At 37.2% G+C, this 144,179-nt stretch overlaps 3 protein-coding genes across 4 annotated transcripts in view; 1 reads left to right on the plus strand and 2 right to left on the minus strand.

Annotated features, from left to right (window-relative positions):
* Nucleotides 1–9,437, plus strand: part of zgc:152951 (uncharacterized protein LOC569013 homolog) — an 11,067-nt gene extending 1,630 nt beyond the window's left edge. Inside the window, exons 2-11 of one of the 2 annotated variants that reach the window (XM_038276408.1) lie at nucleotides 1–217; nucleotides 340–457; nucleotides 3,147–3,299; nucleotides 3,400–3,594; nucleotides 5,274–5,347; nucleotides 5,459–5,656; nucleotides 6,675–6,812; nucleotides 6,906–6,995; nucleotides 7,099–7,242; nucleotides 7,334–9,437. The exon at nucleotides 1–217 is cut by the window's left edge and continues 23 nt beyond it. In XM_038276408.1, the coding sequence (XP_038132336.1) occupies nucleotides 1–217; nucleotides 340–457; nucleotides 3,147–3,299; nucleotides 3,400–3,594; nucleotides 5,274–5,347; nucleotides 5,459–5,656; nucleotides 6,675–6,812; nucleotides 6,906–6,995; nucleotides 7,099–7,242; nucleotides 7,334–7,462 (1,456 nt within the window). In that variant the 3' untranslated portion in view covers nucleotides 7,463–9,437. The remainder of the gene's footprint in view (nucleotides 218–339; nucleotides 458–3,146; nucleotides 3,300–3,399; nucleotides 3,595–5,273; nucleotides 5,348–5,458; nucleotides 5,657–6,674; nucleotides 6,813–6,905; nucleotides 6,996–7,098; nucleotides 7,243–7,333) is intronic. The other variant, XM_038276409.1, reaches the window with a different exon arrangement.
* Nucleotides 9,438–14,298: 4,861 nt separating this feature from the next.
* Nucleotides 14,299–34,654, minus strand: LOC119777503. The gene is made up of 11 exons (XM_038276410.1): nucleotides 34,512–34,654; nucleotides 33,658–33,803; nucleotides 32,316–32,397; nucleotides 32,070–32,205; nucleotides 30,914–31,116; nucleotides 27,924–28,060; nucleotides 27,287–27,425; nucleotides 24,257–24,541; nucleotides 21,793–22,905; nucleotides 18,259–19,025; nucleotides 14,299–15,364 (listed from the first exon to the last, which is right to left on the minus strand). The coding sequence occupies exons 1-11, from the start codon at nucleotides 34,635–34,637 to the stop codon at nucleotides 14,350–14,352; spliced, it is 4,149 nt and encodes a 1,382-aa protein (XP_038132338.1). The 5' UTR covers nucleotides 34,638–34,654; the 3' UTR covers nucleotides 14,299–14,349.
* A 12,010-nt stretch (nucleotides 34,655–46,664) lies between these two features.
* Nucleotides 46,665–96,069, minus strand: htr1fa (5-hydroxytryptamine (serotonin) receptor 1Fa). The gene is made up of 3 exons (XM_038276426.1): nucleotides 95,940–96,069; nucleotides 48,822–48,936; nucleotides 46,665–48,436 (listed from the first exon to the last, which is right to left on the minus strand). Exon 3 carries the CDS (start codon nucleotides 48,433–48,435, stop codon nucleotides 47,239–47,241), a length of 1,197 nt encoding a protein of 398 aa, XP_038132354.1. The 5' UTR covers nucleotide 48,436; nucleotides 48,822–48,936; nucleotides 95,940–96,069; the 3' UTR covers nucleotides 46,665–47,238.
* Between the last annotated feature and the right edge of the window lie 48,110 nt (nucleotides 96,070–144,179).

Raw genomic sequence — 144,179 nt, forward strand, 5'->3', positions numbered from 1 at the left:
TACTGGCCGGGTAACTGTATACTCTATCCAGGGCTGCCCACATTGTGTGCAGGCTAAAGCTACCCTCAGGGCTTTAGGGGTTCCAGTATGCGATGTGGATGTTGGCATTCATTCAGAGCTGACGGTGAAACTGAAGGAGCTGACCGGACGCAGCACTGTACCTCAGATCTTCTTTAATAATGTCCATGTTGGGGGTAATGAAGATCTCCAAAAACTGGTAAGATGAACAAACATCCGGTGGTTTCAGATTTAACTTTATAAACCCCAGATTGATTTTGTCGTTGATCTAAGGACATGCGAAAAGGATAACTTTTATCATCTGATGTTTTACAACCTCAGGCTCCTGGTGAGCTGCAAAGGCTGGTGACTCTGGTCAAAGAAGAGCCTCTTACAGCAGATCCTCCACCATTACCAGAAAATAATCCATTTGGGTTTCCAGGTGGGGAGATTGATGGAGGTAAGCAACTTCCTTAAAGTTAGTTTTTGTTTTTTATATGATTAAAAATTATATTATTCTGCAGTTATGTTTTTTTTCCCTTAATGGAGAGTTCTGGGTGTTTTGAAATCATGTTAAACAATGACTTTATTTATGCTAGAAGCCCCAAGATGTGTGTCAGGTATTAACAAATGGCCCGGCTATTTAGGAGACAGATTCTGCTGAGTCACTGCTGCATGAGGATGAGTATAAATCAGTCAGTGGTTATGAAATGGTGCTGGCTGATGTGGACACGGTGGGATTTTTATGTAAGAGCAGGAGTGGTTTTGTGAGGACATTTCTGAGGGTAGATTAGCTGCAAGTGCAAACAGAGAGGGGATACAGAAGGTGTGATACTATAAATGAGCCCCAGGCTGCTCCAATAGTGAACACCAAAGCAGAGTTACTCAGCTATAAGGGTGATGCTCCAGCTGTCCATTGATTTATGTCCCAGGCAGAATCAATATAAACAAAACACTTTTTGTCATTCATTTTATTCATGGTTCACACTGCAAAAAATGAAATCTAAATAAGTCATTTCTTCTTAAAATTAGTGCATTTTTTCTTGAATTAAGGATTTAAGTGAGACACTTTGCCAATGAAACAAGACAATTTACACTTAAAGGAGAAGTTCGGTTTTTTACACTTTAAGCCCATTTTCTGTAGTGTCCAGGATGAAATCGAATGAAGGACACCAAAATTTTGACAATTGGTCCTGTCTCTGCTTTTTGGCTCATTTAGAATCCACCCCTGGCTGCTTTAGAATGGCTTCCATAGTGCATGTCCGATAATGTCCTTAAAACAACCTTAAACGTTCTTTTTTTAAAATATGCTACTCACCGGGTCGTCTGCGCTGTTCAATGACGTTCCAAAAAAAGTTTTGTGAAGAAAAAACGTTCCTGTAGTGTTTTATTTAGCATTTTGTAAATCCCATTGAGTTCTGTAGGAATAGTCAATATTCCGCTGCCACCGGAAACGGAAATGGGGCCTGTTTACACAGTTGTAGTCTTTTCGCTTCACTCTGTGTACTCCGACGTCGAGGTGCTAACGTCTCTGTTAAACACTTTAAAAAACTCTGAAAATGGAATACGAAAGGTGGATTCTTGATTCTCGACGTCGGAGTACACAGAGTGAAGCGAAAAGACTACAACTGTGTAAACAGGCCCCATTTCCGTTTCCGGTGGCAGCGGAATATTGACTATTCCTACAGAACTCAATGGGATTTACAAAATGCTAAATAAAACACTACAGGAACGTTTTTTCTTCACGAAACTTTTTTTGGAACGTCATTGAACAGCGCTGACGACACGGTGAGTAGCATATTTTAAAAAAAGAACGTTTAAGGTTGTTTTAAGGACATTATCGGACATGCTCTATGCTAGCCATTCTAAAGCAGCCAGGGGTTGATTCTAAATGAGCCAAAAAGCAGAGACAGGACCAATTGTCAAAATTTTGGTGTCCTTCATTCGATTTCATCCTGGACACTACAGAAAATGGGCTTAAAGTGTAAAAAACCGAACTTCTCCTTTAAAATAAGAAAAAACAATTGCATTGTCTTATTTCAAGTGCATTTTATCTACATACCTTATTTTAAGAATAAAAATACTAATTCCATGGCAAATCATCTTATTTAACTGCTCAAATTAAGGGTAAATACCCTTAATTTAAGACATTTTTACTCATTTTGAGATAATTTTTGCAGTGCACTTAATAGACACAAAAATAATAATGATTGATAAACTACTGTTTATATTATATAAAACGTGGGTTTATATTCAGTGTCTTTTGCTGTACATCCTTTACGCCATTGCCAGGTTTTTGTCTCGGTCCCTCTTTAAAAAGAAAATGAAATCTGATTTTAAAGTAAATTTATTGATAAATGAAAAAAGAAATTCCTAATTTTAATGAAAATTATTATCTGCTTAAAAGGTATATAAGTATTTTATTTATTTTTAATGAGAAGAACATCTGTCATTTCCACCACCGAATACTAAATATGACTTTTAACTTTGTTTTTGACCTTTGGCTGCATCCAAACACATAAGTTGTTGTGTGACAGGATGGGAAAGCTCCATGAAAAGAGAAAAAAAATCTATGTAAAGTTTGGTAAAACTAAGAGTAAGTTTATTGGTTATTTCCAAACACTTTATACTTCCTTTGAATGTACAATTAATGAGAAAAATAGAATTCTATGTTGTGTATTTTGAGCATATTTTATGCCAACTCTAAATCAAAGATAAGGGTTTAAATGAGTCAGCAGATTTTAAAGGAATGCTAAACACTTATTTTCATCACTATATCTAATATTAATGTAATTTCATCACAGCCACTGTTAGTTAATGCTTCTAAACGTTTTGATGAAGTAGAATAAATCAAATTATTTAAAAAATATGTTGGATTTTCTGAAAAATATCAAGACCAAATTTAACTGTAAATTAAGACTCTTCCATAAATGTAGCTTCTTTTAGTGTTTAAATCTGCACTCCTAAATTAGATGATAGCTCTTTTAAGGAAATGTTTTTTTGGATATCTCTTTGGCTCTATGTTTTAAAACTTAAAATAGGATGAATGGTCTTCCGCTGCCCGTAGTCCTTTCTTAGTAAACAGAATCGCACATACGCCTGCATTCTGTATGAAAGCTTCAGACGTCTGCGGATGTTGCTGTTCACAGAATTAAAATGTGAGAGAGATGAGTTGGCAGACTTGGTAGAGGACCTGAAGCAAGCTGGTGTGGTTGGCGCGCAGAGGAGGGGACTGACTGTATACAAAAAGAGCTTCTCAGGCATTCAGCTGGTTGACTGGCTGCAAAAAGACAAGGCAATGGGTAAGTAGGGCATTAGAGCCTTCTGATGTGAAAACATGAAAACTACAGAGCCGAAACGCTCGGTCAAGTCAGCTGTTCACTTTGGACATGTCTGTGCTAGACAGGGCTGAGGCCTGTAAGACAGGCCAGGCACTGCTGCAGAAGAAGTACATGGTCAGTGTGCGAGGCAGTGGACAGAAGGATGCGTGTTTTGGAGAAGGAAAAGAAACTCTGGACACTCTGTACAGGCTGCTGGAAGATGACTTTCATTCCCCCCTGAATGGAGGACAGACCGCCAGCTGTTGTCCCATACAGGGTAGGTCAGGAGGGAACCAGGATCCAGGCTTTCTGTGTTGGTGCAGAGTACTGACCCTCGAGTTTGTCTTGTGCTGCTTGCTTTGGTATAAAATCAATTTGGGTTTATTTGGGTTTGTGTGCTTTGCTTTTTAATGATTGGGAGGTTAATAGTTAAAATAGGGGTTAATGATACATCTGATAATAACACGGGGCAGGGACTTTAACCTGCTGTGAAATGGGCGTCAGGAAGGAATGATATTCAGTTATCTAAGTTATCTAAGAAAATAACAAATAATAAACTTAAAAATGATAAAAATGGTGCATTGATTTGGATTATAAAGCACAGATCAGGGTTTCTTTGGCTGATTTCGAGTTCTTGTTTTCTTTGAAGCTGTGCTGATTAGATTTGGAATTATATTCAGTTTCTTACATTCTACAGACTAATACAAGAGGGGAAAAAACTCACTGCAAGTTCTTTGATAGAGGTGGGGGTTCACTCCAGTTAAATAAATGGATATCGATGGATTTCACTCAGTCTGCACTTTATTTTATCTTTGCAAAGAAAGAACAGTTCGTCATGCAGCCCTTATTTCATGGTAATCAGTTCTGATCTGGCCAAAATTTGTCTTCCTTTCTTACAATAATGGAAATTAGTCAGAGTCCAAACAAATTACAGACACTTTGGTTAAACATTAACATGTTATGATGAAACCTTGTGAAAGAATCTGGCCTCTTACTGTATGTGTGGCCTTGCAGTTTAAACAGACTGAGTGAAAAAGTTTTTTTTTTAGTGAATAAATAGCATAAATCAATATATGCAATAAGAGAAATCAAAATTTTCCAACCACAGGGTTTAAAGTAGAAATGATGAGACTTAAACTTAGTCTAATTTTTATTTGTCCCTTTGGATTACTCCTTCAGGGAAATTCTGGTTCCAGTAGCTTATAGGGCAGAGCTAAAGCAAGAGGCCATTAAAGATAAAAATACAACAGACAATATAAAAAGAGTGTAATTTGCGCAAAAAAAGCATAAAAAAGCTGTAATGTCCTGGAATATGTTTCCTCTAGATATAAAAATATCTGCATAGTAGAAAGAATCATATGTACATCAATGATTGGAACTGACTAGAAAAACAAAGTCTAGCTCAGATCTCTGGCAGAATAATTTGTCCATTTGATCATATCATATGTCATATCAAACCTCTGTTTTATATATTTGTTCTGCTTTGCTATGTGTTGGCATTGGAAAAATAATACTTTTGCATTAATCTTCTTTTTTAATATATTTTAATATATCTTCATTAACATTGTTTGGTGACGGTGAAATGCGCTGCTTGGTTTATTTACTCTTGCATGCTTAAAATCAAGTCTCCTGTTGTATTCTGCACAGAAATGATTATAATCATGGTGTTGGTCTTTTTACTGTCTAACAAACTCATTTGCATCAGACTGAGCCTTGCATGACACAAATTCCAGCTAAGTGAACTTTCTTGTTATGCAACACTGCAGAACTGGTGAGACGTTAAATAAACTAACCGTTAATCTGAGCAGCATTTTAAACAGATTTTTAAATGGTATTTGCAACTATACAAGCATATGTTTTTATGTATTCAGTTTTTCTTTTTTTTTTCCTTTAAACCATAAAATATGACATCTATTGTACAGATCAAAGATTTTTCTTGTTCCATTTCCCTCCCAGCTGCTGAGCTGTCATTGCTTTTACGCGAGATGATTCTGAAATTGTTCTCGGAGCATCTCTCTGCCGATGGCAAGGTAATGTTCTCAGTGATCCAAAGCTTTATGTTTGTTTGTGCCTATGGCTGTTTTCTAAACTCTGTGAATGGACCCTCATCCATAAACAGTCTGTTTCTCTTGCTTCTTCAGTTTGTGGATTACAAAGGGATGTCTGTGGATCCAGTGTTTGAACGTTACTGTGAGCTGGCCATTCAGCTGCAGAGGGTGGAGCTGCTGTCACTGAGCCGGGAGGAGAAGCTGGCCTTCTTCATCAACATCTACAACGCCTTAGTCATCCATGGCTACCTGCGCTTGGGGGCTCCTACCAACATATGGCAGAGATACAAAGTAGGATAACATAGAAGCACTTAAAGATTTGCCTCTAAACTCTCATTCCTACATAGATTCTGCTTTCATGTTCTATTTATTAACGGTTGCTTTTGCTACTTGATGCCAAAATTTACACCGTCATGTTTTGAAGCATTGTGACTCAGGATTTCCCGCTCTCCATTTGGACATTAACTAAAATCGAGTACTGTTTGTGTAGAATAAAAAATGAATGCTGTGTTGTGAGCTGATTACTGTTTAGGAGTATTCAGCAAATAGCTTTGTTTAGAATATTAAAAAGAAAAACCCTTATTTAATGACAAACATTTGAACAGCCTCTGTGTTTAAATCTAAGATGCAGCAGCCGTTTTTATTTTTTAGATTAAGGCATTATTATGAAGTATTATGTAGTTATTTTAACCAGTATTTTGTCTAATTGTCGTTTTATGCTGCATCCAATTTATAAATGTATTTTTGTTTTCAAACCGTACCGGATGTGATACATAAAGTTTTAGGAATGCTCCGATCCACTTTTTATTTTTATTTTTTTAACCCACCAATTTGATCTCGATGCTTAAATTCAGTTGTCTGCAGATCTGAGAACTATGTATTTCTCTTTTTTTAGCAGTAATGTTATCGTTTCTGTCAATTTTGTGAGAAACTGTCAAAAAAATTTCTTTACAAGCATGACATGAATGTATATGTTTATATCTCTAAAGGCAGTGAATCGTGTTAACAGGATAGATTCCTTCCTAAAAACAAAGACAGATTCCCATTAATGGGTTAACTTTTCTGCTGTTCAAGGAATATTTACCCTAAATTTAACGCATCATAGGAATGTCCTTTCCCATTTTCACAGGTTAGAATTGTCTTCAATTTTGGGACAGACACAGATATCAGCTTTAACGAGCTATCGTCCCAAAGTCTCTTATTTAGATGCATAAATGTTTACATTGGTTCAATTATTTTCAATATTTTGTCTGTCTCTTTTCATAGTTGGTACCGATTTAAATGATTTAACGTTTGTCTGGTTATGTAGTTTTTCAACTATGTTAGCTACCTCATTGGAGGGGAAGTCTTCACATTACAAGATATTGAAAACGGCGTCCTTCGAGGAAACAGAAAAGGAATAGCTCAGCTTCGGAGGCCCTTCTCCAAAACAGATCCTCGGCTGCAGGTAGCATCCCTCACCGTCGATATCCAGATAAACTCAGGCTCTAACAGGTATTCATCTGTGTAACTAAATGTCACCCCTTTGTTCATCCACTAGGTGGCGCTTCCAGATGCTGAGCCCCTCATTCACTTTGCTCTGAACTGTGGTGCAAAGGGCTGTCCTCCGATTAAAACGTACACACCCCAGGTGCGCGGATTGATGCTCTGCTTCGTTTCCTGTAGTTTTAAAAATTCTGCATCATGATCCCGGTGGTAAAATGAGGAAATATTTCTGATCTGTTTCAACGCAGGATATAGACACCCAGCTCCTTACTGCAGCTGAGGCCTTCCTGGAGAACGATGATGCCTGTATGGTTGATTCAGACAAAAATGAAGTGCATCTCAGCCAGATATTTAAGTGGTATAAAGCTGACTTTGGAGGGACTGATGAAAAGGTACCTATGAATACTTTTCAGATACTCTCATGTGCGTGCATGTGTTATCTTCATATCTAACAGTAGAACATGTTTCTACCTTCTCTTACAGCTGCTGAAGTGGGTCCTGGATCATATGGGTGACTCTCCAAAAAAGACCAGCTTGCAGGATGTTCTTTCTACAGGGAAAACTAAAGTCAGCTTCCTCCCTTATGACTGGAGCTCCAACAGCGCCCACTGAGGATCCCCACTCTGCTGTTTTACGGATTCTCTATTTTTCTATTTAACTTGAATCCACAGGATAAGGGAGGGAAAAATCACACCAAATTAAGATAGAAACACTTTAGCTGTAAGAAGGGCACTTTTGCACTGTACATCTGAAGCATCCTTATACTGTAGCCCTATTAATTTCAGGTTACCCTTATATAGATGTCCTATAAATGATATGCACCACATTCAGTTGGGTGGGCTAACTGAATTTGCACACTTAACACTTTCTAATCCAGCAGTTCATTATTAGCTCAGATACAACATTAAACATTTTGTTCTACTAGCTGACCTTCTAAAACAAGTGCAACCTGTCTGCAATGGCAACTCAGGAGTGAAATATTAGGACAGCACTGAGTCCAATTCATCATTTACTTAATGCAGATGTTGCATTGACGAGCCATAGACAACAGTCTTTATATCTGCAGATGTTCTGTTTTAATTAACATATTAAAGATTCAAAGTACTATTAAAATGTGTTGAAGATTTCTTAATATTAATCTTAAACGTTTCCTGCATAAAGGTACTGTAGTTAATATTAGTATAGGCTGAATTTTTATTCTTGGTTTTCTACAACTTGATAAAAGAAACTAATTTAGATGCTGCTGTCAGTATTTTTGATGCAAATCTGCTAAAGGTTTGCAGCAATTTATTATTTTAATATTTCCATTAGCAATGGTGCGTTCAAACTTTAATCAAAAGCTGGATTTACTAAATTTAACGTAGCAGGAAGCAAGTAGACGGCCCATCTATGTATCTATATTTAATTCCATTCAGAAACTTGTCATGAGCCTCAACTCTTTACCGTTCAGCACTCCGATAGATTTTAGTGGTTAGTTAGCATCTTAACAGACTCAAGTCTTGGGTGACATTATTTCCAGATGTAAGTTTGAAACCAGGAGGCAAATGGAAACGCAGCAGAAAAATCCTCTCCTCATCCTCACCTCGATAATGAACCCGCTCCTTGATCCAGGTCTTCCTTAGGAATTTCTAAAAGAGCTACTTTTTGTTTTTGTTTTTTTAACTATCTTAAAACTAGTAATTTGAAATGCACTCTGACACTTTGCATGTGGATTGCTAACTTTTTAAGCGATTGATTGAAGTTTACTATTTTCCAATAATTCAGTGTTGTCTTGCACAGGAACATTTAGCTGTTTTATTTTCAGATTTTTAGCAGAAACTGCAGCATTGACCGGAGAACTTTGTCCAAACTTTGACAATTCTTAATAAGATGATTTTCTTTTAAGAGTTATTTTTATTTATTTGCTGCAATCTGAGATATTAAATAATTTATCCAACATAACTGAAACGTTAATATTTAATGCAAGTAGTTTTTATCTAACCTTAAATCTTTCCTATATTTTTTATGGGATACAATTGTGTGCAGAATAGGTTTGTTTAAAAAAATATTTTCTTTTGTTTGTGTATTTAATAGCTTTATGTTTTAATGTCAGATGTCAGCTCAACACCAGGGCTGTTCATTATCTCTGCAAAGAACATTGCTCCTGTTTCTATTGTTTGTCTTCGTGTCTCTGTTACACACGGAGTAATTTTTGGATTATTTTGTTTTTAATAACGGTAAACTGAGCCAAAGAAATGGTGTTTGTTGCATGTTCTGGATCTGGAATGACTTTTCTTTTTTAAATGCATGGGATAATGCAAACCCCTGTAATCCTGAATGATGGTCTATAGCAGAACTGCATCTCTCCCTGCTTTGTCCACAGCCTGTCGGCTTACCCTGAGCAGAAAGTCTGACATATTTAAGCTGATAGTTTGTTCTTTTCTTTGTTCTAAAAATTACCTCATGTACCAAGAAGATGTGATGCAAAAAATCTTTTAAGTTATCCCAATAAAAAAAAAGTTCTTTGGTACCCTTCTCTAAGGGTTAACAAACAAGCAATATGTTGAACAGTAAATATGCAATGCTGAATTAAAACAAGTGTTTATCAGATTGTTTCATTGCATTTTGTTCTGAAGTAAACTTTGTATAATCTGTGAATATATCTGTTCCTAATAATTAGTCAATCCTACAAGTGAGGATCCTTAAATCTTTCAGGTAATGCACCAGTTATCCCAGCTATAGGAGCCAAAATCTAATTTTGATTATCTTTGTTACCAGTGACTCGGTATCGGCTGGTTGCTACAAATGTTAAAAAATAATATAAAGGAGACACCAAAAAGCATGAGTGAGTGCTCTTTTTAGAATAGCATAAAGTATTGTACTACTGTTCATCTCTCACATTCTGTTCCTGCACACTGCCAGTCAGCTGACTGACATAAATTCAGCCACATTTTTTCTTGCTTAGGTAAGAGCTGCTTGGAAATATTTTGGATCCTGAAAAACAACGTGTAAAAGAGCGGCATACATCCACCATGTTAACAAAATGCAGTTTTATCTAAAGAGAGGAATTCAATCAACAGCCTCCACCTAAGAGTCTGAAAACTTCCTCATAGTAAATGCCCATGTTAAAGGGGTACAGCAATGCAAATACGCTTTTATTTTTTGTAAATTCAAATTTGCTTTTGCTCAAAGCAATCAGCCTTTACATAAATGAGCTTTATGCGAGTGAATCAGAAAATTACAATTTTGATTTTTACCATTTGTTTATTCAAAGAAAGGTAACCACATCTTTATGAAAAATATATGGGTCAATATAACATTTACAAAACAGCTATCAACATTTTTACATATAAATAAGATTTAAATGCAGTCCATTCAATACACACCTTAAAAACTAAACAGAAAAGTCAGAAAAAAAAAATCTATTTTACAAAGTGGAGTTCACAATTTAAGGATCTGAGCCTTTACTTTCAAGTTAAACTGATTATGTCTTGACAGAATTAAAGTGTTAATTTAGAAAATCACAAACCTCAGGACTGAATCCTGTTCTGGTTTAAGACTTGGGGAAAAAGCAAACAAAACTCTGACCATCATGTAATACCAGAGAGACACACTGTAGGTCTCAAAGTTTGCTGTATTTGGCAACTTTTTAGAGGATTGATCCAGCCATCCATCGTCTATACCTGCTTATCCATGCAACGTCGCAGGGTGAGAGACAAGAGACAAACAACCTGACATGCACACAGTCACAACTCAGGACGTCTAACCTAACGGTCATGTTTTTGGATTATAAAGGAGGCTGGAATACCTGGAGAGAGGACCACACAGAATCCCCTGGGAGGGATTCAAACCTAGGACCCTTTTGCTGTAAGGAAACAGTGCTAAATGCAACAGTTATTTGGAAGACGTTTCGTTTGCAGAGTTGTCATATCTACACGGCACCAAGGAGATAAAACAGCTCTGAGAGAAGGGCCACTTCAAATAAATCAAACCTCATTTAACAAACTAACAAAATCAGTTTTGATTCATTTATCAAAATAAAAAGCAAGCGCATCGATCTGATAAAATTTAGGTTTGTGTGTATATTTGGGTTTATAGTTTATTTATCAAACTGACAATGTTGAAAAATGAGTGTTGATAAGCCTGGAGTGCAGGACTTAAGGTCTACACATGACTTATTTTAACCATGTTAAAACTTTTCTTCATCCAGAGTCCCAGTGCTGATTTTTCAGCTCTATGTGTAGTTTTTAACAACAGCCTAGCATGCTGCAAATAAATCAATAAAGAAAGGGAAAGTTTCATATCTTAATGTATATATCTTAGTTTCATATCTTAATGTATAACAGGTCATGATGTAACATTTTTAAGATAGTACAGCCAGCTCAACCGTCAGCCATCGTTTAACTGTATTAGCTTTGCTTTGAGGAAATACGCAGATATATTTTGGAGAAGCTATATTTGCCAATGATAAATTTTTGGTCAATAAAATACTTTAAAATTTTTAAATCAAATAAAATTGCAACACCAGCTCCTAAGCTGGGCATCAACCCTGTTAGCCTGAAAGAGGGACAGATAAATACTGAGAAAAGCCTACAATTTATATTTGTTCCACAACTGTTGGGACTAATTGGGGGTTTACTTTTAAACCAATATTGCTAACTAAATCAAGGTTGTTTTTAGGCTAGTTTGTGTGTTTGTCTTTCCATCTGAGTACAGGATATCTTGAAAGGTTATGCACAGATGGAGGTGTTTATCAAAGGTGCACTTCAGTCCAAGGAGCAATCTATTAAATTTTGGTGATGATCCAATTAATCAGGATGCAGGAATTTTTTTTAAAGAATTCTTTAACGTTATTTGGCAGAACAAGCAGTTCCCCCCTAAACCAGAGAGTGGCAGCAGTGACTATTGACTGCTACAGCATTGGAGTCAAAGAAGTCCAGAAGTATTAGTGTATACTAAAGACAAAAACAGAGGAGCCTCGCTCAAAGTCTCAAACTGCTGATCAAAGAAGAAGGCGGAGTGAATGGAGAAGGTGCGAGAAGAACAACGACAGAATCTGAAGACACGCTGTGCCTTAATTATAAATGTATGAAAGGCTTTTAAGGAAGTTGTTGCCAAAGGTGCAGCTAATGCCAAGGAAAAACTCATTCAAATTTGGTAATGATCGAGATCATGTGTGAGTTTTAGCTATAGGTTTAATCTATAGCGGAGGTCTGCGCTCTCAGATTGTTTTTCTATTTAAACATTGAGTCAGAAACTACATTATTTACTTGCTTGTGAGCCGCCATATGCTCTTAGAAGTTCCAAGTCTGCCTCTCTCCAAGTGCTTTTCTAGTTTTATTTATTTTGAGGTTCCTCTGCCCTGACCACAATCATGTAGATGTTTCAGTTCAAGGTTTTGCAGTTTTCAGTACCTTGAAATCGTTCTAGTCCAGAATCCATAGTGGCAGGACTGTTACTGTTGTGTAGAAAAGTGCTTACTTCTGAAGCATGCATGGATCTGCCTCTGCCTTCTCTTCCCTGTGGAGGAAAACCCACTTCAAGCATATTACCACCTTCTAAAGGGCTGGAGAAAGTTAGTGTCAAACTATGATTAAATGTAATGTAACCAAAATGTAGTGCCTACTCAATATAAGATTCTGATACATTCTGATTATATTTCAAATTCAATTAATTAATGAGGTTTACGTGAAAAAGCCAGTAACCAATGAAGGCCTCAAAAATGAAAGAATGATTTGGCCTCCCTTCCTCACCTGGAAGCCTGGCTCAGAGCTTAAAGGCCCCTCATAGGAAGGAAAACAGCGACTGAAAGGTTTGGTTGCTGTTATTTCAAACATTAATCACTACCAGATCAAGACACTGAGACTCCACGAATGGAAGGAGTGTGACAGTTCAGAAAAATCAATTTTTAGGTCAGTTGTTGTCAGACATTTTTATGATAAATATACATTTTTCATTCAATTACGGTACATAATTTGGGAAACTAACAGTTGCCCAGTATTTTTGAAAAGATATTCCTCTAAAAAGATTTTTTTTTTTTTTACTTTCTCAAGTATTAGGTTTGTGGTAGTTCAATGTTAAATTAAATCTTAAAATGATAATTTACCAAAAACTTATGTTCATAATTGTAAACACAATTAATCCTTTCAACTTGGACTAAAACTAAGCCTGTTATTTAATTCATATGAAATAAAACAGAATTGTGCAAATCTAAAATTATTGCTTGATTTAGTCTTAAAAATGATCAAACATTTTGGTGCTGAAATGCTACTATGAGATGAGGTAAATCGAATTAATCCACAGCCCATCCGCGCAGATACCACAAACAACCTGTAGGTTGGAGGTTATGTCCCGTAATACGATCAGTGGACCGTTCACACTAATGCCCCATTTACGCAACCCCTGTGAACCCGATCCGTGCCAAGTTCAGCCCGAGCTTGGATCAGTTAACCGTGCCGAGCTTGGTTCTTACGAACCATTTTTACAAATCACGGTAGCACGGCTCTTCGTGTCGTATCGCAGGTCCACAATACTACAGCTCTAAAGGCGGGAAATACGCGAACAAAAATGGCAGTGCCCATAATATTTAGGAACTTATGTGCCTGTGCCCAAATTTCAATAAATGCCTCGGTCTTGGCATCATCCCAGGTCGCACCACGCTCTTTTGATGCCATTTATTGTTAATAGGCTGAGAAGAAGTGGGTGTTGTGAATAGGTAACCTGACTCCGCCAGATGGATTTGCTGGATTTGCTCCGCATATCCATCTGGAAACCTTCCGTTGAAGTAATTTTGGGAAGGGGCGAAAATACTGGTTAGCTGATTGGCCTATGTTGGTGATAGACGGGCCAAATAAACCAATCAGATCAACGAAGCATATGACGTACTAACAGAGAGACGACGAAGAGGAGCCAATTGATAGATCAAACTCTTGCCGAAACCAGTCGGGAGAAGAGCAAAAACATCTTTTCCTCTAAGAAAAGCCTCCAGAGCAGTGTTTTGCTCTTCTTTCAGTGAAGAAATACTCTGTAATTCCGATAAAACTTGCTCGATAGCCACGCTAACGCTAGTTTCATCGGCTGAAGCCGCCATGTTCTTTAGACTGAACTGTCGCGCTTCTCGTTGCGTCACACCTCAACCTGCCTCAAAGCCAACGCTGATTGGACGTTCGTTTGGTGAACTGTTCCAAATATTCTTTAACGGAAAGTAGCCACTGATCTGCGACTGAAACCTTGAAAGCTTGCGAGATCAGAATGGTCTCACGAGACTAGTGAATTGGTGAAGAGATCTTCAAAATGGGTCAGTTGACTGTAAATAGGAGATGAAGCGGTCTGCTCATGCGCTCTTTGTTATCAGAGAACCGAGCCACAGATGAACCGCAGCGAGCCTTACTTTTAAACTAGAACTAGGTTTAGCATTGTTCGGTTGCATCTGACACGATCCAGATCAGTTGCTTTCCATTTACAGTTACCATGCTTGGACCGTTCTCTCCACGGTTTCTAAAGGGTATTGTAAATGGGGCTTAAGTTTCATCATCTGAATCGAATCCAAACAAGGAGGAGCAGGTGTTCCGAACTTCATGCGCCTTCAGTTCCTCCAATGTGCTGAAGGAGGACAGGCACTTGCTGCAGCGATGTCGGACCTTCTCCGCTGCTTTCTCCTCTTTTCCCGTTTCTGAAGAGAGTTCTTTCTTCTTGCGCCTAAATTTTTTGACAGGCAGCTGATCGCCGGATCTCCTCTTCCGCATTGAGAGCACCGATTCGTCCAGGTAGGTGCAGGGTGGTGGCCGGACGAAGGGGGTTTTCACAAACCGTGCGTAGGCGGGATCTTCGGGTTTAAAGGTCTTGTGCTCCGTGATGTGCGGTTCAAATATGTTCTTCTGGATTCCCTCTGCCAATGTGGACTCTTCTTGGTACTCTTTGATATTGATGATGTCAAAATTCAGGATTTTTTTCTGAGGTTTCGTTTTGGCTGGTTTAGCAGTACTTTGGGAGGAGTTGGACACCTCTGGAATCTCTTTAGTTACGACCTCAAATCCATTGACGGTGGGTTTATCTTCCACAGGTTCAAGGCTAACTGCGGCTGTCTGGCCATTATCATATTTGGATAAATGGTTGCTGTTGTCTAGACTAGTGGTTTCCCCATCTTCAGTTCGGTTGTTATCTGGAGTAGGACTCCTTTGGCTGTGGGCCTTTTTATTCTGAAGCCAAATCTCTTCGATTTTTACTCTCTGCTTCCAAGGAGCTTCTTCACTTGGCTGTTTTTTAATCCCAACTGGCAGGTCTAGTTCTTTCCTTTGTGGCGCCGGTATGTAATGCCTCCATTCATGGTCCGCAAGACCCTGAAAATCTGTGAAGAGCTTCTCACAGTCTATGTACGCGCACTGAGGTGTAAAGGGGTTGTGGCTGATGATGTGGTCCTTTAACTCTGGCTGTGTTGCAAAGCGTTGGGTACACTTCTCATGGTAGCAGAAGAACGGCAGAGGATCATTGTGGAGCTTCATGTGTTGCTTGTAGTGTTCCAAAAACTGTAGATGCCTGTCGGAGGAAAGCAGCCAAAATAGGGATTAGTGTAAAAAAAAAAAAAAGGGGGGGTGGGAAAAACAGGAGAAGACTTTTAGCACATTTAAGTAAGAGTGTGATCTAGAAACATCTCTACCTTTGACATCTAAGGACACAAATGTGAGGAATATAGAATAAGGATTAGACTAACTCAAAATAAATGACTTCATCAGTTTGAAATTCAGAGCTTCAAGTACTTAAAGTAATTTGTGTCTGACAGAAATAGAATAAAAGAAACTATTTTACACCAAAAGCTTTAATTTTCAATGGAAAAATAGTTACTGTAAACCAATGAAGTGCTTTGTGAAAAGATAAAGTCCTACACTTATCAACCAGTGCCAACAAGCCAGCAAAAACTTCAACAAATTGCTTAGAAAACTTATCATTTAAGGTAATCTGTCCAAATTTTGGCCCAGTCTTTGTTAAATGTATTTAGTTCAACTATATAGTAAGATACAGTAAGAACTGTATTAAAGGAGAAGTTCGGTTTTTTACACTTTAAGCCCATTTTCTGTAGTGTCCAGGATGAAATCGAATGATCGACACCAAAAGTTTGACAATTGCTCCTGTCTCTGCTTTTTGGCTCATTTAGAATCACCCCCTGGCTGCTTTAGAATGGCTTGCATAGAGCATGTCCGATAATGTCCTTAAAACAACCTTAAACGTTCTTTTTTTTAAAATATGCTACTCACCGGGTCGTCAGCGCTGTTCAATGACGTTCCAAAAAAAGTTTCGTGAAGAAAAAACGTTCCTGTAGTGTTTTATTTAGCATTTTGTAAATCCCATTGAGTTCTGTTGGAATAGTCAATATTCCCCTGCCACCGGAAACGGAAATGGGGCCTGTTTACACAGTTGTAGTCTTTTCGCTTCACTCTGTGTACTCCGACGTCGAGGTGCTAACGTCTCTGTTAAACACTTTAAAAAACTCTGAAAATGGAATACGAAAGGTGGATTCTTGATTCTCGACGTCGGAGTACACAGAGTGAAGCGAAAAGACTACAACTGTGTAAACAGGCCCCATTTCCGTTTCCGGTGGCAGGGGAATATTGACTATTCCTACAGAACTCAATGGGATTTACAAAATGCTAAATAAAACACTACAGGAACGTTTTTTCTTCACGAAACTTTTTTTGGAACGTCATTGAACAGCGCTGACGACCCGGTGAGTAGCATATTTTAAAAAATGAACGTTTAAGGTTGTTTTAAGGACATTATCGGACATGCTCTATGCAAGCCATTCTAAAGCAGCCAGGGGGTGATTCTAAATGAGCCAAAAAGCAGAGACAGGACCAATTGTCAAACTTTTGGTGTCGATCATTCGATTTCATCCTGGACACTACAGAAAATGGGCTTAAAGTGTAAAAAACAGAACTTCTCCTTTAAGGGCTGTGTATACTCCCGCAGCAGTGTGTCACAGTTAGCTTGTCAGGGATGAAGCAGATATTTTTGATTTATGCCCAACTTTGAAGCATGGTCTACTTTATGTTAATCCTCGCCACAACGCAAGAGGGACAATCACGAATTAGCTAGGATTGTGGGTGTCCGTGTGTCGGTTTGACAAGCTTGTCCGCCGTCTACAACCCCTCATCCAATGCGGGACGACACACAGTTCAACCGTGAGTGTTCCCCAAAGACTGGCTGTGGCGCTGCGTGATTTGGCTTCAGGTGCAAACCAACAGACCGTCGCACAGAGCCACAAACTAACATCCTGTAAGGTCTCTGGGAAAGTGTCCGAGGTGTGCCAGTTATTGTAGACCAATCCAAATCAAAACTGTTTTCTTTGTGTTTTTAAGAAGAGAACATCTAAATTGTTTTAGTTTTTTTGTCAGGGTGATGGAATTACAGGACCTCAAAAAAAAGTCTTTAGGTTTCAAACTAAAAGAAACGGATGAAGAGAGATGTTATTGTGCAGCATTATAGATGACAAGCTAACATCCAGAATGTCTTTGCTAATAGATTACATTTTTGTTCAGGCTGAACATTTTTGCCAAAACTCTAAATTCTGATTTTCTCAATTAATATTGTTAATAAAAATGTTTCACTCCAGACTTTTTTTCTCTATATAAATGCTTCTTTGTCCATAGTCCATCTTTACTAAACTTTAATGTTACCGCAAAATGTGCTTACTTCTACTAGTATGTATGGATATGCACGCAAGCTGCAACTCTCCTTCTTGTGTGGCAACAAGCTCACTTTAATATGATAACTGCCAACTAAAGAACTGGAGTGAGAAAGTTAATCGTCTTTCTCTTGTTAAATGCAATGTGACCAAAATTGAGCGCCACAGTGATTTGAAATCTGTGTTTTTAAAATTGCGATTTTAATGCAAATGCAAATGTCGTCTAATCAGAGTTGTAAATCTGATAGAAATTGACAAAAGACATCTTCATAGATTTATTTAGAAGAAAAAATGTAGCTAATGGAGGCGAAAATTTTATAAGAAAGTGTTTCTAGAAAGTTTTCTTTTAAAGGAGTTTAAACCTAAACAATGAGGTCTCAGCAACTCTTATTTTGCTCACTAGAATTGCTTGTTTTCCGATTGAATTATACAGAAGAAATGTTCCATTAAAGGTGAGAAATGTTTGCAAATGATTCATTGTGGTCTCAGAGTATTAAATCTGAAAACATAACTCTGCTTATCTTTAGCTATGCTTATATTGCAACCAAGTAGTCAGGATTCCTCTAGTTGGTATCTTGCAATGTTTTAGTATTATAATGTTAATGGACCTTTACTAAATGAATGCACATGAAGTTATTTATTAAGATGCTATTATATTCTTACCTTTTATATGTTACTTAGATCAATAATAAAAAGGTGTAAGTTTAAAAAAATAAAGTATAATCTATATATATAAGATGCTGGTTCTTACCTGATGCAGAAGCAGCATTTGTGCTTGGACCAATCATACGTTTTCTCCACAACGTTCTCTTCACCAAGATGGCATTTGATGGCATGCCTTGTCAGTGAATTGTTCATTTTCATGAACACTCGATCACATGTGACTGATGGGCACAGCGGATATGAGATGTCCATACTGCAACCATTTTCCCCGATTGACGTCTCCATGCCTCCATCCTCCGTCTTCATCAAAGGCAAGTTCTTAATTATCACCAGATCTTCCGTAATGACAACTTGCTCATCCTTGAAATCAATCTCTTTACTCGTCTCTGGTTTGAAGTTCTTACTTTTGTTATGAAAGTTAATCATCTTTTTTAGCAGGATGCGGACATTTCTGATGATTCGTTCTTCCCTGTTGAGACTGAGCAGTTTACTTTGGGGTTTGGGCTTCTGTATGGGGGGTTTGTTTTTGGTGACGGGCAGCTTTTCTTCCTCAGGCTTGAGCTCATTTTCCACGATTCCATTAGCTGGAGGACTTTCCCGCATTTTTTCTGCATTTGGTTTATTAGTGGCCATTTCATTAATGTGCTCGAGAATGTGCTTTTTGGCCAAAGGGAGTTGCTTGAAGCGTTTTCCACAGAAAATGCATCGTAATTTCCTTTTCTTTAAATGTGAGAAGGCGTGCCTCATCACATTCAGACCCTTGGAGGTTTTATTGCAGATCTTGCAGATATATTTTAAATGACTATAGTGTTGAGTCCGAAGCAACCTCTCTCTCCATGTGTTTGAGGTTTTCATCTGGACAAAAAGAAAAAAGTAATATCAAATTTAACAAGACATATAACCTTACAATATAATATGACATATGATTTAGTCTTACACCGTACCAAAAAAAAAAACTTTTCTTTACAGGAATTAAGAGTCTGACACCTTAATTGTCCACCAGCCTTACAATGAAATCACTCTTATAAAATAATAATACATTTTATAGCCACATATATTGAAATAATGTAATGTACAGGGTTCCTACAGAATAAGGCAAGTTAAATTCAAGACTTTTTAAGACTTTTTAATGACACTTGAAATAAAAATTTAAGACCAAATTCACAAGAAACACAAGAAAAACCAGCTTGCGACAACTTAACCCAAAGGTTTATTTTAACATAAACCACTGCACTAATGTTTCAAATTTTGAAAAGCTTCCCATACAGGAAGAAAGCTAAAAACACACAAATGACAGATATATTTTAACAATTATTTAACAGAATTCACAAACTTTGTTTTAGCAGGGAACAAAACAAATCAGTTTTAAAGCCACAACATAACCAGTGCTAAGTCTTTTTTGCAGCTATTTTTCTTTTGCATCGTTTTCTTAGTATGTTTGATTTGGTGATAAGTGGAGGCGTTGCAGAGACAAGTGTGGAACAAAACTGAGAAATACCGTCTGTTTCTTAGTAACTCGATTTTGACGCTTTGTGTTTCGCGCTTTCGCATGTGCGACTCCACTGCCTTAATTCCCATCGTTCCGAGCTTGAATCGCTTCTTGCACAAAATACACTGTGCCTCATATATGTTCCCTGGTTTTAGCCATGGAGAAAACTCTTGGCTGGATAGACAATTTTCATTAGATTTACACTTGCACATATTTTCCAGACAAAAAGTAAATGGCGCATCTCCCAAATGTAACGGCCGCAACAACACTTTTATTGGTTCCGCTATCGGGACGGAACCAATAATGGCGAGCCATTATTTTTTTTTTTATTAAAAAAGGGTAAATTTTAATGTTTTATTTAGATTACAAAAATAAATCATAATAAAAATAATCCTATTTATTATGTTTTAAAAATTAAGACCTATGTAAGACTGATTTAAGACATTTTAATACCAATTAAGTTTTATTTTGAAGAATTCAATGCCTTTTAAGACTTTTAACCCTGTAATGCCAAATGTATCAAATTTGATACACACGGTTTCTGAAATGTTTTGCGTCTGACACCTTTTGCATAATTTAATGGTAAAAACTTTGCTCAAAATCCTATTGTACACAATCGGATATACCTGATAACAGAGGGCAGAAGACTACACAAAAAATAATCTTGACTTATCGCATAGTAATAAATTATTAATATCAAAAATTTATTTCTGTTTTTTCTTTTTACATATTTTGTTCAAACCAAAAAAAAGTAATTTTCTGTTTTGTTTTATTCTTGGATCGGGCTTTAAAAGGTTAAGGACCCGTGGGAACCCTGAATGTAAATTAATTTCTGAAAACATTTCATTACACAAAATATCCCCCGTTTCAAACTACACCAGCTGAGGGTGGCCTCCTGCTGATAGGTCATTCTTATCAGCCATAAAACTGCATTTACTGACACAGAGCCACATGCAGCTCTTTAGCGCCCCCCTTTGCAGCTCCCTGGAGCTTTTTCAAAAATGTATGAAAAAGTTTTTCATTTTTATTTTAATATGGTGTGCAGGAGGTCAAACAGATATTCATCCAATGCTGTAAACATTTGTATAATAAATAAATTTAAACAATATATGTAAACATTAATTACAAAGAAAATGTGCGTCATAGCCATAGAGATCAGTGGTTAAAGCCTGCAACACGTCTCAGCACGGCGCAGTGCCAGGCAAAGAAAGCGGTGGGTGTGTCTTAGGCCGTGGATCAGGGGAAAAAAAGGAAGATACCTGATGAGGACAGGGGATTTAAAGAAGAATGAACTAAATCATTTGTTTTCATTATCAATGCGGAATTATTGCCTGTATTTTTGCTTTGGCACGAGAATTTGACAAATAATAAAAAGATTAATTGGGAAAGGCATTTCCAGGGAAGGCAAGCTAAATATGCAGCCGAACAACAAAGTTGGGAGTGAGAGAAAACGTGCGATTGCAAGTATGTGATTTTTTTTCAATTTTTCTCTAAATCCTCAAAATAAAAACAAGGAACGGTGGTGGAGGAGGATGCGGGATTTCAGGGTTAGAGAGCTCTGCTCTGGTGGATGTCAGTTCCTGCTTAGTTTCTCATGACTCAATCAACTCCTCCCAACAGAAACACGTTCACCATAGAAAGATTCCTTTATCGTATTTCTATAATTTCATCAATGCAACATAACTTAAAACGCATTGTGAAGGTCTCTCCTCATGCTACTATGTGACATTTGCTCCAGGATAAACATTTAATTATGAATGCTTATTATATACTCAAGCCCACGTAGTCCTTTTTTATAGTGGTCTATTACACTTCGAGGGTGTGTTCCCATAAGAGGCTTATACAAGACTTTTCATTTTTGCAGCTCCAGACAGATTTATTTTTTATTTCTTTGGTCCAATATGGTTCTTTGAGCAGTTTGGGTTGCCAACCCCTGTACTAGACCATGGGCAGAAAATAGAATATAAAATTGGAAGAAAAAAAAAGATTTTATCAGCCAACCCGGCCTATTTCTAAGAAGAACTAGCCGACTGATTATAAAGTTATCATTCATCATTCCCAAACTGGTAACTGTGCCCTGTGATGAAGTGCCACAGCAGCCATTCCCTATCAGAGTGAGAAAAGGAAACCAACCTCAGTTTTTGGGTCGTCCGTTTCCACTTGTGTCCCGCCGTCCTGCTTCATGTCTCCATTCACGGCATCTGCTGCGTTGGATTCTGGAGCCTCTGGTTCTTCATCATCAGCTGTTCTAGAAGGAATGGCGTAATTGTGTAGCATCTCTAATGGATTATCCATCAATTCAAAGACTGGCCCGTCAAGCTCAGGGTTAGCTTCAACAGCAGCTTGGGGCTCATGCAACTGATCGTCACAAAGTTTTAACTCTACATGTATTTGAGTTTCCTCTTGAGTGTGTTCACCAAGACTGCAAACACTATTTGTGTCTTCGCCGTTAAGCTTAATAGATTCCTCTTGATGCTCAACTTCATCCTCTTTACTCAGATTTCCCAGTTTAACATCCAAATCAGGTGTACTCTGCTTACTGCATTCTTCTGTTATCCCGTCAAGGCCACATGATTCCTCTGCGAGGTGGATTTCATTATCAGGGAAAGAAAGATCAAGTCTAGGTAAAGGCTTCCTTCCTCGCTTTTTGCCTCCAATTCTTATCTTATGCGGCTGCTCATTAATTGGAAGACACCGCAGCAATTTCTTTTTCCGACCCCTCCTCTTAAAAACCTGGTTCTTGATGCTTTGGGGCAAGTATTCCTCCACGTGGTTTGTTGGAAGCCTTACAGGGGCAGATTTCTCCATCTTAATTGGATTGCATCTTAGTGAGTACATGGGTTTGCTATTTGAAGAATTGGGTTTGAGATTGTATTTAAATTCTGGATCATCAACAATGTCAGGTTCTTCCTCTAACAAAGGTCGCCTTGGTTTCCTCTTCCTTAGATGAATGTGACTTGGTGGAAGACACTTTGGTTTTGATTCCACCGCAGCTGTTTTCTCTGGAAGGTCCTTAGTTTCATCTGCAGCTTGAGTGCTGAGGCAGGATTCAATACAGGGAATGCATTGTTCATTCACACAGTTGTTGGACAAGTGAGCTTCCCTGTATTCCTTTTCCTCTTCTTCTTTCATCTCATTGAGTACAGCGTCCTTCATCACATTATCGCTCATCAACTCCAAGCAGCGAGTCCTGAGAGCGAGGAGGTTCCAAAATTCAGGGTCGAAGCACAGGCGTTCTTTAAGCATCTGGAAAAAGAAAAGAAAAATTCAAACCTCTTAATCACAGTTAAATACTTTACCAAGTATTCTAGCCCATTTCCTTAGTTTTCAAATTATGATTTAACTTATTGAGGAAAGAAGAACAGCTATCCAAATAAACCAGGAAGGGGATTTCTTCCTGCAGACTTAGATCCTGCTGTGAAACAACAAATGGCCTTTGGAGGAATCTGGGAATTCTGGGCCAGTTTTCTCAACAGGAATAATGAACTTCAGTCAAACTGGAGGGTATCTTTTAAAGGGTAACATTTTACCTCAGCTTTGAAATAAGACTTCAAAAGTTTGGATTTATACAGAGATCGACGTCATGGCGGGTAGCTTTGGACCACTGTCCTGCAGAACAACCCAAGCTGAGACAGTGCTTGGTCCAACTCAGAAAAATTCAAATTTGAGCTCGGAACTACATCACAACCCAGGTCAGCCTGTTAATTATAGATGCTTGAAAACAGTAGGATTTGTTGTTTACTTCAATGCAGAGGAGTATCAATAATACACTAACTCTGAATACATCTCCTTTTTCTCTATTCACTGTGTCACTGGTATTAAGAATGAATAAGCTATTCGTATCAACAACTTCCAAGGATTCTTCTTGTTCTGATGTTTGGGAAAATAAATGGAAAAGAAGAACGGACTATTTAATTGTTCACAAACTGATATAAGAATATTAAGCCAGAGGTTAAGATTTTCTGATAGAAAGCAAGATTTATGGGTACAGCATGTTGTCCAGGTCCTAAAGCAGCCCCAGACCATTACACCATCATCTCCATCTCTGTTGGATCTAACAGGACCTAACCTAAACAAATTTTCATCAATCCGCAAAATTATTTTCTTACATTTATTTTTAGCAATAATTTTCTTGATTATCTCAAACTGTTTAATTCTAATAACAACACCAAACTAAAATATGCAAAGTAACTACGACGCTGAACAGGTACATCTTTAAACACTAAAATATCATATAAAAAGGACTCAATATATTTTTTTTAGTTAGTCCAGAAAGTGAAATTCACATTTAGCTTTCAAATTCACAAAAGAAGGAGATCAGAAAACCTTTTCAGATGTTTGTTAATTGATTAGTTCATTGAGGTGTTGTGCCACATGTTAACATAAATCCACCATTTTCTTATAATCTATGACATTAAATTTAGCTTTTTTTTAATACATAGTTCAAAGCCATAATTACTAAGAAATCAAAACTTGAAATATTTCAATCAAATGGTTCATTTTCTGAACTAAGTGGCAAAGATATTTTAACCTTTTTGCTGTCTCCTTTTTTCCCAGATGTACCTGTACGCCCATTTTAAATCTTTTAGATAATGACCTGCAGAATGTGGAAGCGAACATTGGTCCGGAGCGGGTTGTTGTGAGGATGCTGCTCCTGATCTGGATGCCTGTAAAGAAGACACACAGTTCGGTACGCCTCCAGGCTTCGCTCCTGGCAAAAGACCAGCAGGGAACACGCCCGACAGATCTCCAGGTCATAAGGCAGCAGGAAGGCGATGGTTTTGCAGACAAGCGAACGGGTTACAGTGTCACCCTGCATATCACAGAGCTGCAAGGCCCTGGCACAGAGCTCAACAGCAACCTCCACTCCTTTACCACCAAGCTAGAAAAATGAAAAGAAATATCAGTGGAAAGAGTCAGCTGATGCATAATACAACCAAATAAGTAAAGATCAAAGAGTGTAATACTTTGATGTGAAAAGATTTGAAAAGACCAGAGAAAAGCTCACAAAAACAAATATAAGTTTGTTTTTTCCCCCCTTGATTAGAGAGGGCGTTATGCTGAGAAATAACCCGCCTGCCAAGAATTACCTCCCCTCTCGCACACTGATGAGAAAACGGATTGAAATATGAATGAAGAGAAAACGCTTAGATGAATTCTTGATGTTTCATATTTCTTATACAAAGAGGCCATAAAATTGAGTTTTGGTGGACAAATAAATTCCAATGAATATGACTTTTACCGTATTTTCACGACCATAAGGCGCACCGGACTAAAAGGCGCACTCACAGTTATGTGTCCCATTTCTGTATTTAACACACACATAAGGCGCACCGGACTATAGGGCGCGTTTTTTATATACAGGTGCATGTCCTCTACTACCTTTAAATACCTCTACTGCGTATTTAAAAATACAGCGGGGGCAAAACTGAGTATGACTGTGCTTTATTCATGTATTTATTACAAAGTATTAATCAAACCTGGCAGCTGGCCGTGAGACAGACACATGGCAGATGACACAGCGCTGTGATCACTCCTAAATTAACTAAAAATCCTGAAACCTGCCGACAGAATATGTTCGCTTTTATTACCGGTATCCTGGTGCCTGCAGCTAAAATTATTTAGATGAAAAACACCTGCCAGCAGCCGCAGTGAACGAAAGGATTTCTCCTGTCGGTGCACCGCTGGTATGTGGGGGTCTGAGCGCCTCCGACAGAAATAGATAATCTGGATGAACTGACTGCAATTATTAAGTTTTCAGGTGGCCTTTCTCACTTAAAAACATATTAAAACTACTTTATTCCCACTGATCACAGCAAATATAGCTGCAAGATTAAGATTATTTAGATGAAAAAACACCTGCCAGCCACCGCGGTGAAGAGGAGGAGGAGACCAGAGGCAGCTGTTGAATTAAGTTTTCAGGTAGAAAAATAGAGCGGGAGCAAAACTGAGTATGATTGTGCTTTATTCATGTATTTATTACAAAGTATTAATCAAACCCATCAAAGTCATCATCCTCTGTTATCCTCAGCATTCCTCTGAATAAAACAGCTGCGCTAAATTAGACATGCCAGTTTCCCCTTCTGCGCTGTCAGTCACTTTCCGTGCAGCGCAGCTTGAACAACAGAGCCAGCAGACACAGTCCATCTACAATCCATCCGCAAACGGTGGCGTAACTTGCCCGGCGCTGCCTTCCATTTATCATGAAACTGTGGTCTCAGTCTGTCATCCATCGCTCCCACGCCGCTCGCAGCCTTACTGTGAACGGCCGCTTCGATGTCGAGAGGTGGAAGTTCCTTTGTCAGACCCCCGGGATAACGGCGAGCACAGCGTTCATTTGATTCATCTTTTTTTCACATCGGCTGTGAGATGGGCACGCAGCGATGGTGATGCGTGGAAAAAACCACCTAGTCTTCTCACATACACCTGCCTCAGCCACGCATCCACCGAGCCTTTTCATTTGCGTTAATATCATCAGAGCGCTGTCTGTCTCGCTGCCAGCTCCCAGATCAGCTTCTCTGATTGGTTGATGCGGCGCGTCCAGCAGCAAAACTTCAATTTTTCCATCTGAGCAGCAGCAGCGCGTTGGCGGTGCGTCAGATGCTTAAACGCTCCCGACGTGCTGCACCAAAACGCGCTGCGGGACCTTTTGCTGTGCCTATACGCGCGTCAACCATTGACTTTGCATGTAAACTCGCTGCTTCTGCTGCACCTGCTGGGTCCGGTTCACACTGATGTCGAGCGGTTGAACAGCGAGCACAGCATTCATTTGTTTCCCCATGTTTTTCACATCAGCTGTGAGATGGGCACGCATGGAGTTACATATTAACAGCGATGGTGAGGGGTTGAAAAAAAAACACCTGGTCTCCTTACATTCAGCCACTCTTTCATCATCTCCTCAATGAGGTGGTCTCAAAAGTCGCAGTTACAACACACATAGGGCGCACCGCACCATAGGGCGCACCGCACATTTTGAGGGAAAAAAAAGACGTTTAAGTGCGCCTTATAGTCGTGAAAATACGGTACTTATAAGGACACACGTTTAAGTCAATGTGCTATACAGTCAGGTTCCGATTAATATATTCTCTGCTCAGTGGATGCATTTCCTGCTTTTGCTATCAACACCAATCTAGATAATTTCTCACAAAACATTGAGAACATGTTTAAAAGTTCCCTTTTCGTTCATATTTCAATCCATATTCTTATCAATGTGCGAGAGTTTAGGGAGAAGCGAGCTCCCGCAACAGGGGAGGTAATCCTCGGCAGGCATTTATTTGTCCGCCAAAACTCCAAAACTTTTAGGGCATCCATGCATTTAAATATGAAAACATTAAGAACATGTTTAAAAGCTTCCGTTTCGTTCACATTTCAATCCGTTTGCTCATCAGTGTGCGAGAGGGGAAGTCATTCTCCGCAGGCAGTTATTTCTTGGCATAACAAGTGGCAAGTAAGATTATTTGTCAATACAATAAGATGATTTAAGCCTACAATAAGAAAAATAACTTTTTTTTTTAGGTGTACCACATCTAATTATCTTAATTTAAGGGAATATATAGTCATGCATTATCTGATCCTCTAATTTTTAGATCAGTTTTTCCCTGGGATGATGCTGTGTAGGATATCGTACCTCAGTAAGCAGTTTGATGAAGGGGAAAATGGCTCTGACATTGGTGGCAGATGAAGCTAGTTCCAAACATTCAGCCAGGAAGCCTTGTCTGGAGGGATTGGACCTGAGATGCAATCGGCTCCAGATGAAGACAAGATCCCTGCAAGAGAGGTGAAATGGTAAATGGAGTCTACTCTCGATATGCAACAGTCACCCACTGTCAGGTAAATGATATCTACTTTTACATTTGTACTGCTCGGTTCTAGTGCAACCTTTTAAAGAAGGATTGCTGGAAGATGTAATATAAGTGTATAAACTTATGGAGTGTAGTGGTTAGAGCAATGGCCTGGAAACTTAAAGTCCAACCTTTTCTAAACATGAGAGAACATGTAGTCGTATCTTAAAGCTCTTTAGACTGCTGGGATTTAACACTAAACTGTTTGCACCCAGGGAACAAACTCTCAGCACCTACAGAGTGGAGTTACTTAAACTGCATTTTTAAATATCTCCATCAATCTGATTGTCTTGGATGAAAGACGGTTTGACTCTTATGTCTAATGAATGTGCAAATGTTTGCTGAATAAATCAAAGGCCAACTAACTTGGACAAACAGCCTTGTTGGTGCCTTCTATTACATTTCTATCAATCTCCCACTTACCAGATGTAGTACATGTCGCCTTCAATCAGCTGCCGGGTGAGGAAAGCTTTGCACAGGGACAACAGCAGCTCGTCTTTTTCCACCCTCTCTGTGTTGCAGATGATCTCGACGGCATCGCGGCCGTCTATTTCCGCCATCTGGGGAACAGGATCGTGAAGTTAGTAATTACAAAGAGATACATGATACAAGTCTGTCAACATAATTATTGCTTTAATAGAGTTGATGCTAAAAAATGTAGATTACAAAAAACACAAGATTGGGACACAGTCGTCCAACTTGAACATCTTTAAACACTCAGCCTCTTCCTATGGCGGCTCAACTGTCGCTGAAAGTTTTCAACTCTGCTAACATAACAACTACTGTTAAAAAAAACAGAGAAGTATTGCTTAGAGAAGAGCCTGAAATCTACTTTTGAAATTGGGAGAAATCCCCCCTTATATGCTTGAGAGTGGGGGGATTTATTCATTTTGGTGGGGGGGATTATTAGTTATTGACTACAGGTCTTATGTTGTGCTAATCAAACCTCAGATTACGGTCCTTTTAATTTTCCACCTTTTGTCTTCCTAGCCGTTGTTTCAGCTGCTCTGTCTTGTCTTTTTTTCCCTCAATTGTTGGTTAAAGGAAGAACATATTTTCTAGGATGCAAAATCTTCCAGGGGAAAAACTTCTAAGGTTACCTACGCAGCTTAATATATTCTTACCTCGGAGCAAAGCATATATATGCAAAGTTTTGTTTTGGACATTTCGTTTTCTGCAACAAAGTGAGCAGTTTTAAGAAGCCCCTTTATTTCTTCTTCACACTGAACTTGCACATCGTGGATAGTTTTTAGCCCTGACATTTTTAGCTGAATCTGCCTCAGGTTTCCTTTTCACTGCTGCAGTGGGAGGAACACCATCAGAATGGCAGCAGAAAGTTGCGGTTTTTACAGCTTTAGCTGGTAAAGGTTACGGAACTGTACATTTTAATGATGGAGCAGCTCATCTCATTTCACCGGGGATGCAGCTTGAGGCAGTTAGTCTGAATTGCATTTTTCGGCTGCTAAGTGATATTGACGCCTGTTGGAGGATCGGTGGTCGATCACTGGGTCCGGCATGACTTTTGATTTGAGTTATTTTTTTAGAAGCTGGTTCGTCTGCTGATGCGATGATAGATTTGCGTTTTAGCCTGTGATCCATATTTGGAATATTTTAAAGGTTAAAGACATTACATCTGACAAAAACTGGTTTGCTAGCCAAAAACTACACTGTGCTCTAAGTGAAGAAGAAAAAAAGAGACGTAGAGGAGCGCGCACCAGTAAGTAGCGGAGATGTTCTTATTCGTCTAAATCTGAAAAATGTCCACATTAGTAGCTACACATCACCATGATTTTCTTAAGACGGAATTTCCCGCATTATAAAAACTGGATTAGTGGGGATGGATCAGATATTGCACCATTCCCAGCTAATTCACTGTGAATTTTAGGCCCTGGCTTAGAGGCAAGAAAAAAAATTATAAAATGCTGAAGAATGCCAGAGGCCAGCTGGACACTCAAGCTGAGAACAGCTAAAAAAAAGTCAGTACATTTTCTGCATCAGCTACAGTTAAAAGTAAACCTCCAAGACGACATTAACTAATGATGTCTGTTTAAATGGTAGATTCAAGGACGCAGAAAGCCTGGTTACAGGCCTGAGCCGGTTTGAGTTCCCCAGTCAAGAAGCTCTTCCCAGTTGCAGAGTTCAAATCTCTTGCAACTTAATGAGCTGATGGCTCATAGGCAACTTTAGGGTAGAGATACAAAACAAACCAGTCTGTCACCTTACTCCTCATTTTTCCTCCAGAGGTAAAAAAAAACTGGAGGCAGGAACTAGACTGAAGTGGACTATTTAAGCAGAAACAAATGTGGGAACCTGTTACTGTAGCTGATCACTGAAGAAGACATTATGCTAAACTACCAGAAAAAGACAGATATTTTACATAGCTGGTGTTGAATTCATTTGCACAGACAAGATCCTTGTTTTATACTGTAAAAAATATGCTGCATTTGCATCAGATCGAGGTTTGTTTTGAGACACGATTTAAAAAAGTATAGAATAAGATCTTATTTGGCCCCCAGTAGTAAATCTTTTTGTTGGAATTAGAAATATACAAAAGAAGAAAAAACACAGTTGCAGATTAGAGAAAATCAAATGTTTCCCAGACTGTATTAAAGGTACACGAAGAGATTAAAAATATTAACATTAAAAATTTTACTTAGTTCTGTTTTGCAAACCGAGACTAAGAACTGAATAGTTGTCCACTTTTTAGTGTAATAAGGAAATTACAACAGTGCCATAATTATTTGAGAGAGATAGAAACATCGGCCGGTTGATATTTCTGGTTGATTTTATTATTTTTTTCTTAAATCAGCATCAATGTTTGCCTATTTCTTAGTGCATTCAGCAGCCATGCCTTAAGATCACCTGAAGCACATATATCGTCGTTGCCACTATTGCTATCATTTGTTCATTTTTTGATGATTTGATAATAAATGTTTTGCTGTTATTTAAATTTAAACCGAGACGTGTTAAATATTTGTTAGCAGTTTCATTTGTATCATGTAAATGGGGAAGAAAAAGCAATATTGTGTGCAAGAAATACCAGCAGCGCAAATCAGGGATTAGTTTCACTAATGTCAAAATAATAGTTATCAGCCTTAAAAAAGAAAAGGAAAGAAAGTCGATCTCTAATGTCTACAAATCATTTTGCTTGAACCTTGTACTTTTAAATAAATACAGCAGTTAGAGTAAAAAATTGTATTAAGTTATTTTCTAAATATCTGTATTAAGTTTGAAATGTTTGTGTTTCAAAAACCCTAATTGAATAACACCTTTAAAATTTTTTTTTGCTTTTCAGCTGACTGAATAAAACACACAGTTTAATCCAAATAAAATTCCTAAAACCAAAATCTTGCTGTCACTGGCCTTATTCCATTGGGTTAGAGACATTCTCAAAAAGCCCTCCATGCCTTTACCTCCTTCTGAAGGTTCTCATACAGAGAGGCCTTGTAGAGGCTGGTCAGGTAGGCCTGATGGAAATAAAGATGCTTTCCAGTCTCCTGGTTTTCAAGGCAGACTTTAGAGAGAGCCATGGCCTCCTGAATTCGCTCGCACGCCTGCAGGTATCGCACCCGCAGCTCCAAAAATATAGGCAGCTCTGTACTCAAGTAGTCATCAGCTGTCAAAAAGAAGAGCACATTGTTCAGTTTAAAGCAGTATTTGCATACAGATGTCCTGTTTCTATCATCAGATAACCATCTAAAATCCAAACATTATTTTAGTTTAGTGCGGCAAACTTATACACTGCCTGCCTCAAAGCCATATTTAAATCCAGTTGAATTATGGTATTCTAATACGAAAAATGTTCAAGCTTCCAATCAAGTCCATTAGACAGAGTTTAGGTCAACAATCGGGTTATTTAAACATTTCGAATATGAGAATATATCTGTATCTGGAGAAACTGATAGAATAGACTAAAGAGCCATGAATGATAAAAATGAGAAAGTGAGCTGGGTGGGACATGACATCAGATAAAATACGACTGACAAAATAAAGCATAACATTTTTCTGCACTAGAAAGCAACAGAATTTGCACACATGAGGAGCACCGACTTCAATTATTTGTATGAAAATTGTGGATAAAAAAAGAATCTTGCAGACATTCCTGACTGTGGCAGCACACTGGAAAAACTATCTAGAAATAAGTAAAAATTTCGTAAATGAAGTGTATCTACCCTTAATTTGAGTAGGTAAATGAGATAGTTTGCCAATGGAATGAGTATTTCTAATCTTAAAATAAGATATTTAGATCATATGCACTTGAATTAGGACAATGCAATTGTGTGTTCTTATTTTAAGTTTAAATTGTCTTGTTCCATTGGCAAAATGTCTCTTTTACCTCCTCAATCCAAGAACAAATGCAGTTATTATAATTAAAATGACTGATCTAGATTTCGAGTTTTTCCAGTGCATACTTTCTTCCCCAACAGTAATCACCATTTCCCACTATTACTAATACTGCTGCTCCAGTATGTGAGAAAATCTATCAACTTTAGTTTGACAAGATATCGATTCAACAATATATATTCAATATAATCCATCATTGCACTTTTATTTTCAATAAACACAAACCTTCCCTCTGTGGCACTTCTGCTCCTTTTAATATTCTTTTCAACACTGGATTCTCCCATGGACCTCCGCCCTTGATAACCTGCTTCACATGATGAACATAGATGTTCCTGTGTCTTAGAAGTTTGGAGTGGCATTCCTGAAAAATGAATAAATAAAATATTTACTTGTTCAAGATGGCTTGAAATTAATTTACTAATCAGAAGCTGGGACACTGCATAAATACAGTAATCAAACATATTTAGTAACCTGAAAACAGTCAAGGATGTGTTTCAAAGGCTCCTCCACAAATTCCTCTTTGCTAAAGAAAAGCATGAGTTCAAAGAAGCTCCTGCAAGAGAAAAAGGATAGACATTAACCTAAAATTTTAAAAAATAAACAAAAAAACTCCCAACAAATGCATAAAAGCCAAAAGCTAAAAAGGGTCGGGGGGGTGGGTGTTTATCAGAGATACAGGATAATTAAAAAAAGAATAGATTTTCTAAAATATACAGTGTCAAAACGAGTTTTTCTCAAAGTGCTCAAATAGGAGAAGTAAAGTAAAGCTCCTTTGTTTTATTCCTTTAAGCTTAAACGTTTGTTATGGTGCATGCTGGATTTGGAAATAATGGGAATTTTTTTTCAATAAAGATTACCTAAAAAAAAAAAACATACAGAGACTGATTTTTCCATGCTAATAATTAATATTAAATAATTGATCATTTAAATAGGATCATGTTTAACAGTGACTGTTCTCATATCATACAGTATGAAGTTGTGTCTGCTCATTTCATAAACTGCTAACAGCAAAAGGAATGAAAGACGGGAACTGTGATAACCAATAAAGAGCAGAACGTCTAAGGTTGTGTAATATAAAGTATTCTATAATAAAGGATTGTGTCCTTTTATTTTGTAATTTTGTTAAATCTATGCATCAAACACAAAATGACAAATGGGAAAGGTATTTTTTTGTGATAAAATAAGAATTTTCATTTTTTGAGTCAATTCCAGCAAGCCATAGTTATTTATTTTTTTTAATACAACACTTTTAGAATCTCATCCCAGCCCTAATCCCTTAAGGCAGAGGTCTTCAACAGGGAGTCCGGTACTGCATGGTGGTCGTGAAAGTTTTGGTTGATTAGACTTTTTTTTTTTATTCCCCCCTGCAATTATTTCCACTAATTGAAATGTCTTTAAATCCACATTAACATGAATTCAGCACACTGTAGTAAACAGATAAATGGAGGCAGAAGATGTATTTCAGTTATCAATGCACACATTCAGCGACACACAGGAGCTCTTTCAAGCTGGGCACCATTTCATTAACGACACCTGTCCCATCAACCAGGAATCAGAAATACTTTAATAATCCCAGGGTGAAATTACTTTTGAACTCCATCTGTAATACAGTGACTATAGAACCAGTTCTATATAACACAATTTCATACAATATATAGGGGGTCACCGCTCCATCTTGCCATCAGTTCGGGGGTCCTTGGCCCTGGAAAACATTGAAGACCCCTGCCTTAAGGCAGCCATTACTTCTGTGCCAGAATTGACATATGATATTTTATGGTGACTACAACTAAAATAGGCTTAAAAAAGTACTCACAGGGCCAGACTGCTGAGAACATATTGGACATGCTGACAGGCATCAGGAAAGGCAGCTGTGGCTTTGGTAAAACTGCAGAAAGCAGCTCGCAGCACCTTGAGTTGAGGCAGAGGAACATGCCACTGGCTGGTGTATTCCTCAACCAACTGCCCAGAAAACAACAATCAGAGCACATTAAAACACACATCTACCACATGGGTTAACTTCAGCTAACATTTTACTGTTCTCTCCTCTAGGTCAGTCATTTTTCCATAAATAAATGTGTTTATAGTACATCACTGATCAGATTACCATTGAATGAAAACGTACAAAGTTAATAATACATTAACAATCTTTAATTTTTCCTACCGTAAAGCATGTAGCTGATCACTTTAACAAGTCACAAAAAGTAACCCAACTGTCGCTTTATTGACCAAATGAAACGCAGTGTACATAGTTTCTATAAATATATATTAAATGTTCAGTTAACAGTAATATACACATAAAAAAAGCTTTAGTCTACCTTTAGTTCTCCTGTCAGTTAACTACAGCTCGCAACGTTTAACGCTCAACACGCTGTGTACACATAAACCTTGTTTCGTTTTTCTCACCATTCAGTTAGCTTAGCATGAATGAAGAGCTACACAGTTAAACCTTTTCGAATGACATATTACTAAAACGGCCTTGGAGCAGTTAATCTTATTCATTTATTGTTGTATTTATCGAGCGTCTACCCGTGTGTTGTTCATGCCTGCTAGTGTAGACTTATAGCTGAATAAATAGAGCTAGTCTGGAGGCTAACGAGAGCTACAGAAGCTAGGAGTGTTAGCACAAAACAAACTCCCATTTTGGCTAAACTGTTTCCTCAAACACACCTCACAAAACTTGGAGCAGTAGTCCTTGCTGTTTAGAGACGATTCGTCGCTGCAGTATCGGAGACACAAAGAATCGAGGGCTAATTCGAGCCCGTCTGTTTCCAAATCACTCTCGTTGTCCGCCATACTGTATGCTGTTTCCAGCGCATAGACACGGTTGCCAGGTCTGCCCCATAATATATTTCACCTCTTCAAGAAAGCCTACCAACCTGGCAACCGAGTATACACAGCGAAAGTGCTGATTTAACAGTTAGGTGATTAAATATTTGCCAGTTGCTAGAGCTTATCATTCTCTACGGCAAGCTGGCAATGTTAATGTTTGAAAGCCTGTATGGATAAATAAAAAAAAAGGTTTAACTTACATCTGGCATGATGTGTACCTCTATTGTTATCATTGTTATTGTGATTTCTATCTATCTATCTATCTATCTATCTATCTATCTATCTATCTATCTATCTATCTATCTATCTATCTATCTATCTATCTATCTATCTATCATCTATCTATCTATCTATCTATCTATCTATCTATCTATCTATCTATCTATCTATCTATCTATCTATCTATCTATCTATCTGTCTATCTGTCTATCTGTCTGTCTGTCTGTCTTGCACAGCTTCTAGTTAAATAACATGCTGTTGTCATTTTGCACATCTCTAATGCTGCAGCTATTTGTCAAATATCCATTACTGTAAAATTGTCCATAGCTGTATATTGGTTATTGATTCTCCAGGTGCACAGTTTTATATTGTTAAAATACCTCACAGTGCAGTATTTTATTGTTTATCTTTTAACTTTTCACTAGTTAGTTATTCTTATGCATTTTTCAAAGGTCCACATTTGTGTAACAATTTTCTAAATTTTTCTAAAAAAAATTTAAAATGTTTTTGCTGTAAAAAACAGAATTTTCTCATTGTGGGACAAAAAAAATTATTTTCTTTCTTTCTTTCTATATCTGTCTGTCTGTCTATTTATATCTGTCTGTCTGTCTTTGAATGGCAAACTAGTTAAATGTACAATATGTTCAAAATAGCACCTCACATCGATTTGGTGGTGATAGCTTCCCGTTATGGGGATGCTGTTCCCCACCAGAAGCAGGAAAGCTGGAGGCAATTGATTGCATGAGGTATGGAGCTAATTACAGGGAAATAATTGAAGAAAGCGTGGAGAAAATATATTTTTAATATACATCCAAACTAAAAGAGAAGGGTTTTCTATCCTTATATGTTGTTTTATTACATTAAATACAGCTGTACCGTGCACAAACTCCTGTCCAGGCAACATCTCTCTCACTGGAGTTTCATGAATGTTGTCTTTGTTAATTTATAAAGAGTCCAATTTTTCTAAATGAATGTTTGGCTAGTTTTATGATCTAGAAGTGAATATGCTTTCCATTGTGCTTGGTAAGATTCTCAGTCATCCAGGTCATAGTCATTCCAAAAAAGTTAAAATACAAACCACTGGACTTTATTTTCCAAGTTGAAAGATGTTTTGCTTTCCATCCAGGAAGCTTTTTTAATTAAAAAAAATCAGAATTAGCGTTGAGTTCCAAGCTTTTAAGAGTAGCCACACTGGTGTGCTTTCCATTGTGTCTAACATTATCCAAAACCTTATTTGTGAAGCTTAAATTTGCAGCTCATCTGTGTTCTTTTCATATCAGAATTGATTCTGGTGAGAAATGTTTAGTCCTTCAACATTTTAACTGTTCTATTCAATATTGGCCCAACTATTTTGTCTTGTATTGGTCACCCACCTGAAACAGATGTGTCATTTAATGCCCATGTGCAATTTATTTCCTCTTCTAAAAGTGTCAAAGGGTATGATGCTAAAAATCACACCTTTACAAACACACACACTTAAAGAAAAAAATATTAAAAACATCCAGGAAAAAATGTTTGAGAGGTTTGGCCCTTTATTAAACAGGGATTTGGTTAGAGTACTTGCAATAATATTTACTAATCTGGTTAAAGATTAGAGTAAAATATTTAGTACTTGTAGTAAACACAGTTTGGTAGGACCGGTAACCTCAGGATATATTCAATGTTTTCATATCTTAGGTAAAGACTTGCAAAAAGGGATTTTTTTTATTTCAAATAGGTGGTAAAAGGAAAGTTTTTCAAAAGTAAAAATAAAGATGAAATCAATAAACATGGAATTCATAGTTATTAACTAATGTATAGGTAGGGGGAAAAAAAGAGAGATTTTTAAAAATTTCTAAACATTTATTAACCCGAGCTTAGAAATGTCCCAAAAGCTCAAAAGAAACTTTTCCTTGATTATTCAGAAACGGAGAGGACAAATGTTTTAAACTCCATTTATTTATTTTGATGGAGGAAGATAGATGAGCCATATCACATATTTTTTATTCATACATCTTTCTTTAGCAGCAGAGTTGCAGGTCATCACAACCAAGTGGGAAGTCTAGATCATCTCTTAGCCACAAGAGGGCGCCATTACACAACAATCTGAAACGTGTCAAATCACAATCTTTCAGCAGACTGAATGCAGTTTCATCAGTAAAATATCATTGTTATTCCTGTACAGCTCTCTACATAAATACAACTATACACTTATGTTGTCTCTTAAAAAATAACTCTTCATATTTGCAACCTCATGTTTTGTAATTTTCTTTTAAATTATTCAGACAAGGACACACATGGATAAAAAATAAATACACAGTTACTGGAAAAGATGCATACATATATATTCCACTCCTATTCTTATCTTATTTCGATGGCATAGAGTACACCCTCACACTTGACTCATCACCCATCATTCCTCACATATCACGTACTTTCTTCAAGATGGTTAAAAAAACAGGAATTCTATTCCAGGGATTTGAGTGGGTGGAATATAATGAGGAATTCTCCACCAGTAACTCTAACGCTTGATTAACCCTGTGCAGGCTACGGTGTGAGAGGTAAGCAGGCTTCGTTTTAGTAACATTTTTAGGAGCCAGAATTCAATAATCATAATATAATATCACAAATTAAGAGATAATAAAAAGCTGCATTTGTTACAGTCTTAAAGGAAATTTTCTTGCATGAACAGCAAGCTTAGATTATAAAGTTTTAAACATTTACCTGAAAATTGCAAAGACATCTCAAACAACTGATATATGACTTGAATGGAAAACTGGTTATACCAGGGAATGTTTTCTATAATATGTTCCCAACAAAAAGGCTATGCCAGTTTTTCTTCTTTTACTAATGTGCTGCTGAGTTTTGTGGCAGTTTTAGCTTTACATGGCCCAAGTTCAGACACACACACACACACAAACCCAACATAAAACATATAAATGAAAAGAAGCATGAAGCATGGCCTAAGAAAAAGAGGATATGGTAATGAGTGTATGTTACCTTTGGCCAGGACTACCTGGTTTCTAGATTCTTAACTCTTTACAGTAGGTCCAGTTCTGGCAGGTAGTTTTGACTCATGTTTGACTGCATAACAATAAGTGATAAACTCATTCCAGTAGTCCTTTATAATTCTGGGCCGAGAGCCTAAAATAATTTATTTTGGCACAGTAAAAAACATATTCAATACACATCTTTGAACTCAGAGATCGGGGCAACTCAGTAATAACCTCATAGTCATATTTAGGTTTTGACTTCACCAATGATGTGAGCTCAGATACATTACCTATTTGTGTTAAAAATCTTCATACTTTGGATCTTGTGCTGACATACGGCATAGAATGTGAAGAAATAACAGTATTTCCTCACAACCCTGTCCTCTCTGACCACTTTCTAATAACCTTCAGGATTACTTTAACAGAGTTCTCCTCCCCCAAAAGAAGGTTCAATTTTAGTAGATCTTTATCAGATAGTGCAGTTATAAATTTTAAAGAATCTGCTTCACTTTCTCTCTCCTCTGTGTCACTGAGCAGTGCTGCAGAGTGCAAAAGTTTAGCTTATTCGCCTTCACAGGTTGATGATTTTGTTGATGGGGTTGCTAGTTCTCTGCGTATTGCCTTAGACAACGCAGCTCCTTTGAAAATGAAAACCGTTAAAAATAGAAAGCTTGCTCCTTGGTTTAATGCAGAGCTGCGTACTTTGAAGCAAAATGCTAGGAAACTGGAGAGAAAATATCGCTCCACAGGCCTGCGAGAGTCCTTCCTAGTCTGGAAAAATGGTTTACTGCTGTATAAGAGGACCCTTTGTAAAGCAAGAGCAGCATACTTCTCCTCATTAATAGAGGAGAATAAGAATAATCCTAGATTTCTTTTTAATACAGTTGCCAAACTCACCCAGAGCCATAGCTCTGTTGAACCGTCCATTCCACCTGCTCTTAGCAGCAATGACTTTATGGGATTCTTTATAAATAAGATTGATCTTATTAAAAATAAGATCATAAGCACTCCTCTATCCGCGATTGTACCTGAGGTAGTCATGGAATCTGAACTGGGTTTAGACTGCTTTGATCCAGTTGAACTCTCTGAATTAGCAAAATTATTGTCTTCATCTAAGCCTTCAACTTGTATGTTAGATCCAGTTCCAACCAGGTTATTTAAGGAGGTATTCCCTTTGATCTCCTCCTCCATTTTAGATGTGATTAATCTATCTCTGTTACAGGGATATGTACCTAAAGCTTTTAAGGTTGCTGTAATTAAACCTCTGCTTAAGAAACCGTCTCTTGACCCAGATGACTTGGTCAATTATAGACCTATATCCAATCTTCCTTTCTTATCCAAAATTCTTGAGAAAGTAGTTGCCAAACAAGTTTGCGATCACTTCCACCATAATGAACTTTTTGAAGAGTTTCAGTCTGGCTTTAGAGCTCATCATAGCACTGAAACAGCTCTGGTGAAAGTCACTAATGATATTCTCATGGCCTCAGATAATGGACTTGTATCTGTGCTCGTCCTGTTGGATCTTAGTGCTGCATTTGATACAGTTGACCATAATATTCTTTTAGAAAGACTTGAATATTTTGTTGGAATTAAAGGAACAGCACTAGACTGGTTTAAATCTTATCTATCTGATCGAATTCAGTTTGTTCATGTTAATGATAGATCTTCAACACGCTCAAAGGTTACCTGTGGAGTACCACAGGGATCAGTGCTAGGACCAATTCTCTTTACTTTATACATGCTCCCAATTGGTAGAATTATTAGACAGCATGGGATTAATTTCCACTGTTATGCTGATGATACCCAGCTATATCTGTCTATAAATCCAGATGAAGCTAACCCATTACATAGATTACAGGCATGTCTTGAAGACATAAAAACCTGGATGACTCTTAACTTTCTGCTTCTGAATGCAGACAAAACAGAAGTTATAGTCTTTGGACCAGAGTCTCTGAAAAAGAAACTGATTAGCCAGTCACTTCATTTGGATGGGATTAAACTGATTTCAGATAATAAAGTAAAAAATCTTGGTGTTGTTTTTGATCAGGACCTGTCATTTAAATCCCACATCAAAGAGGTTTCTAGAATTTCCTTCTTTCATCTGAGGAACATTGCAAAAATTAGAAATATCCTGTCCAGGGGTGATGCTGAGAAACTAGTCCATGCATTTGTTACTTCAAGGCTGGACTATTGTAATTCTTTACTATCAGGAAGTCCACAAACTGTAGTTAAAAGCCTTCAGCTGATCCAAAATGCTGCAGCCAGAGTTCTAATGAAAATTAAAAAGAGAGATCATATCTCGCCTATCCTGGCTTCTCTTCATTGGCTTCCTGTTAAATCAAGAATAGAATTTAAAATCCTCCTTCTCACATATAAAGCCTTAAATGGCCAAGCTCCATCTTATATCAGAGATCTGATTGTTCCTTATGTTCCTAACAGAGCACTTCGCTCTCAATCTGCAGGTTTACTAGTGGTTCCTAGAATTTCTAAAAGTAGAATGGGAGGCAGATCTTTTAGTTATCAGGCTCCTCTCCTGTGGAACCAACTACCAGTTTTAGTCCGTGAGGCAGACACCCTGTCTACTTTTAAGTCTAGGCTTAAAACTTTCATTTTTGATAAAGCTTATAGTTAGGGTGGCTCAGGTTATCCTGAGCTATCTCTATAGTTATGCTGCTATAGGCTTAGACTTTTGGAGGACATAGGGACCCCCATTTCATCATTCTGCTTCATTCTCTCTCTGTTCTCCTATTCTGCAGAATCTGTTAGTTCAATCTCTAACCTTCTGCTCTCTCTGCTTTTCCTCAGAGTAGCTTTGCCTCGTCTGTTCCTGTTTGGCTGTGACGTCATCCTGGAAAAAAATATCAGCTGTGCTGCTTCTATCAACACCCTTGTTAATAGATGTTGGAGATCGGCCTGTTTTCCAGTGTGGTCCTGTTTCTCTGACCGTGACTGAGTGGATGTGCTCTCTTCGTCCTCTGGCATGGGAGCTGCCTCGGAGCTCGTCTGCCTGGCTGTGTGTTTCCTGGACGGGGCCGCCTTTTACAGCTGCTTTTTGTATCTCTGCTTCTGTCTCCTTGAACCCCAGTCGGCCTCGGCAGATGGCCGCTCACACTGAGCCTGGTTCTGCTGGAGGTTTCTTCCTGTTAAAAGGGAGTTTTTCCTCTCCACTGTCGCTACAAGCATGCTTAGTTTGGGGGATTGTATTTGAGTCAATGAGTCAATGCAATCAACTGGTTTTCCTTAGATAGAAAACTTTGTATCAATTTGATCTGGTTGAACTGTAAAGTGCCTTGAGATGACATGTGTTGTGAATTTGGCGCTATATAAATAAACTGAATTGAATTGAATTGAATTAAAAGCATTAATAATTCATTAAAATTGGTTTTCACATTCGCTCCACAGTGTTGCAGTTGTTAGAACTGCTGCCTTGGAGCACTTCTCCCAGCCTGGCCTTTCTGCATGGAGTTGATATGTTCTCCCTACGCGTGGGTTCTCTCCAGGTTTCTTTGGCAAACTCCCACAGTCCAAACACATTACTGTTTGGTTGATTTATCTCTCTAAATAGCCCTCGGGTGTGCGTGCATGGCTGCTTTTTCTGTGTCCCTGTGTTGGCCTGTGATGGATTTGCAACCTGTCCAGGCTATACTTATATACTCTTGCCTTCTGGGTGCTGGAGACAGGTGATAACCCTCACAACCCCACAAAAATAAGAAGGTATTAAAAAGGGGTATTAAACTCTTAACTATCTAAAACAACAAGTAACATTTTGTGAATGTATAAATGTCATGTAATCAACTGAACGGTTATAACTTCAATATTAAATTTTAAATGTTTTAAACCCCTTTTTAACACTGGGTATTTTGCTGGGATGCATCAAAATATGACATTTCCTTTAAACACTGTTGACTGTGCTAACACAGATAGGGTAAAGGAATCACCACCCTCCATTAATAAACTGCTTAATCTAAGGCATGTGCCATCAGAAACCAGTTTTATGATCAGTTTTGTACTTATGGACATGCAAATTTACACTTTCTTAAAAGATTTGTACTACAAATATAAAGAGACAGAAATATGGCTATGTGTTTAGACCAATGAAAAAAAAAGAAGCTGCGTAAAAAAAGAAGACATTCTTAGATAAGTAATTAGGTGGGAGTTTGTGAGACGAACAGATAGAAAAGGTTAAGACCTCTGCATAAATAAGATTTGGCAACCCCAGTTTGGGTGTTAATATAAAAACAAAAAAATCTTCTTCTTCTTTAACTCAAAGGGCCGGATCTATCAAAGGTTTGCGTGTATAAAAACGTGAGCTATTTCACTGCGCACGCTAAAAAATGTACAAACTGATCTATCAACAGCGTGCTAAAAGGATTTGGTCTTTAAAACGTGCTAAATAGCGCCTCTTATCCATTTAGTACTTTTTCTGCAATGAATATGCAATATGGGGCGTTTACACGCAAAAGTGCGTCTTGTGGGAGGAGAACATGTAAATATATTAATTTAGCACTCGCAAAGTGATTTATCAAACCTGAACGCAATTTTGCTGACGGTATCTGACTCTATATTTAACACGTTTCAAAAGAAGGTGCAAATGGTCTGTATGCGTAATTGCGCACACATGGCAGCGGTTACTGTCGCAAGAAGGAGACATGGAAATAAAGCAAGGAGACGCAGAGAACGCGTTTTTTCACTCCGTGTGAATATTTTTGGAATGAACGAGGAAACGATCATCAAAACATATCGTTTATCCAGCATTGCCATTTTGGAGCTGTTGGGGGAACTCCGAATGGATTTGGAGCCAGCCACAAGGAAGACCCACGCAATACCAGATATCACAAAACTCCTTGCAACATTGCACTTTTTTGCATCTGGGTCATTCCAGCGTACGGTTGCAGCGAGAGCTGGGATCTCCCAATCTCGTTTTTTCAGAAGTGCTGTGCGACGGGGTCGGGGTTCTCCCCCTGCGCCTGTGGAGCAACCTGCCAATGCTGCGGGGATCTCATCCACAGTCACAGTCCAATACAAAACACCTGTTTTTTGTTTTGTTTTTTTACTGCAGCACATACCACCTTAGGGAATAAAGGTTGCCAATTTATATATATATATACATATATATATATATATATATATATATATATATATATATATATATATATATATATATATATATATATATATATATTTTTTTTTTTTTTTTTTTTTTTTTTTTTTTGTTGGGGGTCACTAAGATTTAAATTTCTTAATGCACTAGTTTGTACAGACTACAAACTACTTTGCCGCAAACCACAAAACGCGCAAAACCATCATTTAAATAGGGCGTCTCCAACAGTTTTGCACCTGCCACCAGTTACGCAATCACTCTTGTTAAATCACCCGCAAACCATGGTTCAGCCCCTCGCGCAAAATTCCAGTTTGCGAGCGCAAATTACTGCACGCAAAATTGGATCTTGATAAATCCGGCCCAAAATGTTTTTTTTACTCTTGCAACAAATTTGAGATGTTTTTGTTCTGTTTTTTTTCTTTTATATTTTTTTTTTACTAAAAATCAGGTAAGATCTGGCATCCCAGTTATTGAGTTAGAGATGATCTCAGAAGTTCCATTCTTCTTCAGAAACAAGCATTTTATCTATTTATTAATCTATTTTTTTTTATTTTGTACAGCAATGTGATCAGACCAAATCTCTTTTACAGTATGCAAGATTTTTGCCAGTGTGATTTGATTTTTGGAGTTTGAAACAACTAATAGATAAAGCCTTTTGTTTTTGAGTAGAGTGAAACCGTTAAAAACATGTGCATCTGAATGCACATGATGGATGAAAATACCCCCGACTTTTTAATGTTATTTATAATTGATTTAAACTTTTATATTCTATTTTCTCAGAACACACAGGTGGAAGGGCCTTGGGTGCAGACTTATATTTGATAGCGTGAAAATGTAAAGTAACAATTCTCTAACAGTTCATTAAAATGCTTTGACCAGAAAAGAAAGAAAACAAGCAAGTTGAAAAGAAAACTAAAAAAAGTACAGCAAATTATATTAATATTCTAGTAGATCAATATATGGACAGAGGTCAGTACACAAACCTTTCCTCCGTTAATTTCTTTGTATCCCCAGATCTTTCCTCAAGAAACCAATTAAAAAAAATCATTACCAGAGATACCTTTAATATTATCCTTTTTAGAATTTTTTTTATATCATAGTCTACCACTTCCCTCCATTTACTTCATATTCAATGAATGTAAAACAATTCTATTGTCATCATATTGTGCTGCAACATTCAGAGCAAAAATGTTGATTGTACAAATTTAGTTAAAAGTGATATGTTCATCTTCTGATAAAGACTGCTTTATAATTTTTTATTTAAAACCAAACCGCTAATGAAAGCTGTCAAAAAACATGAGATCATATATATGTATATATACATTTCCTAAGCGGATTCTATGCTCATGTGCTCATTCAAATATATAGTTACGATACTGATTAGAGTTGCCCCAAATTAGACCTGTCGATAGAAAAACATCACAAAAGTATGTAAAGTTCTCTTTAGAGAGCAGATTTAGCAAATGTAGCATAAAAAAAAATATAAACCTGTGGGAGTCTTCCTAATTATTCTGCCCTAATGCATTATTAACTAGGTAAAAAAAAAAAAAAGCTACTGTTTGAAAGTAAAACACATGTAGCTACAGTATTTTACTTATCTTCATTTCTGTTTTAACACATACAGCTACTCTTCAATAAACGTCCGTCTTGTTCTTGCTTCTAGCATAATGTTTCCCATGTTTTGGTATTCTTTCTTTATATTATCGCTAATATTTTAATTTCAATTTCTTTTCATAACTTTTTTAACAAACCTTACAGAAAGAAAAGTTGTATTATCTTTATAGAAGTATCTGGGCAACATTACAGAGCACATCGAATGACAGGCAGAACACTCTTGTAATGGACTTTTTATATGCATATGCTTCAGATGATGATCAATAGATGTGCAAATATAATATTTATTAATCAATAAGTCAAATAATGCTAATGAGGGGATTCTGCTCTAAATGTTGGTCAAATTGAGCTAGACTCTCCTTTCAGAGGGTCAAAAACTCACACAGACTATTTAGCCTCTAAGATGTAAACAGAAAACATTGAAATATAAATAAATGTTCTTCTTTTTTTTGTAATTTTTACTCTGCATAATAACCTGCTAAGTGTACATGTTCTGAATGTCTCTGTGTCTGAAGACATGATGACTTGGGTGTTTTCACAGTGCTGGAGGAAGTAAGACCCTGGAAAGAATGAACTGAAAAGGAGGACGCAGAACCAGGACCAAGGGAGAGAATTTACCTTATTAATAAAAAGAACATTGAAAATTTGTTTTTGTTTGACCACATATTTAGTTTTTTTTAATCATGATCTGATCTTTGTGTTGAGTCAGTTCTGTTCTTTGTTAGGGATAAACCCCTTGAGTCTTTGCTCTGTCTTTGTTTAAGTTGCCTTTATCCACTGCAGCAGAGACCACAATCCAACTTATTCAGCAAGGTTTCTTTTTTTTCATACCCCTTTAACAATTCAGTTCAGAATTCTAAGGAGAAAAAGCACAACAGTTAAATGCCTGTGTGAAACACAAACAGCTGGTGCCTCGCCGGATAGACAGCCTTGCAGTAGGATTGAACAGATGTCTAGAGATCCACATCGCCCCTCTCTGGTGTGACTCTCACAGACAGGGTGAGGTGTCTAATCAATTTATCTACAGCTGCTCTTAGGCGTATAAACCTGACAGACTTCAAAAGCCTTCATTCCTTTATTTTTACTCTCTTTCCAAAGTTTTCAAAATTTTCTTCAGAATAAAATCGGTTATTTGGAGCTAACAATGACAGCCGGAAATCTTTGAGTTTATTTTTCAGATGAAGTGAGTGAGATAAATTTTGATTAAAATTTTGGATCACAGGCAATCCTTTGGATATCCCTCTTGAATTTTGTTTAAAATTTGACTTCCACACTTAATATTTGGCTCTTTGTTTGGGTTTGTGGTTAGTTTCTACATTTGACTATACATTGAGATATATAAGGGCAAATGACAAAGCTTTATTACTAACAATCAGTGGATAAATAGAAACAATTATATTTTATAAAATATTTCTATACAAAAAAAAACTTTTTTCATATAATTGTTTAAGAATTCATAATAAATATCCTATAAATTACACCCATTAGAATTGTATGACATAAATAAACTTAACTGTATTAATTACTACATTTCTTGATCCATTGCTTATAAGGCTTTATCCCTTCTTTATGCAGCAGCAGCCAATACAATCTCTCTTTAACTTTCAATATCAATTCACAGAAGCAAATCTGTGCTTCAAGCCCCACAGATTGTTCAGAAAAAGAAAAAAAAACATACAAAGTGATGCATAAAATATGCATATAATATATGCATTGTTTTAAAAGTTAAAACTGAAGAATGTGGACACATTCTCTCCCTTATAAAGAAAATGCAGTCAGTGTGTACAGTGCAACAGTTGTTTCTCTTAATGACTGTTATCAGGACAGTACCTACTGATTAAAAATGGCTTGATTGGGACATCCCTAGTTCTAGAAAGCATAGATCTACCCTCCAAGTACTTTAGCTCATTCCTGAATGTTAAGTTTTCATGTATTGATCAAAATATGCCAAGGTGCAGATTTGTGAAGTTTATAAAATAATTTACACTTTGAGACTTTTTAAAATAATTTAGTTTAGGACTACACATTCATATAAAAAAAAACTTCTTGCAGAGCAAGTATCACATTTTACAGAAAAAAAAACATTTATGATAATAAAAAAGTTTAATCTTTTCTGATACCATGACCACATAAAACAGTAAGTTAGTAGGTTGTGGTATTTTACATGTTACACATTTTAGCAAGTAGAGTCAAGATAAAAAAATTTGACTTATTAGATGGATTGGACATGATGGTCAGATATTTTTAGACCTTTACTGTAAATTGGACTAATCTCTACTGCTTAGAGCCCACAACTGAGAAAGGTCAGCAATGGCCTATTTTTATTTTTTTGTTTTTAAACCAACATGTCAGCGTCTCTTCACACACACATATTAACATTCGGGAGATGCTGGGCTGATCTATAAACAGCAGAGCCTGGACTCCAAAGTAGAACATTAAACCATCAGTGAGGTTGAGTCACATTTAGGTTGTAGAAGAAGTTAAAATCAATTCAGAAAATGGTAACCAGTCTCATTTTCATCTTTTGTTTCTCTTTACCTTCCTTTACATTATATTCAGTGTTTGTTCAGTGTTTTCTGTCTGACTCCATACCTTTGCTTTGTTTTTGTTACAAATGTCTGTTTAATGGTGTGTGAGTTTGATCTTGCATGACTAAGTATCAGAGGTAATGGCTGCACCTAATAAGTTTTTGGAAGGCTTTCTTAAAGTCCTCATTAAAGATGGTGTAGATGAGGGGGTTGATCAGAGAGTTAAGGTAGCCCAACCATGTGAGAAAATCTGCCATTTCGATGGAAGTGTTACAGGAGCCACAGGTGTTTACAATCACCTCCTTGAGAAAAAATGGCAGCCAGCAGATGACAAAGGCCCCTATTATCAACCCCAAAGTGGACGCCGCCTTTCGTTCCCGTGAGCCTGAAATTCGGGGTGCTTGGTAAACTTGGCTGCGACGTGACTCACTTCTTGAATCGTGCCTGCGTGCCTTGCTTTTGAAAACCTTTTTGGAGACTCGCACCCGTTCACGTGGTGTTTCCTCAGTAGAAGGTTCGGAGAAAGACTTTTCTGGTGGACTTATGGGATCCGGACTCCGAGGACCCCCTTCGCCATCGCTGTCTCCAGCAGGATAGGGGGAAGGGATCATGCTCCCATTGGTCATGCATGAGTGACGACTCGCCCTGCTAGCCTCTCTGCGCATGTAAAGCGTCTGAGCAGCCTTGTAGATTTTATAGTAGAGGATGAGAATGAGCAGCAGGGGAATGTAAAATGCTCCAAGTGTGGAATAAAGAGTGAAGGCCATGTGATGGTGGATGATGATACATTGGTCCTTATGCTCTTCATCATTGCTGTAGTGTCGCCAGAGAAGAGGAGGGAGTGAGATAAGAATGGACAAGAGCCACACCACTGCCACCATTGCACCAGCCCTGGCTCCTGTGCGCTTGCGGGAGTACTCCACAGCATCCGTAATGGCCCTGTAACGGTCAATGGCAATCGTAGCGAGGTGCAGAATCGAGCAGGTACAACACGCAATGTCTATGCTTAACCAGATGGTGCACACCACCTCACCCATGACCCATTTTTCATTCTGGATGTAGATGATGCTAAAGGGCATAACCAGCACAGCCACCAACAGGTCAGTCACCGCTAACGAGCAGATGAGGTAGTTAGCTGGGTGGTGCAGCTTGCGGGTGACAGCAATAGCTGTGATCACCAGGCAGTTAAAGAATGTAGTTAGTATGGCCACCACAGAAAGGGTTATTGTTAGCAGGATTTTACTGGGGGGGACTGTTGTAGTCTCAAAGGAGTCGTTACTGCTGCTGTTTGTGGCGAAGGCTCCATCAGTCCAATTAAAGAAATCCATTCTGCAAGATTAAATGGACAGAGAGATGTCCATTAGACATAAAAAGAAAAGGAAGGAAACGTTTTTTTTAGGCACATGATTAAAAAAGCATAAGACTCGTATAATCTCATCACAGTCTAGGAGTGATTTTGAAGCCTCTAAATAGCAAAGTCATCAGAAATTTGCCTTGCTTTGTTATTTAGTCAATGAAAACTATTTTGGCTTTTGCACTGCATAAAAATAGAACATCAAAATGAATGAAAGTAATAGTTCCTTCAAGAAAACTGGTATAAAACACAGAAGACTTAAAAAATTCTGCTCAAGGCCATGAAGTAACTCATGCAATAAAAACGCTTATCATGCTCACAAAAGTTGTCCTTGAAGCAGTTGTAGTAATCTGGTCCTACCTGTATACCCTTCGGTGTTTTGCTGCTTTCAGTCGGTTCAGTGTGCAGCAGACCGTCCACTGAGATCTTTGCTGCCTGCCAAATCCGCCATCACCTCACCTCTATATCTTAGTGTCTAAAAGAAAACAAGGAATAGAGGCAGAGGTGCAAAATGAAACACAAGAATTATGCCTAATGTATTCTTTAAAAATGTCATATAGATAAATTCACATCCTGTTTTAGAATAATGCATAACTTTAAAAATATGGATATAATAACCTACAATGTCTACATATAGCCCATCAACCAAATAATCACACCCCTTGAGCTTTTTAAATATTGCTATGATACAGAAACAACATTTTTGATTTAATATTGAAGATGTTTAACCAACCTCTAGTAACACATAATTGTAGAGTGAAGAGTAAAACTGATACATACTTCACTAACCTTTTTAATTGATAGTTCCTTTATAATCTAATACTCCAAACCAAAAGCCAGTGCAACCAAATGCCATCTAAAGAAATATTTTTGGTGAAAAACTATATGTATATAATAACCCACTATTATAAAGAGGTTTTATATAAACCATTAGTAACCAAAACAACATGATATAGTTCAATAACCACACCATACAGATCAGCAATAAAGTGATGCTCAACAACTCAATTCATTGACCAGAAAAGGAGAGCTTTAATCAGACAAGCAACCATAATATTCATGGTAACTCTTGAAGAGCTGCATATATCCAAATCTTAGGTGGGGGAATCTCTTTACAGGAAAACTTCATTCTTTTTATTTCATTTATTGATTTATAAAGTTGCTGTAAAACATCTGTTTAAGGAAACCAAAACACAGAACATCCGATTAAAAAAAAAGGCCTGTTATGTTTAGTATATGAATGCAATCTAAAGGTCTGCGTGCCACAAACAAAAAAAGCCCAGCCTTGAAACATCTAATAAAAGCTGAATGGACGCGCCTCCCAAATAGGCTTTAACATTTGGACGAATAGGGAGCTCGAAGGAGGTGGAAAGATTGAAAAATGAACAGTAAAATTTCAAATCAAATCTAAAATGAACAAGAATCCAGTGTAAAGTATAAAAAAAAAATGTATCTGCACATGTTGGGAGGTGTTACTTTTAAGACAGGTGGCTGCATTCTGGACAGACTGAGGGCAATTTAGGCTTACTTTGCAAGATGAACTCAAAATATTATTGTTCTATAGAACCAGCAGCAAAAAATAAATAAAATCATTGTTAAAAGAAGGCGTTGAGAACTGTTTGCATTTGACCTCAAGCCCTGCAGGAAGTATGTACATGGAGAACAAATAATTTTTTTTGTAAACAGTATCCCATGAAAATAATGCATTTTTGTTCTTTCTACAATTATATATGAAGTTTCTTTTTATAATAAAATCCCAAGGAACTACCTTGAGATTCATTATTTCTGTTGCTGTTGTAAAGTATAATCCCCCCATTCATGTACATTTTGACTCTGTAACACCTAATTTGTAATTATCATCAACAGACTAAACTTAAAAAAGACCCATTGTGCAGATGTGTGCACAGAGTATGGCAGGTGGTTGTGCAGTAATGGATTTAGTCACCTTCATTTAATCAAAATGCAAAGATATGAATGTCATTGCAGCTTCTTTTCTTTTCTCTTCTTCACCACATCGTTCAATATCCTGAAGACCTGAGCGGAAACCGTTGCTATAGAAACGTAAGAAGTACACTAATTCTGTTTAATGTGATGAGCAGAGGCAGCCAAAGTCTGAGCCGAGGTCTCCGCCGAGACTGTCCGAAATCGAGGAGATGGGTTAGAGGAGTAGGTGTGTTTGCATTTTACTTTACTTAAGCCAAATATTTATATATTTGCTCTAACTAGCTAATTAAAGAAAGAAGGCATAATATAACTATAGAAAAGTATATTGCATGCAGAGGAAACCCTAAAGAAATAGCCACCAGTAAGAGAGCTGGTTATTTTTAAACCCCACCCAGTGATTATGGTCTTTAAAGTCCATGCAACTGTCTTAATCTGTTTTGAAAAGTAAATCAGCACATTTTGCTCAGCACAGAGCTTCACAAAAAAAACCAAAAAAAACATGGATTACCTTAAGCAGAAAGATAAATGATAATAATTCTGGACTGCCCCACTGCCAGCAGTGCACAAATGTGTGACTAAAACAAGAGGAAGAGATAACAATGTTTTTAACAATTTATATCGGAGTGTGCATGTATGCAGCTACACTGACTGATGTGTGCAACACTATCAAACATTGTATACAAGACAAAAAACATCTGTCTTCCTTCTGAGAGCGCAGCGTTCTTTCTCAAGGCCATCTGAAGATAGGCTCTACTGAACAAGCATAAATCTGTTAGCATCTGCTTTATTCCTCCCAAAAAATGCCTGAACATGGATTCAGCAAATATAAAAAGAAGAATTATAGCTACATTGTCTCCGGATTAAACATGAGGTTTACAGTTTGGTGTGTATGTGTGTTGCTACATTATTTTACTGTTTATTGTACTATATCTGCCCATTATAAATTAGTAGAGATAAGGGTGTCTGCAGCAATGCTAAATTATTTCTAATTAGCTATACATTCTTTAGTTGTACAGTACTGCGCAAATTACTTTGCAAATCATCTACATCCTACAAGAACCTCATTCAGCATGAAAGCAGGGATGTGTGATTTGACATGAACCTACAAGGACGTTTGATGAGTTGACAGATGCACACGAGGCCTCATTCAACACAGTTATGCCTTAAATCTTAATCCTTTCACTAGAAAAATTGAAATCTAGATAAGTCGTTTTTCTCTTAAAATAAGTGCATTTGTTCTGGGATTGAGGAGGTAAAGGATACATTTTGCCAATGGAACAAGACAACTTACATTTAAAATAAAAAAAAACACAATTGCATTGTCTTATTTCAAGTGCATTTTATCTTATTTTCTTACTTACCGTACTCATTCCATTGGCAAACTATCTCATTTACCTACTCAAATTAAGAGTAAATTCACTTCATTTAAAACATTTTTACTTATTTCTAGATAACTTTTCCAGTGAAGTGGCTCAGTATGGCTCAGTATGGTCTTTCGAAATATACGCCTGTTCTGCCATGCATTTAAAAATTTGTTACTCCCTTTGATGGATGGTCATCGTAAAGCCAGTTTGAATTATTGCATTTACTAGATTGGCTAGAATCTATGCATTTTGTTGACTAAGTTAATTGGAGGTGGAAATCAGAAATACGCATGTACTCTGGTACGCTGGTTGTTCTACCCATTTTTCAGAGAATGTAAAAATGTAAAATGGCTTCCCTGCTGTTTAGTAAATTTGTTCTGATAGTTGAAACAAGCCGCAGCAAAGCACAGTGTCCTGATGTCCTCATGTATTCTAAAATAATTAGATTTGATCATTAATAAAAGCATGTTAACACGCCAGGATGACAAATAAAAATATGCACAACTCGCGTGAACAACCATCGCTGCTTCAAAGTTCTGAACAACAACAGAAAGCATTAGCTTTTTGTTTTTTTTACATAAGAAAGTTTCGAAATTACACTCTGGTGTAACACATCTCTAATTACCAAAAAAAAATTAAAAATCAGTTCTGGTTTGATCAGTTGATGTGGAGCTTTTTAATGCATTTCAATCCATCCATCCATTTTCTTTACACGCTTAAACATTAACCCATATAAAATACAGATTGGAGATAGACTTGCTTCCCACACACATTTGATAGCATTAGATTGCTTAGTGGGAAGTTTGGACAATGTGTTAAAACCTTGGACCCTCTGAAGTGCTACTGTGACGTGGGTTTGTAAGTGGTCCACACACATTCCTGTAAGTACTAGAATGAATGAAATGTTTCTGAGACAAACACTGTAATATTGATAGGTGAAGTGCCGTAGCTTTTCTCCACCTCTTTTCCATATATATATATATACACAGCTATATATATATATATATATATATATATATATATATATATATATATATATATATATATATATATATATATATATATATATATATATATATATATATATATATATATATATATATATAGCTGCAAACAGCTAAAAACAAAAAACAGTCTCAGCCTACTGACACTGTTCCACTCCCGCCCCCCACAGACACAACCCAACCCATCCATTTTTGCTGTTACAAGAACAGAAACATTGCATCTGTCTTGTTTAGTGGAAGCTTTGAAACATAGTTTGGCCCTAGCAAGCCACTGAGCTGCCAAATACTGTTGTTTAGGAGGGGAGCTGTGAAATAGCGGATGACTTTGACTGACAGCTTAGTAGCTCTGCAAATTAAATGACGTGTGAAAACATAGAAAATCTAATTCGTTTACCAGTCTGTGTTTTTGTTTGTATTTTTTCCCCCGTCTCCATCTATTTTATTTACATTTATGACAAAGTAATCTGGGAGGAAAATGTGCTTATAAAGTGCATTTTTAGAGAGTCTGAAATGCTGCTTATGTTTCTTCCAGAGGTGGAAAAAAAACATGCTTTCTGGGAAATCTATCTATCTTCTTTACACATTCCACTGATACATTATTTGTTTTTGCATCACATTTAATGGTTGGGATTATATTGAAATGCATAAAAATACAGAACTCAATCATCCAGTATAGCTTCAGGCTGAAAAGGTCATTTTAAAACTGTGCATAAACAACCAGTAATTTAAATATCTTATAAATAAGCAATTACAACCTAATAATATTCGTACTACTCTGTATGGTATGCAGTTGCTCTGACAAAAAAATAATCCTAATTAAAATGGCATGCTAAATCAGATGAGTTTGAGCTATTTCACTGATTTTCAGATGGTCAACAAGAACAAGACCCCAAGATACTCAAATTCCTCCACTAGGGGCAGTACATCCTCCCCAACCCGAAGAAGGCACTCTAACCTTTTCCGGCTTAAGACCATGGTATCAGATTTAGAGGCACTGATCCTCATCCCGACTACTTCACACTCGCTTCACACACAAAACACATGTAGACTAGTTGGGCAAACGCCCATGCACCCTCCAGGATCCTGCTAAGGGTGTAGAGCTGATCCAGTGTTCCACGGCCAGGACGAAAACCACACATCTCCTCCTGAATCCGAGATCCTTTCCAGAACCCCGGAATAGACCTTACCAGGGAGGGTTAAGAGTGTGATTCCTCTGTAGTTGGAATGCATCTGAGGGACCACCACCCCAGTCTTCCAAACCAGGGGAACTGCCCCTGATGTCCACGCAATGTTGCAGAGTCACGTTAACCAACACAGCCCTACAACACCCAGAGCCTTAAGGTACTCAGGGTGAATCTCTTCTACCCATGGGGCCTTGCCACAGAGGAGCTTTTTACAGCCTTTACTTTGAAGGGGACAAATCCTTCTCACTTTAACACCACCTCAGTGACTTCAGCATCAGAGATGGGAGATCCTGACCCGGAGCCCCCAGGCTCTGCCTCCTAAATGGAAGATGTGTTGGTGGGATTAAGGAGGTCTTCGAAGTACTCCGCCCACCGACATACAACATTCGGAGTCTGCTGGTACATATCAGCTGCTTCTGAAGTCCCACAGGTTAATAAAGCCCGATAGGACTCCTTCTTCAGCTTAAAAGCTTCCCTCACCGCTGGTAACACCTCACCAGCATGAGCGAGGGCTGCCGCCGTGACATGCACCAACAACCTTGCAGCCACAGCTCCGACTAGCCACCTTAACAATAGAGGCACGGAACATGGTCAACTCAGACACAATGTCCCCCACCTACCTTGGAACGTGTTCAAAGCTCTACCGGAGTTGGGAGTTAAAGCTCCTTTTCCAATTTCCAGCTCAAGGTCTTTCTGCATGGAGTTTGCATATTCTGCCTGAGCATGCGTGGGTTCCCTCCGGGTACCCCAGCTTCCTCCCACTATCCAAAAACATGACTCTCCTTAGGTGTGAGTGAGTGTGTGTGTGTGAATGGTTGTTTGTCCTGTTTGTCTCTGAGTTGCCCAGTGACTGGAGACCTGTCCAGGGTCACCAGCACCCCTTGCGACCCCAGCAGGGATAAACATGATGGAAACTGGATGGATGGATGGAACGTCATAATTAAGGCATATTATTTACAAAAATGAAAGAATTACTTTTGTTTGGCAAAACCAATGTAAAAAAACAGTTCTATCGCACCACAGTAAGAGACATTGTGACAGCAGCAGTATAAAAACTTTCCTTTTTAAAAATGTATGCTCAACTTAATCCTTTGCCATGTTCTTGTGACATTATATGGGACATGTTTTTGTGGTTAGGAAACAAACACTAATTTAGTCTTGATATTTTCAAAGACAGCTGGTGTCTTTAGGTAAACCATTGTTGCACAATTCTAAGGGTTGGATTAATATTTATGTAAATAATGCACCAACAAGATATCTGATGCTAAAATAATAGGCCATAGAAATACATTGTGGTCTACAAGTTAACTTTCGGCCTGAGATCTGAGGAATAAACAGCCACGAACTTGTACTCTGTCCATCCTTTAAAAAATCTCACAAATCACAGCTGTTCACTCAGTGACTTTTGGCCTGCCTGGTTCATTAACCAAAAAGTCAGATTGAATGATTCCATAATCAAACAACGGTTGGCGGAGTAAATAGGATAACTTCTCTGGAAAAACTGACAGGAAAGACTTAATTATCTTTTTAAGCAGAAAGTGTGAGAAGAAGAGTTTGATTAGAGAAACAGAGAAGCTTAGATGTTTAATTTCTGAAAATTAAACATCTTTTAAGTTCACAAATGAAATAAAATATAAAATGACAAATATTTTAAGTAAAATACAAATTATTTACTTACCGGTAAATAATTATAAAGTAATATAAAGCGCAGGAAAACATGTTTTAAATGTATTTGGGAGATCAAAACATAGGAGGGAAAAACAGCAATAAAATTACTTGAAATAAATCAGGTAAAAAAAATAATATGACTAAAAATGTATTAAATAAAAAACGAAGTACAGAGATAAAATAGAACAATTAAAAAAATATATATTTTAATAGAAAAATATTTTATACATTTTTAGATATATCTCTAGTTTTTATCAGTTTGTGGTGTATAATGGTAGCCCGGGTGCCAGTCCGAACTTAGTCCCGCCCACAAGGTTTGAGTTCGGGGAAGTTCGGTCTGGCTCTGCTCCATAGTAGCGCGAGTATTAAAGCCCACTGTCAGGCGATCCAATCAAATTGTCAGGGCGGGCTTTATACGATGATGGACAGATGATCAACAGTAACGTAATCAACCACGTGACCAAAGCGCGCTTGGGTGACAACAACCATGGCTGCCGCTGGAGAGTTTGGGTGAGTAGATTCTGCTATTAGGTCTGTTCTAGAAGATATCGACAGCAAATTAATTTTAAAAGAGGAACAGAGAAACGCGATCAAGGCTCATCTTCTTATTCTAGGCGTGAAACTGCACGCTTTGATTTTTGTGGACAACAACTATGCCTCGCTTAACATACGTCACGCACTCCGTTGCTCTTATTGGTTGTAGGTCTATCCAATTGAGTGCAGAGGCATTTTTTTTCCTGGTTCGTTCAAAACACGCCCCATAATCACAGCTCTATGGAGCAGTATCAGACTCATATTCTGACTAGAATTGAGTCGGACTACGTCATGCTAGTATAATGGCTCACCAGATTTAAATTTCAAGCCATTATTATGGCAACAATATATATTTATGATTTATTTATTTATGATTTTTAACTGTAGCAGGATTGGTTCTCCATATATCACAGGCATAGGCATTTCGAAAAATCAAGGGAAGCTGTTAATTAAAGTAGAATGTGCCATAGTTTGCTTGTTTTCTTATTTTTCAGCCTTCAAAACTGTGATAAAAACAGTTTTGAAAGTTCTTACATTATAGACAACTTTATAATGGAATAGCTGATATTCTTTTAAATCAGCTATGCCACTACACAGAGAGCTCTTCAAATTCTTACAAGAGTAATAAGCTGCTACAGCTTCTTTCTGAAGGCCTCAGGCAGTTCTTTGATCTGTTCATTCTCTCTTCAGTTGGGCCAAACTCATTCAAAATGCTGAGTGAAGATGTTCTAATCACCTGCAACAGATTACCTGATGTGATAAGCCTATTTCTATTCCTACCCTTAGTAGGGCAGGAAATAAATGTGTTGATGTCAGCATTGTGTTTTTTTATTTTTTCCAGTTGTTTTTGCAGAGAAAAATTCAAAGGGTGCTTTTCATCCATTTTGCTTAAAATTAAATAATAGTAATTCTTAGATTTGTCTGTGTTTCCAAATATGTTGGAAAACTCTACAGACAACTTTAAGGAGTGTTTGTGTGTCACATTTTTGTGTTTTTTTTTTCATTTAGTTTTAAGATCAATTCCTAGGGTACATATTATAAACACATTTTAAATGTCCTCTATTCAAAGGGTACGTAAAAGATTTTACTAAAGGATACAAGGTCGTAGCTTCTAATGTATGTGTAATTTATAGACTAACACTGTTAGATGTGATGTACAGGCTGGTTGCCCCTCCCATTGTGCTGAGACACCTAATGACAATTTGTGTCCACTAAACAGAAGTCCTTGTTCTCACTCATTAACAACTGTCCTTGTTTTATGCTCTGCTGCTTGAGTCCTTGTTATAAGCTCTGGATTTTCACTTCATAAATACACAGCTACGATGACTTTACACAAGCAGACTCACATTATATGACTGTCAGCTTTCTGTACCTGCTTCTTATAGATATAAGCATTACTGCCTTCCCTGAAGACAGGTTTTTAGGGAACTGGTTCAAGTAGTCACTGGAAAGTGATACATACATAACATTTCTGAAAATGTTTAACATAGACTTAGATATAGACTTTGAAACACCAGCCTAAAGATGTGTAAAAGGTATTTTTTCTCTCAGGTCTCTAAAAGCATCCTTTTGGCTTGGTTATCTTTGGCATCTAGACACAAAAATAAGTCAGGTTTCCACAAAAGCAAAACCTCTGTATCACCTTTAAAACGGATTTAGGTAAAATACAACAAACAGCTTTCTATCACAGCAACAGCCCTCAACATAAAGCCATGGCCACATAGTATGGTTTAGATCAAATCAAATAGGCTTTAAGAGCCAGATCTATATCCTGGAGGGAATCTGACAAGATCAAAAAACGGTCTTAGTCGAGTCTAAGTAAGGTCCAATTAATTACAAGACAATTGAGATCAAATTACAGTCTGCAGCGCTAATAGACTGCAAGTTCTGTTGCTATAAAATGCAACATTCAGCTAATTTAAAAACTTTAAAGCTACAATGTGCAGTTTTAAGCGTCATCTAATGGTCAGACTGCAGCAACATGAACCACCCTCTCCCACACTAACTTTCCCCTCCAACCAGGGGCGGACTTACCATTAGGCAAAACTAGGCAGTTGCCTAGGGCCCCGAGTTCCTGGGGGGCCCCCTAAAACTCCTTTTACATGTATGGTTAATTCAACAATTACTTATTTGTGCACATTAATTATGTTTTTGAAAAAAATCCTTTCGCTAAAATGCCATTAGAATGCTTATAATATTAAGTGTGTCTCGGGCTCCCCCCTACAGTGTCCACTACATTGGTTCAGTCCATTTGCTGCGCATGGGCAGAAAGGTCCAAACACGCTGCAGCAAACTATTTGAAAAAACAAACGGCGCGAAGAGACGAGACGAGCAGAGCGGAGAAGAGAAAAGAAAGGAAAGAAAAAAGATGAAAAGAAGTTACCCTAGCGGTGCTGAAAAGAGGAGAAAAAAAAAGAATGAAGGTAGGAAGCTGCTTTCAAAGTTACCAAAAATGACTGAGTTTGGCTTCTTCACTGCGGCAGCGGCGAGCAGCAGCAGCAGTAACCTGCCGCAAACAGCTGCAAGTCTGGCACCTGTTAAGGAGGATCCATCGTGTGGAGTTGAACAACTAGTGAGTATTAAGCTGTCGAAGGGGACATTCCCCCTATATTGATAAGTATTTATTTACCTTATTGAAGATGGGTCATTTTAAAGTAAGTTTCTAAATTCATTTATATTTGCTACAAACGATGAAAAATCAATTATTTAGGTGTTTTTTTATGTTGAATTTCAGGAAAATCTCAGGCTTTTAAATGTTGTAAAATCACCCATAAGTTTTAGGTGTTTTAGTCTTTAATAATTTAAGTTATACATTAAAAAACATAAGGAAGTTATTACCAACATCTCACTCTGCTTTACAGCTTTGTATTTACATTGATTTGATATGTGTTATTGTGCACAGCTGGGGATGTTAAGGGTCACATTAATTATAGATTAAATAATTTACTGTTCTGTAGTTTAAGCAATTGTCATATTTGTAACAACACTTGTCTTTCCTGTGACATACACCTTTTATCTTTTATATATATATATATATATATATATATATATATATATACACTATATTGCCAAAAGTATTTGCTCACCTGCCTTGACTCACATATGAGCTTAAGTGACATCCCGTTCCTAATCCATAGGGTTCAATATGACGTCGGTCCACCCTTTGCAGCTAGAACAGCTTCAACTCTTCTGGGAAGGCTGTCCACAAGGTTTAGGAGTGTGTTTATGGGAATTTTTGACCATTCTTCCAGAAGCGCATTTGTGAGGTCGCACACTGATGTTGGACGAGAAGGCCTGGCTCTCAGTCTCCGCTCTAATTCATCCCAAAGGTGTTCTATCGGGTTGAGGTCAGGACTCTGTGCAGGCCAGTCAAGTTCATCCACACCAGACTCTGTCATCCATGTCTTTATGGACCTTGCTTTGTGCACTGGTGCACAGTCATGTTGGAAGAGGAAGGGGCCAGCTCCAAACTGTTCCCACAAAGTTGGGAGCATGGAATTGTCCAAAATGTCTTGGTATGCTGAAGCATTCAGAGTTCCTTTCACTGGAACTAAGGGGCCAAGCCCAGCTCCTGAAAAACAACCTCACACCATAATCCCCCCTCCACCAAACTTTACACTTGGCACAATGCAGTCAGACAAGTACCGTTCTCCTGGCAACCGCCAAACCCAGACCCGTCCATCAGATTGCCAGATGGAGAAGCGCGATTCGTCACTCCAGAGAACGCGTCTCCACTGCTCTAGAGTCCAGTGGCGGCGTGCTTTACACCACCGCATCCGACGCTTTGCATTGCACTTGGTGATGTATGGCTTGGATGCAGCTGCTCGACCATGGAAACCCATTCCATGAAGCTCTCTGCGCACTGTTCTTGAGCTACATGAAGTTTGGAGGTCTGTAGTGATTGACTCTGCAGAAAGTTGGCGACCTCTTCGCACTATGCGCGTCAGCATCCGCTGACCCCGCTCCGTCAGTTTACGTGGCCTACCTCTTCGTGGCTGAGTTGCTGTCGTTCCCAAACACTTCCATTTTCTTATAATACAGCTGACAGTTGACTGTGGAATATTTAGGAGCGAGGAAATTTCACGACTGGATTTGTTGCACAGGTGGCATCCTATCACAGTTCCACGCTGGAATTCACTGAGCTCCTGAGAGCGACCCATTCTTTCACAAATGTTTGTAAAAACAGTCTGCATGCCTAGGTGCTTGAATTTATACACCTGTGGCCATGGAAGTGATTGGAACACCTGATTCCAATAATTTGGATGGGTGAGCAAATACTTTTGGCAATATAGTGTATATATATATATATATATAAAATAATATATATTTATATATATATAAAATAATATATATTATTTATTTTTATATATATATATATATATATATATATATATATATATATATATATATATATATATATATATATATATATATATATATATATATATATATATATATATATATATATATATGAGAGAGAGATTATATTATGAGTAAAAGAAACAAAAGAATAAGAAAAACAAGGACAAAAGGGAGATAAATTCAGACTGAGAAAAAGACAGGAAGAGAATAAAACAAAAGAAAAAAAGAGTAAAATGAAACGGACAACATGAAAAAAAGGACAGGAAGAGAGGGATAAAAGGTAAAACAATGCATGTTTATTCTCTTAAAATGTCAATTTGTATAATTGACCTGTTGTTTTCTCATTTCAGATGGCCCCGTGCCGGCCTTTGCCTAGACTACTACAGAAAGGGACAAAAGAACACAGAAGAAAACCACAACAAAAAGGATAAGAAGAGAGGGACAAAAGGTAGAACAAATAATCTAAGTCTATTCTATTATAATTTCTGTATCTGTATACTGGGTCTGTTCTATATGTTGTCTTCTCAATTCAGAGGGCCCCATGCCTGTCTTTGCCTAGGGCCCCAAATTTCCTAAGTCCGCCCCTGCCTCCAACAATACGGAAGCCGTCTTGATATAAAATGGCTTCCGCTTTACCTATCTTGTAAGAGATTATGAGGTTTATTTACTCTATTGCTGCATCAGTTATCTGTAAAAGATATGTTTACTTTTAAGACAGTTAAAAACAAGGGGTTCATATTCTTGCTTCAATCACGTGACCCATGGTATGAGCTGCCTAGCCAAAAATGCTTCACGTCTCAGGTGTTTGTTTTTGTTCTTTGGAAGTGTTAGCAAACTACTTCTATTTGAATTAGAAACGGAGAACATGCAGAAGTCCGAGCCAGGTCAGGTAAACAGATCAAAGCTGTGAGGCTCAGAGGTCCAGGAGTCCGAATCCCGGTCAGGGATTAGGGTTGTCAAAAGTATCGAAACTCAAAAAAGTATCGATACTGAAATGTTGTATCCGGATACAATACTCGTTTTTAAAAGTATCGATACAGTGCCGTCACCAGTGGCACCTAAGCAGTCATTCATCTAAAGTGCAGAATAGAGGAAAATGCACTTTCTGAACACTGTGTGATTGAATAATTCTGTGCTCTTTTCAGTTTCAGACTTTTTTTTTGTAAGAGGTGCAGCTGCTGAGAATTATTTTTGTTTCTTAACTGGTTTGGCTAGTGTCATTGTTATGTGTGCAAAGCATAGCCAAGAAAGGAACACTTAATTTGAATTTTATAAGTTTTTTATCAAGCTTGCTTAATATTATGCACAGCATACAACCTTTATTGTGTTTATTTATTGTATTTTATTTATTAATGAAAATATTTCTGTAGACTTTTAGAGTCTTTGTTTTTATCCTTGTGGTATCGAAAATGGTATCGAGTATCGAATATTTTCCTTAGTATCGGTATCGAGTTGAAAAGTTTAGTATCGTGACAACCCTATCAGGGATACAGATGAGAACAGAAACAGGCTGGTTCAGGCTTCCAGGAGTTCACTGAGTGTTCAGGCAGAACGTTCAGATGGGAACAGGCATGCTCAGTGGAGAAAGGCAGATCAGCATCAGGAAATCAGAAACACTACGGAATGCTAAAAAAACACTCTCTCCACTGAGCCAAAACAGGAACAGGGATACTCCTGGCAGATAAGAGGCAGATCAGGAAATCAGAAACACTATGGAACGTAAGAAAGTGTCCTCTCCACTGGCCCCTGAGAATGAGCACCAGAACAAGAGCATTAATCTGGCCCCGATGGCTGGGACTGAGCCGTATAAACAGAAGCAGGAGCAGGTGGATTAGATAAGCAGTAATGAGCAACTGGGCAGAGTTAGACATCAGTGCCAAGATCATGATAGATCATTTCTGAGTCAACACATGGTCTTCACTACACATAGCAGAACAAACATGGGTTTGTTTGGGGGGCAGTCTAATTGATACTTTTGAAAGGCAACACAGCATCTTTTGTACTTTCATGCTCTTAGACACAAATTGCCTCTTTTTAGCTATTTTCATACAATTTTGTATTTATATCTTTATATTAACTTGTCTGTTTTAGAGCCTTAACATAATTTTCATATTCTTCACTGAAACCTGTAGCATACATACAGGTTTTATTCGTGCCTTAATTAGTATGCAGTTATCATACAGCTGATTTAAGCAAATCTTTGCACTCAACACCTCAGACATAAAAGATTTTTTAAAGTCAAAGCTCCATGGAACTTAAAACCATTATTTCCTCTCATCAGTAAGCACTCACCCCCTCAAGAGTAATTTTATACAAGGCTGAAAAAAGCCATGCAGCCCACTTTCTTGATCAATTATTCAACTAATATTCTAAGCATGTCCACTCTTTAAAAGTAGGCCAGAAAATTATATCAAATCAGTAAATATATAGCATAAAATAATTAAAAACATAGCAAATGGTCTTATGTGAAGAAAAACAGCAAATAACACCTATATTGTTGCCTTATAATGTGACAGCTGATCTGTAAAATATGGAACAGTCTGTAGCGGATCTGATATGTGCAAAATAGAGGAAGTTTGCCAAATGAGTCAGTCAGGTTGTAATGACTAGATACGATATTAAAATTCTCACAGACAGCAGTTGGACCAGATACAGCAGAGCCCTTTACTGTCCCTCATGTTGAATCAAACATAAATTACATAATCAGATTTCAGAATTTTTATTTGGCGAAAAAAGTTCCCTCAGTGGCGCATTTTTACCAAAAATAAAAAAGTCATTTATATGTCTGTTTTTTAAGTTGCAAAGCTATTTTAAATGCAGCTTATAACTTGGGTTCTGATGAAATAATACTCATGGCATGGATGTCAGGACCATATTTCTGTTGGAATACAGGTCTTGTCAGATAATGGTTTTTGAAATTCAGTCATGGTCCAACTGTTGGCAAAGATTGGGTAAAGATACTTCCTTCGAAAAGTGCACTGTAAAGAGTGACCTGACAGCAATGCTCCGCTGAAAGGAGGCCTACACACCACAGAGAGAGCAAACAAAGGAGGAGTGCTTAAGCTGTATTCAGTCCATCCATCATCCATCCATTCATTCCCTGCATCCATCCATCAATCCATGCATCCATCCATCTGTCAATTCATCCATCCACCCATCCCCATCCATCTGTCCTTCCATCTATTCATTCATCAATCCATCCATCCCTGCATCCATCCATCTGTCCATTAATCCATCTACCTATCCCCATCCATCCATTTGTCCGTCCTTTCATCCATCCATCCATCCATCCATCCATCCATCCATCCATCCATCCATCCATCCATTCATTCCCATCCATCTGTCAATTCATCCATCCACCCATCCCCATTCACCCATCCATCCATCCATCCATCCCCATCTATCCGTCCTTCCATCTATTCATTCATCAATCCATCCATCCCTGCATCCATCTATCAATCCATGCATCCATCCATCTGTCAATTCATCCATCCACCCATCCCCATCCATCTGTCCTTCCATCTATTCATTCATCAATCCATCCATCCCTGCATCCATCCATCTGTCCATTAATCCATCTACCTATCCCCATCCATCCATTTGTCCGTCCTTTCATCCATCCATCCATCCATCCATCCATCCATCCATCCATCCATCCATCCATCCATCCATCCATCCATCCATCCATCCATCCATCCATCCATCCATCCATCCATCCATCAAGGTCAATAGCTGTTTGTTTATTCAAAATCTGTCAACTACTTTTCTTTTTCAATTTTTTATATTTACAAAACTAATACATCATCCATCCACAGCCATGTTTTAAATTAAGGCACATGAGAATAATCCCCATATCCCATACCTGACCTTAAAGGTTATTTTCCAAACTACTAATTAGTGAAAAATGAGTCCTAGATATAAAATTCAGTGAATTCTCAACTAAAATAAAAATGACTTACTATTTTTTTTAGTGAAACCTTAGTAGAAGGGAAATCATCTGTAGCCAAGTACGAGTAGGAGAGCATAAATATATATGCTTCTGAAAAACCTGAGCCTGTCATACTCTATGTCTCTGAAAACAAGAATTTTACCAAGAAGAAACATTGCTCTAAAATGTGGATGGAAGACAGTTATTATGTGTTTGCCAGAAACAAACCTGATAAGCCCTGGCTTTAGAATGCAGGCAGCGTCGTAGGCAGGCCAAAAAATACTGAGGTCAAGAATCAGAATTTATAGACTGGTTTATTACCGTAATTAAATCTGACCATTTTCAGAGTCTTATGAAGCAAAAACATCATTCTGACTTTTAAAAAGACCCGTCTGTGAATTTTTCCTCTCCTGTCTCCCCTGACAGACATTTCAGACATTATTATATTAAAAAAAAATTATTTAATGTAATCTTTCTTTTGAAGCTTCTGTCTACAAATGGTTAGGAATGAGTCACAAAAGAAATTTCAGTATAATTAAAATAAGTTGCTTCATTTTTACTTGAGTATTTAAAATAGACATACTTTGAGTATACTCAAATAGACATACTTCAGTTATCGTGCATTAAACATCCCATGTCAGGTGCAGGATCTTCCTTTTCTAGTACCTTCTCTCCCTCTATCTCTCTTCTCACTGCTTCTCTTGCTGCTTAGCCCAAAGAGGAGCTCCATTTGACTCAGCCTGTTCCTCTGTATCCTGTTTTCCTTTAGTGAAGAATATCAACAAAGTCAAAAACTAAACTGATAGAAATTAAAACTATGCATGTCAACATCATGTTTCATGTTTCAGTTTTATTAGTAATTTCGACACCTTAGCATGGAATGAAACTAATTAGTTTACCTGGTTCAATGCCAGCCAAATGTCAAAGAATAAAATAGTAAAACAAGCTATTGAAAAGTATAGATATTAAACAACCTAGATGAATATGCTAATTTAGGTATGGAAGATAAATATAAGAGTTTACATTACAGCAGTTGTACAAAAAAATTGGGAATTTTTAGTTTTTTTAAAGGACCATGGTGACTTTTGAATGGCAGAAAATTATTATTATTATTTTGAAAATTAACTGCATGTTTTGTTATGCAAAATCCACTCTTGGCTGTCTTCACTGCAAAAAACATCTAGAAATAAGTAAAAAATGTCTTAAATTAAGTGTATTTACCCTTAATTTGAGCAGGCAAACAAGATGATTTGCCAATGGAATGAGTATTTTTACTCCTAAAATAAGATAATTAGATAATATACACTTGAAATAAGACAAAGCAATTGTTTTTTCTTATTTTAAGCGTAAATTGTCTTGTTCCATTGGCAAAGTGTCTCACTTACCACCTGAATTCAAGAAAAAATGCACTTAATTTGAGTAAAAATGACTTATTTAGAGTTCCATTTTTTGCAGTGTTGTTGCGTTTAGTTCTCCGGCATCCAGCAGAAATATAAAACTGGTTCAACATCCAACATTGAGAAACCAACGCTGAATAAAGTTTTCATTTTCAGCTGAAGAAGTCGCTAACATATTTAACACATCTTTTCTTTTACACAGATGCACCACAGAGCGCCACAGGAAATCATTCCTGACTGTGGTCATCAATCTCTACAACGCCTCCCTCAAGTGATTCAGACACCCGCCTCCCCTGTAATTGACATTTATTCATTCCTGGCACTGTTTTTGCACGTCACTATCACTTTATTTGGATTTATAGTTACATGTGCATATATGGATATATATATATATATATATATATATATATATATATATATATATATATATATATATATATACACTATATTGCCAAAAGTATTTGCTCACCTGCCTTGACTCACATATGAGCTTAAGTGACATCCCGTTCCTAATCCATAGGGTTCAATATGACGTCGGTCCACCCTTTGCAGCTAGAACAGCTTCAACTCTTCTGGGAAGGCTGTCCACAAGGTTTAGGAGTGTGTTTATGGGAATTTTGGACCATTCTTCCAGAAGCGCATTTGTGAGGTCGCACACTGATGTTGGACGAGAAGGCCTGGCTCTCAGTCTCCGCTCTAATTCATCCCAAAGGTGTTCTATCGGGTTGAGGTCAGGACTCTGTGCAGGCCAGTCAAGTTCATCCACACCAGACTCTGTCATCCATGTCTTTATGGACCTTGCTTTGTGCACTGGTGCACAGTCATGTTGGAAGAGGAAGGGGCCAGCTCCAAACTGTTCCCACAAAGTTGGGAGCATGGAATTGTCCAAAATGTCTTGGTATGCTGAAGCATTCAGAGTTCCTTTCACTGGAACTAAGGGGCCAAGCCCAGCTCCTGAAAAACAACCCCACACCATAATCCCCCCTCCACCAAACTTTACACTTGGCACAATGCAGTCAGACAAGTACCGTTCTCCTGGCAACCGCCAAACCCAGACCCGTCCATCAGATTGCCAGATGGAGAAGCGCGATTCGTCACTCCAGAGAACGCGTCTCCACTGCTCTAGAGTCCAGTGGCGGCGTGCTTTACACCACCGCATCCGACGCTTTGCATTGCACTTGGTGATGTATGGCTTGGATGCAGCTGCTCGACCATGGAAACCCATTCCATGAAGCTCTCTGCGCACTGTTCTTGAGCTAATCTGAAGGCCACATGAAGTTTGGAGGTCTGTAGTGATTGACTCTGCAGAAAGTTGGCGACCTCTTCGCACTATGCGCGTCAGCATCCGCTGACCCCGCTCCGTCAGTTTACGTGGCCTACCACTTCGTGGCTGAGTTGCTGTCGTTCCCAAACACTTCCATTTTCTTATAATACAGCTGACAGTTGACTGTGGAATATTTAGGAGCGAGGAAATTTCACGACTGGATTTGTTGCACAGGTGGCATCCTATCACAGTTCCACGCTGGAATTCACTGAGCTCCTGAGAGCGACCCATTCTTTCACAAATGTTTGTAAAAACAGTCTGCATGCCTAGGTGCTTGAATTTATACACCTGTGGCCATGGAAGTGATTGGAACACCTGATTCCAATAATTTGGATGGGTGAGCAAATACTTTTGGCAATATAGTGTATATATATATATATATATATATATATATATATATATATATATATATATATATATGAATATGTCTGATTCTGATTTGATATCAAATGCTTAATGAACGCTGAGCGGTAACATTTAAATCAATTTAGTTTCAATGTTCTCTTGCTGTCTGAGTAGCCCGCTGGGCTGAAATCTTTTCTCACGGTCATCAACATATTAAACTGCACTCCGCCTGCATTAGTAGCTCGATGTGCTCCATCTTCCAGCGACTGATGGACTCACTAGGCCTGCGTGTGGCTGTTACTTTAGTGACAATGCGTGTTGACGATGACTTTCAAAGATTAAACAGTTGTGCTACTTTTGGCTCTTCTAATATAAAACACCTCACAGTTTAGTGGGAGACCAAGATCACATTTCACTGGAATTTATTTTAGTTTATATCACAATTTAAGCAAGTAATAAATCAAATAAATTAATAAAATTCAGAGAACACAACCTTGGTGTCCTTGGTGTTAATTCATGGATTGAATTATTCCATTCAAACCTACAGCACTTTTAAAGATGTATTTGCCTAATCATAAATCTCTTCTTTTCCTGCTTGTTGGTCACACTTAAATGTTATGAAGTATTGAGGTGGTTAAAATCAGATTTTCGGGGGGCAAAAAGTTCGGTTTGGGTCTCATTTCTTTGCAGTGAGAAATGAGCCTACAAGATCAATTAATTAGTACCTGTCTGCCCAAATTAAATACACTAAAAGTTCTTAAAAGAACAAGATACCTCGATCTTAAAAAAAAAAATAAAAAAAGATAAGCATAACCAACTTTAATAGTTATTGAATATGTATAAAAGATCATTTGTCTTCAATCCACAGTAACAGAGTCATGGTGGTCAAGGTCGTCTCCCTGTGTGTCGCAGTGAATGCAAATATGACCCCGCCCCCTGGCGCAGACACTCTGGTGCACCTCTCCAAAAATTGTAGTTGACTGCAGACAGTGCCGTAGACAGGAGGCCTCTGATTCCTCAAATCTACATCTGCTCTACCCTATGCGTATATCCTGTTTGGTACCTTACCGGCTTGTTTTGTTTGTATGGCCACCATTGTGGAAAACGACTTGTGAAGAAGGACCAGCTAGAAGAGCGAGGTGCACAAGAACGCTGGGACCCTTTTTCCACCTGGATCCCTGCTCTTTTTTGCCTTCATGTCCCTCCATTGTCACACAAACTTCTTCACTGCCTTGGCCGTATCTAGACCCACAGCTAGTTTGTGATTGTCCCTCTTGCGTTGTGATGTGGAATAACATAGAGCAGACCACGCTTCATATTCGGCATAAATCAATATTTGCAACAAGCTCACTGCGACACAATGCTGTAGGAGTATAACTAGCCCTTAAGGCAGCAGTCACCAACCTTTTTACAGCTGAGGGCTAATTCAGGGAAACTGAGTCACAGGAAGGGCTACCAATACTGACCTATGAATTGCAAGGGTCAACGTTCACCTAAACTTCATACATCATAAACATATCTTTATCGTTTCTTTAAATTTATAATTTTCTTTTAGACATTTTCATTTTGAAATCTCTATAAATGCTTAAATGCCATATATGATTAAATGATGAAATGTTCTATAACTGATCAAAAAAAGAAGAGCAACAGAATACAATGAAATTTCAAACGTAGCTCACTGTTGAGTTGTTGTATTTTCAGAAGACTCTAAGGGCACCCCTTGTGGTCCTTGAGGGCCCCTTGGTGCCCGTGGGCACCATGTTGGTGACCCCTGCCTTAAGGCTTTAGGACCCCAGGCGCCTGCAGCAAGAAGTTGAAACCACAAATTATGTAAACAGTCAACAGTGGCTAAAAACTAAAGACAAACCGGGTTGACCGATTTACAGCAAGACTAGCCTGACCAGCCAGACTGGTGACATCGATACACAGCGCATCTTTCTAACAATATTGGATCAGGATCAAATATCGGCCAAAGAGTTCAGTCCATGCATCAATATCGGATTGGATCGGGGGAAAAAAAGGATTAGTATATCTCTAATCCAGGACATCATGAAAAAAAGAACATCCAACCACAACAGACCAGTTTGCTTTAGTTAAGTTCACAGACTAAAAAATTATAACTAAATATGTGCTTTCAAGTTTACACAGTTAAAAAAAAAAAAAAAAAAAAAGATACAAGATGCCTCTAATATAATTACAGCTTCTGTCTAGACATTGTTGTTATCAACTTGCTTCTTGAGTTTACCGGTTTGTCTTAACATAGGAAGACTCATTGATTCAACCAATACGGGGTTAAATGCAGAACTACTAATTCATATTTTTATGACATTTATAAATTAAATGTTTTAAATAAATAAGGTTCATATAAAGAAGTGGTTTCCATATATTTAGGGAAAAAGGTGATTTTATATATTTATGGGTGAAGCAGAGGAATAAAATCCCTTGTTTTACTTAAATGGTGCTGGACAGTAATTAAACACTGATGTTACAGTTAGACACACATTACTTGCACAGTTCCCTTATAGTGAAATGCTCAAATGTTCAATTTTTAACAGACTGTGCACTGAAAATGCTCTGGCTGCTTGTTCCACAGCCTGAGCTCTAGAATTTTTTTATCTAATTGAAAAACGGCACAAAAGCTCAAATCTTTTCTGTCAAGTCTAAACAGTAAAAAGAACTCCAAGGTGCAGGTCGAACATAAAAAATGAAAAGCATGGTCAAGGAAAAAGAGGATTGTGCATGCAGCACAGGACAGTACCTGTCAAATAGTACAGAACCCAAATTTAAGCAGGATTTATAACATCTGAGCACAGAGTTTCACAGCTCTCATTAAAATGAAACACCAGTTTTATTAGGTATCATGTTCTTGTGTCATGTCTCTTGTTCTGGGTCACTTGGCTAGTTTGTAACCTGAATTCATGCTAGTTAAATGCTAATCCTTATGTTCCTTCTCCCAGCAATCAAACCGTTTCATAGCCATAGTCACACCATATAAACCTTTGCTACCTCAAATTATTAAAATTGTTTTAATTTGACTTTCAGTTTGAATGTTGGTGTTCAGTATGCAATTAAGCAGAGTTAGCATAACTTTTACTTGAAAATATGCTCCCATTGTAATCACTGATATGTGTGGAATATGCATCAACCTTTATAAGATCTTTGAATAAAACAGCATCTGGTTGTATTGATCCTGGCACTGGAGCTGGTTCTGCTTCACTCTGGTTCAGTCTCCACCCTCTTTGCAATTAACTTCTACTGTTCCCACCTGTTGCCAACTGCATATAAGCTCTTTTCTGATCTGTCTCCAATGCCAGATCGTTTCGAGCCAGCCTGGTAAGAACCTTCCAGCCTTTAACATTGAGAACCCGTCTACCTGCCTACCGACCTGTCTTTGTCCACTGATTCTGAGCCTGCTAGATCCCTCTCATGATTTGTCTGCCTGTCTGAGTCCTGACACTGGATTCCGGATTGACCACCGGTGTTTCTGAACCCTTTTCTGCCCGTGAGTACCTGAGCCTGCCTGCCCCCTTTACTCTCTCTTTTTATCAGGAGATTGGACCTGGAACTGGATACGGAAATTTCTGCTGGATTATACCCTCCTGTACCTCTGCTGCTTTATTGGACCCCGTTACAGAACCTGGACTGCCTCTGGACTAAAGCCCCTGGAAAGCCCGCACAGTTTGTCAAACGCTCAACGGTCTGCCCCCAAAAACAAGCGGATGTCTCGGTCCCCGAAGCCTCCTGCCTGTCTCAGGCTCACACTCAGCGCTCTAGCTCCTCTCATTACCAAGTTAGTCCTTCATCAACTCCTCAGTTCTAACCTGCCTCTACAGCCTCTAACCTGTCCCTCTGCTTCTAAGACGTTCCGGCCTAGAGACGTTCTTGGGCAGCACGCCTGAGAGCCAGTGCTGTTTAAACCCTGTTTTTTCAATAAATACTTTAAACGTCACTGACCTGTCTTGGTTGAATCTTGGGTCCAAATCCAGTACATTAAACTGGTTTATCTACGGTGAAAAGTAGCATTACTGTGTTAACATGGTTGCGTACCTCTCTGGTCATAATGAGTTCATCCCGAAATAAGTCCTTCTACTAAGATTCATCCCCTGTCACAACTAGTGTGCCTCAGGGCCCTGTCCTGGGGACTTTTTTATCATCTACCATCTGCCACATGGTAACATCTTTCGTAAATGTAATATTCTTTTTTATGTTTTGGATAACACCCAGATCTATTGATATAGTAAACATTATTCCAAACTCTTTCCCTCTTCCCTGACCTCCTGTGTGGCTGAAATAAGGTCCTGGTTCACCCCTAACTTCCTAAAGGTTAATTGCAACAAAACAGAGAACCTCCTAGTAGCAACCAAATCAGTTTTATCCAAGATTGACAGTTTCTGTCTTACAATTGACAGTAACACCATCACTCTCTCTCCTCAGGTAAGAGTTTAGGTGTCATCCTTGATAGCACTCACATCAGTAAATTTACCTGTTCTGTCTACTTTCACTTGCGAAAAATTCATCATCTTTGTCCCACTCTTTCCCAGCCTTCTGCTCCTACATCGATTAATGCAACTCTCTTCTTTTTCGCCCTCCCCAGAAATCTCTCCTCAAGCTTAGTTACCAAAATCCCCTCATTCCATCACATTAACCCAGTCTTACAGGAGCTTAACTAGCTTCAGAATCCAGTCCAAAATCCTCCTGTTTCCTTTCAAGATCATCTGTAATCTTGCTCCTCCATACCTTTCAGATCTCCTACAGGTTGCTACCCCCTCCGCTACCCTTAGATCTTCCTCTTCCATCCACCCTGTTATTGTTATATTGACACTTTACCTCTGTTTAAATCAAGGTTGTTTAAGACCGTATAATTCCAGTAACTTCCTCAACTGTCTTCTAGTATTGTGTATATTGTGTGATATTTTGTATTTTTGATTGTTTGTTGTCCAGTGTCCTTGGGTGTCCTGAAAAGAACTTTCAATAAAATCTGCTATTACTATTAAATATTTACTTTTAAAAAGATAAACTACAACTGTGTTACTTGAAAAATCCATCCATCCATTTTTTCATCACTATTATCCCAAGCAGGGTCGCGAGGGGTAACTATCTCCAGCTGTCTACTGGCGAGAGGCGGGGTACACCCTGGACAGGTTGCCAGTCCATCGCAGGGCAGCACAGAGACAAACAGGACAAATAACCATTCACACACACACTAACACCTAAGCAGAATTTAGAGTAGCCAATTAGCCATTACTTCATGCAGAAAGAGCTTCGGCCGGGAATCGAACCAGGAACCTTTTTGCTGCAAGAATGATGAGCAGACCACTTGAAAAATGTCAGAACCAATCATAGAACTACATGGATGCCAGATGTGATATATATATAAAATATATTGGACTTTAGCCAATATAGCCAATATATCTCAGCCAGGCAGAGGTATTAAGCAGCTGGGGCTAGTTTTGGGGCTACAGTGGGAGATCAGAGGAGGACAAAAGGAGATTTGAGCAAGTCATTTTAACTCAAAAACAAGACACAAAAACTAAGATTTTCAACAAAATCTTTAATTAGGCTGAAGTTAGTTTTATGTTAGTTATTACATACTATACATATAAATGTTAAATAATAACCAAACTATGAAACTAGAAAGGAATTACAATGATCAGCATAAATAAGAATATGCATATAGACTACCAAGCTGGCATTAAACAAATGTACAATACCTTATCTTACTTACATTGGGAAACAGGACATCCTTCCAATTCAATCACATCCAGCTTTATGTATAAAGCACTTTAAAGTACTGTAGAGGACCAAACCACCAAATAAAACACATAAGCTTAGGCTTGTTGACTGTTTGAAGCTCCAAGTTTAAATTTCCGGTTGGAATGATATTTTCTCTAAAGATTCCCTGATACTGCACCCTACAAGTGACGATGTAAAGTGCCAGAGGAGGAAAAACATCCCTAGAGCATAACAAGCTAAGAGCATGCTTCATTGAAGGCATGGAGATCTGCCCCTAGCTATTTTAAAGATAAGCTATCGTGGGGGCCCTCTTGGCCTAACAAGAACAATGCAAGTAGTCCATGGAGCTCACTTAGTGCCAAATCACAAATTCATTTAATGCTTCATATTTGCTGGTTTAAAGGATAATTATTTTATCTTTAACTAAGCAAGGCTGCTGCTATCCAATTTAGCTGAATTTCCGTTTATTGATTTTTTCCTTTCTGATAGTTCAGTGTGTTCTATTAAGACTATTAAAAAGAAAATTTCCATAGTATGCAAGTAGTATAAGACTCATAATTACTACTTTAAAGTTAATTGTAAAGAGACATCTTTTGTGGTTAAAGATACATTTTTACCAATTTTACTTAAAAATAAATGTTAATATGTTAATAATTACTGGTGGTTAATTTAAACTGGTTTAATATTCATATCTTCTGGCAGAATGAGTTAATAACTGCTTATTATTAATCCAAATTGTTAACTATAATTATATTTAAGGCAGATATCCATTATGCACAGTCATTTTGAACATATGTTATGTTTTAAATCAACTTTAATTAGAGTAACAACAATAATAATTATAACTTCCAATTATATTTATTAAAAATATAAACCATAAAATAAGTACAACTGCATAAGAGTCATGGGCACTTAATTTTATTAGATGAAAAAATGCAATAATATAATTGGAATGCCTTTGTATGCAATCAAAGTTCACTACTGCCGTACACATTTTTTAAGGCAAAGAACTTGACTAAGACTCTTTAAATGCATTCCCAAATCTTGGCACACATTTATTGATCCAATTTATTAGGGGCTTAGAAGGATAGAGACAGAGAACAGAAATTACATGTTGATGTGGAAGATATGTTTTAAAAATGAATATGTTTTTCCTGCAGTGTTTGATATTTGACATTCCCTGATTTAAGAACCCTTTTTAAAGACTCCGTAAAAGTTCAAAAAATCCACTAGACTTGGTTTCCAAAGTTTGAAGCCGTTCCGCCACCTCTCCAGGAAACTTTCTCAATTCAAATGTCTTGATCCTTTTTAAAGAATTTAGCATTTGGTTCTATGAAAAAACATTCACCAGATTGCTGTTTATGTGGACAAGGGCTATTAATAAAAATTGCTTGACACCTGCATGTATCTGTATGTTAACGCAGCAAACATGTAGGTCCCTAAGCCTTCACCTTAAAAATGCAAAATGTCTGCTCAATTTTAGTTGATTTAACGTGAGTGAGAGAAACACAACACTGTTCTAATTATTTACCCTCCTCCCTATGGCTGTCTGAAGCCACCTTTATTTCTAAAGCTAACTAAATGAAGATTTTTTCAGGTACCGGTAGTTAGCTTTAGTTAGTTGCAAGTTTCAGAAATGTAGGACAGCAATTAACAGGCTTTACCCATTTGCCAGACAGTAGTCGATGACCAGTGTTGCAGCTACATTAAAAAACAAACCAAAGGCCGCTGAGTTGGTGAGGTTAGGCTGTTCCCTGATTGACATGCTCATAAAAATCCTACAACATAACACTGAGATAAAAAAAAAGGCTTACATTACCTTTTTTAAGTAAAAAGAAATAACAAAAAAAGAATGTGTTTAAAAATATGATTTAAAAATAAATCATCTGCAAACTCACCAACTCTTGTTCAATGATATGCTGACAGGTGGGTTCATATTGGATTTTAGTTGACTTACATATTGATAAGCAATAAGAAAATTATAAATATAAAAATACAAACAGATATATCAGATTACCTTTATTCATTAGTATTCATTCATGCCTCTTGCAATTAGAATTAGTTTTAGTCAAAAAATGAAGGCACAAATGACTCCACATTTTCACCCTCGCTTTTAAAATTGAAGGAGCAGTTGCTCCATTTTCTCCATTGTTCAGGCACCTATGGCTGTAATTATAGCAAATGGCTGAAATTACTGACATTTGAGAACATCTTTGCTTTATGTTCAAAGCTCATGGTAGGCCACTTTCGTTCTAGATTATGCATATGGGCAGATCAACTCACTGAAAAGAAGAATTTTCAGTAAAAAACATTACTATTCAACATTTTCCTCTGACAACCTTAACAAATTCAGATGAGCAGAGGAAGAAATATTTCAAACAAATCACAACTGCATGATGATAGAACCCCTACTCATAGAAGTGAGGGATTTGACAATAAAAATATGTGAGCAGTTTCTTGTCATGTTCTGCAAAGCTAGTTACAATATGTAACACAATCCTCAATATATGACAATCAGAAGCATTAGAGAATGGTTTTATTTTGGTATTTAAGTATAATGACCTCTTTAGCAAGACTTTAGATTTCTTATAAACAGTCTCATACAAATAAACTGTTTAAGATAAACAAGTTTTTAACAACTGTTTGCAGAACTGCAAATAATAACACACTGTAAATGTATTATATTTTATTCAGAAATAAATAAAGCTTGGTCATTCCATTTTTTATTACTGTTTTGATGCAGCAGAAGTGTTAAATATGTAAAATCCTGCTGTGAGCATGTGAATCTCACACTGAGTTGTGACAATATTGTAAATATTTTATAAACTTTATGCAACGGAAAAAGAAAACATCTTCAAAATCAGCACTAAAACAGACAAAATAAGCCTAAACTTAATATCTTTACACCTACTTTTCAAAGGGCCTTGTTAAGGTTACATAGAACTACAATTGTGCATCTGGAAAGCTGTACAAAGAAACATAGGAGAGCAGACTTTCACTGCTGGAAAAAGATACATGTCTGGAAAAGTCAGGTGAAGTTCAGAAACATAGAACACTTAAGATATGCTGAATATATCTTCCTTAAACAAAAAAAAACAAAACAAATATTGTTTTCTAAAAAAAGATTAGGTATTAAGCTCAGACAAATAAACATTTTCTACCACACTCCATCCTCCCTGAAGATGTTAATTAGTGGCTTACTGTCAGGCAAGTAGGAAGTTTCAAGCTCAACCATGCCACAGCTTCAAATCTGAGGATGATCAAAGCAACGCCTCCAGAAAAATAATCATTTATTTATTTGTTTATTCATTTATTTATTTACATTAACAAAGTTTTACTTGTTTTATTTGAGTCAAGTGAGTATATAGGGGTTTCATAATGGAACATGATGGCTGAATCATTTCTGTATCTGAATCAAATAAAGCTCTTGTTAACAGGATGCTCTTGTTTAAATTAAGATGTTAGCTATACAAAGGCTGAATGAACTGATTTTGAGTGAATTGTAATTGATTGATGCTATGATGAAGTAAGCTGCATGTTTTAAATGTGTTCATTTAAATTAGCGGTGCTGATCACATTAATTATTCCCATTGAAAAAGACCAGACAAAGCATGATAGGACTTTTTTTTTTGTCTTTTAGAATTTAAATATCTGTAGGATTAGTTAGCAATGATGCAAAGCATCTTCATTTATGTTTTTCAATTTAAATCTTTTGCTTTAAGTGAACTTTTCATGCAGGTAAACAGAGTACCATAGAACACATTAAAGTGTAGTATAAATTTCTCTTTTCCTATAAGATAAATAACTATGGAGTAATTATCCATCTATTTAACTTTTTTAATAATTATTCTAAAATGTCTTTTTTTCCGCTTTGCTCCAACATTCTTGGAGTAATTTTCTCTCATCCTCTTCTCTGCAAAAAGACAAGGCAGCACATATAAACATGTGAATCTAAATAAACTAAAACACAAGATGTTAATTTGTTTAATCACTTTTGAAAGTGAGGCTCATATTGCATAGACTATACATAGATCCCTGTTTTTTTATTTCTGTTCATTTTGATTATTACACCATGCAGCTACTGAGAACCCAAAACAAATCTCATGTAGTAGCCTGAACAGCCATGGAGGAAAATGCTTGAAGGATTTACAAAAGGAAATTGGTAAATAACCTGAAATTGAAGTACTGCATCCAAGCATAGCTGCAGATTTGAGAGTAGGGAAAAATGTACAAAAAGGTGCAGAAGTAACAAAGCAACAGGGGCCTTGAGTTTAAAGCAAAGCTTATTTAAAAGCTTTAGAGACAGACAAGGCATTAACAATCCTGAACCAAAAGCAACATGGGGAGCATTTTATATGATGTAAAGATAATACTAATACATTAATAAAACATGTGGATTATATATCAGGGGTTCAACGTTCTATCATCAAATAAAATATTATTACTTTTTCATTTGGATATCAAGTTTCAGTCCAGCTGAAGAGAAAAGATGCACATAACCCAAGTTCCTTGTGATCCTGTGTAAAGATTCCAATCATCATTGATCTGGGTAGCCATCCCATCTGCTGGTGATGGTCCACTGTGCTTTATGAATTGGAAAATCATTTATGCTTTTTACTGGTAACATTGGAGTACTTAATGCTTCTCTCTTACAGGCTTTTTTGGAGATGATGATTTCATTTTCCAGCACGGCTTGACGCTCGCCCACATAGCCAAAAGTACCAGTATCTACTTTAATGACTATGGTCTCGCTGTGCTTGGTGGACCAGTTTCAGGGTACACCTAGACAGGTTGCCAGCCAATCACACACTCACACAGAGACACACAGAACAAACAGCAATGTAATTTGTCATAACTAAAGTAAGGACAATTTAGAGAAACCAGTTAACCTAACAGTTGTTTGTGAGAACCCTAACAATGCACAAGGAGAACGTGCAAAATCTATGCAGAGACCTCGGGCTGGGGTTCAAATCCTGCTCTTTAATTCTAACCATACAAGAAGGCAACATTTCTGTTACATATTTCCTAATTGTCCATATGTATTATTCTGATTTCTGTATATTATATGAGGTGTCTAACAAATCTTTATAATTTGCAACTTTCTCCGCAAAATATGTATTTCTGAAAAATAGAACCTGTGACATTCAGAATTATTGAGATAAACAAGGAACTACTAGAGGAAAATATTTTCTGATTATGAATGGTATATTTTCGGAGTGCAATAACTGAACTGAAGTGATGCAACCTGTCATTTAAACCTGGACTCTTGTCATTTATTGAACAGTAAACAATGTTTTTGTTTTTAAGTCATAATTACATTGTTTGCTTATCATTATCTTAGAAACTGCTTGAATTGCTAAATGAATTATGAAAGCATGTTGTAATAAACTGTTACACCAGACAATGTGCTTGTATGAGCTCAAAATATTTATACAGAGCCTAATCATACACTTGCTTAAAAACATGCTATTGTACTTACTAATCAGCCTTTATAACTGTAAAAGGAATTAGACACAACTTTACTCACAGCAAGCCTGACTGTGTCTCTTATGATTTTCCTTCTGTCTGTGGAAAGTGTGGGCTTAGACATTGATTTATTTATTGTTGCCTTGAAATAACTTAACTGACTTGATGCAGAAAGCATCTTTGTTTGTTGTCTTCGCCCTAATATATGCTAATAAGGCAAAATGCCTCATTAAATGCTTTAGGTAACATTGTGCTTCACTATGTCAGCAATAAAACAATACTGTATTTACTTTACTGTACCCTACTTTGGCTTGCATTTCTGTGTAAGGGCAGAAAACTCACAGTTGGTGCCATGTCAATCGTACAATGTGGAACACAAGGTTTACTTTTGAACTAAATTCATCAGATACAGTTTTTAGTATCTACAGTATAAAGCTTAACAAACTTTGAGATGAAACACAGCTGAAAATGAGATGGGACTATCTCATTGAAGAGAAGCAAGCTCAGGGCTCCCATTGATTTAGCATTATGGTGAGTTACAATTCATGCACTTTTTATTCTTTTTTTTGTCTGTTTCTTTCTTTGATGGCTTGTTTAAACATTACCATATTGACCAGAGTCAGACAGTGTTAGGGCAGTGGTTACAGACAGAGGGGGGTGATGTAGAGGAGAGGAGGAGACTGTTAAAGCAGACAACTTTATTTTAACTGCTGGAAATTAACATTTATAGAGTGTTTGATAATAATAATAATAATAATTATTATTATTATTATAATAATCCATCCATTATCTGACACACTTGTCCCAAGTTGGGTCGCCACTGGTGCTGGTGCCTATCTCCAGCTGTCTACGGGCGAGAAGCGGGGTAAATAATAATAATGATAATAATAATAATAATTGAACTTTTTTAATCTCACATTGGATAAATTTACCTCTGCATTTAACCCATCCCTTAAGGGAGCAGTGGGTTAAAGTTCTTGCTCAGAAACCCAGAGTGGAAGTCCGTGGGAATGTTGTTTAGGTATAATAAGATAATAGTGAAAGAATTTCCATTCTTTCTTTATTTTTTCATGCGTATTTTTATTTAAGGGGCAGATATGAAGTTAAACAAATTTTACATTCATACGATACATACGTTGCATACAAGTACTCAGTGGATTCTCTGTGCATATCTGTGGAAGCACTTCTATAACTTGCATTTTATTCATGGTTCTAGCAGCATGTTTATGGTAGGTCCAATACAGAATAACAAACCTGGGACCATATATACTTACTAAACAGTAACATGTTTAAAGAAACTTCAAACACTGTGAGACTGATTTAATTGTGTGACTTGTCACTGTGTGGCAATATTTTTAAGCTACATTTGTTTGCAAAGGTCCCTTCAGGTTGCAGCAATCTCCAAATGGACAGGCTATTTTCTAAAGTGGGTAGGAGGATCTTCTGTCCCAATGGAGAGAGGGCGGTCTGTAAGCCATTGATTTATTGCTACACTTTTCTTCTGCCCCAGCAGTCAGAAAAAAACATAACAGATAGAAAGACAGAAAGACGGATGGACAGACATCTTTGAATTTTTGGAAAGCATTTTGTAGAGCACAAAGTTATGCTGATATAATATGATTTGACAGTAAGTAATATGTCTGCATGCAGTACTAGGTCATGATGAAAAAATCAATGATGAACTGATCAAAATGTTTGTGGCAGACATATTAGATTAGCCTGACCAGACATAAGCCCAAAAAATGGTGCTTAATAGTTTGTACTTGCAAAGCTATTTAACCTAATCTTTAATGGTAAAACAAAGTCATTCATCCAGAAAGGATTCCAGGGAGCAAGTTCATGAAATGTTCTAATTTCAACAGGCTAATCAGATCACACATCTGATCACAAGGAAGTTCAGTCTGTTTCTTTTTAAATTCTTTTCAATTGTTACTTCATAGTTATCAGCTGATTGTCTTTGGATCAAAAAGCTGTGTTTACCACCAATGACCATGTTCACATGCAATTTCCTTATGAATGGCAGAATTTTACAATATTCAGAGTATGCAGTTTAGATATCTAATGAGCTCCCTCCATAGTATGTTACCAGTGTCATGTTTTTGCACATGCTATTTATTCAAACATTGATAATTAATAACAAACATAATCCTATATATTAAGATTTTTTGCTTTGAGCAAAGCAGGTTTCCTGATCATTCAGGACCTGCGATTCAATTCTAATTGAAGAAGGTGTTACTTTTGGCACTGTGGGACGATGCCAAGGGCTGCTGAAAATTGAAACTGGCATCAAAAGCACAGCAGGACAGAAAAGCATGAGAAGCTCTAAAATGTCCTATTAGTTGGCTTCACTGGCCTCTGACTTATAGAAACCCAGTAGACATAAATCTCAGTAGATTAAATGGCTCCTTAAAGCATCCCTGAATATGAAATCTTCTAACTAGACCTCAGGCAATATGGAGTCTGTGGGTTACTGCACCATGTCCAGATGGTGGGTCATTCGCTCTAAAGGAAACAAATTTAGTTTGATTTGAGAAGAGGATTTTGGACCAGAAACAGAATTTTCACTCATTACTCCTGAGTCCAGGTAAGATCCTGTAAGGCTGGCATATATTGTACAAATTTTTCAACCGTTGCTCTGAGCTGTACAATGAATTTTTGGGTTTAAAGGTTCACAGCTCCTGATATCTGTTCTTATACTGTACGATCAAAAAAACGACCCAGCTGAGTGAAGAGCTGACACTGGTCAGAATAGTCTATCTAGAAGTAAAGTCAGAGAAGAAGAATTATCATGTTTGTGCTTGCACAATGTGTAAAGTTGAGGTAAATCAGCTTGTAACTCTGCTTCAACAGTAGGAAACGCTCACAATCACCTCAAGAGTGCAAAGAGAAATTCAAACATTTTTGATTTTCATCAGACCATATGATTCCTGATTGGGTGGTCGTCACAAGCTAATTGCCTTTCAACACAACCTGAATATTACACTATGCAGGACACAGCATGAGGCTGGAACCTGGCCCGATCCAGAACACAATCAGCTGAAAAAAAGGCAAAAAGTCATACAGTGTATTCCCACCTTTTAACACTCTCTGATTTGGGAGTGGCTTAACATAAGTAACAGAAGTGTTGTAGTCCTAATCATATGTCTCTGTGTGGTGGCTCTATAGGCACCATTTCCAGCAACATTCCTCTCCATCGATTTTCCTTTACAAGTCTTTCAAGACTTCTTTTTTATCAACCGCTTTTTCTTCCATTTAGCTTTCAGCTATTATTCTTTCTTCTAATACTGTATGAAGAAACAACTTCTTTACCAGTGACTTTTTGTGACTTGCTATCCTTATGGAGGGTCTCAGTAGCTGTGTGCTAAACAGCAGTCCTCCCTATGAAAAAGCAGGAGGCTAAAATGAAAACCTCATTGTTTATTAGTCTTACTCCTTTTCCTAAGGCTTAAGTCAAAAAAATATCCAATAGGTTTCCTAGCTAAAAACATGTCACATTCAAGCTTTTATTTTTTTTGCAGGATTTCAGAAGTACAAACATTATAGACAGGTAAATCTAATAATGTCTTTCTAACTCTAAGAACTGATAATGCTCATGTTCACCGATGAATTACAAATTCTGATGCAACACTATGATGCCTACATTGAAAACCCTCCCACTCATACAGAGGGAAAAACTTTTAAAGCTGCTGGGGTAGGTCAAGGAGGTCAGGGTGAATTCTCAAAAGATTTGATTTTTTTTCTGTTACGAAAAGACTTTAAACCAATATGTCATAACAATATGACCATTATGAAATATAGAAATCCTAGTGTTCATCCAGAAATAACCTGTAATTTGTATAGGTGATAGATTCAGGTCCATGTGCTTGTTGATAAATCATAGCTCTCACATTTTTTAAAGTAAAACCAGATGGTTCCTACCACTGTCATGACAACTTCCCATTTTTCTTGCTAAACATCATCAGGAAAATAAAGAGCACAATTCCTCCTTTTTCAAAAGCATTCAGAGTTTAGTTCTGCAGGCTCGTCCTCAGCGAACTATGAACACTTAATAGAATTACTGGGAAAGGAAATCAATAGATGTTTTAACTGGATGTTTTTTTGTCCTAAACTGAAAAGAACCGCTAGGAAATTGGTATTCCAGCCTTCTGTCATTCTAGCTGAACAACATGGATAATCATTTTATAGTCTATTGGACACAGAGTGCATGAAATTCATGACCGAACTACAATGTTTTCCTGACTTCTTTCTGTTCTAAAATTCAATAATCAATCAGCTTTGATTTATTTTCCCTTCTGTAGTTACAATTTAAGCATCCAGGTGTTTGTATCTGCAAACAAAAGAATAGTTTACTCAGCAGTCAACTCAAATGTTATAAAACTCAGTCAAAAAAGACAGACACATATTTTACGGTCTTTAAAACCAAAGACCTAGAGGATGATAGTTACAGTGACAGCTGTATCTTGAGTTTCATTGGTGCATAATTCTAAATGTTGTTTGCAGTAAATTATGTTTATTACTGCAACTTACATCTGCAGGCAAATAGTTTTTCCCCTTCTCATCCTTACAGCATATTTTCTATCAAGTGTGTGTCTGTCATTTGGAACATGCAGCAAAATTGCAGCATCTTATTTGAACATTTATGGGATATTCTTAGTTGCTTTTGGCAACACCAGGCCACCGTGTGCTCTCAGCTTGGTTCTGCAGATGATCTATTTTTGAGAAATAGGAGAGTTTTACAGATGGTGTAGAAAGGTGGTGTATGAATACAGAAATGCTCTTGTTAGCAGCTTACATATTCATCTTGTAATATTTTCGACAAACTGTCAGCAGTATTTGCAAAATAGCAGGGCCAGCCAATGTTTAATATCTACAGAAACAGACCTACTTTTGAAAACATATATCTTATAGAGAAGTTGTTGGCCAACTGAAATAAATCATTGCAAAGTAATTGGGTTTTTATAATGGATATATCTTATATGAGTTCCTTATTTTTAATGGAAAACCCCGTTAGAGAAACCTTTAATTGCTGGTGGTCTAGGATGAAGGGTAGAGTTCAACCCTTCTAAATTATGACGAGTCATGGGCTGGGCCATATTACTCATGTAGAGGTAATTGCAAAGAAAATCCACAAATACTTCAAAATAAAGTGGTAATTTTTCTTTTTCAGCACCATAGTTTAATCCAATTGTCAGCCAGTATCTAGCAATGGGAAGGGCATCACTGCATTACTTCATGCTCATAGAGATCTCCATAAAATGACTGTAATGATAAAAAAAAGCACTGTAATGATAACTGCAATGTAAAGCTACGCGTACCAAGTTTAAATAGTCGAACACATAAGCTGTTTAAGCTTTTAAGCTTTAGTCTTTAATTAAAAAAAGTGCTGAAAAAGGCACATAGTAAAATATTTGAAGGGTACCAATCTGAATCTAAGGCTTAGTACAATGCATATAAACCCAAAACAACAACAAAGATGACAGATCTCGACAGAACTAGTCTTCAAATGTGCACCAGCCTAATAGGATTTTAATGTTGAATTTTTAAAAAACTAAAAGATAAAAAAGATTACCCAGAATGTATTTGCTTTACTTCATAATTTTTCCTGTGTGCAAATTGTAAAATTCCACTTTTGATCATATATAGATCACATAATCAAACCACATTCTTTACCTTTAATGGCCAGAAGACGTTTTTTATTTTTATGGATAAACTCAACAAATGTCCAGGCTCTGCTCTCCTGCTGTTATCACTGTTAAATGTGAATTATTCATTTAAGAAAGACTTAAATCAATGGTTACAGTGTTTTATTTTCTCTGTGTTATTGTTTTAGACCTTGTTTTTCTGAATCCCCCTAAAAATACTGTCGGTGTTTGTTTGTAAATTTAATGATTTGTTTTCCATCTTGCACATTGCACTTGGTGGAGAAAGTGGACAAGCCTCCAGATCCCAACATGAACAACACATCACTGTTAAAGAATTTTAATGTTTTTTTTTCTCCTAAAATAAATATTTTGTAAAAAAATAAATATAGAAAAAAAATGACAAGAAATAGACATTTTTCTCTAAATGTGTTATTCGTGTTCATCTCGGCTACTTCAAGGGTACCGAGTCATAGGATGAGCTACTAGTACTGACCTATGAACTGGAGGAGTCAGTGTTCACCTAAACTTCATAGATAATAAACATATTTCTATTGCTTCTTTTCAATTCTAATTTGCTTTTTTTGTCATTTTGAAATTCTTATAAGTGCTTAAATGTTCTAAATTACTGATATCATGAAATGCTCTATAAATGAAGGAAAAAAAGAGCAGCAGCATAAAATAAGATTTCAAACTTGGGTCCACTGGTGAGTTGTTCTGTTTTCAGAAGATGCTGAGGGTATCCCATGTGGTCCTTGAGGGCCCCTTGGCACCCGCGGGCCCCACTTTGGTGACCACCTGATCTAAGTAGATCAATATAATTTGTCTTTTGGGGGTTAGAAATCGTTTAAAACTGAAGTACACTATATTGCCTAAAGCAGGCATCCCCAAAGTCGGTCCACGAGGGCCGCTGTCCTGCAGGTTTTAGAGGTTTCCCTGCTCCAGTACAGCTGATTTACATTGATAGTTGATTAACAGGCTTTTGCTGAACTGCAATCATCAGAATCAGCTGTGCTAAAGCAGAGAAACCTCTAAAACCTGCAGGACAGCGGCCCTCGAGGACCGACTTTGGGGATGCCTGGCCTAAAGTATTCACCATCCCATCCAAATAATTGAATTCGGGTACTCCAGTCTCACCTCCACGCCCACTGGTGTATACGATCCAAACAGGTATTCTGATGGTGCAGAAGATAATGCAGAATCTACTACAAACATTTGTGAAATAACAGCTCAAACTCAAGGACAGGGAATTCCAGCAGTGTAGAATGACAGCGTGGCATCTGTGCAAAGGACCCCTCATGATATGTTTTACCAACTAAATGACTCAGAGTCAACTAGAAACAAAGTGGGAATTATTGTGGATAAAACTAACTAAACCATGTAGTGAAGACCAAGTTACATTAAATTGCAGCAGAAACTGTTAAATTTCAAGAAATGTACATAGAGAGATTAATAAGATGGCTTTCTGTGATTATCTGTGATTTACATTAACAATTGCCATATAAATAACAGGCTTCAAAGCTGGCAGCAATTAACAGCGGGTACATGTTATGGTGTTATGAAGCAATGCCTCTCTGGCAACCAGCCTGTTGGATGAGCTTGGCATTGGAAAATGGCAGATTTTCCAGCCAATATAGTAAAGCAGGGTCTATAAGGTGTGTTGCATGGATTTTGAATGGATTTTGTTTGTTTCACACTCAGACTACATTTATTCCTTATTCCAACATGATGAACACTGAATAATTTTATAGTTCAGAAAAGTGAACCTTTCATTAAATAACAATGTCTTTAAAAGCACATTTACAGACTCTAACTGTGAACTAGTCCCAAGCATTGATATGAGGGGAATCTGACAGATGTCTGGCCTCCTAATGGCTCAGAAATGTGAGCTCAATCTTAAATACAGTCCCCTGGGGATAAACAGAGATAAAATAGATTGATGGACATACACAATCCTTGTTTTTCTACCTAAAAACATGCAGCTCTACATAGGCTTTCATTACTGTTAGAAAGGAGAGCACTGGACATATCCTCTGTACACTCATTGTAATGGACATTAAAACCTAAAGGTGCTGCTAGAGGGGCTTTACGTTTTTTTCTTTTCTCTTTTCTTCCATTAGAGGTCAATTTCATAAAAGACGCCAAGGGGAAAGACAATCTCTCAAGCCTTCAGACAAGGTCCACTTTACAGCATTAGATATGACCAGATGATTAATGTCCTCTTTGAAACTGCCACCTTAGTGCCTAAAGGTTACTTAGAGTTAGAAGTTCACCTTTATCGAGTCAGTAATTCTGTGTTCTCCTGAATTGATTTCTGTTACTCACAAGTTGAAAAAGTAGGTGTTCCTCCCTGCTTCTTCGTATACTGCTGGGTTTGTTTATCTCACTAGCAGACGAACACACACATCCTCATGAATGACTGCTATGCTGGTGTGTTTTTTGTTAAAGACCCTTCAAAAGTCTTCAAATCCCCATGATGAAGCAAGAGTAACTGTCTAGCATGTGGTTTCTCTTGGCAGCTAGCCTTAATTTGTTTTTTCATCTCCCTTAAATTTTGACAATTAATTAAATGCTAATTACTAAAGGCTTTCGAGTTCTCATGATAGTTCAGCAGCTTTTTTATACAGTGGTGAAAAAAAGCACATTTTCAAAATAGCTATTTTCAGTGCCTGCCATTAGGAGGAACAATGTGGTGAATGTTAGTGAAAAGCTGTACATAATGTTTCTCTATTAGCAGGCAGCATAATTTGCATCAAATTCAACAGTGAATTCAATTCAACCTGATTTTTTTTTAAATACAACTGATAATGTCTGAAAATGTCTTATGATTTAGTGTGATTTATGGAAGTTCAAAGCTAAAGAGAGATCTCAATGTAGGCTGTAAATGGTAAAACACATTTGTTTTCTCTAGTAAAAAATAACTTATTTTTATAAACAGTGCTGTTTAATGTTAAGACTGGGAAAAGGTTATGAGTGTTTGCTTGCAGAAAAAGAAATACAAAGCAAAACATTAGGTAGATTATCTTAATGGCTTTTAGCTTAAACAGCTTGTTCATCATCTGATCAATAGTTGAAAAACAAAGGCCACAGAAACCTCAAATCAAAGACAAACAGAAAGCAGAAGAAAAAGCTCATTATTAAGTACTGGACAGTAATTATTATACCACATGCTATCCATCCCTAAATGTTTTCAATGACATTTAGTTAAGGTAAAGATGCAGTATGGTGTGAAAAAAGGACATTATTCTCATAGAACATATATTTTATTCAGGGAGCGGTGGCCTCTTAGTTAGAGCAATGTGATTGGGCCCTGGAGGTTTTGAGTTCAAATCCCACAAACTCCCACAGACTGCCACTCTGGGTCGTTGAGCAAAACCCTTAACCCCACACTCCTGCCCGGACGCCGCACAGTGGCAGTCGACTGCTCCCCAGGGAGATGGGTTAAATGCAGAGAGTGAATTTCCCTATTGTGGGATGATAAAAGGATTTTTTTTTTTTTTCTGATGGAGGTGAAATGCCATCTTCTCCTGTTAAAAAAACCAAGTCATCCCTATAGACAGTGTCTCTCATTTAAGATGAATGCATGTTGCTCTATAGAGCAAGACACAGTTAAAGTTTTAAGCTTCATTATTCCGATAACAACACAAGACATTGGGGCCCCTTCCACCGTGTCAAATCGAAAATGAGCACTAGACTCTCCTTCCATGCAAGTAATGATGGCAGCGATCTGCACAGTAAAATAAAAAATTAAGAGTGGTCTACTGATATGTTTGATATTCAGTGAACCATATACTGTGTGGTGTTCCTTTGTGAAGTCCAAATAGACATGTTTGAGGCGTACAAAGAGACATGGCCTTTAAAGAAATTTTTTTATTCTTTAAACACAGTAATGCAATGGGGCTGCAGTCTATCGCTTTATGTCTTTACTTTTTCATCTTACAACAAATTTAAAGTGCATCCAAATCCGTACAGCTATGAGACTTGTTATAAGGCTTATGCTGCTTAACAACCAAGAGAAATTCAAGGAGGAAAAAACGTTTCTCTTTTTGAGTTTAAATATAATTTTACCAATTTAGACTCTTTCTTTCTTTTAGTTTCAACTTACTTTACAACCTTATTTCCCCCAGTATTGGGAGTAAGCGTATAATAACAATGCTTTTATTGCTCAATTTCGGTTCCAGAACTCTCCATCTTTCTGGACCAAGTTCTTCCTCCCCTGGCATATCCTAACTGCCAGGTCAGATCTAAACCTCTGTAGCTATTCAGACCTGCTTGGCCTCATTCATCTCCTACTAGCAGACTCACTCCAGTCTCTGTCATGATTTGTGGTTGGTGTGCTAGCCCAAGGATGCAGAACTCACAGACTCAGAGGAAGGATCAGTCCAATATTTATTTAAGAACACCGGTAATCTGCCCTGGAAGGCAGAGAGGACAGAAAACAGGTTAAACTCAGGGATCAAAACTAAACTGAAAACTCACGGGTTCGCTGGTTCAGACAGGCAGAGTAGCACAGGTAACGGACATGGCAAGGCGTGGCAAAACACGGCTAACATGGCTAAGACATGCTACATGGCTTGGGAACAAATGGCTAGGAAACACAAGGCTACGATCCGGCTCCGAGTGAAGCTGTCACACAGCTTATATGGGGAGAGGTTAATGAGCAGAGCTGATGGGAAACAGCTGTGCGCTGAGAACCAGCTCCCAGGAGAAGGATCCACATCGCCCTCTGGTGGGCAACCTCTGGATCCCCACAGGAAAAGAAGCTCACAGGAAGGGATACAAACAGAAACAGAAGCTACAGAATGGGATCCACACCGCCCTCTGGAGGGCAAACCTTGGATCCCAACAGTCTCCATGTAAGTGCTTCTTCAATAATAATAATAATTCAGATCATTTTTTTTATAACCTGCCATCTTACTTCAGAACCACTGTACCTGATCTGGAGTCCCTGTTTCTGGATTCCTGGATTCTATTTTCACAATAACCATTTTTTTTTTCTCCTAAGAGTTTTCTGCATGTGGGTTAATTTTTTAGCCCCAAAATAACGATTAATAATTAATATATAATATATATATATAATAATAATAATAATATATATTTTTAAATTGCTTAAAGGCTTATGGCCTGCTGAAAAACTGCAGGTATTATTGGAGTGCTAAACTAAAAAATAACAAGATATATTTTAATCATGATGGCATAAGGCACTAAAAAAGCAGACCAACACATTTGTAAACATTTAAGTACCTGTAGAAGGTAAGTGACTCGAACATGTGTTTTGGTTTCTAACCATTAAATATAATAAGCAGAGGTGTTCCTGGCATAAAATTAAGATCCGTCCTTCAAAATTGATGCCTTCCTTGTACAGCCCACTGGGAGGAGACCATAGGGTAGCCTGATATATGTCTGCAAGGACAATAAATGTCTGAGACTGGGGATGTCTTATAAAGAACTAGAGAGAACCGTCACATTTCCAACACATCTCTGATTGGGAAATCTTGTTCATCTACGCATTAAAGTACTACTAGCTTAACCACAATTCCTTTTAAATGGGATATATCTTAAAATATCCCAAAAGATAAGGTTAAGGCATTTAAGAAAACACACAAAAAACTTTGGCTAATTTAGTTTTGCTGAAATATAATCTTTTTGAACTGAAAAAAAGAAAAACAAGTAAAAGTGATGAATGTGTGTAATTAAAGAACAACAAAATGTGTCTCTCCTACATGCTCACTATGACTCATCTGGTGTATTTGGGTTGCCAGTTTTCTTATGGACTGATTCATCTCTTAAAAGTCAACTAAATATTTGGTGAAATGAATAAAAATAACAATCAACATCTAAGAAATGGGAATAATGGATTCTTGATGAGAACTATTTCCTAAATCCTTTACTCCCACCCATTTGTTGGGATCGTTGAGCAAGATAAATCAGAAATTTTGATTTTGTAGTAACAAAGTTAAACTGCTTTAATCATTTCTTGCATAATGTACATTGATAAATGATTAAAATCAAGAGCCATTGCAAATGTCAAATATTTGCTTATTCTAATACTATCAAAACATCCTTACAAAGTGTTTTTTACTCTAGAATGTTTAATCCTCCCATTTTATATCGAGTTTATTGTAATGTTTGTTTTTCTTTAGATTTCATTCTTATTTCTTGTTATGATACGACTATATACTAAATCTGTAGTCACACTATGTCTGATTCTAAAGGTTCATAATGTTCTAAAGCGTAGTTTCTCTAGAAATGAAATTGGTGATGAAAAAAGATGAAAGGACATGACTGAAGCACAACTGTGGTTCAAACATTTACTCGCCTTGTGGCAAATGGTGCTCTGGCATTAATTAGCCATATGAAAAATCTAATCGCACTTGGAGAGTAGGGAGTGTTAATTTCAGATCCTGCGTATATAGTCTGCTAAATCCAGGAATGCTAACTTGTGCCAGACATTATAAACCATGAAAAAGAGAAAGAAATGAAAGTACTTTTTTGTCCAAAGCCAAAAGTGCAGGTGCTATAGCACCAGCTCTTTATATCCCTATAAACAACCAATTATTCACAGATAATAACCCTAAAACTGACAGATGACAAATATAAATTTTACGTGCATAAAAGGTTTACTTTATTTTATAATCTATTACTCAAAATGGCATGGTTTCCAAATTCTCTTTAATATATTAAGTCACACTTCCATGTAATACTTTAAAGTTTTCTTAAAATAAATAACCAGGTTTTTATTTTTGGGTTCTATACACAGTGACAGCTTTATTTCTATTTAATAAGCTAATCTGAAACAAAGACCAAGTGACTGATCATAGAAAATGCTTTAAGAAAAAAGTTGAAAAGAAATCCTACATACAATAGGACGTCAAAAGTGCTTCATGCTCTATTATACATGACTCAGCTAATAGCTCTGTGGAAAAACAGGGTTATATAGAATGGGATTACTTCTGCATAAATCTAATGACTTTCGTTTTCTCCAAGTTATTCTGTCAGGGTTGCAGTGGGGCTGAGGTCTCCTTCCAGCAGTCTATGGGCGAAAGGTCAGGACAGTTTGCCTGTCTCTCGCAGGACAACAATTCGATTCAATTCAGTTTATTTATACAGCGGTAGATCACAACACATGTCATCTCAAGGCACTTTACAGCACAGAGACACACAACCATGCACACACACACTCTAAAACCCAACGGCAATTTAGAGAAGCATAGTAATCTAATAGTCATGTTTTTGGACTGCAGGAGGAAACCGGAGTACCCAGAGAGAACCCACGCATGCACAGGAAGAACATACAAACTATATGTAGTGCTAGGAATTGAACCCACAACCTTCTTGCTGCAAGGCAACAGCGCTATCCACTGCCAAGCATGCAGCCCACCCAATAGACTGATCTTCAAAATATTTTGTAGACAGCCAATGACAATTATGCCTATTTGGAAGACCCTTGGCTTCTTGGTCATAGAATTCACATACGTAGTACCATTTAAGTGAGTTGCCTGCTATAGGATTACACAGCACAGAATGAGGCTTTGTGTTGATTTGTCTTTTATAGCAGAATAACTCAAAGGTTAGAGCTAAGCTGCTCTGCAAATACAAACTTAACTAGTTTTAAAAGTGAGAAATTAGCCAATTCTCCAAGAAAACTTAAAAGTACCTCTACAGGCATTTAGCTACAGTATTGAAGAAAAATGAGATATAGCTCTATTGTATGCTATCTAACTGTAGTTTGAATCAGAGTTAAAAATAGTATTTAGTCCAAGTGCAATAGTCATCAGTATCTCAGTCCATTATTTTAGTATGTAATATCGGATCCATAAAGTGACAGTAAAAGGCCGAAAACCAAGACATCGCTCTTTATAAAGACACTTTCCAGCTCATTGAGATGGATCCCAAGGTGTTCCAAGTTCTAGTCATTTATAGTCACATCTAGCAATTTCTAGGGCTACTGTGGGGTCTCTTCTCTGTTGGATGTTCCTGGAAGACTTCCAAAATTAGGTGCCTTGAAGGCATCCTGGTGTGATGCCAGGAACACCTCTGGTGATTTCTTTAAATGTGGAGGAACAGAGGGGAGTACTCAAGATTGCTCACTCTCTCTCCAAGGCTAAATGGGACATGAATACAGCGATCACAATAAAGATATGTGCCTTGAACTTGGAAAAAAAGCAAACACTTTTTCTGCTTTAATCGCTAAATGAAACGTCAAGCCACTTACATGCTCAGGACACAGCGGTGTCTTTTTGGACTTTTCCTGCCTTAAAATGCATCGTAAATGATGACCAAAAACTAGTTTGGTAATAACATTTTACTTAAATTCAAAGGCTCAGCTGTAGTTGCAGCCATGCATAAAGCATCAAAAGGAGGACATTTAATAGCTCAATTTATGCTTGATGCATGTAAATGTCTTAAAGGGTAAGGAAAAAGCAACCACAACTATAGCAATGGTAATTGGTTTCATATCAGTCTGCATGAGTTACACTAAATGTGCTGCACTGATTGCTTGCTGCTTTGAGGCTTCAGACCATCACCAGACAGGACCTTGTCCTTGCTTTGACTCCGCTACTAATCATTAGTGCCCATTATTTTTCTTTCCAAGATAACTCCCTCTGTGTAATTAAGTACCACTAATAAATGCATCTCCGTTGCCAAATAAAGCTCAACATTCTTCAATACTTAAAATCATTAACCAAGAGGGTCCTTGAACTTTTTTATGGGAACATAGCCCCTTTCAATGAAAACATTCATAAACACACCCAGGATTTATATGTTTGCATCCATTGTCATTGCCAGCCCCCTGAGACGTTTGTCCTTTTAAATGGGTTTTTCGAATGTTGGTCTCTAGTAAATAAACTGTTCTTAGCATAACTGTTGATTCCTGCTCAAGTTGTATTTTGTCACGTTACAACCATAAACCTAAATACATATTATTTACATCTTGCATGAGAAGTCTACATAAGGTACTGCATGAATCTTAGCTAGAAATAAAATGGGTTCCTAAAAGTGTTTGTGAATTCAAATCTTAGAAATGCATTCTCTGCCCTTCGAAATACCCTTGAAATCAAACCAGATAAAATCCCTTTCCTGCAGAGTTATCTAATAAATGAAGCCCACCTGTATGTCATGAATCCCATCAAAACTAAAAGGTTTTTTATGAAGACCTTATAGATATGTAGCAGAATGTCTGTAAACAAACAGCATCATGAAGATCAAGTCATTCAATACTTTATTAATTCTAAAGGGAAATTCACTACACAACACACTTATTCGCTGAATCAAGTAGTGTTAGCATTTAAAATATATACCAAACTTTGAACATCTACATAACACTCTTTAATCCAAGAGTATTGCATAACTACAAACCCAACAAAAATGGCCTTTCACCTAAATGTAAAGGCCAGGGTAGAAGTGCATTACTCAGAGAGGCAGCCAAGAGGTCAACGTTAACTCTTAAAGAGCCCGGGATATCCACAACTCAGGTAGGAGAAGCTGTCAGCAGCCCTATTAGCTGTGAACTTCCGAGGCTGTTATGAAAAAGCGGCAAGAAGAAAGTCATTATTGAGGTTATTTTCAAAGTTTTCCACAAGCAAATATAGTGGAAGCATCTAATCTGGAAGAAGATACTCCAGTCAGATGAAACCAAAATTGGACTTTTTGGTTTTGATGCACAGTTATGCTTGACGGAAAGGTAAAAATTCACATCACTTTGAAAACAGTAGTGGCAGCATCTTGATGTGGGGACATATCTATTTATCAGGCACTTGGAAGCAGAGCAGAGTTTATACGAGGGAGCTAAATACAGCTGAAGAAGTAATGATGCTGTGGTTAATGAAAAAAACATAATATGTAAAACTCATGTAAAACTGTAACTAGAGCATGTAACAAAAGTAATTTCCCTCTGGGATTATTAAAGTATTTCTGATTCTGATTCTGATAATAGCTTTGGAGCTGCAGGGGAATAGTTTGGCCCAAAACCATGGTCTAGTCTAAACCAGACCCGAATCAAACAAATATCAAACATATATATATATATATATATATATATATATATATATATATATATATATATATATATATATTAAGAAATTGTGTTCAAACACTTTTTATACCACAAAAGACAGACAGACACAGTGGGTAGATGTTTAACACAGGTGGGAAAAGCAGAAATACATGCCACGCTTTTTAGAATTTGTGATTAAACAAGTAAACCAAGTCTCATTTTCCATCCACTTACAAATCGTGAGCTTCTTTGACTCATCTTCCACAACATATTCAAAAAGTATATAGTGTTTTTGTTTCTTATTGTACATCTAATAATGAAAACATTAAAAAGTATATGTGCATTTCTGTAAGATCTCTGAATATGTACCTAAAAATTAACATTTTTTTTGTTCTGGATAGCTATAGTGTTACTTCAATTCATTTTCATTTTTCTCATTTGTAGAAATTGTTCTGTCATAGTAGTTTTATTACTAAGCAATAGCTGCGGATATATATGTTTTTAATTGTTCTATGCAAAATAACTTTAAGAGAATAGAATTTAGTTTAGTTTTTTTTCTGATTTTACACAAAAAAGTCCTTAAAACCAAACATATGCTGTAGCAACTGGGTGGGATGCATATGCACACTGTTGGATGAGCACACAGGGTCCTCACAATTATGCAACAGAGCTTTCAAGTCTCTCAGCCCTTTGATTCCCCTGCTGTCCTTATCACAGCATCCAATTCCGATGGTAAATGAATCCGTCACAAACACTGCAACACATACAATTCCATCACATGCCTTGTCTTTCCTTACCTTTTCTACCGTATGCTGTCTCCTACACGCCAAAGTTAATGCAGTGTTGTGGATCTTATCTGTTTAGTCGTGTAATCTGAAAAGCAAGTGAACCTGCTGTTTCTAAAAAAAAAAAAAAAAGCACTGCAGCCAAATGGATTCCCACATGAATTCTAGCAAGTATTTGTAGGATGTGGTACTATAAAAGTCTCCACCAGAGTTAAGCCTTATTAAGAGCAGATTGGGTTCATACTCCAAGGCATGCATGCATAGAACCAAACCTTTTCCTTCAGATCCAACCCTCACAACTAAAAGCACCTTTTTATTACTACTTTCTCTTAATTTGATCTGAAGGGATCAGTAAGTGAACTCTATACCTGCAACAGATATATCCATTTGTTTGCAGTCTTACATAATTAAAATCAATCCCACTTGTTGTAGAAGTCAATATTTTCAATTTGGGGATGAAAATTCTAAGACTTGGATTAAATATGTGTCAGTGGTAAATTTATAAGGATAAGTGAAACTGAGGTCTCAGGTGTTAGGATACTTTATTGAATTAAGCCTAAAGATTAGTTATGATTTATAAATAAAATGTATTTGGGCTTAAACATAGTACAAGAATAAAAGATTAAAAAAAGGGAAAAAAACTTGAGAAAATAAACCAGCATACATATATCAATTAAGGAGAAAATTCAAGAAGTACTTTCTGATTAGAGATAGGTTTGATACTACAGGTGTAAATTCAGCTTAATCACAATGCGCACCGGTCTGTGGCTCATTAAAGGCAAAACTTGCAGGAAAATAACTTACCTGGTTTCCGAAGCAGAAAGGAATACTGGAATAAACCAAGCGGCGCGAAAAGCACATTAGGTTCCACATTTATGTTCATTCACAGCTTCCCGACGTTTACGCCGACACCCAGTTAGTGCGCCGAAAAAGGAGCGCGCGCGGGCGGGAGCGAGCCTGCTGGCCACAGACAGCGGAGAGAGGTGCGTCAGTGGAGAGGAGGTGTGAAGACAATACATGTAGCAACAGCAACAAAGTAGAATATTTAAATAAAGAATAGCTTTTAGACAGCATTCAAACTTAAAGTGAGACTTTTTGTCTCTCCGCAAATATGCTCACATCTAAGGTCATTAATATCCGTTTTACTCCCATTGTGAACATTTTATGGAGTCCTCACCATAAACGCTCTAAGCAGCTGCTTAAGGACCCCAATCCAACAGGGGCCCCTTAAAGTGCAATAATTCATGAACAAGTAGAGTTTCAATTAAATTAATTTTAATTTCAATTCAATTCAGTTTGTTTCTATATCTATATCTCTAGCGCAAATTCACAACATGTGTCATCTCCAGGCACTTTACAGTTCAACCAGATCATATAGTCAAATTGATTCAAAGTTTTCTATCTAAGGAAAACCAGTTAATTGCATGACTCAATGCAATCCCTCACACTAAGCATGCTTGTAGCGACAGTGGAGAGGAAAAACACCCTTTTAACAGGAAGAAACCTCCAGCAGAACCAGGCTCAGTGTGAGCGGCCATCTGCCGAGGACAACTGGGGTTCAAGGAGACAGAAGCAGATACAAAAAGCAACTGTAAAAGGCGGCCAGTCCAGGAAACACACAGCCAGGCAGACGAACTTCAAGCCAACTCCCATGCCACAGGATGAAGAGAGCACACCCAGCCAGTCAAAGTCAGAGAAACAGGACTACACTGGAAAACAGGCGAATCTCCAACATCTATAAACAAGGGTTTTGATTTCCAAATTGTTTGTCATTGTTGTGGCTTATGTATAATGAAGGTCTAATTTGTGATCTGTGATATTTGAAAATTCAAATGTTGAGCATTGTAGTAAAGCCTTTCTCAGTAAAACCAAGTTGTTGAATTTGTTAAAAGTTTATATGCAGATTTGTAGTAAAAACAGCATTGAACAATCAGTAAATGTGTTCCAAAAATATAAAGTGAAAATTTGGGGAAAACTATGTGGTTTTCCCTGGGAAATGTGTTTACTATTGCTTTACAAACCATGTAATATGCTCTGATCTCTAGAAGCCAAATTGAAGTTTGCTCTTAAAATCTTGTTGATTTTTTTTTGTTGTTTTTGTTTTAAACATAGACTTTTAATTGCATGGCAAGTCATTATACCACCATTATACACTCTTTTACAAAGTAATAATGTAAGTAAAAAAAGTTAAAAGTTGTGACGCTACAGTTAAACTGTGGGGAAAAGTAAATAATGTTCTTTAAATAATTAAAATTTTCTTAAAATAAATCAGATTTTCTTTTAAACATAAATGTCAAAAATGTGAAATGCATATGTATTCAAAAAAAAATAAGTTGAGATAATCAGAGATTACTTTTTTTTTTCACTACTTATATTGAAAATTAAGCTGAGTTTTATTCATATTTGCGAGTATTTAGTTACAGTGAAAAACAAACTCGAAAAGTGTTCTTTTTATTAAGTTGTTATAAGCCCTTAATTAAAAATGTGTAGAACACTTTTCTAACAGATTTATATGTTTAGATCCATATATTTAAATTGCTTTTATTGTATTTTAATTAATTTGATTAATCCTCTCCTCGGTAAAATGGGTCGACCTGTACATCCCAGTCTATTTGAGTTTTGTATATACTTAGGTTTCTTTCAGGAATATGATCAGTAATACTTAAAATATTTTTATGGAAATCAATGTAGATGAGAACGGCTGAGAAAAATACTTTTTCTCTCTATGGTACTGAAGAGAATTATCTATTGAATAATATTTTTTTGTTATATAAATGGAGGGCTAATGCTAGATCTGTATTTACAGTAATGTTTGTCTATATAGGTTTGTTGCTTAGGTTGGACAGAGAGGTTAGTTATGATGGATTTCCTTCTACAGCACAAGAGAAATACAAGAGGTTTTTGGAAAGGAGGCTGAATCCCTTTAACTAGGTCTGACAATCTGGCACTTTTAGAAAGATCTTATACTTTACCCTCATAAATGATTAATGTGTAAAAAATGGAAAAAGTTCTCAACCCAGAACAAAAATAAGAAAACAAACAAACAATCAGAATCATAGTAACAGAAGGTGATACGTTTTTTAAGTAGTTGCAGGTTGCTAAACAAGTACTGCTTCATTTAAGAAACACAAACTTCCTGGAGTGACCCAGTTAAAATCCATGCTTGAATCATGCTGAAAAAATATATGATGGGACCTAATGAGTAAGATAATGATGTTATTGCCACCCAGTTTCACATTTTATTCTTTTATTTTTAAATAAGTCACGGCAAAGGCTCCAAGGTTGGCAACAGTTCAATTTATTTGAATCAAAATGAATCATGCTGTGGGATCCCAAGGTCAGAATGAATGTATTATCAATCCAGGGAGTTCTTGGAACTCTTGGAAATCAGTTGGGAGGTGTCCGGAGTAAACGGTAACCGGAAAACTTTGCTTTTTGCCTCAGCTCTTTCTTCACCACAACAGACCAGAGCATTACCAGTATTACTGATGACAAATGCTTGAACTCCATGTCTTGAATCCTACCATCCCCCTATTTTATTATATTCTAATTTGTTTGGTTTCATAAGAAAGACACTTTTATCATCCCTTTTATCATCATCATTATATGAGCGATCAGAGTCTGGTTGATTACAGATTGGCCTTAATTGTGTGAAGCTTCACACCAGCATTTGAGCTGAGAACATAAGAGATCTATTAATGGAAGTGTAATGCTATGTGAATTTATGGCAGTAGTATTGTTGCATTTAGAAGTTCATAGAACACATTTACTTATTCTGCAAAGAAAGTGCAAAATCGGTAACATACTTTTTAAGGTAATTTTTAAGACTTTAAACATAGATGAACTTTAAACGGTGATAAAAAGACCAGTAGGTGCATTGATGGCTACATTAAGGGGTTGGATGTAAGTCCTAATCAGGAAACTGGAAAACACTGATTAGACAATAAGCTGGTGTGTGAGTCGGAGGTGTTGTGTTGCATTTTCTATCATTTTTCTCAACTCACCTCCCTCTGAGCGCTGCGCCACTCTGCTATTTATTAAGCTGGATGTTATGTAAATTTGTTCTCCCTGTGTTTCCTACATGAAGTCCCCGATTGATATAAAAAATCCTCTTTAGTGACTTCTGGGTTTTCATGGGTTCTAATCATACTGTGAAGATTTACAGCAATACAGACAGTTAGATGTAATGTGTGGGCAGATGTGGGCTGAGACTTTATTCCTTTTGTTTTAATTAGAATTACATGAGGCTGAAAATGGAATTAAAGTACATATCAAGCTGGCCTTTTTGCCAGAGTGTGGTCAATTGGTTTACTCCAGTGTCAGAGAAGCAAGACAGCTGCAGCCTGCAAAACCAAGTTGGAGGAGATATACTTTGTCGGCAGCATAAGGTTTGCTGCCGATGAGGCAACAATTTAAAAAGATTTTAGAATAAAAAGATTTTTGCAGTAATTTGGTAAAAAAAAACAACATTGGGTCATAAAAGAACAGAAACACTGAATTTACAGGCAGCAGGTCAGTTAAGGAAAAGTTAAACGATTAATGTGGACTTTATTTTTTATTTTTTACTTTCAGGAATACAAGAAAAATTACTTTGGAAACAAGAATTGAATGAAATTTATGTTTTTTTTTTTTCATCCATACATCTTCCAAATAATATACATACAGGCAGGCACATTTCATAAAAAAATACAGTATGACTTCATATATACTCCATACTTTTATGAATGAGTTACCAATATAATTATCGATGCAATTCTTGAGTGAGCCTGCTAACAGTATTTAACAATACAAGGAAACCACAGTGTTTATAAAAATTGGTTGCACTGAATTGTTTGTAAAACAAGATTATTTAAAAAACTTTTATAAGGAAAGCATATAGTGTTTTTTATGGCAGCTATCTCTAAGTTCTGTATTGAAAAGAGTCATATTGAATTTTAAGGTTAGGGCTGTTGTTAGACTTCTAGGAATGTAATTTGTCTGTTGTGCTACTTCACCAAAAAGCTTCTAAGCTTCTTTCGTTTTACTTAGATAATTCCCGATTTAATGAGTTGGTACTTCTAGAAAAATCTGACAACTACTAAATTGGATGATAGCTTTTTTTTTATTGCACCCCATTGTATCTCTACTTTAATCATCTATTGTTATGTAATGCTAGAGATGGAATATTTAAACATAGATTCTTACAAAGGGGTGAAAAAACATGGAAACACACAGAGCAGTTTTGGATTCATGACAAGGGTTCAGTCTGTATGTCGGGTGATTAACTAAAGTAGAGACTGCAGGATTTACTCAGGCTTTATGTAAAAGTTTTAATACAAATAACTGCACAATGTTACATTGGGTCACAGCTGAACAAATTGAGACAGGGATTTATTAACTCTCCTGTTGGGTCTTATGTTTTCTAGACTCTAGGTAATAGTAATAATGTCATACAGCAGGAGTAACCAATTAAAAATCCGTGGGGTCCAAATGAAGAAAATCATCAACTAGTAAAGGTCTGGAGAAATTTTTAATTATTATCTGTTACTTTAAACAGAATTTAACTGAAATCAAATGAGGTTTTTATGCATCCATGTTATACATTGAATTTTTAAATAAAAAAGAGAAAAAAAAAGTTTCCATATTAAAATCTAATTTGTGTTTTAAGTAGAGAACAACAATCGTTCAGTTTGGTATAAAGACAATTTCCTGATTCACATATTTTATAAAACATTTGAACTGACCGTTTGCAATTTTTGGTATTTTTTTATGGCTTAATGAGAGCAGTGGGCTTTAGGCTGCACTGCAACGCTTTAAACCTGGGTTTGAATGGAGACTAAGCCATTAACAAGCACATATCAAATTGTTCATATTGAACCTGGATCGATATTTATTTTTGAATAATCTCATGGTGGAGAATCCTGCTTCAGAGCAGTATGTTGAGCCAAACATACTCAAAATGTGCAGGGTCATCTTTGAGCATGCCATTTAACTTTTCCAGTTCACCTTAGTTCTTCAAGCAGTCCACACTATCTCTGCTCTCTTTTTCTCTTTCTCTTCTCCTTCTTTCCCATCGCCCGGCTTGCCACAGGTTTGCCTCCTGTGTCTAAAAGTGGCTCATAGCGGCGACCCAGACTGACACAACTCATTGACTAATTTGTATCATGTGCAGCCTGGTCCTGGACGCTCCAGAGGGCTTAATGAACAGGAGAAGCGGCACAAGTCAAGTTAGACACTGTCGTCGGACAACATGCGGTAATTTATAAATGTTTTAAATCACGTTGGGTCCAGATTGGCCAGCAGGTGGGTCCGGAGCCGGACCGCGGCCCTCTAATCCATGACCTCTGGCATATCAATCTAAACTGAAAGGAAACATTTTTTATTTGGGGCCCCATGAAAACACTTTTATTATCTGCAGGGTTAAATCTCTATTCATTTTGGATTTAGTTTGTAGGCAATAAAGACTATTTGAAAAGAGCTATCTTTTAGTGTCTTACAGAATTTTGTTTTACTCCGTCCCAAGGTTCTTTATTTAAGTTTGCTTTTAGAATAGAATAGAACTTTATTGATCTCGCAGTTGAGAAATTCGCTTGTGACATTGACTCTTATAAACAAACCGAAGGTGCACAAAGGTGGAAAAGGTGCATAAAGTTTAATGCGTCCAGATATATACAGTGGATGGTAAAAATAAAGGAGAGATTTAAGGTGACATATATACAGTATGTTATGTACAGTAAAGTGGTGTCAGGTATAGTGCGGTTTATCGTTTGTTAAATAGATAAACAGTAAAAGTTATTGCATTGTTATTACACCAGGTTATAGTGCAGTGGCATTGTAAAGTCTGATAGTAGCAGGGATGAATGACCTGCGGTTGTGCTACTTTTGACACACGGGGTGTATAAGTCTGTTACAGAAGGAGATGCTCAGCTCCTCTACATTCTGGTGAAGGGGGTGAAAGGTGTTATCCATGATGGATATAAGCTTGGACAGCACCCTCCTCTCAGCCCCTTCCTCCTCTGAGTCAAGTGCGCAGCCCAAGAAGCAGCCTTTCTCATCAGCTTGTTCAGTCTCTTTTCTGTCCCGCTCTGTGCTGCCTGGGGCCTAGTAGACGACAGTGTAGAGGAGGGCTGATTCCACCACAGAATCATAGATGGTTTTAAGCAGGGGACTGCTCACTTAGCCTCCTCAGGAGATGGAGGGGGCTCTGGCCCTTCTGGTACAGGTTGTCGGTGTTATGAGTCTAGTCCAGTTTATTGTTGACATGAACACCCAGTAAACTCCACAGTTTCTATGTCCTGTCCCTTGATGTTCATTGAGAGTGAGGTTTGGAGTCTTATCCTGAAGTCGATCAGCATCTCCTTGGTCTTACTAGTGTTAAGACACAGATGGTTGTTTTCAAACCAGTCCACAAAGTCCATGATGACCAACCGGTACTCCAGCTCATTCCCCTCAGAAAAACAGCCCACAATGGTTAAGTCATCGGAGAACTTCTGGTGGTGGCAGCTGTCTATGTTGTAGGTGAAGTCCAAGCTGTAGAGGGTGAAGAGAAATGGAGACAGAAAGGTACCTTGGGGTGCCCACGAGATGGAGAAGACCACCCCTGACTGACAGCCGTGCTGAGGGCGGTCAGTGGGATAATTGATGGGCCACACAGCAAGAAGTTTGTCCACTCCAGCATCCTCCAGCTTCCCCTTCAGCAGTGCTGGTCTTATGATGTTGAAAGCGCTGAATAAGTCAAAGAATATGACTTTCACAGCGCTCCCGGTGGTCTTCAGGTGGGTGAGTGCCACTGCAGCAGGTAGATATCTGCAACAAAGCTTAACTTGCTGGTGAAGGTTCTTAGTCATCCAGGTCATCCAGGTCATAGTCATGAGTGGAGTGGTGTATGCAGTTCAGTCTAGTGAGGAATGCTCTGATCTTTATATTGGAGAAACCAAACAACCTCTCCACAGACACATTGCCCAACATAGAAGAGCTACCTCCTCTGGACAAGACTCTGCGGTACATATACACCTTATGGACAAATAACCTTCTTTTAAATACCAGAATGTTTGCATTTTGGATAAAGAAAATAGGTGGTTTGAGAGGGGCGTGAAGGAACCCATCTATGTAAAGAAAGAAAAAACCTTAAACAGATTGGGTGGACCCAGGTTCCAGCTTTCAAAAACTTACAATGCACCTATTGAGTTAATTCCTTCCTTATCATCGCAGCCCCACCCCCTGCACAGGAGAGTGGAGGACCTAATCTATTTAGCCAGTCCAAAAATCCCCTTTTACGATCAACCTTTCAGACACTTAGATGGGTATGGGGTATTGCAGTATAGCAAAAAAAAGCCAAACAACCCCCATTCCAAATGGTGGACCCCTTCGTCTGTTCCAATTTGCATGTTTTCAAAACAAAAACAAGGCTTTGTTGGGCTACTGTATAAAACCTTGAACTTAACACTATTGCTGACATTTGAATTGAGAAAGCTTACTGGATGGGAACCGAAATGTCTTCAAACTTGGAAACTAAGTCCAGTGAATTGTTTAAAATTTTTTCGAAGGCTTTACCTTCCTAAACTATGACTACAAGACTGCAGTAGATATAGAAATACTAAAAAAAATACATAAGTGAGAGACAATCTTGAAATTAGTGGGTGATCCACAGGAAAACAGTCCACTTAGACTTAAAGACCTCGTTTGCATTTCGAAGACATAACCATCTATTGATTCTGTTGTCAGAGGAGTATCAGCAGTGCTGAAACTTCTGAAGCCCTCCATTAGTTTTTTTGTTTTGGTTGATGTTTGGCTGAAAGTGACTCAGCTCACACTGGTCCACAAAATGTTTCTCTATGCTCTGATACTCTGACACTGCCACCCACTTGAAAAGCCATTGGACCTTTGTAGGTGGCAGCTGCATCTTTTATGTGATGCTTAAAGTGTAGCTAACTGTCAGGCCCCCTTCAGGTCCTACATAGAAACTATTCAAATGCAAAGTTAGATGAAAGATATACTAGAATATGAAAAGCCCGCTACAGGGTTGATATAAGCACCATTCATGTGAATTAGTTGGGATTAGCAGCCTTTGCAGATTGGAGTGTACTTACTACTCTATCTGCATCACTCCTGTTTCAAAGAGGTTGTTATTGCCGGGTAACTGTGGATCAGTTTGAGCCTGCACATTGATATGAAGTAAGAAGAAGAAGTTCTGCTCTGTCAGTCTAACCACCTTGAGACAGCTTGTTACCGGTGAACATGGCTCTGCAGAAATCCCTTCCTCTTCTACAGAAGTTTCTACTCTCTCTCTGTCTTGTGGGCCTTTTTATTCTCTCCTAAACTCACCAACAGTGTCTTCTAGAAAGCATTCTGTCTCCTTTTCACTAAACTTGAAATCCAGTTCTTCTCAGGTAAAAAAGGAAAGGAAAACCAGTGATATTTTGCTGAGTTTCGACTCATTATGCTTAGAAATAAATCTAATAACAACAGTAAACAACCGTGACTTTAGAGCAACAGGCCTGTTTATTAATTGGTGATGCTCTCCTCTGTCAAGAGCCCTGCCAAGTGCTTGTATAATATTTACCAGTTACTTATAACAGTCTCATTAACAATTGCAATCTGCAGAGTGAAAGGTAATTTATAAATCATTAAAGTTAAGTGGCAAATTACACTAAATTTGTATTTCCAATTATCAGGGGCTTTAATTCAAGATTTATTGAGCAAATACATTTTTGTTTTTTCTATCTACATTTAGTATTAAGCAGAAAAAGACGAGAATTTACTCCTGTAAGAGTGAAACACAAATTCTAATATCAACTAATATATCATAGAAGAATAGGAAATATGGTTTAGGTCTCTAAATATCCCATAAGCCCCCTTGAATATCAGGACAGTAACATTTTTTTTAACATGACAAAATGGGAAAAAATCCTAAAGGAAAAGAATACTAAATTGTGTACAACACTGAAGATAATTTGAAACATGTTACATGGTTTTTGTTTGAACTTCCACCACTGGATTTTAGTGATGTGTTTCCACTTTTTAACAGCACCAAATAATGAAAAAGTGCATAACCCGTAATTAGAGGGCTTGAGCAATTGCTGTTGGCTTTCAGATAACAAAAAGGGGAAGAAAAGAAAAGATACTAGTTCAGAGGTGAGATCAGACTAAAAGGTTTTTTTTTTTTTTGCCATTGCAGGTGCGACTACAAGAATTGATGACATCTTTCTGACACAAGCATCAAGACGAGGGTGAGAATACTCTTCAAATATTTGTGAGAAGGAGTCAAAGGGAGGGTAGACATAATATCAGATCAGTAAAAATGATGTGTAAGTTGTGATAACACCCCTGCAGAGATTGCTGTCTCCCAAGTGCAACAACGCAGCTCTAGTGGTGATTAGGGCTCGTCTGAATCATCAGAGTGTGTCTGCGTGTGTGCACCACATGTCATATTCTTCCTATCTGTTGATTAAAAGGAGCCTGCGAAACAAACGTCCTCTGGGCACATAATCATTTCCCTGTCCTACACACTCTTTAACACCCACTGTGCGCTTTTGATGACTTTGACTGCTATTCTTCTTCTTCTTCAAGAATTGTAAATTAGAGGTCTGAGGCTGAATGAGCACTTGTTAAATAGCTCATTTAAATTTTTGTTTTGTTTTGTTTTACTGAACTGCAATCTATTGTTTTCCAAATGTTCCAGCTTTTCCACCACCTCCACAAACGCATATTAACGCGTCCCAAATAAAACTAAATGTTCAGTCCATAGCGTGGGAACTAAACGGAAGATAGATGCCATGAAATAACCTTGGGTCAACCTTGTATAACATGAGAGTCATTTTCACCATGAGTTATTAGTCATTTAAGGGAGACAGATGGATGGAAGGACTCCTTTAATGCCATTACCACATAATTGTTACCTATCGATTTCCATCCCTGTTTGCTGTGAAAAGCCATTGGAAGCAGTGTTAGTGAGTAAATAACAAACAACATAATTATATGTTCCATCAGAAAAACAATGAGTGGTTTTTGAAGTTAAAGCAGAAATATTGCCCTGATGATGTGAGAAAGATTCATGCCAGTGTGTCACCTTCTCTAAATGAGCTGTCCATCTCTCTTCATTAGCTAATCATATATATCCAAATTAAAAACCGCAAAAGTCTGAAGACAAGCATGATATTCTGAGACAAAGTAAGTCTTTACATAACTTAGAGAGGGGTGCTTTTAAAATAATACAAATAATCCCTCATAGTCCACTTTAGACAAAAAGCAAGATATTTTTATTAAACAGTTCATGCACAAGGTTATTCAAAATGCTTTGCATGGTGTCAAAGGAAATATAATGAAATAACCATAACTTTAAAGGTTTGAAAATAAAATAAAACTCCACAAATTAAATGCTTAAAATTACAAAAAACATTTAATAAAACCTTTTGGTCATCATTAACTCATCAGGAATCAGTCAAATAGCTCATTTGTAATAATATTTAAAGGAAAGGTAAATGTTTTCAGTCCTCATTTTAAAAAGCCAACATAAGAGAGATAAGATAAGATGCTTTATTTTGTGATTTCACATGCAGGGTACACACAACCAAATTTCATAGATCAGATGGAGGGTTAGCCTGAGCCGCTGTGACTTAGCGCGCCGCCATTGATGGCCGGCATGACAAACATGTCTTTATCTGGAATTTACGCTCAAGTTTCCAGGGATTTTTATTTTAGAACTTAGGAGAGTGACAAAATCTAAATGGGTTTGTTTATTTTTTATACAATTAGTCAGCACTTTGGCAGTAAAACTATCTGAATTGCTACACTGCAAAAAATCAAAACCTTGATAAGTCATTTTTTCTTAAAATAAGTGCATTTGTTCTTGAATTGAGGAAATAAAAGAGACATCTTGCCAATGGAACAAGACAATTTAGATTTAAAATAAGAAAACACAATTGCATTGTCTTATTTCAAGTAAATATTATGTAATTATCTTATTTTAAGACTAAAAATACTGATTCCATTGGCAAATCTCATTTACCTACTCAAATCAAGGGTAAATACACTTAATTTAAGACATTTTTACCTATTTCTATATCGTTTTAACAATGTAGAGACAATTATTTACACATCTAGTTTAGCTGCAGCTCTAACTAGATTTAATTGGTTTTATGCTCCAATATTACATAACACCATTTTATCAGATAAATCACAAGGACCCCTCACACATTTGCACTTTACCCATATGGTTAATCAGGACCAGTCAATACCAGTTCACAAATATCAACCAGTACTCTTTTCTGTCTGGGGCAGCCTAGATTTTAAGGATACTTAGTTTAAGTATAATTAATTTTTTTGACTATTTTGCTCTTTACAGAAATTGTGTGCTCTGTAGAATTTGTTGTTTTCTTTCATGCACATCTACAATTTATAAGGCTTCTTAGCGTGGAGCAAGTGAAGGAAAAAGGAAAGGTAATCACCTATACAGGAATAGACATAGTTTAACCTGATTAAACACAAAATATTTGTATATGATCACACCTCAATTGTTAAAAAAAACTTCTGGTCAACCTTAAAGGAATAGTACACCCAAAACATGATTAGCCTTCATTTTCTACTCACCCCCATGCTGAACAAAACTCTGGAGTACTTTTTTGATATCTCAAATGCATCTGGAGATCTGGGAGGCTTCTTGCTGTCTGCTGACATTCAAATAATGGAGGTCTATGGCGCCCGAGACAGAAAGGTCCATAAAAGTCCACAAAAAACGTGTCAATATTCCTCCATACTGCTCGTCCAATGTAATCCAAGTGTCCTGAGTGGATAGCATCCAGAATTTACTCGAAACGAAGTCATTTAGAACGTTTTAGAGCCTAAACAGTAGTGTATAGGATTTCCTAATAGCGCCCCCATGCGCGCTCACGATTCTACGGAAGCCGGCAGACCAAACCAGCGCATTCAGCTCGGCAAAGAACTCATGCTCTTCCTCAACACTGAAGTCCTCAGACATTTTTCTTTCGTTGTTTCTTTCTTTGCACAGGTAAACAGCACATTTCTTCTTCTACGCTTGCATTATCGGCAGAGCAGACGCTCAATGCGCACTTTCTTCCGGTTTGGTCTGCCGGCTTCCGTAGAATCGTGAGCGCGCATGGGGGCGCTATTAGGAAATCCTATACACTACTGTTTAGGCTCTAAAACGTTCTAAATGACTTCGTTTCGAGTAAATTCTGGATGCTATCCACTCAGGACACTTGGATTACATTGGACGAGCAGTATGGAGGAATATTGACACGTTTTTGTGGACTTTTATGGACCTTTCTGTCTCGGGCACCATAGACCTCCATTATTTGAATGTCAGCAGACAGCAAGAAGCCTCCCAGATCTCCAGATGCATTTGAGATATCAAAAAAGTACTCCAGAGTTTTGTTCAGCATGGGGGTGAGTAGAAAATGAAGGCTAATCATGTTTTGGGTGTACTATTCCTTTAAGTTGAGCCAATCTAGTTTCATGACATTTTATCACTGTTAAGAGTTTCAGAAGTATCATTGGGATCCAAAGGAACCTTTTGTTTCTCATGCAACTTGTCAGGCTGCAGGGAGGTTTTGAAGGACCCAAATGCAGAGATAGAGGGAGGCAGAGATGAGTTTTTGCTGATTTAACCTTCCTGTGGTGTTAGGGTCCCTACGGACCCGTTTTGAGTTTTAGCATGCATAAAAGTACTTCATACATTTGTTTTCTGCGTTGAAACTTTTTGACTTTGTCAAGGACTTCCATTTAAACAAAGTAAAATCAAATTTTATTTTTTTACTGAATTATAAAGTGCTCTGGTGAAAAAACTGACTTTTGTGGTGTTTGGGTCATTTGTGACCCGGTTAAAATTTTTGATCTTAAAACAATAAAAAATGTCTAAAATGTAATCATGAACACACAATCAACCAACAGCCTCTTCTTCCAACCACTTGAGCTTCATTTAGGGCCTTTTATCTTTGCCTTTTTGCGAGAACAAACAAAGGGAGACATGTCCAGGCTTGTCAAGCCATTTGAGTGTAGAAGTGGTGACTTGAAGAGTACACATCACCAATTCACAGGATGCAACAATAAGGAGAAAATTCACTGTAAATAAAGCTTTGGATCACATCTTTGCTGCAAATGAGGCAGAGGACACACAGGGTTTTAGCGATGGAGATGAGCAGGCCTCTGAGAACGGGCAACAATGTCGCTTTGGACCTTGCAGATGATCTCAAGAGTCCTCAGATTTGACAATCGATACACCAGAGCAAAATCTGACAAGCTTGCTCCCATCAGGGATGTTTGGGAGAGATGGGTGCAACTCCTTCCACTGATGTTCAACCCAGGGCCAGAGGTGACAGTGGATGAACGTTTTCTCCCTTTTCGAGGAAAATGCCCGTTCCGGCAATACATGCCCAGCAAGCCAGGCAAATATGGCATAAAAATCTGGGCAGCCTGTGATGCTAAAACAAGCTATGCGTGGAACCTACAGATTTACACAGGAAAATCTGCAAGCGGCATCCTTGAAAAAAACCAAGGAAAACGGGTAGTCCTCGATTTGACTACTGGACTGCAGGGTCACAACATCACTTGTGACAATTTTTTTACATGCTATGACCTTGGACAAGAACTTCTCAGGAGGAAACTCACCATGGTGGGCACCATAAAAAAAAATAAACCTGAGCTGCCCGCTGAAATGTGGCTGGTGAAGGACAGGAGGAGTGGACAATCTGGACAAGCTGACTGCCACCTACACTTGCCAGCGAATGACCAGGAGATGGCCAATGGTTGTGTTTTACAACATCCTCAATGTGTCTGCATACAATGCATTTGTGTTGTGGACCCATATTCACCAAGGGTGGAATTCAACCCAAAACACTAAGCGGAGAATGTTTCTTGAGGAGCTCAGGAATTCCCTTGTCAAGCCGCACATTGAGCAACGGGAACGGGTGCCCCGAGACCCAGCTACTGCAGACTTGGTCAGACAGCTGCAGTGGTCACCAAACACACCATCCACATCCACAGCAACAAGAAGAGTATCAGCATCAACTTCCCCCTCTGCAGCCAGCCCTGCCTGAAGCACTCCATCCACAGCCACAATGCCAGTGAGACCACCTCGCTCAAAAAGAAAGAGGTGTCAGGTCTGCCCTAGCAATATGGACAGAAAAACCTACACAGTGTGCTTCACCTGCAACAAATATATCTGCAAACAACACACTAAAAGTGTAAATATACACAAATATAAAAATTGTATTCAAGTTCTATTGAAAAAAGACTTGTTTTTACCCTTTTCTTGAAGTAAATATATACGGGTCCAAAATGACCCAAAACACCATAGATGTTACTATATTTGATAATATTAAAAATTAAATCTTTTTTTTGTTGAACATTTATGAAATGTGTTTTAATATCTCTCAGTTGCACTCAGGTAACAAAACAACTGATTATTTTGTTGCCTTCTTCTCTTAAGGTTCATTTGACCACTTTTTAGACATTGAAAACGAGGGGTATGCTGCTAAAACAAAGGCCCAGGGGGCCACAAAAAATATTAAAACCAATCTTTTCATAGATAAGGGAGCCCAATCAGCTAAACAAGAGTTAAGAAAAACATTGGATGATAAAAGATTGTTTTTAGGGTATTTTATGGCTGATTTAATACTCGGGTCCAAAATGACCCGCTAACACTACAGATGGCAGCAGAAAGCTAACACAAGAGGAAGGTTAATACTGATCTATAAGGCAACTGAAGCCAAATCCATAAATAAAATACAGAAAACCAAAAACTAAAAGACATCAGGGAATACACACATAAGGAGCAAAGAAATAACAAAAAAAACAGCAAACAGTAACTGAAGAGGGCAATATATGCCGAACAGAACAAAGACTGAGGTAATCAGCTGATTGAGAACAGGTGTGGACAGAAGGATCTAGAAGGGAGCTAGAGGAAGGAGACACAGGAGGGCAGAACAGAAGGTAAACAAGAAATACATAAGAACCCATATACAACCACACACAACTAGAATAACACGAAATGGAAATAAAGCCAATGAAAAACTCAAAAAGAAAAGTTAAATTGAACCAAAACCATGATACTATTAGGGTCAGTTAAAGAAAAAACAGACGCTGTAAGATAAACTGAAGTATTTCTTGTTCTAAAAAGGTTGAAATGAAGAGGAGGTTTTTGTCTAATCCCGCATTTTCTCTGCAAAATAAGTGTATATATTTCACTTCTTAGAACTCAATAAGACACATGTTTCAATTTTAGGCTTCCACCCTGGTTATGTTAGGAATAATGTAGGTTGTTTACTTGAAAGCAATTATTGCTGGTGGAAAACCACATTGTCTTTACACAACTAAATGTGAGATTTTATGCTAAGGTTAAAATTTACATTCTAATTATTTCCACGTATTTGATATGATAATAACAATAACATGTAATATTTCCCTACTAAGAATCTTTATAAGTATGCTTAAGATTTCTGGCTCATCATAGCTCTACTGAATATCTTTCTGAGAAATAGTTTTGATAGAAATGTGTTGTTTCTTTTGTGATGTAAATGTTGGAACTCAGCAAAGCTACTGCATCACCCTCAAGACCGTGCTGTGTGTACAAAACAAATAATATGCTAATAGGTGTCAGCTTGGTGAGTCTCTCCTTATTTGGCATTTCTGTTTACCGCAACTGCACAAGCTGAGCCTAAGTTATGTTATGCAATCAGCAAAAAAAAAAAAAGAAAGAAAACACTTAAATACTGGATACAATCTTCCCCTGAAAATTGCTTTGCCTGAACAGAGAATTAAGGAACCCTCAAGGCTGACAATTACAATATCTCCACTCATAGAATTTACTGGAAAAACCTGCAAAGAAATAGAGCAGTAGAGCTACTTATCTCAATTGTTTTCTGGATCGTGGGTTAGTGGAGACTAAATGTGGATCCTTATAAACTAGTAATTTCCATACAAGAAAGCTTGGTGCATGCATATAAGCATTGCATTGAAAATTCACAATAGTAACAATAAAAAAAAAAAAAAAAAAAAAAATTCTCGCTTAATTTCCTCACCAGAGGAACTGGAAATCAGAATCCTTTGAGGACCTAATTATCCAATTAACTGATGAACAAGCTTTAATTACAGTAATGCAGAAACTCATTAAAACAATCTGGTAATCTCTGTTCAATAAAACTGTACGGCTGATTCCATGACATGACAAAATAAATCTAAATGATTACTATGCAATTGAATATCACAAGTGAACTAGCTCTGATCTAGGTTCTTCAGCCTTCGAGGCCTTACCTCTCCATAAATGACATTTTCTTCTTTCTTTTTTAAGTCAGACTCATATTCCTCCTGAAAAGCCAGATCTTGCAACTTTCCTGACATTAAGATAATGCTTTCAGAGGAATGATTTAACAACTCAGAGAGATTTTTAGTTTGAAATTTGAAGCTGACCTTAACAGAATAGTACAAAAACAGCTCAGTAAAATGAAGGGATGTGAGAGGAAAGCTCAAAGGAAATTTTACAAAAGAAGTTCTACTAAATCTTCCCTCTTTGTGCTTGAGTTAGACCCATTATGCAGCTAGTTCTGTAATTCTTCATGACCTGGAGAGAAAAAGTTAGTACCTGAGGTGATTTCTTTTCGGAAAACAGGTGTGGCATGGAGGTTTTTGTTTTGTCTTATTTTGTTTAAGAAGAAAAATCCTCTCTTTAATTCTCAACGTTAAAGTCATTGTACATCCCCAGAGCTGTAGGCTTTAACTGCAAAAAAAATCAGGCCACAATTAAAAAACGAAATCCATCTGAGTATTCCAAAAGTTAGTCATGGTTATTGTTATATCTAATCTATCTCATTGCTAATTTATACAGTACAAGTTCAAAAATCTGTCAGAAACCTGTGTCTATAGAAGAACAGTGAAACTCAAAATCTCCTTACAGACGACTAATCAACAGCCATAGAGAAACCACCCCAGAGCACAGAACCCTATTAAAATGTTTTCTTTTACTATTTATCATTAGAATGTAAGATTTTTTGTTTATGACAAATAATGTGATATTTACACCATGCAGGCTAACTTAAAAACCTGAATAATTGAACTTTATTGATCTCACATTTGAGAAATGTATCTCTGCATTTGACCCATCCCCTTGGGTTAAATGCAGAGTGGGCTGCCATTGTGCAGTGCCCAGGGAGCAGTGTGGGATTTAGGGGTCTTGCTCAGGGAGCCAGAGTGGCAGTCTGGGTGGGGGATCGAACTCCCAATCTCAGGATTCAAAGCCCAATGGCCTAACCACTAGGCCGCCACTCCTATAAACGTGCAATCAAGAAGAGGTGAATTAAATGTCCAATAATTAGGTTGAATAGCATGAAAATTTCAACTCAGACTTTGTTGAATTGAATTTGGATTAAGCTTCAGCAGATCAGAGTTTAAACGCAACCCAGTGTCTGTCTGTCATTGGACTGTCTGGTTAGTGTGGTTGGTGTTTTTTATCGGTTTCAAGACTGATAGATGAAAACCGCTTTCTTCCTGATTTGATATTGTCTTGTTGGGAACATGTGTTGCTTAATGTATTTTAACCTGCTGCAACTTAACAGGATCTGTTTAATCTAATGCCTTGATTCAGCAGGTTTGGCATTGATCATCCCTGTGTGTGGCAAAACAAATGTGCAAGTTAATTCATCATGATGGCTGATTTTGCTTGAACGCATTTTATTTCCTTTAATCCATCAACTCACAGTTGGAGATCTGCTTTGAAAAAAGTTATTTTTCATATATAAGATACACTATGAGACACAGGACTGTTAAAATCAGAGTAGGTAGCTTAAAATAACTTAGAGTTTGAGGAGGATTTACCCAAATAATTAAACAAATATAGTAAAAACTTACCCAGATAATTTAGTCTTTAAATAATAATCATGATCAGTTTTTATTGTAGAAATTGTGTGTTTTTGGCTTATAACCTATACATTATTTCCTCTAATAGGTAGCCTGAAGTCCTGATAAACATGACACTTTCCCACTATAAAGCTTTTAAACAGCAATGCCATAATAGGTTAGTTTCCATACTTTGGCTGCCTTTTACAGAGAAAATATTCCTGGCCATTCAAATCTGTGTTTCTTGTTAGGGAATAGTGAGCAGTCATGTTTCCTCATACACAACAGTATGCGGAGGAGGATCAGTTCTGCTTCACTGTAACCTCCTGGAAAGAAAAAGATGCAGTCACTCTGGCATGTTGTCTGAGATTTCCTTTAAATGGCATTAACTCTCCGAACAAAATGTTCGGAAATCTTGCCAGTTCTTTCAAAACTTTTTAAAATGTTGGTACACCTGGATACTGGAGGCAGCCTATACCCAGCCAAGGCTAACTTTTGGGTTTGATAGATAATGCCACCCAAAGTGCTTCAGAGCACTGCTTTTTACCCATGATACTCAATGTACACTGCTGTAGCATGCTTTGGGAATTTATCTGCTTTAATTTACCTGATTCAGATGATAACAGTTCAGCGAAGCCTGTTCATCACCCATCAAGTGATATCAGATGTGTTAAAGATGGGATCAATCTAAAACACTGCGTATATAGATCACAGCTTTAGGGGACATGAATTCTAATACTATTGTGTTATGGAAAAAAAAAAAAATTCTAATCAGTTTCTTCATCATTTTCATTGCTCACTTTTACACATGAGAACAACTATCCGCCATTGATGTCTGTTATTCAAGACTTTAGGTGATTACTGGTTGTGAATAATATGTATCTAAAACAAAATTTGAATATGATCTGTATGGAACAAAATCACACTATTTACTCTCCCTTTCATAATTAAATCAGACTGAGGTTCCATCTGGTTTCGCAAATAGATAAGAACTCTAATGCAAAATTGGAAGAATGTGTGTTGTCGCTATGATAAGTGGAATAAGAAAGAATTAGGACTATGGCCTTTAATGACGTCATCGCTTGGGATTATCTTACCGACACGGACTTGTCGGTTACCAGCGAATGACCTGCCAAGGACCAGTGAAGGACCCATCATGGAAAAAGCTACTGCTGTATATTTTGGGTTTCATAACGAAGGGCTTTAGCTGTTCCCTACATTTGTGTAACAATTTTTTGCGGTTCTTTTTCAGAAGGCTGTAGTCCTGGATTTGATCAGCATTATCTATATGCCTTTCAGTCAACTAAAGATGTCTGTATGGCTGAAGGCTTTCTGGATCTAGCAGAGCAGTTAGAGATTGTTTTTCTACCCATGATGGAGTTTTACTGTTGACCCCATGACAGGTTAAGGAAGAGAAGCAGGAACTGTCATGACATTTACTGGTTTTCCCGGTTGCTCATTACCTCTCACCTGATCCACCTGCTCCTGCCTCTGTTTAAGTTGCTTGAATCCAGTCATCAGGGCTAGATTATATTGTTCTTTCTAGCCTGTGGTGAGTGTTTTTAGAGTTCTTAGGTGTTTCTGATTTTCTGATCCTGACCTGTTCTGCCTCTTAACCACTGAGCCAGCCTGTTCCTGTCTGATCTCAGTGGTGAGAGTGTTTTTAGCATACCTGAGGGTTTCTGATTTCCTGATCCTGACCTGTTCTGCCTCTCATCCACTGAGCCTGTCTGTTCCTGTCTGAACTTTTTGCCTGAACTGACTTTGGACTCCTGGATCTCTGAGCCTCAATGATCCTGTTCTGTATGTTTTGCCTGACCTGGCTTTGGACTCCTGAACCTCAGAGCCTGCCTTTTCCTGTTCTGATCTGTTTGCCTGACCTGGCTTTGGACTCTTGGATGTTCTCCAAAGCTGCATACCAGGGACACTCTGGGCAGCGGCCGCTGCATCTTGTTGACAGCCCACCGGCTGGATCCTTGTTTTCTGGCTATGGACTGAACTGTTAAACCAGGTTAGTGGCTCATGTTCATAATCTTCCTCCGTTAGATCTATGTGGTCACTAACCTGTGTTTGTCTCTCCAGAGTTTCTTGCCTCTGATGCCCTAGCCGCTCCTATTACAGACCTGTAGCCCAACGTTTCTTAAAGAATAGAATTTCTTACTTTGAAATAAGAAATTTACAGACATGTTCATAGTTAATTTAGGTAGAATTAAATTCTATAAGACGTATAACTAATGGTTTTATCCCTGTATTCACATTTTTTGTGAAAAATTAGGGCATTTGTTCAGATTCGGTCATTTTCGAATAAAGCTATTTTTACCCAAGGTTTGTCTTTCTGACTGATATCCATGAATGATGCTTCATGTTCTCTTCATTTGTTTATTTCATTTGATGCCATCTCTTTAAAGAAGTTCCCCATCCAATGCTGGAGCAAACATCCAGATAACCTTATGAAAAATCTTCTCTGCATTCCAGAGTCTAGAAACTACCCCCATTTTTTCACCAAACATAACGGTGCTAATTGTAACAAACACATTTTTGCTCCATGTTTTTAAGAAAGGCTCAATTGCAAATATCACAGTCAAAATTAAAGAGATAAGATGGGTTATTTCACACATAAATAACTGAAATTGTCTACTTGGTCTGCTGATGGTTCTCTTGAGAACTTAAAAGAAGAGGAATTAGTCGATAACAAGATGTTAACAAAGATGATAAAATAATCGTTATTCAGCTTCAATTGAAGGCAGATGAAGGCAAAAATCTGACAGAAGGCTAAAATAACAATCTTGTTTTCCCATTTAGAAAAGGCAATATGCTTGGACCTTTACACAAATTTGCATTTTGAGGAGAGGGTTTTGCAAGTCTCTGGAATGGTTAAATAAGTTCAATATGTGATAGCTGGACTGGGGAGCTGACAGATGCTGGGATCTAAAAGGAAAAACAATAAGAAGTAATAAAATTCTCAAAGAAAACAACAAGAGCAGCATTACCACCACTGGAGCTCAGAGAACATTCTGTGAATCCAAATCCCACTCACATTGTAATAGCAGCTTTGCTCAATTTTAAAATGTTTATCTATAAAGATGATGGGTGAACAGTTGATCTGGGTACAGCTTGTCTGCATACCCAAGGAAGCAGGACCACTGAGGAGAAGAAGGGTGGGAACAGAGAAAAAAGCATCTAGATCTTAAAATATAAAGGGGAAATCTTAGTGGTGGAGACACCAGGGGGAATGAGGGGAGTCCTGAGGTAGTGTCTGCATAGCAGTTCTTGAATGATGAGATGTTACACTGGATTGAGGAGAAGTAAAGCAGGAGGATGGTATTATGATGATTCTTTCTGTTGCCACTCTTAGAGATAAAAAAACAGTCATTGTTGGCATGGAGACCATTCACTGAAAAAAAAATAGAGGTTGACAGAACTTACATTTTCTAGGCAACGTGATGCATTTGGTTTTTTGAGTTTTCCTTACTTAAATTCACTGTGGTTGAGTTTACAAAGATTTTTGAGTTCTGCCAACTTAGGTTTTTGGAGTGTTACATAGAAATTTTGAGTTCTACCAACTTAGGTTTTTGAGTTTCACCTTTAAGTTCTGAGTTCTATCAACTTTGTTTTATGAGTTTGACATATAGATTTTGAGTTCTACAAACTCAGATTTTGTAGTGTTATCTGCAAGTTGAGTTCTATCAACTCAGTTTTTTTAGTCCTACCAATCGTCTTCACTACCAATCATTCAACACACAAAAAATTATGTTAATACAACATTTTTATTGCTTCAAGCCAAACATTGCATCAATAGATACAGTATAAAACCATGTTCAACAACATAATCTTAACTGCACAGATCAAAGTAACCTGACACTGGACCAGAATGTTCTAGATTCGTAAGAGGGATGATGAGGGAAAAAACAGTAAGACACCATTTTAGTAAGAGGAAAACACACAGGTAATTTTTTGTGAAGTAAGTGTATTAACATATATGAAAAAATAACAGTTTTACAAATTTGGACGGCCTTCAGTTTGTTTTTTTCAATTGTAGTCTCTTTAAATTGGGTGCACCCTTTAAAAAAAATAAAATGAAATAAAATGTCTTGTTTCCCAACGGAAAAAGAAAAAGGTTTTCCCTTTTTATCTCTGAGTTTTTCTTTTTAGTCCTACCACTCCGACAGGACGATGAATGCAAAAAAAGAAAGTCCTCTTCAGTCCAAATCCTTCTCTTCAGTCCAAATCCGGATGTTCACACGGTTGGCTCGCCATCTCCATTTAAGGAGAGAATCCAGAATCCAGGGTATCCAAAAAACCCTGCCTGCATAGCACAACAGGGCTTAGTTAAATCCATTCACTTCTTGTTCTTAACTGTACAGTTTATATCTCTCCAAGTATGATAAATTTCAGTGTGTAATGTAACTTTTCTAACTCATTACGAATTAACTGCTGCATTACAGGGTTAACATATAAAATGTTAATGTCACTGTTTTTCTTGTAAAGCAAATAAAATCATGAAAGCAAAAAATCCACATGTAAATAATGTAAATAACAGTAAATACCCACATCGGATTAAGAAAGTAAAATAATGTAGTCTTGTAATATTCTGTGCCTGAGTGCAACAACACTGCACTACATAAAACAATTTAGAAATTTCATAAGTTATTACTCTCAACTTAATGTCTCTTTTCATTTGTACAATGAAAATAACAGGCACACTCTTTTCTCTATGCATAAACACTCACCCGCACATGCGCGGCATAAACACGCACGCGCACACGCGCATTATAAACGCGCACGTGCGCTGCTTTTCCTTTCATCAGAACATGAAAAACATGTGAACTCATGCTTCAACTCGGTGGCAATACACCACAAGGGAATGCTAACTCATGGAGCTAACCGCTAACTGTCTGTACTTTGCAGCACTCACCGGGAAAACTGGTAAGGTCCCAGGGTCGTTCCTCCGTGGTTCTCCAGATGCATAAAATTACAATGTCCGCCAATCTTCTCAAACACGAGGGAAAAAGGCTGTGCCCTTGAAGAAAGGGATAGGAAACCCCGTACCATAGTGGGCGTGTCCATGAACATAAGCAGTGCGCATGCCCATGAGTTTACAGTTGAGGGAACTCAAAAAATCTTGTATAGGCGATTTAAAACTCCTTGTTAAACCAACTTCTGAGAATTTGAGTTGGGCAAACGTGTATTTATTTGTTAGATGTCAAATTTATATTTCTGAGTCGGATTACAATACAATTGTGTGTTAGAACAACAATTGCCATTTACTTTTTTAACAGTGTTGAGAGCTAAAAGGTGCTTTCAAAATGATAATAAAGGAATTGTGAACACAACATTTCAAAATTGCACAAAGGACACAGGGCACTCATGTTTAAAGTCAAAGCATGTAAGGACTGGCAGCCACTCCAGTTTCCTGACAGATGCATGATCGATAGTCCCACGTTGTACAGAAGTACTTTAGTTATTCTCTGTGCACAGTGCATCTATCTCCCTGCTGAATTGTATAGTGGCTGACCACTTCTATTCTGTTGATATAACAGTTTGAACAGATCAGTGTGTCCCTTCAGGCATCTAAAAAATGTACCCAAGAATGGAACTGAACTATGGAGGTCCACAATGTGTTTGAGGCAAAACCTTCATTTAAATGAAATGCTGAGAAGCCAGGGCATCATCATCATTTAGGATTTCTTTAATTGTTACAACGGAATGAAATGTGAGTTAACATAAAGTAAACTGATTGACTGTAGACCTTTTATTAAAGGAGAAGTTCGGTTTTTTACACTTTAAGCCCATTTTCTGTAGTGTCCAGGATGAAATCGAATGATCAACACCAAAAGTTTGACAATTGCTCCTGTCTCTGCTTTTTGGCTCATTTAGAATCAACCCCTGGCTGCTTTAGAATGGCTTTCATAGAGCATGTCTGATAATGTCCTTAAAACAACCTTAAACGTTCTTTTTTTAAAATATGCTACTCACCGTGTCGTCAGCGCTGTTCAATGACGTTCCAAAAAAAGTTTCGTGAAGAAAAAACGTTCCTGTAGTGTTTTATTTAGCATTTTGTAAATCCCATTGAGTTCTGTTGGAATAGTCAATATTCCGCTGCCACCGGAAACGGAAATGGGGCCTGTTTACACAGTTGTAGTCTTTTCGCTTCACTCTGTGTACTCCGACGTCGAGAATCAAGAATCCACCTTTCGTATTCCATTTTCAGAGTTTTTTAAAGTGTTTAACAGAGACGTTAGCACCTCGACGTCGGAGTTTTCTTTGTTTTAAGGACATTATCGGACATGCTCTATGCTAGCCATTCTAAAGCAGCCAGGGGGTGATTCTAAATGAGCCAAAAAGCAGAGACAGGAGCAATTGTCAAACTTTTGGTGTCGATCATTCGATTTCATCCTGGACACTACAGAAAATGGGCTTAAAGTGTAAAAAACCGAACTTCTCCTTTAAGTAACCTGTTATTAACTAAGTTTTTATAAATATTTTCATCATTTTGGTGTTTAGCAAACAGGAAGGCTTTTAGCAGGCACCAATCTCCTCATCATGCACCTCTGCAACAACCAGTGTGTTGAGCTCCATGCTTTCATATGATTTTCAAGGAAATCTTTGGTTTCCTGTTGACCTCCAACCCTCCTCAGCTCCTTCACTGCCTTCATCCCACTAGCTGGACTCTCTAGTCTCTGATAAACTACAAGTGAGGGACTCTGGGTGGAAAGACTTCTCTGATCCAGATCTACCTGCCCACACAGATCAGCTACATTCAGCACTAGCGTCTTCTGCTGGGGTCTGAGCCAAAATGACTTATTTATTTATGTCAGTTAATTTAGCTGCTTTTTCTCCATGTGAGTCTGTCCAAGTTGAAATATGAATAATTTTATTTATCTTAACTGAGCTAAAATAAGAAGCATTTAGATCCATTTAAGTTCAGACACCGAGAAAAAAAAATCTTTATTGTATATGAGACTAACAAAAGCCGCTTCATAACTAGATTTTTTTTACTTTAGCCTAAACAGTGCTTTTTATTACATCAGTATGCAGAACTAAATGTCAGGGATAAACCACAAACGTTCTGCTCGGTAGAAAACAGATCTATTATCTGTGTCCTAGATGTAAAATGAAAGTCCTAATAAATATTGATTGCAGAGCAAGAAGTTTTAATCCTGCTGAATCCATCAGGCAGCCTTCTGAGCATCTTCAATTGAAACATGCACTTTTCTTCACTACAAAAAAAAGTATTTTTAAACTAACTGTTGGGATTTTCTCCTAACTACAAGTGACTGTGTGGGAGGTTTATCGAAACTTGTGTCACTTTGCCTTATGTGGCGGCAAAAACCCATGTAAGCGTCTGCCCTAATTAGTCTGCCTTTCATATACGTGTCAGAGTCTTTTGAAGAAAAGCGATCTCAGAGCTTTCTTGTTCATCTTTGAATTTTAGGGAAATTATGGGTTTAAAAGAAAGCCAAGAGCAAAAACACCATGTCTAAAAACTGACACCAGTATCTGACAACAGAGAGCACTTGTCGTTTGCACCTTTTTTTAGGTCCTAACCAGTCAACACATTAAAGGCTGAATGTATTTCTGGGTATAGTCCAAACTGAGGAAGAGAGAGTGCCATCAAAGGATTGGTTCACTATTAGTTAACAGAGGTTGCCTGTCAACATGTCTGAAAACACACACACAGATACATAATAGCATATATGTGCAGAAGCCTACTTGTCCACAACCACAAATATGTGTCATGTTCAGTCAAGAGGAGATGGATCAATCTGAAAATAGCAGCCACTTTCACATCCCTCTGGAGCTACTGAAGTTAAAATGGTGAGGCTGATATTAGCAGCCCTCTGTGATGAAAAGCAATGCAGGCTGCTGTTAAAGTCACATCCATAGGCAGAGTAGCAAAGTGAGGGAATGAGAGCATCTAATAAGCAAAGAGAAAAAGCCCACAGAGCAACGATTTTGAATTCTATCTGAGGGAGAGACACAGAGCCACCGTAAAACCTCCATGTCCTTGAGGTTAATGTCCTTGTCAAAAAATGTTGCTGCCCTTGGACTGCACTCTACCACCAGCAAAATAATGAAATTGTTCACTGGAGCTTGTCATTAATTAAAGAATTTTTCCTTTTTACTAAATTTTCTCTACAGTATAAAGGCAATACAGATGCAAATGTTTGATATATCCAAAGTATTGTGTTAAGTGTTTCTTTTTGGCTAAGCATTTAAGTGTTATTGAATGCTTTTTTTAAAAGTTGTGGTAATTTTCTCCCTGAGGGGAGAAAACTGAATCTAATGTCAGCTGTGCGCACTTTAAAGCACAGAAAAACTCTACTTGGAAGCATTCACAAATTGGTTTTCTTCGTGCTTCAGAAAATAATTATCTAAAACTGCCTCGTTAAGATGAATTAAATGATTGTTTATACAAAGTGTGTCTCTGTTTTAATCTATTTTTGCAAACATCCATTAATTCTATGCAAAGATTTTACTAAAAAACTACTGTACCTATAGTTCTGAACAGATGTACATGTACATGTTCATTGCATAAGACCATAATGTCTTTTTTATTTTCTAACTTTGGAGCCTTCATTACAGGGGAATTCCAACTTTATTTTTATGATTTTATTAAAATTTTAATTCACCAAAGTCTTAAGAATGAAAATATGCTGCAAAAGATTTGTCATTTGCAGAATTGTTATTAAGTTCCTACAAAAAAATTGCCTTGTGAGAGTGTTGGCTGGGAGTATGGTAGATTAAAAGGCACCTGCTAATAAACCAATGGCTTAAAGATTTTCTCTAGGTTGGATCTTTCCTCATGGACAACCCGCATATTTTAGGAGAAAATCTTCATGGTCAGGCGAGCTAATATGGAGCAGCTTGGCCTTGGTGACAAAATAAACAACACAAACCATTAAGTACTATTATGGTAATGGTCCCTGACAGAAGAGTGCAACACTGCACCGAGTGGATTAAGTTTTAAAGAAGGAAGACTATCTCACATTTTTGAATGCACCAAAATTAAGAGCTTGATGATTAAAAAACATAGATACAGGTGAGTGTTCCATCAAGAAAAAAACAACTAAATATGCTGGCTTTGGTGTTTAATTTGCATTGAAAGTGCAATTTATGTATCTTCCCTTTTTTATATCTTTTTTGCAACCCTATTGAAAATGTCTGAATAGCTTCAAGTTATATAGGTAAGCAAAGTGATTTAATTGATATTTACAATTTCTGACAAGAAGACAGTTCACATTTCCTGCCACAATTATGCCTGGAGCTTGATGGTGCCGATCTAAGGCGCTGGGCAGCAGCTAAGGGATGTTAAACCAAATATACCTTTTTAGATTTATATTCAGTGAAGGTAAAATATATTTTTTAACCTTGCATATTCCTATCTGCCACATGCAGCTCTGGTGATTAGTTTCTTTTCCTTTTTTCATTTTGCATCTGGCTTAGTTGTTTTTTTTAACTTCCTGTTTTATTTTGGTGCACTACTTTCTGCTTTCGTTATAGACTACTTGACTTCCATTGATTCCCCTTTAATCAGCCTCCCTGACACTGTTCACCTGTGTCTTGTTGTCAATTGCCTCCCCAGTTTAAACCTCTCCTGGTGCAGGATTCTTTGCCATTTCGTCTTTGTCACTTGTGTCAAGTGATCCAGCCATTTGTTCTACCTTGCCTAGCAGCTAAGCTACTTTGCTCTACTTGCTTTTGACCAGCCTCTGCTTTTGTGGATTTTTGCCAGTCGCTCCAACTCATTGTGCTGACTTGCATTAGATGATCATTGACTTAATTTCCCTAAGTTTAGTCTTGCATTTGAGTGTTCTTTGGTTGCCTCATGAAACTGTTTGTTCTGGACTGTCACTCCTAAACGTTTAGGGTTGGTGCTAAGTTTGAATACCTGACAAGAAACTAAAGACCAACAAGCTAAAGTTCTAAAATTTTTCATTTTATGTACCCCAAAAACAACTCTTAGAGACCATTTACCCTATGAGTTAATTAACAACCAAACACATACAAAAGAAACTGAAAATAAGGGAATTATGTTAAAGGTATTTTCAAAGATTTTTTTAAAGGAACTTTAAAAAAAAATGCACATGCACAATCCTGTACCCTCTCCCAAGAAGGAATGCTTACAGGTGCTGGTCATAAAATTAGAATATCATGAAAAAGTAGATTGATTTCAGTAATTCCATTTAAAAAGTTAAACTTGTATATTATATTCATACATTACATACAAACTCATATATTTCAGATGTTTATTTTGTTTAATTTTGATGATTACAAATGACAACAAATGAAAATCTCAAATTCATCATATCAGAAAATTAGAATATTACTGAAGACCAATAAAAACAAAGGATTTATAGAAATGTTGGCCAACTGAAAAGTATGAACATGAAAAGTATGAGCATGTACAGCACTCAGTATTTAGTTGGGCCTCCTTTGGCCTGTATTACTGCAGCAATGCGGCGTGGCATGGAGTCGATCAGTCTGTGGCACTGCTCAGGTGTTATGATAGCCCAGGTTGCTCTAATAGTGGCTTTTAGCTCTTCTGAACTGTTGGGTCTGGTGTATTGCATCTTCTTCTTCACAATACCCCATAGATTTTCTATGGGGTTAAGGTCAGGAAAGTTTGCTGGCCAATTAAGAACAGGGATACCATGGTCCTTCAACCAGGTACTGGTAGCTTTGGCACTGTGTGCAGGTGCCAAGTCCTGTTGGAAAATGAAATCTGCATCTCCAAAAAGTTGGTCAGCTGCAGGAAGCATGAAGTGCTCTAAAACTTCCTGGTATGTGGCTGCGTTGACCCTGGACCTCAGAAAACACAATGGACCAACACCAGCAGATGACATGGCACCCCAAACCATCACTGACTGTGGAAACTTTACACTGGACTTCAAGCAACGTGGATGAAGTGCCTCTCTTCTTTTCCTCCAGACTCTGGGACCTTGATTTCCAAAGGAAATGCAAAATTTACATTCATCAGAGAATATGATTTTGGACCACTCACCAGCAGTCCAGTCCTGTTTCTCTTTAGCCCAGGCAAGACGCTTCTGACGCTGTCTGTGGTTCAAGAGTGGCTTGACACAAGGAATGCGACAGCAGAAACCCATGTCTTTCATACGTCTGTGTGTGGTGGTTCTTGAAGCACTCACTCCAGCTGCAGTCCACTCTTTGTGAATCTCCCCCACATTTTTGAATGGGTTTTGTTTCACAATCCTCTCCAGGGTGCGGTTATCTCTCTTGCTTGTACACTTTTTTCGACCACATCTTTTCCTTCCCTTCGCCTCTCTATTAATGTGCTTGGACACTGAGCTCTGTGAACAGCCAGCCTCTTTAGCGATGACCTTTTGTGTCTTGCCCTCCTTGTGCAAGGTGTCGATGGTCGTCTTTTGGACAACTGTCAAGTCAGCAGTCTTCCCCATGATTGTGTAGCCTATAGAACTAGACTGAAAGACCATTTAAAGGCTTTTGCAGGTGGTTTGAGTTAATTAGCTGATTAGAGTGTGGCACCAGGGGCCATCAATTTTGAACCTTTTCACAATATTCTAATTTTCTGATATGATGAATTTGAGATTTTCATTTGTTGTCATTTGTAATCATCAAAATTAAACAAAATAAACATCTGAAATATATGAGTTTGTATGTAATGTATGAATATAATATACAAGTTTCACTTTTTAAATGGAATTACTGAAATCAATCTACTTTTTCATGATATTCTAATTTTATGACCAGCACCTGTATTTAATGCATGTGAGAGCATGCATGAGCCCATTTCTCCTCGTGCGCGCTCTATTTAAAAGTTGCTGGTCTCATAGCTCATTCAAACTTATTCTGCCCGAACGTCCGCCTTAACCCCTAAATCCCGCAATCACTATAAAGAGTGGGGACTATATAGTGGGTTTTATATAACTCTTCCTCCACTGCACAGTGCCTGGGCCACCTTTGTTATTAGTTGCCGCTGTCGGGTAGCGACAGCCATGGCGACAGCAGTCCGCTGTGACAGCAAAGCCCATAGTGCTATGTGAGGAGAGCTTTCCACTCAAAGCATTCTGGGATATATCTGCCTCTTCTGAGGTCGTTTCTTCTCATACACTTCATAGGCACTTTTTCTCTTATGACCCTCTGCCATTTTCAAAGAACCAAGTAGAGAAAGGTGAGCCTTGATGACTGTCTGAAACCGTAGCTCGCCACAGATATACGCCTTAAAGTGCGCATGTGCAGAAAACTATAGCTAACATATCAATAGAATGATTGACAATTAGGAGGACCACTTATTTAGATGATCCACCCAAAAATAAAAGATCACATTCTATACCTTTAACTTAAAATGATTTACAAATATTGCATTTTGTATTTACATTAGTTATCATTTGTCTGATAATAACACCTACTTGTTGACCTAAAATATTTCAAATTCAAAGTGAGATAAGCAGAAGGAGAATGTTTTTAAAAGACTATATATTTGTACCTATATTGGCTCTGAGTAGAAAAACGGACTACAGTCAAATATGTGAGACTGATTCTTGTTTTTAAAAACTATAAAAGCTTTATTCATCCCTACTATAAAAGATTGGTTCAGTGACCATCTAAAGGTCAAACTTAATAACGTTCATGCCCATGGTGAGAGTGTCTGTACACATCTGACTGGGGTTTTGTGTTGTTAAAGGAAAACTGATGATAGGATTTCTCCTGTTTCTTAGGTGCCGGTGAAGCACCATGCAGTCTCAAACATTAGTTATCGCTTCTTTTACACATGATCAAAGGATTTCTTCCATTATTTCTGAACCAACAGGTGCTTTTTTTTTTTTCTCTTAAATTCTTCTCATAAGGAAGTGATACTACAAACAAATCTTTGAAGAAACCCAAAACCAGATTTGATCTTTCAAAATTGGACAGTCCAATTTCACACATGATATGACTTGTTTACAAATTAAGGGAAATGGCATCATTCAGCAGGGGTTTTGATTTTCTAGAGGCATCAGCTTATCTAATTTCCAGGCTTGTTGTTTCGACATTTATTCATAAACCGTGCCTCAGTCATAAAAAACACACCAAAAATGTTTTATTTTCTGTCCACTTTCATTTAACTAGCATGCTTTTAAATATTAAAGCTGCAGGTGAATCCCTGGTGGGTTGGTAAATTGTTTGCTTTGTTCTTTTGAAAATGTCATTGTTTTGCCTGATGCATGATAAATAGGCCATACACATAAAATCATAAAACCATAAACAAAGCATGTATCAGCTTTATAACTGATCCCTTGAGTTGGATTTTTATTTTTTTTTTATTCTTATCAGAACAAGGTACGAACCCTTTGTTACATACTGACTGTTCTTTGATGGTCGATCTTAAGAGCATTTTTAATAATGTTGTCTAAATTCCCCTGTTCAGGAAAGATCAGGTGCATCAGCTGCACTTCATTGCATGGAAAGCTTTAGACAGACTTTTTCTGGCCCTGTGAAATAATTGTACTCTTTGTTCAACAAAGATGAGGGTTCAAGTTCTGGATTCCAATATCTGCAAAGCTTTATTGAACAAGCTGGAAAGTATCCAGTATGACTGATATCATTTTATAAAGCCACAAGCCAACATAGTCACCTGTCGGCAGAGATGGCAAAAGTACTCACTTTCCGTACTTGAGTAAAAGTACAGATACTTGTGTTAAAAAATACTCTGGTAAAAGTGGAAGTACTGATTAAACTTCTTTACTCAAGTAAAAGTAACAAAGTACAGGCTTGTAAATTTACTTAAAGTATAAAAGTAAAAGTAGAAACCACTTTTTTCATTTAAATGGATGTCTGCCAATAGGACTAGATCTCCGTTGTGTTCATTTTCAATCATCTCGTCGTCCATGCTACTATGCTAACGCCACCGCCACCAAGCTGCAATGATTTGCCGCGAATGAATACCGCCGAATCTGTCGATTCATCTTGTAGTGGTGCGTCAAATGCAACGTAGATTCCCATCCAATTAGATTGAATTTGGTATTGATGACGTAAAAAATAATAACGGTAACGCCATTGAAATGATTCAAAACTAAAGTAACGAGCCAATTTTTTAAAATGTAAGGAGTAGAAAGTACAGATATTTGTGTAAAAATGTAAGGAGTAGAAGTAAAAAGTCGCCATAAAAATGAGTAGTAAAGTAAAGTAAAAATATCAGAAAAATCTACTTGAGTACAGTAACGAAGTATTTGTACTTTGTTACTTCCCATCTCTGCCTGTCGGTAAGGCAGAGATATGTCCCAGAGAAAAACGTGTCTAAGTTCTTGATGTCATTTTAAAATCATAATAATCCAATTTCACTAAAATTCACACATTTAAGGCAAGGCTAAATTATGATTCTGTTTTCCCAACCTTAATGAATTTTAATTAGGTCATCACAAAATTATGCATAATTATGACAAAGGAATTTATCTTTTTTTTCTTTCTATTTTTGTAGTTGTAAATCAAAGTGTGTATGACACAGCAATAAAAAAAATAGATATGCTAAAAAAAATAAATAAATCTGCAATTAGATTACAAGATTTTCTGTCACTATCAATTTCTGAAGCTTTTATCCAGATGATCAATATTAAGGGATTTGGGGGTAGACTCATTGAAAGACTTTGATTAGACCATTCAAACACATGACTATTATTTTATACAATATGTTAAATGTAACACATCGGTGTTTTAGGCTGGGTTTTCACTACAGGAAGGGGATCCATCACACCAGTCTCAAGTCTATTTTAGCCTTCAAATTTTTTTAGTATAGTTTATGTATAATTGGTCTATATATGTACACTGTGTGTTTTTTGTTTTTACTACCAACTTTGACAGGCTTGCCTATCCCAACTGAAAAAAAAAATAATCCTAACAGCATGATGCTGTCACCATATTCTCACCTCACAGTGATATGTAGATAGCTCATTCTTTTTTTTATATTAGGCAAAAATGAATTGACTGAATTTATAATTTTTTTTCATTTATGGCTTTATCGTTATCAACCCTCTTTAAAGGATAGATTTCTGCCAATTTGTTTGTGATTCAAGCTTGAGGAATAAATGGGAGTGAAATGTATCCCATTATGTTAAAAGTTTTCTAAAACCCTCCACTTAAGGCATGTGACTGCAGGATGACACAAAGTACTTTTTCCAAGCACTGTTATTTATTGTGGACATCCTCTCTGGAGCCTTGAACTTGTCAGTGGACTGTCACCACTTCAAACATTTAAAGGTGTAAATCAAGTATTGAAAATGTATGTAGCTGATGTATGTAGCTTAGTGCTCAAGGACACTGTACATGAAGCGCCCTTTTAATGACCCCAGCATTTAATAGCTGCCTAAAGCAACTTTGTATTGCATATTGAAATTATTAAAAAAGTTTTAATATTTGAAAAGCGAACCAGCTGACCAGTTTAATTATAACAAAGACCTAAAGGACCAAATTATTGCAAAAGGACTCTGTTAAGAAATAGAAAAAATATTTAGCATATGCACACATATTGACCTAAATTTACCCAAACCCATTTGGTATGAGCAACTTAAATATATTACATTTCATTCTCAACATATTCATTTTGAGAACATATTGCTTTTTGTTCATTTTGCACTTCTGTTGAGAGGCAATATCTCTGATACTTTTTAATGTATACAACTGGAATATGTTCCCAGGTGAGCAAATTTTTTTAGTTGAGTAGTTTGAGTAAGAGTTTATTGCTAAATTGCAGAAGAGACTCAAAAATGTCTTGTTGGGCATAGAAGTTGTTTTCTGCCTTACCTAGTGGACCAAATGATTTTACTCAGTCGGCCTCATATGTTGAAATCTGTTGGCTGTTGCAGCAAGGCAAATGTCTCCTGCTTTGTTGAGCATTTTGAAATAAATGACTCCACTAAATTGCATCCATTTGGTGTTCACTATTCATTTTGTGCCTGTGTTTTGTTTCTTTTTCTGCTGAAATTAACATGTGCTGTTTTATATATATATATATATATATATATATATATATATATATATATATATATATATATATATATATATATATATATATATTTAAATATATATATATATATATATATATATATATATATATATATATATATATATATATATATACATCTAAACAGTTTTTCTTAAATCTTTGACAACTTCTGTGCTTTACCTTCAGATTTTCTATGTGCATATCTACTATTGCTCTATCAGAAAAAGAAATAAAAACCGTAGCCCTGCTTTAATTTTCTAAATGTTTTATTGTTAAATGGTGTCCAGTCCCTGGGCAGCTTCTGAGTGGGTGATCTTGGATTCTTTCACTGTTTATAACAAAGTAATTACAGCTTAGAAAATAATAGTCATTTATTTGTTCCACTAATGTGTGAGCATTTGGAGACGAGTAAACCCTATAAACTCCTTACCGTCTTCATATTAACAATAAGACTGTAAAATCTTCTTGTCATATCATATTTAACACTGATTTAGAATAAGAATCTGACTTATAATAACATAGTTAAAAAAGAAAATGGATTTGAAGAACACACACACCAGAGAATTGCCACCTGACCATAAATAAAACCGTTAAACTCTCCAGTCAGAGGTGCATTCACGCTACCATCAAGCTTACACAAGCAGCACAGCTGCAATGGATCTTTTTCGTGTAGTCCACGGCACACACTCATGGTAAAGTTGAAAACAGTCATTAGCCGACCGGATCTGGGCAGCACATTATGTCAGCTTGCTGGCTACATTTGCTCCTTAATCTTCCCTATTTGTCTCTTTAACAGCCCCTCTGAGGTAGCTGCTCTGCACCTGATCTCTGAAATTAAAAAGGGCATCACTGAGGAGCTGGGATGTTGACATCTTATTGGTTGACACAAGAATAACCTTACAAAAATAGCAATGTACTGTATGCTATATAACTGTTTTTTCATGAACACTGGTGGTCACAACAGAGAGCCTCATATATCTGTTTACCCAATGGGCTGTAAAACTGAGGAACCAATTGAATTTGTCCCTTATAAAGGGAGGTAGAGTGATGTTCTGCTCCTTTTTCTACTTTCAAACACATCTCCAGAGATAACTGAAGAAACAAACAAACAAAAAAAAAGAAATCAAGAGAGCTCTATTGCAAACACAATACTTTCTCTTTAGATTTCAGAAGATACAGTAAATACCTCAAAAAACGGGGGGAAAAAAACTGTTACATTTGATTTTGATTTTCAAGATATTTTTCATTGTGATTGAAAAAAATGCAGAAAGTTTTGTGACGCAAATCTTGACAACAATTATTAAAACATGTAGTGCACAGTAATGACTAATGAGTATATATAATGTTAAGGGATGTAAATAGTTTAAAGTGGAACAAAAGAAAATTCTGTATGATTTGATACATTGCAGTTATAAAAAGGAAGAATAGAGGCAGTCTAAGAGTTTACAGCTGTTAGACATTATTTCCTGTGAGACCAAGCAGTTTAGTTTGTGATCATGCAATTAACAAATATATGCCTCTAAAATGTCTCTTGTCTTGTAGATGAGAGATTTTATCTTACGAATGAGTCAGGGCAAATTGTGGTTTGTTTTAAGTGATTTAAAATGTTTAAATTTTGTTTTGCTTAAATTGAATCAATGTAACATTTACTGTAAGCTATAAAACCTATAGGACTCTCCAGAAAAACAACTTTATCTACTAAAATCAGCTCTTCACCTCAGACATTTCCTGCAGGAATGATGGATGTGGTCAATTATCAGGAAAGTAACCTAAACCCAAATTTCCACTTTCCACTCTATTATCTTTCAAAGTATTAATATCAGGCAGATGGTACAAAATATGATTGGCCAAAAAAAAAAAAGAGAGAATTTTCCTTCCTCCTGTAAATGTAAAAAGTAAAATACACCCATCTTACCCTGTCTGCCTGTCTGTCAATCTATGTCTAAGTCAACACTGATTTTTAAAACTAAGAAATTATATTTTAAGTAATTCTGCAAACATGTTTCTCCTAAATGAGATTATGGGTTGACTTCAGGTAAATCATTCCAATTTAATTAATTCAAATGAGAAAATACCCCTTGGATCTTAGAGGGAAATTAAATGTTGTGACCATTACAGATTTGTTTTTTCAACAATTTGTTAAAGATGTTAATAACTGTAGACAGAATGCAGCACCTACGGCCATAGTCGTCTAAAGTAACAAATCATATACATTACAAAATTCTATACACAAAGTGTCATATGATTTTTATAGATAATGTATATTAAACAATCATAATTTTATATATATTAGATATACAGTTAATCTTCCTGTCAAAACTTTGATTTATTCTACTTATAGATACACAAACATATATATATAAAATTACATTTTTACTGCTTTTCCGCGGGACAGTGACAATAACATTCATCTTTCTATAGAAACCATGTGCACAAAGGAACTAGAATGAGTCCGTAACTGAAAAAGGAGGCATCTGAAATGTTAGAGCAGGTAATACAAAAAATAGGGCTCGATTTTGGCTATACATAGAATTAAAAACTAAATTGATTAAACAGTTGGTATCACTTTCAGGGTGTGATTTGGTTGAACCATCCTTTCATCCTTCATCCTTACAGTAGGTCATTTGGTTTATTTTGTGTATCTGTTTTTAATATTTCCCAATTCATGTTCTCTATGAAGTGTTGGTGGTATTTCATTTAATTTTGGGTCTTTTAAGTTACTCTAGCACTGTATTCTTCTTACATTTTGAATTATTTATATCTGTGTTAGATTTCCCTTTGGTTTAAAGCTCTGCTTTGTCTTAGTTAAGCATCATTCCTGGATAATTAGGCTCTCTCCATAGTCCATGTCTGCAAAGGAAAGCCTGACCATAAAGATTAAATCACAGAAAGCCAGAGGAGCTGTAATTGCCATTGTAATACTTAGGTCTGTTAATAGTGCTGTAATGCTGTCACAGAAGTAAAGAATTTTACAATGCATATGTGTGTGAATATGTTGGTGGAAAAGAAGGATGGTAGCAATAAACACAAAGTTGATCACTGTAGAAGAGCAAAATAATGTGGAATAAGAACCACAATCAACTAATAAGCTTCTCGAAGCAAACACATGGGAAATTCGTCTTAAGGGAGAGGCAAGGCCCACTAACATGCATAAAAAAAACCCTGCTGATTTCCAACTGGTTAAGAGGCTAGGCCAGTTAAACTTGCCTCTCTGGGTGTAGCTGCCACTTCATGTGGACGGGAACCTGTAACGGTCCAAGAAGCATGGGCCATATTTCCAAGCCAAGCTTTCTGTGGCCATGCACTCAATCTCTCTTTTTATCTTCTGCCTCAGCTGCTTCACATTATCACCTGATCAACCATTGGCATTCTGTCTTTATTGCACTTACCATCAAAAAATAATTTTACTTTTTTTATTGTTTATTGCTGGATTCTTCTGTTCACCTGCCAGGCGCCCTATTAGGATTGTCTCGCTGTTTTCTGCTCATACTAAATGTCCTGTTCTCATTTTACAGCACCACCTATATTTTTCCTCCTTTGCCAGCCTATATCTAGACTTGACTATGTATATAAGCACATATATTATATTTTTAAAGAGAAAATCTTGAGACTATATTTTTGAAAATAGAAAACTAGGGATCTTTTACCTCATTTAAGTCTTTTTAAGTCCCTTACACTCACATCATGCAAATTTCTTGGTTTCTTCTACGTCTGTTTCGACTTTGATGAATTGAAAGATTTATTCCTTTTTTTTTCAAACAACTATACAGTAGAAACATGAAAGAAAGAAAATAGCTTCAGGTTCTTTTTCAAGATATAGTGATTTTAAATCAAACATAAGATGAAAGAAGTTACAAATTATCCAATTCTTACCATCAAAGCATGTTTTTAATAATTATCTCAAAGGTTGCTGAGGTACTGACCCCCCCGCTCGGTCACACCACATTGTAACTGTAATACTCTCCCTTTATGTTGCTCTAAAATGCCAATCAAAAGGTAAAATCAGTGGAATTCTTCATTCAAATCAGTGTTGGAGATGAATCTGACCATTAATTCAATTAGAAAATAAACATTTGTTTACAGTTTAGTTTGTCTGGAGAGCCAGGCTCTGTGGCTTTCTAATGAGCACCGCAGAATACAGCTCACAACAAGTCATGCCATGGCACATGCTGGCAGCAGTAGAATGCAGGGAGTTTTGCCAATTACAGTGTTTTCTGTGAAGATATGAAATTCACTCTGCTCTTGTTGTTTTTTGTCTTTATTTAACGGTACAACAAAGCGCATCGACTATTTCCTATATTAAAGCCATGCGTGCATTTGTTTACGTTTGGCTTTTGTGTGTCCCGGGGCATTAAATCTGTGGTATCCAAACAAATATTTCCCCAGCCATCTTGTTCTTACACCACAGAATACCCTTTATTTTTATCTTTCTCTTACTTGACATTTAGATTTCAAACATTGAAAAATATCTGTGCATCCTCTTACTACTAAGACATATCTTAGTAATGTGTATGTTATGTTATTTTTATCATTCATAAAAGGAACAAGTCCATCCTTTTGCAAAAAAATAATTTTATCTTATCTCTTATCAACACTGCAATGTGACTGACGGCCCTTTTGCAACTTGGCAAAAATGAATGAACTGCTACACATTTGATCGCCAACAAGTCAAATGCAATCACCTCCTAGTCTTCTACATAATGTCCAAGTTTTCCAAGTGGAGGGAGTTGTTCAAACAATAAGAACATATTGTAAACCCCTTTGATGGAAATTCTGGATCTGGGACACAGACATCCATGTCTATCAAACTGTTTGCTCTTTTTATCTATTCTTGTGTGTTTATTGGCCTCTGAGGAACACAGAAAAATACTAAATGACCTGGCATGTGCTTACATGCCTAGCTAAAAATGGAAACTAAAACTTTACCTTTTTAACCATTGGAGAAAACAGGTATTAAGACACTTGGCTTCAGCAGCGTGTTCTAAAATGTGTCAACCTTGACAAGAGTCATAATCAAATATACAACTAAATCCGTAATACAGTCCTACTTTCTATATTTGGTCCAGTGTTCCAGTATTTAATGCGTGCCAAAAAAACAAACAACACATGCTAGTGACATTCTGCATGAAAAAAAAAATCCCTATCAGAGCTGCACAATGATCACAAAGGACTTACTGGATGCAATTTTTGGAAAGCCTTCCTATTTCCACTACCATGTATTCACTCAGTCTGAATCTTATGCCAAATGGATGTGCTGTCATTGCCCATGATACTCACACCTTATAAACTGTCATTAGCCACTTTATTAGTTTAAACCTGTTCAAATCCTTTTTAGCACATCCAATCAATTGGTCACTCACTTGACAGCAGCTCAATACACTCAGTGATTTAGACTTGTGAAAAGACGCCTTGCTGATGCCCACAGGGATAATTGGTATAGAATAGAAACTTACTTTAAATTAGCTGTGGAAGTCCGTACCAGACAGGCTGGCCTGAGTATTTAAAAAAAAAAAACAACTCTTGACACACTAGGATTTCCATTGAAAGCGTCCGGTTTACAGAAAATGGTCCAAATAACAAAAGCATTAACATTACGGTAAGTGTCATATTTTCAGCAACAGACTGATGCTCTGTCAGTTTATCAAAGAAATAATTCTAACACATTGTTAAATCTGTGCCGTGAAGGTAAATGGGTGTATCTGATAAAGTTAAAGCAGATTTTATCAACCTAAAGGCTAAAGCTGTAGGATAAATTATTATAAAGAGTGAGAGAAGGACACAAAATATAAAAATATTAGTGCCAATCTCTCCTAATTTCATGCAGCTCTAGATATCTTTTATACTCATTTATTCTATCAGAATTTTTTGTGCAATCTTTTTTTTTAATAATATGTGATTTTTCTGTTATAGTTATAGCTGGAAAATTGCTGTAGGATTTCCTGGGATGTTGTACATGCTAATATTAGATAAACCAACAGGCAGTTATGTAAGAGCCTGAAAAAAAAGCAGATGGAAACCCAACATGTCTTGTTTGTGGCCAAAGCTGTTGTTTATATGGAGGCTTACCTTCTGACAGGCAGTTCATCTTCTATGTGCTGAAGCTTTTTCCTATCCTGACTTGCAATGGTTGGCCTTCGTAGGTAAAAGGTGCTGTGAAAATGATTGCAGGATTTTAAGGTATTAAACTAAAGCAGGGAATCACTTCTGAATAATTAGCTGGTTTGGATAAAGAATCAGATGCTGGTTGTTTGCATGTGAAGATAATCAGGACTCTATAAATTCCCAGATGCTGCTCCATGGAAGAATGATCATTGTTTTTAATCACTTGGTCCTTTAAAGATCTTATCGCTGCATCAGTAACAATAACTGATAGGAATGCTAAGGATGGTATAATACCGTTAATGTTTTGATACGTTGAGTAAACATTCAATCAAAAAGCATTCCATCTGCTTTCTCTGAATAAAAAAAAAAAATGGCATATTCTTGTTTATTTTTATTTTTTAGCATGTTATTCTAGCAATGTTGGTTTGGCAAAGTCACAGTCCACTGAAAATACACAACAACAACCTTCCAGAAAATGAAGACAGATCCAAACACAGCTGCATATATTACCATGTAAGAGATGTTGCCATACAATGAATAGAGAGCAACAAGAAGAAAACATGCAAAAAGATAAATTGACCGACAGTTAATTATGAGTTATGTAGTAAAAAACAACTGGTCAAAACACGGACTGTCTGATTTTTATATTCTCAGTTAGTTAATGTGGGAATCAGTTAAACTCACTGACATACAGCTGCTTTAAAAGGCAACCTTTTGATTATAATGTTTGGAGGATTTTTTTTTGTGAGATACCCTCTCACAAAATAAACAATCACTAATGCTCCCTCTCAAGAGGTCTAGCTCTTTTTCAGCTTGTTTCACAGATACAGCCCAGTTTTCAGTTGTAAATCATAAAAATGAAGTCATTCTTGTCTGCTCACACCACTCTTTTTTCAGACTCAGATGATAACTGCTTTCATCTAATGACGATTCTCACTCACTGACCACATTTAAAGACATTATATGTAAAAGGTAAAAAGAAACCTTTTAGCGCTCAAACCCTTTTAGCCTTTTTAGATGTTGTCATCGGATTACCACAAACTTCAAAATAGCTTATTTATTGAGATATTGTGTATTAGACCAACACATACTACATGTTATACAGATTTATTTCAATAAAAAAAAAATTAAGAGTAGAAGACATTTTTATTCTGCCCCTTCTGAGTCAAAACTATCCAGAACCATCTTTCCCTGGAACTGTGGGTTGAGAACTGAGTTTATTACTAATGCATTTCCACAAATTTACATTTACTAACCTTCCTTTTTGTAAACTAACTCAAACTAACTCAGATGCTATGACGATTCTCAACTAACATTAATTCTCAATTTGAGTGAGGTTACCATTCCATTGTAGCTCCTTGTGCATTTTGACGTAAGTTGTTGTCCATTTATGAAATCCAACTACACCCAGGCCACATCTCTCATTTTAAGATAAAGGTTACTATTCACAAATATAGCTTTTCTATTCCTGCTGGAGAAACATTTCCAGCAGCATTGTAGCTTTCTTTATCACCACATTTCACAGTGGGTTTGTTATGCCCATGCTTATTAGCAGAGTTAATTTCTTTTTACATATTTACTAAAAAAATATATTTTAATATGAGCAAATTACATTCTTTCATATATTTCCTCTGTCCTCTTGATGTGTTTTGAACCATTAAGAACATGAATTCTTATGACTTTCCTCTTGTCTTAATGCAGGACTGTGTAACCTTTAGCCACCAGGAGCCATAAACTTGTTACTTATAGTTTTAGTGTCCCTGAAAGCAACTGGCAGTGCTTCACTTTTACAAAATTAAAAGGTTTTCCTCCTCATTTGGAATCTGATAGCAGAATCCTTCAGATTTTAAAGTCATAAAGTTACTTGGGAAGACAACCACATTCACCTCCCTAGATTAAATCTTAAATCAGAGAACCAAAATATCTCTGATCAAGTAAGTGTCATATCTGTTTTGTTGCCTAGTAACTACTTTGAGGGGTTAGCTGCTGTGTTTAAGGGGAGTTAAGTCTTCCGTAAAGTGGCGATTTTGGTCACATGACCCATTTGGGGACAGATCTAACCCCATCAGGCTATATATGAGAGTTTTCAAGAACGGCATGCCCTATGTGCCAAGTGTTTTATATTGACCTGAAAAATAATCTCATATATCTCAAATTAAGTTAATACTTTGATTAAAAACTTAAAAATTGATGCTTAAAAATTTCTACATAAAGTCAGCTTCCTCTGTCTAGTGTTAGGTAACCATTTCTGCATGAGATGTTTTCTGACCTTATCGAGTTTTCAACACTTTAATCCTCGAATTGTCTGTTGTATTCTTAGTCTCCATGAGGCTGTTTGTTCACAATGCTTTCTTACAAATATATCTGACATCTCAGAACAGTCACGTCTCGACATTAGTTAAATTACATACTGGCTGATTATATTTACTCATTCGATGACTTCTGAGAGCAGCCGCTTGTTATAGATTTTATTCCAGGGTCTCATAGTAAAAGGATCTGATTACAAATACATGCCAGACACATTTTCCTCTACTTACATTTATGTACCACTTTGTGTTGGTCCACATAAAATACCAAAAGAATAAAATCAGTTTAATCAGATAAAATTAGAAAATATTCAAGCATACAAACAGCATAACCTGACATGAGTTTTTCATTGTTAATCTAGTATTTGTTTATGGGCCTGTAATTTTTAACTTGACCTTTATTATTTTGTTTTTGTCAAACACAATGCTTCTAAAACCCTTTAGAAGCCAGTGATATACAGGTTCTGGTCATAAAATTAGAATATCATGAAAAAGTAGATTGATTTCAGTAATTCCATTTAAAAAGTGAAACTTGTATATTATATTCATACATTACATACAAACTCATATATTTCAGATGTTTATTTTGTTTAATTTTGATGATTACAAATGACAACAAATGAAAATCTCAAATTCATCATATCAGAAAATTAGAATATTACTGAAGACCAATAAAAACAAAGGATTTATAGAAATGTTGGCCAACTGAAAAGTATGAACATGAAAAGTATGAGCATGTACAGCACTCAGTATTTAGTTGGGCCTCCTTTGGCCTGTATTACTGCAGCAATGCGGCGTGGCATGGAGTCGATCAGTCTGTGGCACTGCTCAGGTGTTATGATAGCCCAGGTTGCTCTAATAGTGGCTTTTAGCTCTTCTGAATTGTTGGGTCTGGTGTATTGCATCTTCTTCTTCACAATACCCCATAGATTTTCTATGGGGTTAAGGTCAGGAGAGTTTGCTGGCCAATTAAGAACAGGGATACCATGGTCCTTCAACCAGGTACTGGTAGCTTTGGCACTGTGTGCAGGTGCCAAGTCCTGTTGGAAAATGAAATCTGCATCTCCAAAAAGTTGGTCAGCTGCAGGAAGCATGAAGTGCTCTAAAACTTCCTGGTATGTGGCTGCGTTGACCCTGGACCTCAGAAAACACAATGGACCAACACCAGCAGATGACATGGCACCCCAAACCATCACTGACTGTGGAAACTTTACACTGGACTTCAAGCAACGTGGATGAAGTGCCTCTCTTCTTTTCCTCCAGACTCTGGGACCTTGATTTCCAAAGGAAATGCAAAATTTACTTTCATCAGAGAACATGACTTTGGACCACTCAGCAGCAGTCCAGTCCTGTTTCTCTTTAGCCCAGGCAAGACGCTTCTGACGCTGTCTGTGGTTCAAGAGTGGCTTGACACAAGGAATGCGACAGCAGAAACCCATGTCTTTCATACGTCTGTGTGTGGTGGTTCTTGAAGCACTCACTCCAGCTGCAGTCCACTCTTTGTGAATCTCCCCCACATGTTTGAATGGGTTTTGTTTCACAATCCTCTCCAGGGTGCGGTTATCTCTCTTGCTTGTACACTTTTTTCGACCACATCTTTTCCTTCCCTTCGCCTCTCTATTAATGTGCTTGGACACTGAGCTCTGTGAACAGCCAGCCTCTTTAGCGATGACCTTTTGTGTCTTGCCCTCCTTGTGCAAGGTGTCGATGGTCGTCTTTTGGACAACTGTCAAGTCAGCAGTCTTCCCCATGATTGTGTAGCCTATAGAACTAGACTGAAAGACCATTTAAAGGCTTTTGCAGGTGGTTTGAGTTAATTAGCTGATTAGAGTGTGGCACCAGGGGCCATCAATTTTGAACCTTTTCACAATATTCTAATTTTCTGATATGATGAATTTGAGATTTTCATTTGTTGTCATTTGTAATCATCAAAATTAAACAAAATAAACATCTGAAATATATGAGTTTGTATATAATGTATGAATATAATATACAAGTTTCACTTTTTAAATGGAATTACTGAAATCAATCTACTTTTTCATGATATTCTAATTTTATGACCAGCACCTGTATAATTGAGTCTTCGAACCTAAAAGGAAAATTATGCATCTTCTGTATGGAATCCAATTTAAATCCAGTTACAACTGATTTATTTAAGTTTAGTCTAATGTAATCCAATTATGCATAAGCTAAACATAATCCATTGAATATTTCAGTTCAATTACATGCATCATAAATAAAAATTAAGGCAAGATTTGGTAAATTAGACATTGTCAATAACAAAACATAAGCTCTTTTTTTTCCGATTCTCTTTTTTGGAATTCCTTTCAATATCTTTATCGATAGTAAAGACTGATAAAGAGGGAGTTTTTTACCCGAATTAAATTTTTTAGTACAAGTCAACAAGGCATCCAGGAAGTTCATTATTTTATTATACTTATTCAACCCTTGATGTTGTAGGAAACTTTTCAAGAAATCTTACAATCACATTACATCCTACCTTCTGGAAGATGGTTTTGCATACAGTAGTAGCCATTCAAAATTTTCCCATTTTCCTTAAAGGGCCCTTGGCTGGTCCCCTATAGTTCCTTTTTAAAAATCAATCTTTGTACTAAAATATTCTTTCTGTCATGATTTGTGGACATTAAGATCAAAAGAGAAGCTCCTTCCCCTGGTCAGACCCTTTAATTCAGTAAAAGGGTGAAGTCAGAGCCAAATAATATGCATGCCCAGGAGGCCAATAGCTGGAAGTTGGAGGGGATTTTGCTGGGAGCTGCATGGAAGTGGGCAGCCATTCAGCTGGCTTTCTAATGGGAAGGCCATTTGAATGGCTGCTACTGTCAGTGACAAAAAGAGAAGCTGTCAAGAGACAGACTGACCTCAAGACTTCATATTTAGCAGCTCACTCTGCTTCATGACCCAAATTATGTCCCCAAATTTACATGGCAGAGAAGGCTAGATACTTTGTAAACTGTTACCGGTATATTAATATCAAACACACCCAAACTAGATCAAGACTTTTTTTTTTCAAAGTGGAGGAGGTTATTATTATGAGGAATCTCATGCAAACACTGTGTTGCTGGATGACAGTCTGAATGGGTACCCAGGATTGTATGTAATTTGCATCATGATCTCCTAAGGATTTAGATCGGTCCCTGGAAAAGAAAAAGTCACATTTTTATCTAGTGGAGCCGTTTTTAGGTCACTGACAATGATGGAGTTCCCCCAAAAGATGATAGATATTGCACTCCCTGCTGCAACATTACAGAAGACTTTCAGATACTTGCTGTAAATGCCAAAGGGTTAAGACTGTCTAAGGAAACATAATCTGACTGTTTCTCCACTGTTTCTAGTCCAAGAACCATTTCTAACAAACATTCAAGGCGGTAAGCTACATTGTAGCCAAAGCTTTGCTGAGGAAGACTGATAGAAGCCAAGCTGCCACAAAATCAGTGCCACTGAGCCCCCTGACAACTGGCAGTGGTGAGGTGTTTTGCCCAAAGGCATGACTCAGAAAGACAGGCAGACAGGCAACCAACCAGTTACAGGAAAAATACCTCCATCCTGAGCCACTGTTGCCCTGGTAAACTGCAGAAACTGATCTGAAAATAATTACAAATTTCTTAAACTAAGTATTTGAGCTTAATTTGAGCAGTTTAATTAGATATTCTGCCTATGGAAAGAGTATTTTGCCCTTAAGATCTAGTAGATATTATGCACTTGATAATGATAATGAGGCTGTTTTGTGTTATTTTAAATTTAAATAACCACATTTAATTGGCAAATTGTCTTACTTATCTGCTCAAATCAAGGGAAAATACTGTGACAAAGTAGGTGAGAACACCATTTGTCTCAGTTTATACATTTGTCATTTTGTTGTTTGCTTGATTTAACCATCTCTTTATTCTGTAGTTTGCATTCATCTACTATCCCGGGTTTGTTTATGTTTGCATTTTTACAGATAATTTAGTATAACATCTTGGTTTAAATCGGGTTATAACTTTTCAAGGTTTTGTTTGATTATTTAACTTTTGTGTTTTATTTTGGTAAACTTACCTTACCTGTCTTTCAGGAGGAAGTGTGACCTCACTTCCTGCAATTAGTAACTCCTGTGTAGAGCTGTGGTCACAGGAAGGTACCAGAGGAAGAGGGGGGGATGGAAATCCTTTTACATTTTGTTGTAAACTATTTAAGACCTTGCCAATGTTATATGTAGATGTAGATAATTGTATGGTGTTTATTCTGAACATTTTGCTTAAAGTTATTGTATGTAACACAAGCTAGGTAGAGAGTAAATGGAGTAGCCACATTTGTTAATGGAAGAGTCCATTGGAGGCCATTTTGTATTTCAGACCAAACAGGTATAAGACAGAGCTGTGTGAGGTCCAGAACAGAGAAGAACCAGGTCAGTGTAGCTGGCTGCACTTCACGTTAATTATGGTTGATTTAAGTTCAGTTAATGTTCTGTTGAGCCATGTTAAACCCTTGTTTTGCAATGTAAATACAGGTGCTGGTCATAAAATTAGAATATCATGAAAAAGTAGATTGATTTCAGTAATTCCATTTAAAAAGTGAAACTTGTATATTATATTCATACATTACATACAAACTCATATATTTCAGATGTTTATTTTGTTTAATTTTGATGATTACAAATGACAACAAATGAAAATCTCAAATTCATCATATCAGAAAATTAGAATATTACTGAAGACCAATAAAAACAAAGGATTTATAGAAATGTTGGCCAACTGAAAAGTATGAACATGAAAAGTATGAGCATGTACAGCACTCAGTATTTAGTTGGGCCTCCTTTGGCCTGTATTACTGCAGCAATGCGGCGTGGCATGGAGTCGATCAGTCTGTGGCACTGCTCAGGTGTTATGATAGCCCAGGTTGCTCTAATAGTGGCTTTTAGCTCTTCTGAATTGTTGGGTCTGGTGTATTGCATCTTCTTCTTCACAATACCCCATAGATTTTCTATGGGGTTAAGGTCAGGAGAGTTTGCTGGCCAATTAAGAACAGGGATACCATGGTCCTTCAACCAGGTACTGGTAGCTTTGGCACTGTGTGCAGGTGCCAAGTCCTGTTGGAAAATGAAATCTGCATCTCCAAAAAGTTGGTCAGCTGCAGGAAGCATGAAGTGCTCTAAAACTTCCTGGTATGTGGCTGCGTTGACCCTGGACCTCAGAAAACACAATGGACCAACACCAGCAGATGACATGGCACCCCAAACCATCACTGACTGTGGAAACTTTACACTGGACTTCAAGCAACGTGGATGAAGTGCCTCTCTTCTTTTCCTCCAGACTCTGGGACCTTGATTTCCAAAGGAAATGCAAAATTTACTTTCATCAGAGAACATGACTTTGGACCACTCACCAGCAGTCCAGTCCTGTTTCTCTTTAGCCCAGGCAAGACGCTTCTGACGCTGTCTGTGGTTCAAGAGTGGCTTGACACAAGGAATGCGACAGCAGAAACCCATGTCTTTCATACGTCTGTGTGTGGTGGTTCTTGAAGCACTCACTCCAGCTGCAGTCCACTCTTTGTGAATCTCCCCCACATTTTTGAATGGGTTTTGTTTCACAATCCTCTCCAGGGTGCGGTTATCTCTCTTGCTTGTACACTTTTTTCGACCACATCTTTTCCTTCCCTTCGCCTCTCTATTAATGTGCTTGGACACTGAGCTCTGTGAACAGCCAGCCTCTTTAGCGATGACCTTTTGTGTCTTGCCCTCCTTGTGCAAGGTGTCGATGGTCGTCTTTTGGACAACTGTCAAGTCAGCAGTCTTCCCCATGATTGTGTAGCCTATAGAACTAGACTGAAAGACCATTTAAAGGCCTTTGCAGG

The sequence above is a fragment of the Cyprinodon tularosa genome, unplaced genomic scaffold (assembly GCF_016077235.1).
Source record: "Cyprinodon tularosa strain WSP-4 unplaced genomic scaffold, ASM1607723v1 ctg124, whole genome shotgun sequence".
Classification (NCBI taxonomy): domain Eukaryota; kingdom Metazoa; phylum Chordata; class Actinopteri; order Cyprinodontiformes; family Cyprinodontidae; genus Cyprinodon; species Cyprinodon tularosa.

Bases quoted from the DNA above. Each gene is read 5' to 3' on its own strand.
- LOC119777503 (XM_038276410.1), bottom strand. From the start codon at position 34,637: ATGGCGGACAACGAGAGTGATTTGGAAACAGACGGGCTCGAATTAGCC. The intron at 32,398-33,657 runs GTGAGTACTTTT...TTTCTCTTGCAG, and splicing joins GTTCTCAGCAGTCTGGCCCT to GAGCTTCTTTGAACTCATGC. The intron at 27,426-27,923 runs GTAAGTGGGAGA...CCTCTCTTGCAG, and splicing joins GGCGACATGTACTACATCTG to GGATCTTGTCTTCATCTGGA.
- htr1fa (XM_038276426.1), bottom strand. From the start codon at position 48,435: ATGGATTTCTTTAATTGGACTGATGGAGCCTTCGCCACAAACAGCAGC.